The 131,803-nt window shown below is 35.2% G+C and overlaps 1 protein-coding gene across 4 annotated transcripts; it reads right to left on the bottom strand.

Moving 5' to 3' along the window:
- Positions 1–15,179: 15,179 nt before the first annotated feature.
- Positions 15,180–113,396, bottom strand: LOC149528793 (uncharacterized). 4 transcript variants are annotated; one of them, XR_016358651.1, is made up of 8 exons: positions 113,263–113,396; positions 112,871–113,114; positions 89,429–89,576; positions 76,820–77,011; positions 41,126–41,254; positions 36,433–36,642; positions 35,860–35,990; positions 15,180–15,652 (listed from the first exon to the last, which is right to left on the bottom strand). XR_016358651.1 is itself a non-coding variant. In XM_089809576.1 (8 exons), exons 1-8 carry the CDS (start codon positions 113,323–113,325, stop codon positions 15,587–15,589), a joined length of 1,143 nt encoding a protein of 380 aa, XP_089665702.1. In that variant the 5' UTR covers positions 113,326–113,394; the 3' UTR covers positions 15,180–15,586. The 4 variants fall into 4 exon arrangements, 3 of the variants coding, with proteins under 3 accessions (XP_089665702.1, XP_089665703.1, XP_089665704.1); XM_089809576.1 differs by having other exon boundaries at positions 36,473–36,642; positions 113,263–113,394; XM_089809577.1 differs by lacking the exon at positions 15,180–15,652 and having other exon boundaries at positions 35,864–36,055; positions 36,473–36,642.
- Positions 113,397–131,803: the final 18,407 nt, after the last annotated feature.

Raw genomic sequence — 131,803 nt, forward strand, 5'->3', positions numbered from 1 at the left:
AGAATTACTCATGGCCATTACTAAGCCATTCTAGCTTTCAAACAAAGAACACAAAATCAAGAGAGCCCTAATTTCTTCATCAAAATTGGCATTCATAGAAAATAACTAACTAGTAACTGTATTAAACTCATTTAAATGATCTACAATAGATCCACCTTCTATTATCTTTACAATAAATAAATGCTTCATGAGAAATACCTTATTTAAAGCGAAGGTTTTTTCATACAACTTTGCTAGAGTTTGCATCAACTTTTTTATCATATTTACTTTTGTGATGTTAAATTTCACTGATGGTGTCAAGCATAAGCAAATGCTTCCAAGTGTCTTTTTGTCTAAAATCTCTTAGTCCTCATTTGTCAATGTTCTTTGTTTCTTGTCTTTTCCTTCCAATGGCTTCCATAAATCCTTCTAATAAAGATAGTCCTCCATTTGCATTTTCCATAACTAAAATTTCTGCCCATTAAACTTCTCAACCTTCAGCTTACCCTCATCTCCCATTGCTCCCACTCAACCATGAGACTTTCTTGCAGAGAATAACTAAAAAAATAACCTCTCTCTGATATCACTTGCTAGGATTAACCATAGATAGAAATAAAAATTATATGCAAATATAACCAATATCATAAAATAATAAATTGCACAAAAGAGAACACAAGACACAAAGATTTAATGTGGTTCACCCAATATCTGGGCTACGTCCACCAAACGAGTCCAATATTATTATTATCTAGTGATTATAACCTAATTACGACATGTAATCCCTTACAGCTCAATATCGTCATAAGAAGCAATTATTGCATCACACGTTATGAAATCCCTAACCCTAAGTCATTTTATACAAGTATTATGGAGTATGTATAGTACTGCCCTGATCAATCACCACAAAATAACATGGATCAAGGACAAACTAGCATAGCTTCATGATGGTGTATCTAAGATATTATTCAATGGAGGGAAAACTCATTTTCTATTTTGTTTGACACTAAAGAGGGAGAACAAATGTAGTTTTGACACAAAAGTATGCACCCTTGCTTGAGGTATGAGCCTCAAGCAACCTTGTGTAACATGGAAACAACCTCCAGGTGTGGGACTTGTGCTCTAGGGTTGAATCTTCAGAGAAGGTCGACTTCCTTATTATTAGGGTGCACCTAAACTACTACTAGGAAGGAAAAGGGAGAAGAAAATAAAAGAAATTGCAGAAAGGGAAAGGAAGGCGATGCACCAAGATAGAATGTGGTTACAATTTTGCCTGTAGATGCACATGACATTAACAAAAGACACCAAAAGTCACAGATCTTAACTATAATTCACCCTTCAAAGAGCTCATATGCAAATTTGAACAAATGAAATGCTCAAGGAAAGGGTTATTCACATTACAACATTCATGAGCAGATTAACACAACATATAGATTTAAAAGATAGAATAGAAACATTCCACATGAGGAAAAACATGCACAAGATAGTCAAATGGTAAGAAGAGGAAACATGGGTTTCTATTAATGTAAGGCAAAACAAGAATTTTGCAGTTGCAAGAGAACCAGAGGAGAACCCTTAAAAAAATTTTACAAATTCCTTCTAAAGAGTTTGGGCATAACTCAAATCTAACCTTGAATTTCAAACCCTAACCAAGGTGGAGATGAGTTGAAGAGAAGCCATAAATGGATATCAAAATAAAATATGATCTTGAAATCAACTTCTTGTGTGGAAGTGACAGGAAGGGAAAAACAAATGCACCCAGTTGTAAAAGGGATCAAATCCAAAAGATCTGATCATTAAAAGAATTAAAGAGGCATGGGGATGCATTGGTATCATGGAACAAGGCCGCAGATGTCATTCTATAATAAAGGAACAATCCTTCTAATGTGTCATGGCTACAACAAATCAATTTGTGTCGCTGTCAAAAAACACAAGGAGGGATAACATGATATGTTAACCCACCATAAAAATGAAAGTTGACGTACATGGAATAAATCTAATTTTCCTAGAAAATAGGTGAGTCATCAATGTAGATTTCTTCAGTTGAAATAGATGGCCAAGATGTTGCAAGAAATCTCTCAATGAATGATTAAAACACCACCGTTGATACGGATCTTCTTTATTTCCAATGGATAGTTGAGATGAAGCAAGGAGATCCCAAAGATGCATCCAAATCTAATGGTTGTCACATCTTCACAAAAGGCCAAGGTAGTGATGCAAAAACACAAGAGCCATCAAATTCAAAGAATCTCAATAAAATGAGAAAAATGGGATAAGACGAAATGTTTTCCCACCACCATGTGGCACAAACCCATTTTTCACAATATTGATTTCTCTATTTCGAGAAGCCAAGGAATGAAGCTTTCTGAAATAGCAAAATTTTCTATTTTGGAAAGGGCATAAAAGTCACTTTCTGAAATAGAAAATTTTGCTATTTTGGACAGGGCATAAAAGTTTCTTTTCAAAATGGCAAAAAAATGGATAACACACATGTTAAGCCCAAAAAAATGTGTGTGTTAAACCATAGCAAAGAAAACATCCCATTAAAGATCTCTCAAATCGGTTATCAGTGATGGGCTAAATGGGGGGAAAAATGGCCAACATTCTTGGCGACTCAACGGGATGTTTTCCTACTAAGCATAGATCAGTAGCCTTAAGAAATCCATTGAGCATGGACTCACTAACAAGAAATGACACGTTATCCCACCTACAACTTCACAAAATTTTGCAACTAGGAAAAAATAAAAAGGGCTCCGGGGAGCTCCAAAAAGCTCAAGACAGCTCTAGGATAAAGAGAGAAAAAATGTGCACTCACACTTCTTAGAAAGTTAGAAACTCCTACTCTAATATGTACAAGTGTTTACAATGTAAAAAATCAAACAAAGTCATTGACTAGCTTGTTGAAATAACTCTGCTTCCTCACAAGTTTATTTCTTTTCCCATGCACATGGATAGTTAGACAAATCAGCAAGTGTGCCAAGTATAGTGCTGCACTTTGGAACACCTTCCCAATACTGAGAAAAGTGAAGCAGACAATGCTATTGTAATTGTAAATTACTTAATTATCTTATTATAATTAATTGGGAAAGCCTCAAGGAAAACTCAAGAAATTATTTTGAAGATATGGTATAAAGGAAAGATGTTTTCCTTGTTTGTAATGAAGTTGTGATCATTGTATTGTGTGTGAAGTGCGAAAAGGAGCAGAGTGTTTACTGAATGCGAGTAAGAAATACAAGCGATTACTGGATGTGAGATTTGTGATCTAGTTACAAGATCATAAGGAGCAAGGAAAACTTTAGTGGCTAATATTCGCAATTGGCTAATCTCACTCATTAGGGACCCCAAATTTGGCTAATTTTTTTGCACTAGTGCGGTGGTCATGTTGCCTACACTTTAGAAAAATTGGGTCCCATTCTTAGTCCAATTGCCAATAATAATACAAAAGTATTTATATTTTAGTGATGATTTCGCCAATGAAATCTAATTTTTCTATGGGTCAATTAAATATTTTTTCCTATAATTCCCAAGTCTTGCCTTAATCAATGGTCAGATTTGCCAATATTTGGTTAAAATTTAAGTTAGGTTATAGGTTAAGTATGTATATTTAACATGTGTCTTTATTCGGAATACTTTCCATGAAACTTTTCATTTTTTCTCACTTTGGCCCAAAATAGGTTTGAATGGGGACATGTGTCTTTATTTTTGGGAATTTCTTTAAAACTTTGTATCCTTTTAATATTGTAGCCTAAAATAGGATTTAGGCCATTGATTTAGGATCATCCAATGGTTATAAATAATTGGGGTGTTGCCTCAAAACCACCATTAAATAATTTTAAGGGAAATTGTAATGATAAAAGTGGGATAAATTTAACCTTCAAGTTACATAGTTAATTAGGCTCCATATAATAATAATAATATCATGGTTTGTAGGTATATGTACCTTTGTCCATGATTTTCATCAATAATTAAATATTTGCCAGAATTTTATAGAATTTCTATATGATTGAAAAAAATCGCCAATTAAATTAAATTTTTTCCGACTCAAAAAAATAAATTCACTGATAGAAATTAATTTTTTTTCCCTTGAACTAATGTTTGGTTTGCCAAAATTTTATACGTTTTTCCAAAGGGGGATTTCTTAAAGTTATCCATAAGAAGGAGCAAAAGTCTAGTTAATAGGATAGTAAGAGGAAGGAGCAATAATATTCATTTCTATTATTTTGTAAGGAATAAAATAGAGATCATTTGGATACTGAGTTCATTACTCTTGCCCTTGAAGCTATTTGAATAGTGGGTCTAGTTGTCTTCCACAGCTCCTAACAAGGTTGGAATCTCCTAAAAGGGATTCAAAATCTCCTAACAGGGATTGATATGTACTGAATGTTGTTATAGACTCCTACCATGGTCCATCCTCTAACAAGGAATATTTATATTAGTACACCATCTTGTGGGTACCATCCCCATCGGGGTTTTCCCTTTGATCAAGGGTTTCCCTAGTTAACATATATGGTGTTATTGTGCATGAATATCTGGTTATGGTTTTTGATTATATTGCTCACATGGTTAAATTTTAATAAGGTTGATAATTGTGACATTAGTTGGATAACTGATTCACCCCCCACCCCCACTCAGTTATATTGGTGGACTATATATTCTAACAATCGGTATCAAAGTTTTAGGTCCTTGAAGAGAAAGCTTAACAACTTTGGTTGATCTATGGGGAGTCATATCATAAAGGATAGTCCTAAGTCTGATGTCTAATGGAGGAAATGTTAACACCCAAAAGATGGAGCTTCTTGGTGAGCTATCAGAATTGTGTATAGAATTGAGCATTGAGTTTCTAGATCCATAATTCTTTTGTTTCATACAAAAGAATAGAGGCACAAGTAAAAACAGATTCGGATCTGGAGAAGACAAGAAGATCAATGAAGGTATTGATCTGCTTATGAAAAGAGAGCTAGAAGGTATGGAAATTTTCATTTGTTGGACACATAAAGAGTTTGGTCATTTTTCATCTAGATGTCCTAAGAGATTAAGAAAATCTAGAAAAAGTTCGCTTTCTAATGAAGATGAAGAATTTAAAGCAAGTATGGAAAGATTCTTGAATGACTATGATGTTAAATATAATGAGACTGAATTGGTTAAGGAAGAGGAAGTAGTAAAAGAGATAGTTGTGGTAACTATTGTTGATCCAAAGACTAACCATGAAATATTGAAGTTATCATTGAGACTAGCAATGATTTGCAGAATAAGAATCAGATTGAAGAACAAAGATTTGAGCCTAGAGTAGGAGTTGAGTTGACAACTCCTAACAGAAGTATATCAAAGAAGATGAATGAACAAGGAGAAGTTGTAAGAAACAAGGCTAGACTTGTGTGCAAAGAATATTCACAGCAAGAAGGTTTAGACTATGAGGAGACTTATGCCCTTGTAGTCGGAATGGAAGCAATAAGAATGTTCTTGGTTTATGCAGTAAATAAGAAGTTCAAAGTAGATCATATGGATGTTAAATCAGCTTTCCTGAATAGAGAACTTGAAGAAGAGGTATACATTGAGTAGCTTGAGGGTTTTCCTCTAACAAAATACAAAGATATGGTATGCAGAATTAAGAAAGCTCTATATGGACTGAAGCAAGCACCTAGAACCCAGTATGCAAGGTTGGAGAGCTATTTGGCAAAACTTGGATTTGCTAAAGGTACGATAGGTAGTAACTTGTATTTGAAAGAAATTGAGAATGGTTTATTGATAATAGTGATATTTGTTGATGACATAATATTTGGAGGTAATAATGAAGCAAGTGATAAGTTTGTTGAAGAGATGGAGAATGAGTTTGAGATGAGCATGATGGGAGAAATGAAGTTTTTCCTAGGATTGCAGATTGTGCAGAATAGTGATGGTATTTTAATTTCACAAGCTAAGTACTTGAAAGACTTGTTGAAGAGATTTGAATTGGAAAGTTGTAAACCTGTTGGCACACCTATGATAACTAGTCACAAGTTATCTAGCAAATATGAGACACCTACAGTTGAGCAGAAGAAATACAAATCCATGATTGGGGGTTTGCAATATCTAACTCACACCAGACTAGATATAGAAAATGTAGTTGGGATTGTAGCTAGATTTCAAGTTGATCCTAAAGAGTATCATTATGCAACAATGAAGAGGATATTCAGATATTTGAAAGGAACATCTGACTATGGAATTTGGTATGATAGATTGAGTGATTTCACTCTATGTGCATATATTGATGTGGATTGTGTAGGCAGTATGGATGATAGAAAGAGAACTAGTGGTGGAGCATTCTTTCTTGGAGGAAGATTGGTTTCTTGGCTAAGTAAAAAACAAGATTGTATTTCACAAAGTATGGTTGAGGTAGAGTATGTTATAGCAGCAAACAATTGTAATCAAGTTATGTCGATGAAACAAATGCTAAAGGATATCAAGATTGAGTTTACAGAACCTGTTGTTATATACTGTGATAACACAAGTACTGTAAGTATGTCTAAGAATCATGTAGTACATTCTAAGACTAAGCATATATATCTATTAAGTAGCATGTCTTGAGAGAAAAGGCAGCAAAAAAAGAGATTAGATTGGAATATGTGAGTACTAAAGATCATATTGTAGATATCTTTACGAAGCCCTTACCTAAAGATACATTTGAGTACCTGAGAGGTATGATTGGGGTTATGTCCTTGCCTACTTCTGAGTAGATGATGCAGAGATTACATCAGTCCAATGGTACATAGCACTATTGTTAGACTGGACTGAATGTTGATGCTTCCTGTATGGGGGAGTATTTGTGATGAGTTGAGTCATTAAAAACTCTTGGTATTTGGTCTTGAAGAGTGTCTTTGGACACTTGAGCTGATTGAAGACTTGGAGCAATTAATTGATATAGTGAGGCCTTTGTCATTGATATCAATGGGGGAGAATATGCATGAAAAACATCTCCTAAGTATGTATATGGAGAATATTTCATGAGAAATCTCTACTTTATTAGGGAAATTTAGAAAGATTCATGTAAAGGAGGAATATCTCTATGGGGGAGATATGCAGCATAATGAATTGTGATGTATGGTGAGTTGTTTAGTGTGAACAATTTTTGTCGATCCTAAAGAAGAAGAAGAACAAAGTAGTATTCCAAAGGTTTTCAAATTTTATTGATGAAGAGAATTTGAAAACATGAGAACAGCAACAGCAGCAATAGAGTACTATTTGGTATTCTTGGAACTCAGATGTTTTGCATCTATGCTTTTATCAATGCCAAAGGGGGATATTTTTAGCATGAATGCTGATGATACTAATTGGGGGAGTATTATAAGCATTGGAGAGTATTGACATATTGCATTCATGACTATTTTTGTCATTGATTTCAACATAACAATAAGTTTGTGAAGACTAACAGAGTAGTAGACAAAGATCTTAGTTGTATGGACAATGTTTTGATTGTCTGGTGATATGCGTCCATGGACATGTCTAGTATAGTGTCATGATGTGAAGGTTCAATGTACAACATGTAAGTCAAAGACATATGAAAGTTGTACCTAATTTATAGAGAGAAGTACAAAGACAAAGTACCTGAGAAGCAGTTTCTGGTGTTTACGTTATATCTTTTGGCAGTAATATAATCTATTGATGTGTGGTCAGCCAATGACTGATGACAGTTTGATGATGATGTCAACAAATGCGCAAGCACTAGCATCGCACATGTGATAAGTTGTATAGACTATGAGTTGACAGTGCTATTGTAATTGTAAATTGATTAATTATCTTATTATAATTAATTGGGAAAGCCTCAAGGCCGACTCAAGGAATTATTTTAAAGATATGGTATAAAGGAAAGATGTTTTCCTTGTTTGTAATGAAGTTGTGATCGTTGTATTGAGTGCAAAGTGCGAAAAGGAGCAGAGTGTTTATTGAATGTAAATAAGCGATCCAAGATCAAAAGGAGAAAAAGTCCAGTTGACGGGATAGTAAGAGGAAGGAGGAGTATTATTCATTTTTATTATTCTACAAAGAATAATATAGAGATCATTTGGACAGTGGGTTCATTGAACTTTCCCTTGAAGTTGTTTGGGCAGTGGGTCCAACTGTCTTCAACAACTCCTAACAGAGTTGGCACAACTCCTAATATGGTTGGAATCTCCTAACTGGGATTCAAAGTCTCCTAACAAGGACTAATATGTATTGAATGGTGTTATAGACTCCTAATAGGGTCCATCCTCTAACAAGCAATATTTATATTAGTACATCATCTTGTGGGTAGCATCCTCGCCAAGGTTTTTCCTCTAATCAAGGGTTTCCCTAGTTAACATATCTAGTGTTATTGTGCATGAGTATCTTGTTGTGGTTTCTTATTATATTGCTCATATGGTTAAAGTTTAATAAGGTTGATAATTGTGATGTTAGTTGGATAACGGATTCAACCCCCCCCCCCCCTCGTTATATTGGTGGACTATATATTCTAACACAACTGCCTTTTAAAGAGTTCAGGCATAACACAAATCTAAACTTAAGTTCAAACCCTAACTAAGGTGGAGTTGAGTTGCAAAGAAGCCATAAATGAATATCAGAATAAAATCTGATCTTGAAATCAACTTTTTGTTTGGAAGTGACAAAAAGGGCAAAACAAATGCACCCAGTTGTAAAAGGGATCAAATCTAAAAGATCTAATCATTACAAGCATTAAAGAGGCATGGGGATGCATTGGCATCGTGGAACAAGGCCCTAGATGTCATTATGCAATAAAGGAATAGTCCTTGTAACGTGTCATGGCCGCAACAAATCAATTCGTGCAGCCACCAAAAAATGTGTGGTGAGACAACATGACATGTTAACCCACCGCAAAAATATAGAGTTGGCCTGCATGGAATAAATCTGATTTGCCTAGAAAATAGGTGAGTCATCGATGTAGATCTCTTCATTTGAAATAGATAGCCCAAATACTGCAACAAATCTTCCAATGAATGATTAAAAAACCACCATTGATACAGATCTTCTTTATTTCCAACTTACAACTGAGATGAAGCGAGGAGATCCCAAAGATGCGTCCAAATCTAACAGTTGTTTGCAAAAGGCCAAGGCAGTGATGCAAAAACATGAGAGTCGTCATATCAAAAGAATCTCAACAAAATGGCAAAAATAGGATAACATGAAACGTTTGCCCACCGCCATGTGGCACAAACCCATTTGTCACAATTCACTATTTTGGAAAGGGTATAAAAGTCATTTTCTAAAATAGCTAATTTCGCTATTTTGGGAAGGGCATAAAAGTGTCTTTCCAAAATGGCGAAAAATAGGATAACACGCATGTTTTTTATTAGATAAATAGGTTTTACAGGGAACCTGAAACCCAATAGTTAATACAAAAAAAGGTTGATAATAAGCGTGAAAGCCCAGCCAAAAAAGTTTAAGTTCATAGGCTGATAATAAGCATTAAACCTAGCTAAAGGAAAGAGTTCTGAGAAAAGACCAGGGAAAAAAGACAAGCAAAGCCACGGCCTAAAGCCAGAACAATAAGCCTAAAGACAACGATAAACAAAAGAACAAGCGAGAGTTATTCCTCGTTCTTTCACTCCAAGTCTTGCATAACCTGAGCAGCCTCAAAGGCTAGTTGATTCTCCTCCGCTTCCATCTGTTGCGCCCTTCAGTTCCCCTAGTCCTGATTAGGAATGGAGTTATCCTTTGTAGAGTCATCCTCTATTCTAGCCTCATTCCTATCTTTTCCGTCCTCATCTTCATGCATTTCTCTATCTCTAATCCAGCCCATGAGAGAGATGATGTTGTCATTAATGGAGCTTAACAAGGAGAACATCTGATTTGCAAGGTTGTGATTGTAGTTTTCCAGGTTGTGTATCCTTTTTTCTGCCAGACTGAGCCTGTCAGTCGAATCCATCCTCCTGTTGGCATCCATCCCTTTCCTTGTTGCCTCAATATGTTTCACCTAATCTTTGACCTCCTCGAGCTCCTAGAAAAGCCATTTGATTGATCTAAAATTATCAATCATACTGTTACGAGCATTATTCAAGAGGTTCATCCCTGTCTCCCTGGCTCTGTCCGAAATAGCCACAATCGTCGGATCAATGAGTTCTTCCAGCCGTTGTTCTTCTTGATTATCCACGAGGATTTGGGGATTCATGGCCTCCCTGAAGATGCCCATCTTGGAAGTCTTGACATTGAAGTTGATCCACGCTTTCCTCCTGTCATTAGTCTGTACTTCCCCTTTCGCATACCCCACTTTCTCCTCCTTCTGCTCCTCAGGATGGAGATGGACAGGAGAAAGGGGCAGCACAAACACCTCCTCGAATTGAGAGCGCACTTCCTCCAAACTCTCCATGTTAACCCCAACCACATGCATGTATTAACCCACAGCAAAGAAAATAGCCCATTGAAGATCTCTCAGATCGGTTATCAGTGATGGATTGAATGGGGGGAAAAAATGGCCAACAGGTAAATTGTTGGAGCATTGCCCAAGATTCCCCGATCACCCTTAGCTCTGTGATCGTCACATGACCCAGCTCTCTCACCCAAGTCACTGGGTATACCAACCCCTATGGATCTCCATCTTCTAACTATTTTCCCCATCCTAGCACTCAATTAACCTTTCACCTCCATGTCCTCCATGTTGTCGATTGATCTACAGACAACCACCAACAATGGAGGCAGACATCCCCTATCAACCTCCATTCTCAGAGTTCCTACCTGAGCTGAATTTTCAATATAATTCACTCATCCTAGAAATAAGGATTTCCCAATAACTCGAAAGCTTCCAAAAACCAGTCCTCTAGCTAACCATAAAATCAATGCTTGAATTTAGATAATGTACTTGACTTCCACTCTCTTGTGAACTCCCAATTTAAATTATTCCACACAAACCTTATATGTTCAAATTATATATTGTTTATAAACATGCTTTATCCATGTTTGCATATGAATATTTAAAATATCTCTCTATCTTTTAATAATGTAATGTAATGTAATAATAATAAGTTATTGATGGTAACATAATTATATCACAATGCAATTATTTGTTTTATAAGTTTTATATTATTACAACTTTTAATAATATTAAAATATTTTAGGTCATTATCAAATAGATGATTTTAAGTATTCAATGGAGCAACAATTTTGCATGAAAAAATAGATTTCATTATTTCTAATCTAATAAAAATGAAGAAATTATAATTAATAACTACTCTTTAGAAACAAATTCAAATGCTCAAACTGAAACATTTAGATACATATATGTTAATTATAATTAGTTATTTAAATAAGTTTTTAAAAAATCTAGAATTATAAGCTTACCATTTATAAATTCTAATAATAAACTAAAAAATAAAATTTACTAGATTAAATGTGCACAAATAATTACTAAATCATTATTACTAGACCTCAAAGGTGACCTTCCAAAGCACCTGATTGCTCTAATGTACACCTTTCCGTTCTGGACTACTTCTCACCTGTGAGGAGTTCTTAGTTGTTGCTCTTCCTTTTCTTGGTTCTCTTGTTGTTTTTGCTTTCACGCTCTTTTTGCAAACTCCGTTTGGTGCTCCCCCTTGCTGGTGGTTGCCCTTTGTACTATTTCCAATCCCTTAGACCCTCGTTGGTCTATTGTTGGACATTAATAAATTTATCTTATCTTATCTATCTTAGTAATTTTTTATTTTATTTTATTTGTTTGTCTTATATTTCATTATACTTTTACTTTTTCAAATAACCATTTTCTAGAAAAAACTCTTTAAACATTTAAAAATAATAATTCATTAAAAAATACCAAATAGATTTTATGATTATAATCATTCTCAAACAAAAAAGATAGAATTCAAATTATTGCACTTTTTAATCATAGAAAACCCTTAAAATTATCAATCTTCCTGATATCATTATATTCCATAGACTCCTTGCATGTTGTCGAGCTATCACCTCATTAAATTAAATCCATTTGATCTACTAATGAATGTCAATCTTAGACAAGTAGTGACTAAACAAGTATCATTTGGGTTTGGGATACTCAAGATAATAGGCATGAGAATAAAATGTTTCATTATGATTTCTAGATGAAGATCGTTTCCATGCTTCCTTTGAAAAAATAAGACACAAATTTATCTCCATATGTCCTGACACCGCTCCCCACCCCAATCTGCTAACTACTTTTGTAACCATCCAAGTATGTACAAGATTTACACTCATAGTTTATAAATACAAATAACTAAAAAATAAATAAACACAAAAACTAACTACAATAAGAAGTGACATTGAAATCTATAGTTTTTTAGGATTTGTATGGACTGAAGTGGAGGTTTTCTTTCATGGTTCTTTCCTCAACGAGTCCTTTTTGAACCTGTGTAAAAATAATAATAATAATAATAATAATAATAAAAGATAATACAATGGCAATGTCCACTTTTGCCAAAAAAAATTGACATTACAAACTTCCCTCCATTTATTCTCAACTTTTGTTTCCTAATTTCTACTCTTAAAACCATTTACATGCATACATGATTTAGAGGACTCCTTCATGCTTGTTATAATTCTATTATGTAAATACTTCAAATCACTCTCAATTTTTTACAATAACTTACTTGCATATTTCTTACTTATAACTAAGGTTTTAAGGCCACATCATTAAATATGATGTTGAAACATGTTTATGACCAAGACATTCAAAAAAAAACATTAAAAATAAACAATGGCAACTTTAAAGTCATGCATATTAGTACAATATTACAAAAATATTAAACATTTGATCAATAAGTACACAATATAGTTAACTACCAATTACAATTAATAATCGTAAAAATTTTCCCACTAAAACTTTCCTATTCATCAATCAAACTTCTTCCTTGGAAAAAAGGAACATAACAAATCTCACTCACACGTCTTTCCTACCTTTCCCCAACCCTCGATTCCCAACTCACTAATTCTATAGCCATCTACATATGCTCATGGTTTATACACTTGGTATCATAACTTGTGTGCACTTTCTCCTTTATCTGCCTCCCCGCTCTCAATTCTCTCCATTGACCATGTCATCAGCGTCGGTGGAAGAACCCACCCAACCAAAGTGTCGTCATAGAGCCTCAAACTCCTCTCAACACACCACATTAGCGAGCGGTGCAAGTGGTAGAAGCTTTCTTGATATACTTGTGCTTCCATGACTATCATTCTTGGAGACATGTTCCTATTCTCGTGGTATATATTTGACTTATGTATTGTGTATTTTGGTGATTCATGTATCATTGTAATCCTTTTGGATATTCCATGTATATGTACACTTGAATTGTTTGGCTTGTGCAATGGATTTCATGTAAGGAGTCTAATCTTTGAAAATAATTTAATTATGTGATTATATTGTAATGATAGTTCATGTAATGGAATGATGTACTAATGTTCTTTATGATTGTGATATAGTGTTTCCTTTAACTATCTTAGATAAACAACTAAATAAATAAAAACTTAATACATGTGATTCAGATAAAATGAATGTATAATAATGTGTAAAAAGTAGATAAATGACATAAGACAAAAAATCCAATTTTGTTCAAAACTGTGTAAGTCATGAATATACTTGTATACTAGAATAAAAAGCTCAAAATAAACGCAACCAAGCAAAAACAAGAACCTCCAATTGAAAAGAGATCTAAAATAGATTGCCTTAAACTTCAAAAAAATTGTACATTACATTCTTGTAGTTAAATATTTTATATGCTCATTTGAACAAACTACCTCACATTTCAATTTAATAAGGTATATATTGAGATTAATTTATAAATAGAAATACTCTTTACAATATTAATTTACAAAAACAAATAACCTTCGGATATCTACTTTATATATGCAATTATTTGCCAAATGGAACATTGTTTAATGAGGATCCTTACGTTGCATATTGATTCAACTAAATACACAGCAACTAACTTGGAATATCAGATACTGACCCAGATTTGGATGCTCAAGTGTAATTTGAGACATTCAAAAAGTTGACAGATCCCACAACAAAAAGAAAGTGGTGATGCAATCAAAATCTTTTGATTCCACATTTTCTATGGAAAATGTAGAAACTAGTACAAAAGCAAGTTGCTATTAAAATATTGACTACAATGGAATTTATAGAAGCATTGGTTTATACAATCGGTTTCATGTTGTATTAGGGATTTACTTTTCCTACTATAAGCTAATTCGAAATTCTGAGATCAGCTTTTTCAAGTGGGCTGCTGAACAATGTTAGGGAAATTAAGGGTGCAGTCCTATTAGGGGGCTGCAGGATCTATTTTTATAGAGCGGGTGGTCCTATGAAACCAAAAAATGATTTGCTATAGGATTAATTGGAATCTTCTCCTAAATAATAGCTGCCCCTACTTAAGCTATGAGGTAGGAGTTCAAAGAACTCTCCGCCCCCCTATACTAGCAACCGGATTGGGGTGGGAGGAGACTGGGCAACCTTTATACCGCAGCAGGGTGAGATGGCAAGAGATTGCCCCTACCATTCTATAAGAGTGTAAATTTGAGCGGTGGTGGGGTACTAGAAATTGCTCCACCAGCTTAGGCTTTTCTTTGCCACTTGTCAATAACATACAAGTTTCTATTTCTTTATCAATAATTTTTTTAAACATTTTTATTTATTTAGTAAGTGAATGAAATATGTCAAATAAAAATTATTCATGAGACCACATGCTTCCATAAATAATGGAGCTTAAACTTTTCAAGAATTACTTCACTACAAAATTCATGGGACCTCCCGCTTTAAAATAATCCTAAAAAATCTCTAAAACACCCGCTGTACTTTTTTAGGAAGCCCCCCTCCATGGGACCGCACCCTAAGGCAACTACTAATATTAGACAAGCATAAGTTTTTTTTCCCTTAAAATTGACTTTTTGAATAAGCCCCGCATAATTAGTGAAACACAGGGCAAATCCCAATATTCTGTATTATGAAATTGACAGCGTCTGTCGAAACATGCTTGATTAATGTCCTGGGTGTTTTAGAAAAGAACAGCTTCAATTAAAAGAATACCTCCACGGGTTTGTAAATATGGCATATTTGCATACAATGAAATGAAGCTTCTCAAGTATGCTATTGCATTGGAAATAAACCTATGAAAGTGTTCCAATTGGGACAGTAGCATTCCAATTCCTTTTTAGCTTTTGCAATAAATTTGATAACAGCTTATTCCAATTACAGACACAAAATTTACAACAGGTTTTGATTGGTTGAATTGGAAAAAGGTAATTTTATAGGCCAATTTGGCTAAGAGCTAAATGAAGTAGCAATTAACAATTCATAGATGACAAGTTTGTCACCCATAAATATTAAATAATGATGAGTGAGAAAATGCTAGAAAACCATCACAACAGCAGAACTCACATTTGGTAGAGTTCAGCTCCTTTTGAGCAGTTTCCAGATGAAGACCATGACAAAATCGTTACAGTATGTACTCAAATCATGATATTTCCAAGATGAACTTTACGGGACATAAAGCAATGATTTGGTTCAGAGAAATGTATCCTATGTGCATTTTAATCAATACACAATAAATACTTTGACAAGAGGATGTATGTTACAATACGGATGATCTATGTGAAGCATTTGCACTCATAGCTTGATGTTTTAAATTGAAGAGGCCCTCAGGTAGAAGTTCCATGCCAACATAGCAGCACCTACCGCTGGCTCCACCTGTAAAGTGTCATTGGAAATTAACCAAACGGAATTAATGTCCTATAATTCATAATAGAAAAGCATGACAAGTAATTTTCTAAATAAAGCAGAATGTAAATGTCTCAAAAAGTTTGGCCTCAAGTAAAGGGTGCATAAAGACCACAGAAAGAATGGACATTTGCACATAATCAAGGTGCAAGTATCACTGTCCCTTGAAGTTTCAGATGCTGTTTTCTGTGCAAAAGAGAGGCTTGTGAAAACTAATACTCAATTAGGGAAAATAAATATATTGTAAAAAGTGGATCAATTATAATTACTGGATCTTCATTATATCACTGCATATACTAGAATATTTAGAATTAAAGAAAAAGCTAATAATTGACTATACGTACATTAAGATAAATCAATGGCAGTATATGTTGCTCCTTTTAAGCTTTTGAAAAAATCTTGTCTTAAAGTTTATTGCTGGTATGAAATGCTAAAATATAACTAGTTTGCTGGTGAATGCAATTGCAACAAGAATCTTCACATGGGAGAAAAAGACTGAAGTCCTTGTAGCCTCATGAACTTATGAACACTCATGTTTCTGAGCAATCCATATTTTAATGGTTGCACAAAGAAGTAAGCATAGAAGCACTTGAAATTTGAGAGCATAACAGAAAGTCTAAGTACATTATCTTCACATGGGAGAAAAAGACTGAAGTCCTTGTAGCCTCATGAACTTATGAATACTCATGTTTCTGAGCAATCCATATTTTAATGGTTGCACAAAGAAGTAAGCATAGCAGCACTTGAGATTTGAGAACATAACAGAAAGTCTAAGTGCATTAATGTATAATCTTATTCATTTATTATTTTTTCTTTTCTAGTTATATTCTACTGGCTAGCCATGCAGCTTGGTGCGTTGGAGGATCATTACGGTAATATAAAAATCTGAGTATGAGGAAGTCAGCAAGCCTCATTAGATGTAAACGATTTGCTGGTTATGCCCATCCATTTATTTCAAATGCAGATTTGAATGGCTTGGCAAAGATATGCCAAGAACATCAAATCTGACATGAATTGACGGTCCTCAAAATGCAGGGCAAGAGATGGAAAGGGACCTAAAAATTCTAGGCAAGACTCAAACCGACTTGCAAGGAAAAATGATGCCATTTATTTTGTCATTTACGAGGGACGGAGTACTATAACCGTGAAAATTTGATAAACTTAGTAGATTACAAAAAGATTTCATCAATTTCATAGGTTGGACTTTCAAAGTTTACAGTCATGGGGTTAGTTTTCATATATTCACCAGTAGGCAAGAGTCCGAATTTTCCTTAATTTGCCAAATGATTTCCCATTGGAATTTTTTGTCTACTCACACTGGGGACATTCCATAGAAGCGGGGACGAGTTGGGGACATCTCCTAGCCATCCCCAAATTAAAACAACATATCACCAAAAGGCAAAACATCTAAGGGATGCAAAGACAGGAAGGGGGCAGCATGGGGATAGCCAGTAGGATTTTTTTTTAAATAAATGTTGAAGCTTTAAAAAATACAACTTAATAGGTTGTTTGTTCGGCCCCATACCCCTCTAAGCCTTAACATCAACAGGAGGGCTCCATAGCTAACATTTGTTCATTTCTATATGCCAAAAACAATTGCAGCCAGAACGGAAAGGCAAACTAGCTGGGTTTGAAGGTGCAGTTAGAAAAACTAACATTGATTAGCACTAGTAGCAAGGAGTGAAGTAGCAACTAGCACGAGAAGTGAAAGAGGTATGCTAATCTTCCATTTATTTTTATTTTTTCAATTTTTGTTAAGTTTAAAGGATGAGATATATGATTTTTAATTTATTTATCTTCTATTTTCAGTTTCCAAATTTCACTTGCATATTGTTTCCCAAAACAAAACAAGAGCAATAATAGTGAGTAGAAGGTATGATGAAATGGAAGACAGAATTAAAGTAGTCAAAATGTGAGAATTACCAAGCTCACTTAAGGGTTTATTAGCATGTGAGAGTGGTACGGATGGAGGAGTACAGACACAAAATCCATTATATTGCCCTTCTAAAGTTCTAAAAACTAATGCAAAGGCCCCTTTAATTCCTGAAAAACATTGTTTCAATTTGCGACAACCCTAGACAAAGATAAAAAGAAATAGCCGGTACTAGAGTGTGTCACATTTGTACAACTGATTTTAGAGGGAGCTATACTAAAGTGTATTGTCATCTACTAGGTTATACAAGACAAAAGTTGAAGGTTTGTAAACTAATAAAGGAGGATGCGAGAGTAGAGTGTCACATTTTGCATATGGAGGCACAATCAAGGTCTAAGGTATTGCGAATGCCAACAATATCAATTTTGCACATGCCATCTATGGTAAGTAGTGCTAGTGGTAGTGGTGATATTTCCACAAGAGGGAAGAGGAAGACTATTACTAGTGAGCAACCAAGGACATTTATAGGATTGTACAATATGCATGCAAGAGGTTTGGAAGAACCTTCCGTTGCCACATTTTTTTATGCCCATGACATCCCATTTTGTGTATCATGTCCTCCTTACTTCAAACAAATGTTCAAAAATGTAGCTTTTGCTGGTTCCTTATTCACCCCAATAGAGAACATAACTATGCATTACCCTCCTTGACAAAGTATATTCAAGGTGACTTAGGTGATGGACATGACAAAGAGTCAGAAATGAATGGGCTATTCTCTTGTCATGGATGGGTGGATTGATATTAGACATTGGCCTTTATCAACAGTCATATATTTAGTTGACTCTTATTTTCTTATAGCTATTGATTGTTTTGGGAAGTGCAATGTCGCATAGCTCCCATTTCATATTTCAAAGGATGTCATAGAGAAGGTTGGGACCTCAAATGTTTTATAGGCAATAACCCATTTAGCATCTACATGCGAGTTGGCTAGCATGATGATGGAGGGTACTTACAAGCACATCTTTTGGACCCCATGTTGTGTTCATGCATTGAATATTGCATTAAAAGCCATAGGGAATATAGACTAGGTGGAACAGGTGATGATAGAAGCTAGAGATATTCAGATGGTTATTTGCATCCATCACACATCACTTGCTCTCCTCAAGATACCTCCAAAGAAGGAATTCCTCTAACCTGCAGAGACAAAGTATACTAGTTATTTTATTTTCTAGAGAGAGTGCTTGAGATGTAGGAAGGAGGTTCTATAGTTGATAGCTGTGAGAGTGGACCACACCAAGTATCAAGAAGATGTGTGAATGGAGTTCCTTAAGAAACAACTCTACAATTCTTTTTGTTGTTCATGACAACTTAAAAAGCATTAAAAGGTCCCATTTTCTCAATGGCTACAATGATAATATTAACAAAAAAGTGGCCATCTCTAACCCACCCCTCACAATTATTGACATTCAAAAACATTTTCCCTTCAGGCAACACTTCTATAATATTGATCAAGTGTCATTTTTAGCATGTTTCCACCCATCAAATATAATGGACGCACATGACTCAACCCATGAATCCCTTATAGGCTTGAATTGAACTTATACAAACCTCTTCTTCCAATAAAGTATTGTTATGAGGTTTTCACACCATCACATCATTGCAAATGGGGAACCCCGTTTTGTAATGTCCCCATTTTTGTCAGTATTAGAGTTTCATGGATTAGCCTATTAATGTGATCCTCGTAGGCTAATTATTGTGGATAGAGGGTCTTCTGAGGTAGTGGCTTGACTTGGGAGGGTTTTATCTTCTCCACAATTCAGTAAGCTACAAGTTGATTTTCGTTTGGCTCAAATTGGACTTCATTTGGGCTTAGTTTTGTGTACTTACTATTTGTGGTAAGTTGGTGTTAATCAAGATGGACCCTTTCTATTTTTGGAAAGTGCATTTGGTCAAATAGAGAAATAATAGGCATGACTCCTATTTCAAACAGCATATTTAAATGATGAGTATTTTGGGAGTTATTATATTTTTAGTGGCCAAATTATTATTACATAATTAAATGGCTTATTATAAAGTTATAATTTAACTTTATAATTTCACTTAAGTTGAAGGTTGAGTTATCATTGGAAAGAGCCATTTATTAATTAGTTAAGCCAAGTCAAGTGAGAGAATCTAATGAAAGCTTCTAATTAATGTTGTGTGGTGAAGCTTCTTGAGTGAAGTTACATTTGGGCAACAAAAGGGAATCTGGAAGTTATAAATACAAGCCCATTTGTTAAGAAAAGCATGCTTGGATATTTTATTTGCTTTTGATGCCTTTGTGGTTTTTTCTAAGTTCTAATATTTTGTACAAGGGTTGAGTCTGAGAAGTTCTTGCCAATTGTGCTGAAGTATACAATTGGCCAACATCTCCTATTGTATTTGTTGTAGCTAAGGAGAATAATCTTGGTTATTATATACTTACTGAAGCATATGGCTAAGGGTTTGAAGTTTTAGAATTGAGCGTTGATGCTACAGTTGAGGTATTGTGGATCAATTTCTTAAGGTTTGCAGCTTCCATTTTTGTCATTACTGTTGCTTGGAACTGTGAAATCCTGAGATGTAATTTGATTCGATGCTGATGTAAATTGAATAGAGAGATAAATATGGAGTAGTTCAGTTTTTTTAAAGTTACATGGCATGGTAAATCAAATGCAAATCTATCATTGCCATTGAATTGAGCTTTGTCATCATCAGTGTTGTTCAAAAATTGCCTAATCTTGGTGAATGTGATTTAGTCAGCCTTGGAGTTCTTTTCAATAGTATTGGCATTGTATGCTAAATGTTATGACATAACGTCAAAAGTCAGAAATATTAGTATTTGTTAGAGCTATAGCCAAGTAGGGTTATTACACATTTTTTGCATTGGGAGTTGGTCATTAATCTGTCTCAGTGGAAAAACATTTTCCAAGTCTTGAAGGATTGAGCAAGTTAGTTTCAAATGTCAATCAAGGTCTTGTGGTGGACAATGAGTTGTTAGGTACAAGATGCTCTCCATTCTTAGGTGAGGTTTGATTTCCATTGTAGATAAAGCTTGGGCAAACTTTTGAATTGGGTTATGTGTTGTTGGAAACTAAAGAAATGAAGGTTGGATTGTGATCTAGCATATCCATATCCCAATAATTAGGCAACATCTGATAAAGGAAGAGGAATTTAGATGAGAATGATTAAGGGCAATCCGAGTGAACAAGTGATGAATTTCAATCTGATTGCTGATAGAACTAAAGGCAAGCTTAAGGATAAGATGAAACTCTTAATTGCACAAGCTGAATGTCTGATTGTTACAAATTGCATTCTCAAATTTTGAGTCCAGCACTTGGAACAATTTGGAGGTGGATTCAATAACTTACCCAAGAAGGGGGTGAATTCTGCCCTAGAAGGGGTCATATTCTGCCCTAGGCTTGATGCTTTGCCCCACAACACAACAATTTCCATGCCATCTTTTAGTGGAGCCAAAGACGTGTGCAATGTATGCCCCAAGCATGGAGCCCCATGGCTAGACATTTTATGACTTGTGTTTTGGAGGAGCTCTAGTCCATTACATTTCTACTCCAACTCAAGAACACTGAGCCTAAACACAAGGTGATTGCCAACCTGCCTTATGAGGTGCAAGCCCAAAACCAAGAAATTTTACACTCCATGTTACGAGAAAGCACCCAAAGGATGGGTATTTTCCACCCATGTATGATGTAAAGAGCCCAATTATTGGAAAAACTACACCCAAGCTAAAAGTTAAGTTCGCCCTAGTAGTAGGCAATTTGCGCAAATGCAAGGCACAAGAAGACAAGCCCAACTCCTACTAGAATTCTGCTTGAAAGCTTGTGCAAACCCATGTCCATTTTAAACTTCGCCTTTATGTTGGTTAACCGAGCCCAAGAGCAAGACAAAATCCACTCAGCTCATAGTTAAGGCGCCCATGAGATGAACATTTTCTACCATGCTCAAGTCGAGCCCAAGACATTTACAAGTTTTGAGAATGTATGAACCCAAGGACTGGTCAATTTCCAGCAAGTCTGTTCAACATGCAAGTTTGACATAGCACAATATTAATAGGGTGATGTTTTAATTTTGTTCATACTTGTTATTTTCCAAGATTAGCACGATGTTTTCTCTTGTTTTGCAACACAATGCAGAGTGAGTTATGTTGTCCTCAATTTTGACATCACAAAATTGGGGCAACCCTATGCAACTTTCTCATGGATTAGTAGGTGTATCCTCTACATTTTCGATTATTGGATAATGCATTGTAAAGGCAATTCATCTTCCTTAAATTGTCCTTTAATTTGCATTTTTCAAGCATCCATTTTTAGAATTTTTGTCAAGTTAATCACCCTTTCGCTTGTCAAGACCAGTTTTTCTTCTCTAACTGCAAGCACTCGATTTATGGTAACCTTCAAGTCTTTTTCTTCGTTGTTTTTGTGTTTAGATTTTAATCGTGTTTTTGCCCTAGGATTATAGACCTTGAAATTCTGCTTGTTTTGAGCTATCTTAAGCCTCAAATGGAGTTGTCTAGCTCATGTTATTAAGATTTTAAGCATGCTGCAAGTGGGATCTTTCGGCCTGATTGCACGTCTTTATTAAAAATCCTTTAAAAGTGAGCTTTTATTGATAATAGCAAGAAACAAAAATGTGATTAAAGTGGGTTTTGAACCCATTTTCAAATTTTAAATTATTCTAAGAAGTTTTGAATATAGTTTTTGATTTTTTAAATGCAAAGGTGGGTTTTTCCAGTCCATTTACATATTATTTCATTAAAATTATAGTTACATATAAATATATTATCACGAGACACTTTTTAAAACAATAATGTGGGGTTTTTATTTAACTTTGCATGTCATTATAATGTAAATCACTTTCAAAACTCCACTATAAATTAATTTTAAGTCCCAAATGCATAACGGTGGGCTTTTTTAATGCAAATGCATAACGGTGGGCTTTTTTAATGCAAATGCATATATTAAGTTAAAAATATATGCAAAAACATATAACTTAACATGTGTAAGTGAGGTCTTAAGATGTGTTTGCATATAAGAAGCCTGTTATTATAAAATTTATAACTTAAAGGCTTTATAGTGGCAAATTTCAACCCAAAGACACATGTTTGCCTTTGAAACATCCAACTTTAACGACTTAAAGAGCTAGCTGGCAATTTTGAACCCCAAAACATATGATTTTCCTCCCAAAAAGCACGTTATTATGTGTTTGGCTTATGTTTTGCCATTAAAAGCACATCGGTGGCGATTATTGAAGGAAAAAACAAATGTTTTCAACTCAAAAAAGAACATTTTTAATAACTTAGAGGGCAAAGTAGTGTTTTTGAGTAAAATAAGCACATGTTTTTGGCATTAAAAAGCCTATTATTATGCCTGCAAGTGCATAGGATAGTGGATGCAAAAGCACATGTTTTTAAAGCCTACAAGTGCATAGTGGCAATATTTATTGCAAAAGCACGTGTTTTCAAAGCCTACAAGTGCATAGTGGTGATTTTGGATGCAAAAGCACATGTTTTTAAGCTCTAAAAACTCATCTTTATTTGTCAAAGGCTTGTATTTTGTCTTTTGGAGCTGGGTGGCAATTTGAAGGACAAAAGCACGTGCTTTTGGCATTAAGAAACTTGTTTTTGCCCTTCTTCCATAAGCGTTTGTTGCTGGACAGTGATTTTCGAGGTTAAAGCACATGTTTTTGGACTTGAAAAACGCACTTTTTGTGCATTATTTCCATCCGTTTTGACTTCTTAGAGCTGGGTGGCAATTTTAAATACATTTACATTTTGTTATGCATATGCATAACACCAAAAACAGCTCTTCCTATGCCTCTACTTACACTTTATTAGTCTCTATGGTGCCTAAGCCACTACCCATAGCCTATAGATTTTTTAGGTAAGGCGCGTGGTAAGAAAACCACTTCAACTACCTCTTCAAAATCAACTTCTATAATCGTAGCTATTGTGCATCCATCTTTGTTACTAGTGCGCCTACCCTTGCTTTTGTGCACGATGTCTCTATATATTATTCTACCTTCGCTCCTACTATCCTAGATACCATTGACTTTGCTCCATCTATATTTTGATCACGTTCTGGCCAATTAGAGCAGATTTTTGCATGCAATCCCAACATTGTGCATCAAGGGAGGTATCTAGGATAAGAAACTTCATTTCCAATTTGTTCTTCATTCATTTCAAGTTGTATTTGATGCCCTAGATGCCAGTATTGGTTGCCATTACATATGCATTTGATTTGGTCAATATAGTTGTTATTCTTGTGCATTTTAATCCTCAATCATTCAAAATTTGGCAAGCAACGAATCTTGACTCCAAAATGCATTCATCTCAAGAGGATTGAGTCAGTCTTCGAAGTCTATATAATCCTCTTTTTGGAAATCTTTTCTAAATTTAAAAATCTCTTGGATTTGATTCAAATTTTGCTCAAGGATTTGTAAAGACTTCTTCTCTTGTTTTTGGTGAAGAGAGATAAGTTGTTTTTTGTGTTTATCCTAGGGCTTTGTTGTATTTTTTTTTTCTTGTTGAAGTTTGTAGATCCTTCATTTCATTTTGAGATTTGCACATGTTTTAGTTTATGTGTTGTCTCTTCTATCTTTCGTCTTCATTTCTCAAAGTTGCATATGCAAGTACTTCATCTTGCTTACATATGTAGTCGGGGTTAAAAAATACTCATTCTATGATTGGAGTATATGAGAAAAAGCAAGCTCATTAACATGCATATGCAAATGCATTTCAAAAACCTACTTTCATGCATTCCATGTTCCTTATCCGCACTTATCCTACTGTTGCCACATGACTTAAACTTCACGATGGTAGTTGCTTGCCAGTTCATTTATAATGGAAATACAAATCCCTATTATAAGTAGACGCCATGCCATACACCTTTTGTGCATTTTTCCACACATAAAGTGTGTTGTCCGCATATGCAATGCTCCCAAAAAATCTCGTTTTTGAGTTTTTCTCTCATTTGAAAAGCTGGTTTTTGCCTAAAATCCTTTTCCCTTTGTTTTAGATTAAGGTAAAAACAAATTTTGAAGGGACCTGAAACCCTTAACATCGGAAAAGAAGATATTCAACAAAGCATACCAAGAAAGCAAGCTCCTGAGACCAAAAAACAGACACAAAATCAGGTTTTACAGGGACCTAAAACCACAAAATGTAACCATAAAACACGACCAGGTTTTACAAGGACCAGGAACCTACAAGTTTACAAAGCTTTTCAAAATGAAAACTAAAAATAGGAACAAAAAGAAAGCAAACCGCTACTGCAGCTCCTTGATCATCTTTGCATCCTCCTTACCCACATCAGTTGTACTATGAATGGTATCAACAGGGGTAAAGCCAGTACCAATAGCAACCTCAGTAGCCTTCTTCTGCGAGCTCAATCTGGTCCTTTTACTTGGTCCTCCAGGAGACACAATTTCCTCCTTAGTCTCCTTCCCCAAACTTTTCATAGCCGCACACAGACTAGAAGTCACTTGTTCCATTTTGTTGCCACTTTCCTTGATCAAAAGTTGGAGGTCTTGTTCATATTCCTTCAATTTTTCAGGTATTTTTCCCACCTGGGTATCCAACAGCACAAGTTTGGCCCGGTCGTTCTCCTAGTCCTTCTGCACTTTACCCAATTTTTTCTTTAATTTCATAATCTCATTGTAAATCTAGGAATCTCCACAAAGGGAGGAGTCGGTTTTAATCTTTGTAGTATCAAGGAAGGAGAGCGAGACCCCCATGCTCAGATCATCCATCTCCTTTTCCCTTGGGTACTCCCTACCTTTATCCTTTTCCCTTTGTTGCTCAACGACCTTCCACTTATATCCTATATGCATGCTCTTCAAGCTATGCAAAGTTTGGGCTTGAAAGACCATGTTATGGCTTTTTTCTAGTGACTAAAGAGTGACAACATACAAAGAAAGTGATGAAAGATGGAATGATTGTAGGTATAGAATTTTTTCAAGATAGAGATGTAAAGAAATACGCATTTCAAGAAACGACCACCATTATACAGTGGGACGAGCAAGGATGCAAGTTCTTGTTCCAAATCAAGATGCTTCCACCAAACCTAAGCACATCAATTGTAAAGCATCCTTGTAGCAGCATAAGCGCCAATAAAGGATGATGTAATAGATGGCGTGTCTTGTTAGGCACTTAGAATATTTTCATCATGTATTTGTAATTTGCATTTGACAGATTACATGTAAAGTAAAAACGAGATGTATTTGCACATGATGGTATCATGTGCAAAGTTGTTTTATGTAATCATGTTGCAAGTTCTTTAAGCCTCATAGCATTGGATAAGTCAAAGTTAAATAGTTATTTAGAGAATAAGTCATGGAAGTTTAACAGTTTTCCCCTTCTTTCTCCACCTTTCTCTCCACTCTTTTCCTATATAAAGGAGAGAGCTTGTTGTAAATAATCATCTTTTGGCAAAGCAAGAAAATTTTGCTAGTTTATATTTGCAATCTAAGACTTTGAGATTAGATTTAAATTGAATTGCTTTCAACAAAAGGGGCAACTTGCTTTCAGACTTTCTATTGATTCAAGGTGTTATGTTATGACATTTTATGGATATCGATTGTGAGTTGAGAGAGATTTGAATTCAATTGTGCAGACTTTGAGCTGCTTATTTTATAGCCAATTTGAACTTTTGAAGACTTTGTGTTACAGGAGAACAAGTTGTTATAGCTGAAAGTACTTTGAGCTTTGGTCGTAGGTATTTTTATTAAAAATGAGAGCATCCAGTAAGAGACTTTATGCCTTACTGGTTATTCTACTTGAATCCTCATTTGAGACAAGCATAGAAGACTTCTAGTTCCTATATTTGTTTCACAAAATATACAAGTAAACTACTGTCTCTAATGTTTATCTTATGTCAACTTCCGAGCCACTCGTATTGTCGTAGCAATATATACCTTTTGTTAACTTGAAAGTTGTAGTTATGTATGAATCATTCTGAAAAAAAAGAGGAAATGATTAACAAGAACCACCCTTTTGTTAATATCGATTAGGTCTCTATTGAAGCTACCTACGGTAAGAAGGGAGGCTCCCCTATTGCTGAGAGGAGAGAGAAATCTAATGAGACGTTGCCTAAAGTCGTAATTTTGTAAGTTGTGGTTTCAGTGACTTACAAAAATTTTAGCCAACAAATTCTATGATATAGAGGAAATGCAAGTACAAAGGTTTGGGACTTCAAAAATGCAGATACAAAATGAAGATGACAACCATGAGGAGATTCAATGTAAGACATTCATGGAAAAAATTGCTTGCAATACCAAGGTAACATGGAAGCATCAAAAATTTGCAAGTCAGCACATTAGACACTAGCAAAGGCATTTTGAGATTTAGAATTAAGATTGAAAACCTAAATGGAGGTATAAGTACAATGGAAAGAATCTCAAGACTTCAAGGAATTCATTGGTGAGACAAGACAACGTGATGGGGGAATCAAGATGCCAAGCAAGTTCAAAGACAAAGTGATGGAGTCATGATTATTAAGAAAGATCAAATTTGAACTAGTTCAAGTCATCAAGATGAAATTTAAAGGCCAAGCTATACAAGGAGAAAAGCCATGTCTGCAACTAGAGGAAGTTATCACAAACTTGAATATCCTTTGGAAATCCAAGTTCAACTGGAATGTTCCAACTACATGAAGAACCTACACTTCTACAAGAACAAGATCCAGGCGAGGTACCAATATGAGCAAGTTTAAGACAATTCAATAAATAAATTCCAAGGAGGAAATTTAAGAAGATGAAGCAATTTGGGAGTATGAGCCATCACAATCAATCTATGACTAGAAGATATTGAATATCAAGAGATATTGCTAGAGATGCAGAGACTCCTTTATGACAATGGAGAAGTGCAATTGATGAAGTTTACAAGATAAGCAAGCTAAGGTGGAGCAAACAATCATCTTCAACCAAGGGTCCTAGTCCCACATCTCCAAGTTCATTCAGTCAAATTGTTCCAAGTGTCCATGTGAGATGCACCTAATGTCCCTAACCAACCAATTTTCTCATAGGTTCATCAAAGTTGTGTAATTTTCTCATTGGCCCATAAGTTGATGCCTTATTGTAATTAGATAAGCATTAAATGCTTGTAGCTAGTAGTTGAATTAGGTTTGTGTGGGCTTAATCTTGGCCATTGATTCCAAGTCAATCTTAGCCATTCATTAAGATTAGTTAGAGTAGAGTGTGAGAGACTTGGAGATTGTTACTATAATACAACCAAAAATTATTTCTAATTCATTGTTGTTATCATGGTGAATGCTTGTGAAGGTTTGGAGTATTGCATGGTTTCTACACTTCCTCAGTAGATTAGGTTTTCATTTATATTTATTAGTTGTGAGTAGATCGATGAATATATTTTATTGTTGGTGAATCATTGTGAAACCTATGTTCATACCTTTTGGTACTTGTTGATTGCACCTACCAGTGTAAGGTTGGTATGAACTAATTGCAAGCACTTAACTTTAGTTGCAAATATTCAGTTGGATCATGTCATCATTGGGTATTTGGTATGAACTAATTGCACGCACTTAACTTTAGTTGGAAATATTCAAATGGATCGTGTCATCATTGGGTATTTGAATAAGTGTTGATAATATAAAAATCATCCATGCATCCTCAAAAAATAACACCCTCCTTTGCATAGTTGAATTGGTGAAGCAAGGACTAGTTTAATCTCACCTCACAATCAATATTGTCTTGCATCATTAGAGTGGGCTTTGATTCTCAAAACTCTTTATCTATTTGCAATTGAATTGATTTGAAGTGAGCTTAAGTTGCTAAATCTTTTGTCATTTGAAGAAGTTGATAGTTTATCCATTGAATGAATAGTATAAGTTTTGCACCAGCAAACCACATAATAAGACTAAGTTGTGTTCAACAAGAATTAGAACTTTGGATTCGCCTCTGATCTTTCTTTATTTGCAATCTTTAGTGTATGTGGTGTCTTTTCTCAGAGAGGATCAAATATTTGGTGTTTTATCTTAAAATACTAGGTGTTTCATCCTGCATGTTGAAGTGTTCACAAAACTCACATCAACATGCGCCATGCACCTTCCCATAGCCTTCCATTATCACAAACCATCTCTTATATCCTGCCTTGAGAATGTAAGAATAATTCAGGAAATAATTGCTAAGTCAAGTGGAGATGAAGAAAATGTGGGGAAATAAAAAGTTTTCATCTAAAATGGAAAAAAGGAAATTCTAAATGGAAAATCATCACATTGCTATGTCAAAATCAGAATTTGCATTCGTCATGACGATATTTAGCTGATTACCAATACCCTAGGGCCTATAGGAAATTCGCCTAGAATTTTACTCATTTCCACTAACCTATTGGAAATCCACCCAGCATTTTGCTAATTTCAATTACCCTGTTGGAAATCTGCCCAGCACTTGCTTATTTCCAATATCCTATTGGAAAATCCACCAAAGAGAAAATCAACACATTTGTGAAGAAACTGAAATGCAAATAGAAAAGTTTTTGGCCTAGGTAAGACTAATTAGTGTAAAACTGACATGGCCACTCGAGAAAGGATATTTAAATATTGCTAAATCCAATGAAACAATAAACTAGATCAGCCTCCTTGGTGCAAATGGTCGCTCCCCTCCATGGAATCCTCATGATTGCTATATAAACAAAGTAATGAAGATCATTTCAACTACAATTCAAAGCAAATAAATAGCCAATTGAAGTTCAAAGCAATATGAAGGTAAAATCAGAAAGGCAAATTTAAGATAAAGATGAAAATTTCCAGATCTTAAATGCAAAGCAGTCAAGGCAAATTCAAGAGCAGACAGGTGTGAGAAAAAGGCAGAGTGAAGACAAAATCAGAAAGATTAAGATAAAGATGCAATATTCCATACCTTAATGAAAAGCAATCAAGACAAATTCAAGAGTAGAAGGGCAAAAATTTCCAGATCTGACCAAACTTCTAAACATCAGGACAAATTAAATCAGCACAAAAGTGTGACATTCCCAGGCCTAGGGCAGAGAACAGCATTCATGATAAATCCCTACCAAAAGTGAATCAAATTGGAAATTTTAATCAGATCTAAAAGTGCCAAGTTCATATCAGATCAAGACAAAGAACATTTTCCAAGCAATCTCTAGCAATCAAATCAGAAATAGGGATGATTTTCCAGAGTTATGAGGGTGAATTTGTCAGGTCAAAAGCATCCTTTCAAGTGCAGATCAAGCAAAATTTCTAGAATTGGAAGCAAAAAGAGACCAGAATCAAGGTCAGATTCAACCATTCCAGAAAATCAGATGACAAAAAAGGCCAAGATTATTGACAAGTTTGTAAGGATGAAGTCGGATATTTTCAAGCTCCTTAAATACAAATTCCAAATTAGATTTCCAAATTCTAATTCAAGATCAGAATTCCAAATCGGTGACTAGAGATTTCCTATTCAGCAATCCCTTTGAAGAAGTTCATGAAAATCATTTAAAGTTCTTCAAATTCAACTTGCATTTCATGACTTCGATTTAAAATGTTTTCCTTTTCGTTGTCAAGATTGAGGCATGAGATATGGTTGAATGATGATTGAAATGATGAAGATGGAGGACTTCACATGGAAAATCAAGTCATGCAAAGAATTCCAAGTATTAATGCAAGAAAAAAAAAATCATACTTTGACAAGGACTAGTTCAAGGCTGTCAAGTTTGTGGAAAGGAGGAAAGAGACTCACACTTTGACAAGGACCGAGACATTCAAGAGCCAGATTGCTCTACAAATGAATAAAGTCACATTGACCAAGATAAACATGAAGGACCCAAATACTACAAGAAAGACAAGATATCAGGACAAGGAAATATTCAAATAAAAGGATAATGAAAAAGTCTAGAGGATGAAGAAGAATACTCAAGATGAGGCAATTTGGGAATATGAACCACCACCATCGATCAAAAGTTGCATAATGTTGAGTATCAAGAGATATTGCTAGAGATGCAGTCTTCTTTACAGTGAAGATGTGGAATTGAAACAAAGACAAAGAAAGGAAAATGCTTTTGAGAACTGTGCAAGTTGAGTTGCTACCCACTCATCTTCAAATAATCAAAGAATTTCAAGTTGACATATCCAAGCCCATCAAACTCGATTCATCCACAAGTGGACATCTGGAAGGCATTTAATGCATTACCACAGTGAGATTTTTCATTGGTTCATCCTTAAAAGGATGTGTGTAAAGATTTGTAATCATCTCATCGGATGACATTTAATGTTTGTAAGGAGTGCTTGTAACAGACCCTAATCAATCTAGGCCCTCCATTGTAATTAAGCGGTCTATTAAAGGCTTGGCCTTCTCATTGTAAACCATTAGATCAGTAGATGGTGGAGTAGCAGTAGCAGCAGGAGGAGATTATAGATTGTTGCCAATGCTATGTTGAAGTTAACATACAATTTCCATTAAAGATATGGTGGATTGTTGAGTGTTTCTTCTACATTTTGCATGGTTTTCTACTTCTCATAATCTAATTAAAGTTCATCGGTAATAATGTAGAAATGTGGAAATATGTGATGAATTCCTTAGTTCATACCATTTTTAGCTCGTTGATTGTGAATTGCACTACATGGTTTTGCTGAACCTTACTTCAGGTATAGTTTGATTGTAGATGTTCAGTTGAATTGCACTAGTAATGGGTATTTGGAAGGATTATATACAATATCAAATCTTTCACTGCCTTAGATTATGCTCATTCTATAGTGTTCTGAGCTATCTCTAGTTAAGTAGAATGTAGTTCCGTAAGGAATTTGTCTATCAAAGAATTATTCTGTGAACTTGAAGCTGGTTCAAGAGTTCAAGTTCCAGTCACTTTTAGCAATATCACATCAAATGCAACTGCATTATATCCAACAAAATGTCACTAGTTTGCAGTGCAAACCTTGGGGTTGCCTTATTTGATCACACGTTGTCATATTGTTTAGCATTTGAGGTTTCCTTGTTCAAGAGAGAATATGATGCTTAGTATTTTATTTTACATGTTGGAGTGATCACAAAACCTACATCAACAAAACCCAACAGCAGCAGAAAAAGCCAGAGAAGCCCACTATTTTGCAATTAAATGGTATAGCAAAATCAAAAAATAACCCTCAAGGACACCATGAGTTGCAGAAAATGCACAGGTTGCAGACACAAATAAACCTGACAAAATTCTTCTCAACGTAACATGCCAACGGCACACCCACCCCAGGGAGATAGATCTGCCTAGAAGGGAGAACTTCATACATTCAGGATGTTAGGCCATCGTTGACGACTATCTGGGGTTAGGATATGATGCGGAAAAAAACTCCGTGATTCTAAATTGCACTTACATTTTTCCATAGAAAAAATCCACGATTTTTCAACGGAAAACACCACAAAATCTCAACAAAATAAACCAAGGGAATTCCCAAAAGTGGTCCTTCAATTTTATTTTATTTTAAATCGAGCATTAAAACTTCTGAAAATACTTTCAGTAACAACACCATGATTTTTCCTAAATATTGTAAAAAGATCTTCTAGAAATAAATTCCACATAAAAAAGCTAAGACTTTTTATAATAAAATTGTCACAAACAACCTAAGCTCTGATACTATGAAAAGATAACTGATTATATTGATGATTACAAAGGAGATGAAAGCTCCTTAAATAGAGATTACAAGCATAGTTTCTAAAAACAAAAGCAAAAAACCAAAAAGAAACATTCCAAAAAGGAACTATCTACGAAAAGGAAATTAACTAAACTAACGAACTAAATGACAAGTACAGAACTATTGCACCACTTTGATTAAATTGGTCTACTATCCAAAAGGGTAGATTGTATTTTCAGCGGCATAAATCAGTGGCAGTGGCAGAGTCTAGTGAATAATTACAGATATTGTGCAGCAGATTTGAGGGAAAATGACATTTTCAAGGCTCTCGGAATTCTTGAGGCCATCCCATCATTAAGGCTGATCACATGGCTGTTGGAATCTGGCATGTAAGTTATTCCTCAAAGTGCTTCATATTTGCTGTTTATTTCTCTTTGATTGTCGGCATGGGAGGCAGGAAGAAAGCTTGAAAACCATAGCAAGGTGTACTTTAAAGTTTTGGGGTGAGTTGTGCTAGCCATGCCTACTATTCCAGAATCACATAACTCTGTTTAGACCTACAACTGATCTACAATCTCTTTCAAACTGATATCAACGGTTTTGGTGTAATTTTGAGGGCTTAACAGATGCTGTTTCAATCTAAAGTATTCTTTATTCTTAGTATTGAACATCAGCACATAGTCTGGGTTTCAGTGAATCTTGTAGAGAATTAAATCTGGGTTGCCAGTACAATAAATACACCTGGAGATTTATAGACTTCAAATCAGTATCATTCAGCCCTAATGAAAGGTATATATCATTAGATTACATATTGGATTTGGTGAATTTGATATCCTACGTTTATCATGCTTCTTTGGGTTATTATGTGATGTTACACTAGTTTTGTTTTTATCAGCACTTTATAACATAATTTAACCCTCGTTATAGTGTTTATAATTCACATAAACTAATATTGTAATACTTTAGATGGTTACGCTGCCAAAGATTTGTCATTCCTATGCTTTTAATAAGATAAACATTAGAAGGTAGTGCCACCCGTGGGTTTGAGCTTTATCTTATGTACTCACCCCACTGAATAAATGGTTATTTTGTATTAGCCCACTGAATAAGTGGTTATTTTGTATTTCCCACTGAATAAGTGGATGATTTGGTTGTTCCTAACCCCATTTAAAAAGTGATATGTTTGTAATTTGATATCTGCTGAATAAGTTGAGGTGCCCTGTTGCTTTCCCTCTGCATAACTGGAAGTGGCGTTGTTCAACCAATGAATGCAATTTCCCCTTTCTGAAATAGGATTTAATAATAAATATAATAATGAAACTAAAACATAGAAAATTAAATAAAAAAATATTAAATTATTTAAAGATTAATTAAATTTAATGAAAGGTCAAGAGCATGCAATGATACATGGGATAAGAGTTCAATTGAAAGGGAAATGGAGGAAGGAAGGAAGAATGGAGCATAGAAACTAAGGAAAGAAAATGGAAGAAGAAAGGAATGGGAAGAAAATAAGTAAGTGATTTTTCAAGGGCAGAAATGATGAAGGGTTGTAATCTTTAAAAGGGTTGTAAAATTGTACGAGGTTGTAATTCTTATAAAAATGCAGAAATCATGCAAGATGTACTCTTTGGAAGGGTGTTAATTGTGAAAGGCCGTGATGCTTGCACGGGAAGACATGATGAAGAGGTGTGATTTTCCCTCACATTCGAAGATATGAAGGGGTTCTAGAAGGTTTCATTTGAGGACATTTAAGAGGTATCAATTTGGAAAATTATTGATGATTTTCAAAAGGCAGCAATGAAGGGTCATGACTCAATTCTTATTTCCACAATAAAGTATTAAAGAGAAATTATTCCAAACATACAAGGATCACTTATCAATCATCACTCATGAATCCACAAAAGAAATCATCAGTTATCAAATCAAGCAAACAATCAATCAAAAATATCAAAGCATTCACAAACAATTGAACCAGTTTTCATAATATCACCACTCACCAACAATGTTACCTGGGGATGCATCCCAGTACCAAGGCCATTTCTGGGACAAGGGACAACAAGGGCACATCCCCACCTCATACCCTTTATTCAAAAAATTATAGAGGACATCCCAAAAACCCAAGGACATAAGTTTTTTGAGGACTCTTGTACATCCTGGAGCTGGCTGAGGACAACTTAGCCATCCCTTGATCGTTCCTAAGACAGACAACTATCCTTGATAGAAAAGAGTGGTGGCCAGCACAAAAAACAAAAAAATGTTTTAAAATGCACATTTTTATTATCATTATGTGGGCATACTCTGGGAATAAAGTTGCTTAGTTTTGGCATAGCCAACTGTTAGGATTATTAGGCATAACTATAACAGGTACATCCAAATATAACCAATAACTAATAACACGAAGGAATAAAGCATAAGACACAAAGATTTAACATGGTTCACCCAATCTTGGGCTACGTCCACCAAACATAGAGTCCAATATTATTATCTAGTAATTCGACCTTATTACAATCTGCAATACCTTACAACTCAATACCGCTACAAGAAGTTTATTAAATCATCGTATGAAAATCCCCAACCCTAAGCCATTTTATACAAGACTTAAGTCGGTTACCAAAATAAGGTTAGAATATGTCATCCAATAGGAAAATAACTCTCAGCACCTTTTACAATAATAAAGTCATTTTTGGCCTTGCAGGGTGCTGCCCCTTGACCCCATCATGGGGGAGCTGCCCCCAGAGCCCCATAGAAAAATCTGGGGGGAAACCATGCCGATGGAAGGGGAGAAATATTAACCTCCAAGTCTGATTAGGGTCCAAGAATGTTTTCAAAGATAATTTTGATGATGACGAGAATCTGCAGGGATAGATTTAAATATAACATCCATCAACAAGACTAAGGCAAAAGGTTTACCAAAACTGCAGTATAACCTTAGGATTTCATTCTTTGCTTCATTTCTGGAAGAATCTCTTGTTGACTTAATTGCAAACTGGGTTATTTATATTCTTCTCCACAGCTTACACTTTTGTTATGATGGCATTATCAGCTACATTGATTTTAAGATGATTGTACATGTATATCATAAGCAAAAGTAGTTTGACAACCTCTAATGGATAGTATGGTGCATTGCAAATGTATGCAAAAATTCGTTTTGGATAGCAAAGATGCACATTACCATGCATATGACAGGGTATAAGCTCAAGCCCCTATGTATGTAATCCTACTGAAGTAAGAGATCGTTTTCTAACTCGGAAATATCATCACTAGCCTCCATGGTAAAAACATTTGAGGTATATCTGAGTGCTATGGTTATCAATGAATGGAATCAGAACTTTGCTATTTCAAAATTTAGTAGGGTCATTGTCAGTGGCCTTGATCATGTTTATAAGATCCAAATGGGGAAGCATTGATGGTCATATCATCCTTCTGAAGTACAAGGTTTCTAATTAAGCTTTACAATAGAAATATCACTTTCAATGTTTGGATGCAATTAGCATAAAATAATTTACATAGTTTATTGTTATTTGTGACTATTAAAAATAGGCTGTCATAGTGAAAGGGCAATTACAAGACTAGTTCTGTCATTTGATAAAGTGAAAACAAATTCATGTGCAAATTACTATACATAGCAATATGAATGGCAAATATTCCAAATTGTGGATTGTTCAACCATTGTAAAAGGCTCAACAAACCTTTGGTTGAATAGGAACTACTCCTGGAAAGTCCTTGAAAATGCAATTGACCACATCTTTGCTTATGTCCCAACCCCCATCAGTCTCAAGTACACCGCCGACCATGACAAGTGGAAAAGATTCTAAGCCATCTGCAATAAAGAAACATTTGGACATTTACATAGAACTGCAAAAATGATTCCAAATTGCCAAATGCCTGAAGAAACACAACAAAGTGATGTTAGCCTTCGCTAACAATAAGCAGTAACTATGTTAAATAAATGAGAGACAAAATAGAGATTACATCTATTTGTCTTTTCATTTATTTTCTGCCTGCACTCACAGCTTACAGGCCTTTAAAGGGGCAATGCCATTGAAAACATTCTACCTCTGCTCATGATATTATGGCTTCAAAAAAAATATTATATGATAGCAATTTCTATAATAATGCATAGAACTTCGATCTTTTGATCAACATTATGGATTTTTTGACTGACTAAAATTTAGAAATCCGCATGAGCATCAATGCTCAGCATGCACCTGAGATATGAGGAAAAGGCAAGTAAAACTAACAAACAGTCCATCAAACTTTACATGCAACAAGAGTGAAGCAGTCAGAAAAGAGGTAACACACTTTTCCCACTCAAGCCCAGCCTTCGAACAACAGCTTTGACACTATCAGCAAGCTCTTGAACAGCATTATGCAAAACTTTTTGTGTCACTTGATCGCCTGCTTCTGCACAAGCCTTCACCACAGGTACAAGAGCAGCTATACGAGCCCATGAAGGGTCTGCATATGTCCACCTGCCCAAAAGATTTATTAGCAAATGATTGGGAAGCATTTTAAGGAAAATCCTGCTACAAATATTATAAAATAAATACCCTGGAGATATAAGAAAAAGACAATACCCGTCATTATAATTCTCTGCCAAAACACTACATAGATGTCTTAGGCCAATAGACATTAGAAGGACAAAAATCAATTTGTGGAAATGAGTAAGTCTCTTCTCATATATGTCGAAAGAATCGTTCTAACTTTTAAAAGAACATAAATGACCTTCAAACTTCCCATCGACAACCACAGTTTGCAGGATTCATCATTCAGCTGTCAGCCTATATATGATGCCACTTTCAGACATTCTATGGCACCAGCAATAGCGACATGTGATGTTTGGTCTGTTTAACTTAGGATACAAGAGATCAGGGCCACAAGCCTAACCTGAACAGGGAGTCGCCCTTGATTTTGTAATGTTTTGAGGCATTGTATATGCCACTGAATTGTATTGGGTTAGATATACATGATAGAAGAGAAAAAGGCACATGCAACAGAAGACTGAGAATATGTGGAAAGATTGTAACATGAACTGATAACTAATAAAACTAGTCATGCTGAGTAGGAAAGACGTGTGTTTATTTGAGATAATGTCAGGAATAAGGATGGGAACTCTTTGATCATTTTAATTATCTACGTAAACAAACATGAAGAAATTAGTCCTAGCATTCTCCCTTGCATGCATCACCTCTAACAATTTGAACAAATGAATTAGTGCAGTCACAACTGATTTATGCCAATAAGCACCATGAATGCTATACAAAAAGTAGCCTGAAGGGCAGTTTGAGTCACCATATCAAGTACTTCATGTCATAGTTTAAAATTAAATACTTGCCATGTACTTGTGTGAAGTGCAAGTGGCTCACAAGCCACATTGCAAGGGGAGAAACACACACAGCATGACTTCAAGACACAAACTCATCACAAGTAACTGTTGGTATTTGACGAGTATGTGCCCTGCTGAGACTTGCTATTGCACCTGCAATGCATCCCATAGTAGCAGCACAGAAAAACCACTGAATTTTTGCCTTTTTAAACTCTTTTTGCTTACGGAATACTTTATCTCATTTGAGCTCTTCTTGTAGTTTCTTTAGGCAATTGTCAGTTTTTTTTTCCTTCTTTGCCAACTTTTTCCAAATTTATTTACATTTATGAAATTATTTCCTTACGTGTTCATTCATGTTTCACATGCATTTAAAACAATATATGATTATATTAATGTTTTTCATTTTCAAGTTTTTGAAACCAAGGTTTTGCATTTTTTTATTTCTTCAACACTAAGGTTTGCAGCAATTAGATGTGTTCTTTTCCTTTTCAATTCCAAGGTTCCTACTCTGTATTCAATGGCATTGGTGAGTGTAAGTGGAGGTGTTGGCAATGGGGATATCACTTGGAAGCGTGGCAGAACAGAGCCAACCACAGGATTAGTGATGTGAAATTGTTGTGAGTTGAAGATAAGCGGAGGCATCAATCACCTAAAATACTGTCTTCCATTGAATGTCGGCTGCAACATCAAATTGAATATTAACATTGAACCAAAGGTTGTATGGGAGAAGAATGAAAAAAAATGGAGAAGATGAGGACATCCACGACCATGACAGAAATAATAAACCCTAACATGGTGCAAAAATCAGAGATAGATATGACAAATATTGTTGGCTCCATTTGTGGTCAACAAGTTTATGGCATATTCACTTCATTAAGCTCCATTTGAATGCAATCACAACAATTTTCCATTCCAAACAAAAAACCAAGTTCACATCCTTCACTTTAAGGCACACGTTGCAACAAGAGAACCATGGTGTGTGCAATTTCTTGTACAATCTTCTGATCAACATGGTAAGAAGCCCATGTTGGAAGACTTTGGTCACAGCCTTGATTGTTGCAGGGGAAGGGTTCAAGGTGTCTTGTCCACATGAATAAGGTGGGTCGTTGCTCCAAAAAGTAGTGGCAAATGCAAAGAAATCTGTGGAAGTGCAAGAAAGGTATCAACACAAGTATGGATGCACCATATTTGGATGAACAAATGGAATGAATTGAAAATTCATCTGATTTGTAGTGGCTTTAAATGGTGAGATAGTGATCTTGAGTCCACTAAAGTCTCGTAAGTCAAGAATGTTGAGAATTTGACCCTGATGTTGGAGAAGATTGTATTGGAGGCTTGTATGAAAAACGTGGTCCAATTTGTAACAATTAATGCAACAGAGTGTGTGGCAGCAAGAAGACTACTTGAGGAGAGGCACTCTTAACACTTTTTTGGACCACTAGATGAATCATTGGTGAAAGATGCCAAGAATGTCATCAAATCTATCTACAATCACCCTTGGGTGCTTATCTTGATAAGAAATAGCGCCAAGAGGAAGGAGCTAGTGCAGGTGGGTACCACAAAATTTACAACAAACCCACTCATTCTACAAAGCATAATGGTTTGCTAACACCTTTGGGTGCAAATAAAGTGCACCAAAAAAGGTTGGATTCTTCTAATTTAAAGAAGACAAATGGAGACATACTCTTAAAGACAACTTTTGAAGATGTTATTGCAAAAAGCACTTGAAATCATCAATGTAACTTCAAACTTTTGTTTAAATTTTAGGATATGTTATTTAAGTTCAATATTTTAAGATTTGAATTACAAGATACTGTACAATATTTTAAAATTTTATTTTAATTGCAACTTCAATTTGTTTGCATGTGTCACAGCCTTTAGTCAAAGATTTGTGCTAGAAGAGAATCTTGAGTGTTGACGAGATTTTTTGTTATTTTTCCATGAGAATAGGTTGTCCCCAATAGGATGGTTTCTCCCATATTTTAATTTTCTTCTTCTAGCATATATATAAATGCACTCAAAGTGAGAGTATCAAGCATCAACATGGATGACCATCATAATCAAGATCTATCTAGTTCACATATTATGATGATGGAAAATACTATAGCTAGAAGTGTTAGAATGGTCAAGGTTGTTGTTACACCAAAAGATCGACCTTTCAATGCCCGACACAAACAAAAATCTTATAGAACCACAAGAGGTGGTTAAGACATGTTGCAAACCCTAGTAGGGATGTTGGCCCACTACCAACAATCCCCCTCCTAGCATCACATGCCACAGCTTGCATTGATTCGAACTTGTGAATAGGCTCTGATGCCACTTGTTAGAATGGTCAGGGTTGTCGTCGCACTCGAAGATCAACCTTTCAATGACCAATACAACCAATAGTCTTATAGAACCATAGGAGGTGATTAAGCCATATTGCAAACCCCGCGAGGGATGTTGGCCCACTGCCAACAAGAAGATTTCCCTAGAACTATGTAACTGACAATGCTCCTAAGGATATTGTAACAGACAACATCTAAACAATAAACTAAAACGCATATCTTACCAAGGGGACAATTTTTTTTCCAAACTTCCCTTGTATATATTACAGTTTAGTTTACTATTTAACCACTACCAATTCACTTAGGGGTACGCCTAGGTGTGTTCTAGGTACGTCCCAAGTGTTTGAATATGCCCATGTACATACCAGGTGCACCCAAAGGTGTTGAGCACCAAAAGTATCAAAAAAAGATTTTTTTTTACTTTAATTTTACTTCCAAAACCCCTAAAAGCATCATTTTGCACAATAAAAAGATCAACTTGCTCTCTTCACTCTCTATTTTCTCATTTTCTTATAAATACAAATACTGCACCACTCTCTATTTTCTCATTTTCTTATAAATACAAATACTGCACCACTTCCCTTCTATCAGTGGGTTTTTCTTATATCTAACAGCTTATCATTGCTGCCCCTCAAACCCAATATGATCTCCACTTCCAAATCCCCACTTGATAGTGGGATCTCTTGTCATATAAAAGCTTTCATTACAATGGGGGTTTGGGACTGGTGAAAAGAATCAAGAACTTAGACGGCTAAACTTATCACCATTAAATGCCAATTTAAGTATCATGTTGTCAAATGTATTTAGTTTAACAATTCTATATTTTTCTTCAAAAAAATTGTATATACAATAAAATATATATAAAACACAAATAACTGTAGAGAAGTATCGTGTTCCAAATGATATAGTATGCCTCAATGTTAGTAATTATTTTTCTTCCGATCTCTTTGCAGTACAACGGGATTTCACAATTTACAAGCAAAGTATTCTAAAGTACGCCACTAAAACATCAACCAATTTGCATGTACTTATAAATCGTGCTTCATTACAGGACACCATCTCATTGCTAGCTGCTCTAATACTTACTCGAATGGATCCTACAACTTCGAACCATGCTTGGTTGCATGATACATCTTGCTCTAGTATTAAGAAAAGAACTGTTATATTTATAGGTTGCTTCAAGCATGCCACTTTTGGAGTTTTCAAAAATTAATTTGAAAGCCATTGAGGAATACTCATTATAAATAGTATTCATGTTTTCTTTAGTACAACTAAATTTTCAAGAATCTAATTAGAATGTACCCAATAACTTCGTCTGGTGAAGAAAGTCCAAGCTTTTGTAGAATTGCAGAAGTAAGAGCAGTCGGAGGCCCACGTCCATCATGAGCTCTGATGATTTCTGTTAAAGCTTGAGCAGCAATACCATAACCACTGCAAAAATATAGAACATTTTATTTTGTAAGATGTATATCTTCAAGTAATGGCATAAGAGCTAAAAGTTTGTGAAAATCACCTATATAGCAACAATAAAAATAAACAATGCCAATCAATCTAAGAGCACACCAGCTGAAAATTTTAAGGAAAAAAATTAAAATGGTAACTGACTCTAATCTAACTAATCAACAAGCAAAATGTAATATAATCCACTTAAAATGGCATAGCCAGACATTTCAACCAACGATACCTTCTGCCCTTACGCCTATATTATGACAAGATGACAGATATACTGAGCCAATATAGCTGTGCAATTTTCTTCTCTTGGTTTGTAAATATGGCTATTTGCTATGCTACCAAAAATGCCAGAACACCTTCCCCAATCCAAAAAGAAATGATTCAGATTCAGATCTGAGTTGAATTCCTCCCAAAAACATCTCGGATTCTTCTGAAATGCCAGGTTCTTCCTAGAAATGTTGCTGTAAAGATCTTTCAAAAGAAATCAAAATTCCTAGGCTGTTTATAGTAGAAACCCACAGCCGGGGATTTACTCTCAAAGAAAAAAGGCTGGTTATCTAACCCAACACACTTCTAACCCCCAACCTATGCAACCACCTCTAAACCTTCGAATCATTAATGTACTTTAAATATGATATAAATCTTGATTTTTATACCTACAAGTACATTTTGAATTATGTAGTGTTCTGTTAGCTATTTGTTATTTCCTCACATTTAGACAAATCACCTTAACTACAAAACAAGGTGTAACCTTGAGTAAGGTGACGATATGTGAGAAAATTCATTGTTAAACAGACATGTGAGAACAGTGAGAGCATGTTAGAAGTACAATTTTTTTTTTCCACTAAAACCTAAAAATCTGTATTGATGAGCAAATCAAAATCAACATCGCAGTGCAGTAATCTTGAATCTCAGTCTCTACCATTGCACATAAGTTGATTTCTATTATCTGTTAATTCTTGTCACCATTCAATGTAGACAATATGCAATAGTGCTTGTGATTAATATCTACATATCCCTAGGCCCTATTTTACCATTACCTAGCGTCATAATCTGAAACTGCAGAAAAGTGAAGGTAACATCTAGGCACATGTTAATGCTGGGCATCCAATTTATACAAACATGCTACTATCTGTTTGCTCTATACGAAAAGGATCCAAATGAAGTCTGTAGGATATCCAATAATTTTGGCATGAAGGAATAACATGGAATAAATGTAATTAAGGGAGAAAAGTCAATAAATATAACAAAGGTAAATAATCTTCTACTTTTGTAATCCCTGGAGCTACAATTATTAGAAAGGGAAAAATCACTTAATGAAAAGAATCAAAGCACTCAATGAGGGAAAAATTTACTAATCTACATCAATGAATACCATTTCCTACAGTAAGCTATTCTTTTATCCCAATCTTATTCTTCTCCATGAATAAATTTTGATTTAGCTATGCTTCAAATTCACTGCAGATAATGATTTATAATTTTAAAGGACTGCCTATTTTATGAAGATGGATATAAGTTTTATGAGAAAACTAATGGTACAATAAACAACTGAGCCAGCATTAAATATTTATTGTTACAATAACGACAATTGCACATTGAAGCCAAAAGAATAAGAAACTTAATTGTGATCATACTGTGCAATTTTGTATAAGTTTCCAAAAACTAAGTCTTATCTTGTGTAATATGCATCCATAGCTCAAAAAACTATATGCATCCATAGCTCAAAAAACTATCATATTTTCACAAGGCACCTGTACTGTCTTAAAGGTTAGCACCCATTAATTTGGAAGCTCAAAGATTTCATAGGCCCAATTTTAGTGATTTCCTAGACCATGGATGCATTTATGTTCGATTTGCTGCATTTTCCTTGAGTTTTTGTCCATTTCTGACCATTTCTTTTCCACTCCCAAGGTCCTAGAGATAATTCCCATGCAAAATGTCTCCCAAGTATAGATCGAGGTCGACCTATACCCAAGAAGTTATGTTTGTGGAGTCCCGGGCCCATTTCGTGGTTTTCCATTTCTTTCCCGACTAGTGTAGTCGGTCCTTTTGATTTTGATCCCAAAATCGGTATAAAGGGTCTTCTCATCTCATTTGATAATCCACTCAATCCATCAACTTAAAAACAAGATCCACACTTTCATCAATTGCAAGCAAGTTACCAAGGTGATTTCAAATAGTTCAAGCCAAGCAAGAAAGGATTCATTGCAGGCCCTAATTCCATTCAATCAAACATGCAATTCCTTCTATAGATCTAGCTTCTTTCTTCATTGGAGAGAGTGGAGTTGGTCATCAAGGAAGGAGATCTACATTTATAAACATTGCACAAGCACTCAAGCATTCAACCATTTGAGCATACTTACATCCAAGATATATAATTTGGCACTCGTAGATCTACTGCATTTGTAAATCCTACATCATACATACAAGCATTCATACATCTTTATGGATAGCAGATTCAAATCCATCCATAGAGGTTTGACAAGTGAACCTCCCCACCCCCAAACAATTTCCTTTCTTCTTGTGTGTAGAAGCAAATTTATAGACTTTTGAATCTATAAAATCAGGAATTCTAGATCTAGGGTTATAGTCTTTGTTGGACCTTAAAAAATTCAGGGTTTTGTACAAAGCAAGTATAGGTCGACCTGGGTACAGAGGTCAACCTATACTATTAGAATATTATGATGTTTCTTTAATGGTCATCTTGGTTAGTCTTTAAGTTTATTAGGAAGTTTTTATTTTTTGTCTTTAATTCATGCTTATTTCTTTTTAAAACATCATCTTTGTAAATCTTTATAGGGAGCTTTCATCTACTCTAATATATACAACTACAACAACATCGATTTACCATAAAATGGTATTAGAGCGGGTAAATGGGATTTCATAATATTTGTTGAATTTTTTAAGAAAAAAATTGAGCCTCTTTTAATCTAGAACTTTTCGCAAAAAATTGTTTTTTGATTTTTAAAAATAAAAATCATTAGAGGTATTTTAGGAAACTTTTGATTTGTCTTCAAAGATTTTTGCTGAAAATTGCGAGCTTGGTCGAGGGTTTTTATTGCACGATTTCTTTGTTTAGGCAAAATTCTCTGATTTTCCAAGGTTGCAAGTTGCTTGCGTGTGCATTTTGTTACTTGCATGTGCTATTTTACCATGTGAAGTCTTGTTTTTTTTACCACATGAAGGTTTCTTTTATGGGTTTTCATAATTTTTTCCCTTCAAAAATTTATGTTGGGATTAGATAATTTGATCCCTTACAAAATTATCGAATTGGGTTTTCACAATTTTTTTCCTTAAAAAAATTCTAATGGGTTTTCATAATTTTTTCCCTTTAAAATCATTTGATGGGTTTACATAAATTTTCCCCTCAAAAATTTTATGATTCTATAATTCGCAAAGTCGTATGAGATTCCTTTGAAGGTTTATAATGTTTTCCTCAAAATTTATATGTTAGGTTTAATCGTTTTTCCTCAAAAATGAAGCTTTGTTTTCTCTCATCTATGTCTCGGATTCTACTATCTCGTTTTCCTGATTTTTCTCCTAAAAAATCATGGCTTTTTGCAATCTATTTTGGGGCATCATGCTCATCTGCAAAATTTGGAGAATTTGTCGATTTTCCCTCAAAATCACACTAGTTCTCAATGTTTGTCTCTGTCTCCAAGGAAGAGTAACTCTGTTATCCAACATTAGGTTAGATGTTTTTGTAATGATTTATGGTTGGATGTTTTGCTAATTCTAGGAGGATTAGTGGCCAACTCATCTAAGTGGAAAAGTCAGAGGCAAGCTCGCCTTTTTTCGCTAAAGCTTTCTAAGGAAGGGGGCACCCATCTCTGTTCTTTAATGGACAAATTTTGGTTTCTTGGTCGCTTACATTTTGCAGATCCAAGGAGGATCTTAACAACAACAAAATGTTTTGAAGAATTTGTGACCAAAAGACAGCAGTTAGACAATGAACACTAAGAGAGGGTATCAGAATATTATAATAATTCTTTAATGGTCATCTTAGTTAGTCTTTAGTTTATTAGGTAGTTTCTATTTTCTATCTTCAGTTCACATCGTCTTTGTAATCTGTATAAGGATCTTGCATCTCCTCTGTTTGATACAACTAAAACTACATCAATTTACCAAAACATAAAACCTAGCAGTCAACTTGTTCCTGGGGCTTCCAGATTTTCACAATCGGCAAATTCCAATTTTCAGGTTCCAGATCCAGCTCAGTTTTTGTTTTTGTTGCAATTTAATAGTTTGTTTTCATATCTAATCTTGTTTCCCCTACTAGCCCTCAAGGTGAGTTTGATTTCTTTTGTGTCATTTTGTAGCACTTACTTTGGCATATTAAAATAGATCTCTTTATGTACTTGATTACAATATGTGCTACCTTACTTGCACTACATTTAGTCAATCAACTTGCATAAATCAAACATAATCAATCAATTTATAACATTAAAGGGAAAGAACAACCATTAAAAGAGATCCTTTAGTATACACATTTGAAAGGACTTGGGGTTTATCATTAGTACCCCTACATCTATTTTGGGTTGTACTAATCTAATTTGGGTACTCTTGAAGGTTATGTTTGATAAAAAGGTATATCTTTCCCTAATGTACATAAAAGGTTAAATAAGACCCCTAATCCCTTATGCCTTCAATCTTTTATGTTAGAGCACCAAAGATTAGAAGCCCATAAAACTCTTCAAAGGGAATATTCCCTATGGAGACATGAGTAGCCTGATTGCAGCTAAATTAGAAGAAAAGAAATCAATAGCACCTCTCATTATCTATCATCTTCTTGTCATGGTCTGGAGTTGGCTTGGACTTGAATATTGTAATGTAAAAGGTAAAATGGAGTCGCATGAGATCATAAAGCAGAGCAAACAAGCAATAGGAGGCAAGGTAGAGATGTGGAAATAGTTTTCCCATTTCCATAATCCTTAGTTACTTTAAATAAGAGTATTAGCTTGCAAACATGGTTTATAGTTACCACCTATCATATGAGTGAGTACTACATTCACAAACCCATATCCACAACATTTTGTGGCTACAATTATGTATAAAATAGTAGTACCCTTATTCATTTACTCATGTATTCTAATTTTTATAGTGAAACATGGGGACGCAAATGTGCCCCCAAACCCCCACATTCTAGAGATGGGGGCATCCCCAAGAAATGGGGATAGAGACGCCACATCCCCCCACCATCTTGTTGTACTGCTTGGGAATGAGCAGTAGCATGGCGTCCCCAAGGCATCCTTGGAATGCCCAAATGTCTCTTGACCCTTGGGGATGTTTGCACGTCTCCAGTTGTCGGATTGACATAAAGCAAATTTTTTATAAGTTCTAGGATTCCACTAGAACCCTAATTTATGATGGCTCCCACCTCCAAGCTCACAAATGCTCCTTGAAGCTTCATTTTTACTCACAACTTCATATCTCATTGTTTGCTACAGTGTAAGAGAAGAGTGACAAGAAAAGAAAAGAGAGATAGGATGAATGAAAATGTTAATGTTTTATAGCTTCTATCAAATTAAACATAAGGTGTAAACATAGAGGTCAAATCCTTGATTAAATATTATAGAAATATATATATATATATATATATATATATATATATATATATGTATGTATGTATGTATGTATGTATGTATGTATGTATGTATGTATGTATGTATGTATCAATAATCTCATAATATTTTATATCTATAATGTTTACTAATATATTTAATGTTCTCTAGTATATATGTATACATTCACCTTCAATAGTTGTCATGACCATCGAATATTAATGGCATTCTATCAGGGATGTTGCACGTGATTTTAACGGTGACTTGTATATCGGTTCATGAAGGTGGCTAGGATTACAATGTCTGCATCCAACTTGCTATAATTGGTATTTACACTATTAAACATATGTTTACCTCTTGCTTCGATATCAAGTCACGTCGATTCATTTGCATCAAGTCACATCGTCGCGTCTGCACCAATCACATGTTCGAGCTAGATTAGTAAAGGATGATTCATTTAATCAAGTCCCGAACTTATGGGTATCCTCTAACTAAAGGAGTAAAATTGTGTGAATAGTCAAGGGGTGTCTATCAGATCACACCCCTATATTTCATAGGATATAAAATAAGTGTTTGCATTCTTCTTCAAACAATGATTGAACAAAATTACACATAAGTATTTAAGTATTGAGATGGCAGCAAAAATCAAAGACTCTAATTGTTTCACAGGTTCTTGATATTTATATAAAGAGAATATATATTTAAGGAAATTTGCATAAAGAGAATATATTTATATAAGTGAAATTAAATATAAATCTAATTGAGATATTCAACATGGTATCAGAGCGGGTTTAAGAGATGATCTTGATTAGATTTATTTTATTCAATACCCTAAAATATTCTCAATTTGGTTACCTTCAAAATGGTGAGCAGTATAAAAATAGAGGATCGACTTGACAGTGATTCAAATTATACTGAGTGGAAAGTACGAATGAAGTTAACCTTAAAAGAAAATGACCTAAAAAAATTCTTTGAAAAATCTAACCAACCACCAAAGGGGAGTGAAGAATTGAACAAATGCGAAAAAGATAACACTAGGGCCATGAAATTAATTGTGGATGCAGTTAAAGATCATCTACTTCCCACTATCTCAAAATTGGATACAACGCATGAAATGCTTAAAGCACTTGAAGAAATGTTTGAGATAAACAATACAACTAGAATTCTAACTTTGAAAGACAATCTCTCCAACATTAAAATGAACAAAGGAGAAACCATTTCTTCATACTACAGAAATAAGGAACCAACTCTCTAAGATTGGTCACATCTATGATGAGAAACAATTAGCAATGATAGCTCTAAAGGGACTGCCACCATCATGGAAAACATTTAGACAAGGGGTATGTGCTTGATCCAAGCTTCCTAAACTTGCTCGACTAAAGGATGACTGCATACAAGAGGAATGCACGTTAATATTTCAAGGCGATACTTCTGCTGGACGTGATATTCAGGCTCTCACAACCCAAGTCGACAAAAAGAAGAAACATAAATTCAAAAGGAAAAGAAGACATGTAGATTACTCTAAAATACAATGTTTTAGATGTGACAACTATGGTCACTCAGCATTCCAATGCCCTGATAGACCGAAACATCAAGCAGCCTTCACCAAAGTCAGAAATTCTGATATAGATCCACAGAAATGTCCATTCTAAAAGAATATCAGACTATCCATAACGTGTGAAACATTGGATTAAGAGGGAGTTCTCTATTATATTCATTAAAGTGTAAAATAAATATGAAACACTCTCAAAAGTAAATAAAGCTTGTTAAAATTTCTAAGATGAAGTCTTAGAACATTAAATTATTGTACTATATTATCTCTGTGCATAAGAGCTATGTGTTTTGACCTTTCTGTTTTGAGAGTGTTATTGCAAGAAGAGGGAGTTAAATGAGGAGCTCCAATGATTGATATTCAGAGGGAGTAAAATCCTTGTGTGTGACTATAATGGGCCTATGTATATCATATAGAAGTGACGATTTTTAAATGATATCACTTGTATTTGCAGAAGTTATTGTAAGGTGATAATCTTACAATAACTAGTATTATGAGATCAAAAAAATTGAGTATATGGTGAATGTCTTGCATCTCCACATTTTGGGATGCCATAACTCAAAGAGTACTTGGTAAATATCATTGATATTCTAGGAGGCCAATAGTCTTGATATCAGATGTGATATCAAAACCTTTAAGTACTTCGTGAATATCATTGATATTCTGGGAGGCCAATACTCCTAATGTCAGATGTGATATCAAAACCTTTTTTAGTAGTTGGTGAATATCATTGATATTCTAGGAGGTCAATACTCTTGATATCAAATGTGATATCAAAACCTTTTTTTTGAGTGCTTGGTGAATATCATCGATATTCTGGGAGACCAATACTCTTGATATCAGATGTGATATCAAACCTCAATTGAGTACTTGATCAATATCATGTGCTGATATTCTGGAAGAGCAATACTCTCGTATAAAATGTGATATCAAAATTGAAATATTTGAGATATCCTTATAATTATAATTTGTGAGATTATGTTGTTCTTATGATTATCCTCCCTTGCTAAGAGGGAGTGTTATTGTTTTATAGCTTCAATCGGATAAAACATAAGGTGTAAACATAAAGGTATAGAAATATATATATTTGTGTATGAATATATATATATATATATATATATATATATATATATATATATATATATATATAATCGCATAATATTTTATATCTATAATGTTCACTAATATATTTAATGTTCTCTAGTGTGTGTGTGTGTGTGTGTGTGTGTGTGTACATTCACCTTCAATAGTTGTCATGACCATCGAATATTAATGGCATTCTATCAAGTATGTTGCACGTGATTTTAACGGTGACTTGTATATCGGTTGATGAAGGTGGTAGGATTATAGTGTCTACATCTAACTTGCTATAATCGATATCTACACTATTAGCATATGTTTACCTCTTGCTCCAATATCAAATCACATCGATTCATCTACATCAAGTCACATAGTCGCGTCTGCACCAATCACATGTTCAAGCTCGATTGGTAAAGGATGATTCATTTTATCAAGTCACAAACTTATGGTTATTCTCTAACTAAAGGAGTAAAGTTGTGTGAATAGTCAAGGGATGTCTATCAGATCACACCCCTATATTTCATAGGATTTAAAATAAGTGTTTGCATTCTTCTTCAAACAATGATCGAGCAAAATTACACAAGTATTTCAGTATTGAGGTGGCAGCAAAAATCAGAGACTCTAATTGTTTCACAGGTTCTTGATATTTATATAAAGAGAATATATATTTAATGAAATTTACATAAAGAGAATATACATTGAAGGATATTTATATAAGTATAATTAAATATACATCTAATTGAGATATTCAACAGAAAGGAGTGCAAGTGGAATAGGAGTAACAAGGAGCAAGAGGAGACGGAAGATTCTACACCTTCTTGAAGATGTTTTTCAAGCACAAGGTAAAGTTTTTGTTTGTTTGATTTTACTATTTTCATTTGCTTTTGTTGTTTCTTCTTGTTACATCCCAAATTTTTTATCTTTTAAAACAATATTATAGCCGGTGTAATGATTAGTTAGAAACTCTCGGATATCATGATCTTATGAAATGGAAGTTAAGAATAACTGAATTGATTGATGAGAAAATAACTTGTTGGTTACGGTTATTTCGACAAAAATGAATTTTAAGATAAAGGTTAGTGGTGGTTAGTCATTGTGACAATTATCAATTATTTTGTTTTCTTAATATTTCAATTTAAATTGGAGGAATGTGTTATTATTGTGGAATATGCATTTTTGGTTGTAGAAGCAGATGAAGAGGGGGAAGCATTGCTAAATAGGATTCAAGGAATGGGGCACCAATTTAGTCCATCGTCAGACCATCAAGTATGGGCTCTAACTACCTTGATGAAGGATTTAACCGCTAGGCAACGGAGTATACCTTGGACAGTCATGAGCTACTTGATCAATTTTTATAACAAGAGAAATATTAAATCTTTAATATCATGAAAAGAACTATTACCTCTCTTTCATTTTTGAGCTTGTGGATGTGCTCAACATTATAAACTTTATATATATATATGATGCCACCATGATACTCTGATAATATCTATGAATTGCACTTATATGTATATATAAATATATGCGTGCGTATCTAGACAAAATATAATGATAAAAAGAAATTATACGTACTCTCAAAATTACACGCGTATAGATATATGTATATGTAGGTACAATTATAGATAGAATTCAATAACATGATGACATAACATTTATATGTATATATATATAAATATATATTGATTTAAAAGCATGGAGAACATATAAACTATATACTTTGTTATGACTCCAAAACAATGAGCGTTGCCATCTTTTTATCAAGATCGGTTTTTAAATTTGAATTTATGGAGTTCTTGTAACTGATAATCAAGCTCCTCCTTGTAATCAGAAGCAGGAGGCTATATTTTCTATTACATCCCAAATTTTGCCCTAATTTTTGATTTGATCATAACAGTTGATTTAATGAATTATTCATGTTCATGTGAAACAAGTTAGTTAATTATATACGTTGTATCAACTGTTAACAGATTATTTATTTTCCTAGTCATGTGAAACAAGTTAATTATATACGTTGTATCAACTGTTAACAGATTGTTACTTTTCCTAATCATGTGAAACGAGTTAGTTAATTATATATGTTATACCAACTAATAACGAATTATTTCTTTCATGTTCATGTGAAATGAGTTAGTTAATATAGACGTTGAAGAAAATAATCAAGCAACCTATAACTGTCATTAGATGATTGACAATTATTTGATTGGAAATAACGATCAATATATTTTTGAATTAATGTCTTGGCGAGAATGTTTTGCTTGGGTGATTGCAAGAAGAAGACTAAAGAGAGGGGAAGCATTGCTAAACGGGATCATTGAAAGGGGATGGTTGATTGGTCCAGTCGTCGGGATCGACAAGTATGACCTAAGACTACCTTGGAAAGGATACGAAGACTTCACCACAAATTGCATTATAGGACCGCATGAGCTATTAGGTAAAACAATAAAATAAAAACTTTAAATAATTTAAATTAAATATAAATCATACCTTGGAAAATTTATTTTTGACAATTTCTTATTTAATCATTATCATAAACTCTTAAATACGAATATATATATATATATATATATATATATATATATATATAAAGATGAAGTGACGCCAATAAATTATAATTATATAATCTATTGATGTCATCTCATCGATATACATATATAAACATACATAAGGACTTATAATAATAATAATAAAATAAAGATTGAACCCATCAACTTTTAATTCTTTTTCCCTCCTTGTTTCTTCTTTTCAAAAATTTGAATTTATGTAGGAATCAAAAGAAAAACTTCTTGATAACCGATGGTAGCCTAAAGGTCACGGCTGAGCATTAAAAGTCCATTTTTGAGATCGTTTGGAGCAAACTCCTCCCTTCTGCGATATCCTCTATTCTCCCAAGAATCTGCTACATTTCTAATCCTAAGAATCTCGCCCTCTTGTTAATCCATTCTATTTCTACAAATCCGATATTGTTCTTCTGATTTTCTTTTAAAACCACAGTAATAGAATCGAATCAAAGCTGTACTCGGCGGGGATCACGATTATCAGTTGGCGGAGAAAGAAAACCGAGTTGGAATTCAGGTTATGCATTCTTGTTTTTATTTTCAGTTGGCTTTCCTATATCATTCAATCTGATAACTTTCAGTGTTCTGTAGAAGTCAAAAATTGTCATTAAGAAACTTGATGTTGTAGAAGTTACTAAGCCGATTATTAATATAGTTGAAATCGTTTACCAAGTAGTCCAATGTCATGTTTCTTGTCTTACATTGATTAATCATAATCTGAATATGGAAGACTGGGAATTTGATTGAGCAATAAATCAATATCTAATCTCATGCATATTCCATCTATTACCTCTAATTCTTCTTTCTCAATCTAAAATGATTTAATCCCCTCAGTCAGTTAAGACTGTAATATTACAGATTATCCACTATACCATCTGCTGATATATGAAGTATTTATGATTTCGTCAATTAACAATAATACCCTGAGTTCACACCAGCGATTCAATTTTTATTTTGAACCAAGATAATTATGTATATTGGAAGGTATCCAAATGTTGCAAAGCTTAAACATGCTACCTTGCATGGAATTAGATTATATTGACACCGAGGAAATTCACCTAGCAGAAAGGCCAATGATTGGTGGAGAGGTGTAAAATCTAACCTACAAACAAAATCAAGATTGAAATCAGATAACTAAGAAACAAAACACATATAATAGCTCCTGCATGTCTTAATGATGAAACCTGTTGTCAAGTTGAGAGGTGGAGATCACGTTTACGAACCCAATTTGAAATCATTGGCCAAGGTAGAAATAGGCAGATGTGCCGATCATGAGATCTTTTTTGTTTGTCTAGATGCTTCAGTTATTTAGGAATAATTGATGGGACATTCAAACCACCGGATTGCTTAAATGACTGGACTTAAGAACATCCCAAGCCTGATTCCAAGGTAGGGAGGGTCGTTCTATTAATTTAGGATGTGTGGGGATGAGTATGGTCTGTGGTTGGGAGGTTAAGCCTATGTCAATGCTTCTCCTCTCACCGATGTCGAGGCTTGAACAACAAGACAAAGGGAATTCTCCATCATATATGTATGTTCTTTTGTACTTTTACCTTTGGAATCATGGAAGCATAAATAGATAGTGTAGAAAATATGCACGAATATATTAGATGTTTAAAATGGTAGTTGCTACATTATATTTCAGTTGAACACGTTAGATTGATTTAAATGATATTAAAGTAATCATTTATTTATTTCCTTTACAATCGTTGAAGTTAAATGCAATTAAATTAGGTAGCAGTTACTTCTTTCCAGTTATAATTAGTTATTGGAAATCATTGTCATGTGAATGGGATTAGTTGATAGATAAATACTATTTAAAATTGGTTAGGAAAATTCGTATGTTACATTTTCCTTCCCTGCGGCTGAAGGAGCATTCTTATGCTTTCTCATTTATGTAGACGACTTCTCTATAAACCAAGTATCCTCTCACCTTTCTGTCTGAAATCTAGAGTATAATACCACACTATTTTCTGTAATACTGAGCCGCTCGGGTGGAAGCCATAGCGTGCAGAGTGGTTGCAACCGCATCAGTGATTCCATTGTTTCTTTTTTTCTCGGGTCATGTATTGTAGTAGGGAATAAAGTAATATTGTACTTAGTGTTTGTTAAAGCTTGAGTGGGTTGGGTAGTTAGGAGGTGAGGCAATGCATCAATTGGTTTTCCCAACCAACCGACCCTTTTATAAGTACTTGGAATATTGTCAATGTACTCATAATGTTTTGGTATGAATAAAATAAATCATTTCCTCGCCAATTGGTATTGCGGTATTAAGGTGCATTCTATGTTTGGCTCTGTATACATGTCTTTATTATTCTGTGAATTTGAATAGTATTTCTATTCTACATTTTTGGCATCGTTGCCTAAGTCTGAACCTAGAGGTCGTTAGCAAGACAGGATGGAGTAATGGGAAGACCCTTTCTACCACATATACAAGTAACAATTAGTGACGGAGAAGAGGAGGAAATAACCAAGGAAGATCAGTTAACACACAATCTGGTGACAGCCTGAGAAGTTGTCATTGATTAGTACGTACAAAGGGAAGCCCATGAGAGAACGGTTCTTGAAGGTACGGTATGCGACGAAACTTTTGGTGACACCAGCGGTGTACAATCTACTAGGATAGATTCCTCGCCTACTAGCACACAACTTGTTTGCTAAAAGGAGGACAAGGGAACGCAACTTGGAGGAACGTGATAATCCCAAAAAGGGAAACAGACACTAGACTGATTCATGCCCCTGATTCCAAACAAATATCTGAGGCAGGTACCAGGGGAAGAAACTGAAGAGGACGTTGCCTTGAGGACACTACGTCTCCAACAACAGTAGGAGAGACGTCGTAACTTAAGGGGAGGACAAGGGGATCCCACCAAAATCCAAGAGGGGTTGATTGAGCATACAATCGAAGCAATAGCCAATTTGGCCATCTCAAAGACAACACGAAGGAAGTTAGGGTGCAGAAACCCAAAGACACTTTCATGGAAAGAACTTCGACAGGAGCAAAGTCTTAGAGAAGAGGATACCTCCAATAATCAAGAATCAAGTTCGTCGAGAGGGAACTTCCAGTCAGGAGGAAGTGTTCCATCTCGAAGAATTGCTCCATCAAGAGGGAGTGTTCCATCTGGAGGAAGTGTTCCTTCGGGAGGGGGTATTCCACCAGGAGGGAAAAAGGGCAACATGATGGCAATAGATAAACAAAAATTGCCTAGGTTTACGAGGGAAGGTTCAAAGGACCATGTGCGCCACTATAAAACATGCATAACCATATGGCAAGCTAACAGAAAGATTAATGCAGACGAGTGGCTAAAAGCTTTCCCTGCCACACTAAGAGGTATAACCATTGACTGGTATACAGATTTAGAGGTAGGGAAGAAAAACACGTGGAATAATATCTGCACAACCTTTGAGGAAGAATTCAGACTCCTGAGAGGCGATGATGAAATAGTAACGAAGATTTATAACATAAGGCAAGGGAAGAGTGAATCTGTTAAAGCCTACAATAGAAGGCTAAAAGAGCTGATAGGAAAACTTGACAACAAGCCTCCAAATGGACTAAAGAAAAGATGGCTCATTGAAGGATTAACACCTTCATTTAGGAAAAAGATGAAAATAGTCCCACCATCAACCTTTGTGGATGCGTGTATTCACATGATGGACATAGAAAACGAGAGCACAACTTCCAAGGCAAGAAGGCATGGAAGCGCGAGTGAAAGTTCAAAAGAAAGTGAAGATGAATCCAAAACCATCCAAGCCCTAAGAAAAAATCTGAGGCAATTAATGAAGGAAGTAACAGGAAGTAAGGAAGATAAAAAAGAAGGGAGGGAGCTCTGGTGCACCTACTGTGAAAAAGAAGGCCATACAAAAGGGGGCATGTCCAAAGAAAGCATTTTGTGAGATTTGTCAGGTGTTGGGGCACACGATCAAAGACTGTCCCTACAATATAAAAACACGAAGTGTTCAAGTATTCTTCACACAAGGAGAGCAATCTACACCACCCTCCACCCCTCTAAAGAATACAAACACGAAAGCCTCACCAGGGGGATATAGAAACAACAGAAGAGCAAGTAATAATAATAGCAATAACAACACACCCCGACGAGCAATCCAGTATGATTCTAAGGGAAGACCTATGATCCAATGTAGTAGGTGCAACGAATGGGGACATTTTGCACGAGAGTGTCAGAATGGAGGAATGTTGTGTAAATGGTGTGGACCAGGCAATCATGAAGATGCAAATTGCCCCAGATAAAAGGGGGTGAATATGTTAGAAATTGAAGAACCGGAAAGTGAAATCATTGCCATCACAAGGATGCAAGCCAGGAAACTGGCCTACCCGGATGCTACTACGGAGAAGGAATGATTTTAGGAAGCAAAGCAAGACATTGAAGATAACATGGGAGAGGAAGGGAAGGCAAGGCCACATAACCTGTCTACAGACAGGGGTGTACTGGATATTGTGAGGCAAGTCCTGGAGGACCACCATCCTAGTGAAAACCGCTGATTTATTGGAAACATTACCTCAATTGCAGGTAGCATTAACACAAGGGGCAAGCCTGAGAGGGATAACCTCTAAGGGAGAGAAGGAAGGAGAAGTACAGATCTAGACAGAAAACAATACCCTATTCACTATAGGAACGGGGAGAGAACCAGCAATAGTAGAAATGGAGATATTAGGGTACAAACTTTTGAATACTATTGTTGATGGAATTCCAGTGTAAATGTCTTATCTAAAGAAACATGGAAGCCAATAGGGAAACCCACACTCTAGCCACCTACATTTGAATTGGTAGGAATGGACCAGCACAAAATCAAGACAATAGGGACCTTGATGGGACAAAATGTCATAGTCGGGGCACAACAGTTTTTCCTTGGTTTTGTGGCTATTACTTTAGAAAAGAAAGGGTACGATGCTTTATTAGGAAGATGGTTGGTTACAGCAAAAGCCACCCATAATTGGAAACGGAAACTCTATCTAACGGGACAAAATGTCATAGTCGGTGCACAACAGTTTTTCCTTGGTTTTGTGGCTATCACTTTAGAAAAGAAAGGGTACGATGCTTTATTAGGAAGATGGTTGGTTACAGCAAAAGTCACCCATAATTGGAAACGGAAACTCTATCTAACGAATCAAAAGGAAGAAAGTACATCATAAACCTAAAGAACCAATCAATCAGTCAAGACATGGCATCAGATTCGAAAAAGGAAGATCATGAAGGGATGGAACCGGACAAGGAAGGAGTGCTCAAGCTAGGAGAATGCTCAGAAGATGAAACGAGTTCCCTTATTGGATTATTCCACTAGCAGATGGGAGATTATGAAGTTTTCCAAGCATAATGTAATATGTTGCAAATCCAAGAATCTAAGTCGAAGGAAAGATATAGCCTTAGCAGGACACTAGCACACATTTTTGAGAAAGAGGTGGAATACAAGTAGGCCAAACTCCAGACTTTAAACCTTGGGGAAGAGGATCAACCCAAAGAGATTATGATAGGAGATGATTGGGACCCACTATTAAAAGCAGCAATTTTTAGAATCAATCTGGAGTATAAGGACATCTTTGCCTGGACGTACAAGGACTTGAAAGGAGTGCCTTCAAAGTTGTGTGTCCATCGGATTCCATTAGTACTTGGAGCAAGACCAATGCAAAAATGAACTTGCAGAATGAATAAAAACTATGCAACCAGGGTCGAGGAAGAAATCAAAAAGATGTTGGAAGCAAGGATAATATTCAAAGTACAAACAAGTGAATGGGTATCCCCTATAGTCATATCATTAAAGAATGATGGCAACCAAATTTGGATGTGTGGACTTTAGATGTTTGAATGCGGTGACTGTAAAGGACCCATTTCCCATTCCTTTTACTGATAGCAGTTTGGAGGAGGTAGCTAGCCATGAGATATATTCTTTCATGGACGGTTCTCAGGGTATAATCAGATTAGCATTGCGAAGGAAGATAAGCTGAAAACTAAATTTGTAGTTAAAGATGGGGCATATGCCTATAACAAGATACCCTTTGGATTGTGCAATGCATCAACCATGTTCCAGAGGATCATACTGACGCAGGCAACAGGATGAAAAACTGGGGCCAAAGGCTCACCCAGCTATCCAAACCACCCTGCAAGAATTAACACAAAAAAAGCAAACACGCGGAACAGCAACCAAAGGAGAAAGACGAGAGAATACTTTTATTGGTTCTTCAAATATTCAACATACATGCCCAACTATAAGGCCTTCTGGCTTACGACCAATTACAATACATTCATATACCAAGATCCAACAGCAAATTTGCACCTTCAGTTCTACTCTAAAATCCTCTTCGCTTAAAAAAAAACTTCTTCCTCCCAAAAACTTCTTCCTAAAAACTTACCTAACTCTAAGCCTAAATACTCTATTTATACTTGCCAAAACGGCTTACAGATCATTCTAGAACATTACATAAGAGGAAGCCCGACCCAACAATGGTTTGGACTCATTCCAAGAAAAGATCTTAATATAAATGTCGCGAACGAAATAAATCCCGCAAGTCAGCTCGCAAAATCACGTCCAAATACTAACACTCGACATACACTGGGTAACTCGGCACATGAAGAAACACTCGGCATACACTGAGTAACTCGGCACATGAAGAAACACTCGGCATACACTGAGTAACTCGGCACATGAAGAATCACTCGGCATACACTGGGTAACTCGGCACATGAAGGAATTGCTATGATAACTCAGCACATGAAAGAATTGCTACAATAACTCGGCGCATGAAGAAAACTGGATTGCTAGGCACATGAAGAAAACTGGACTGCTAGGCACATGAAGGAACTGCTAGGCACATGAAGGACTGCTAGGCACATTAAGGAACTGCAAAATGAACAAAATGAGCAGGATAACAAGGCAACCCAGAATGCTCTTGCATCAAACAACCGAGGTTGAGAGAAATGATTCTCTTGAATCATTGAGATGTCCCAACCTGAGCTGAATCCAATTCAAATTGAGAAATCCATGAAGCATCTTCAATAGGTTTGTTCTTCCACTTCACCAAATATTCATAGTAATCTTTTCCTCTTGTGCTCTTGCCAACTCTCTAATCCAATATCTGTTCAACTTCTTCAATCTACTTCTTAGGATAATCATCTGATACAACAACTTCATCCTCTGACTCATGATACTTATACAAATCAGCAATATTGAATATAGGAGATATATCCATGTCATCAGGTAACTCAACTTCATAAGCATTACCACTGTCAAACTTCTTCAAGATCTTACAAGATCCAAATTTCTTCATCTTCGGCTTACTGTATGTTCCAATTAGGAATCTTCCTTTCTTTAGATGAACCATCACCTCATCACTAACTTGAAAATCATGGTGTCTTCTAGACTGATCAGCATTCTCTTTATACTTTTGATTACTTTGCTCCAACCCCAACTTTACTTCCCTATGCAAAAACTCCATAAAATCAGCAAATTCTTCTCCTGCAGCACTTTTCTTTTCTTCACCAACAACATCTCTCAAATCTGATATACCTCTAGGATGCATTCCAATAACAATCTCAAAAGGTGTCTTCCCTGTACTCCTATTCACAGAATTATTATATGCAAATTTAGCTTGTGTCAATACCATCTCCCAATTACTCGGCTTATTCCCAACCAAACATCTCAGCAAATTTCTTAAGCTTCTATTCACCACCTCTGTCTGTCCATTTGTTTGTGGGTGGAGTGTAGAACTAAACTTCAATTCAGTACCCATCTTCTTCCACAAAATCTTTCAAAAGTATCCAACAAACTTACTGTCTCTGTCAGAAATAATAATTCTTGGTAATCCATGCAATCTTACAATTTCTTTAAAGAAAAGTTCAGCAACATGTTCAGCATCTGATGTCTTCTTACATGGTATGAAATGAGTCATCTTAGAAAATCTGTCCACTACAACAAATATGGAATTGTACCCTTTCAATGTCTTAGGCAATCCAAGAACAAAATCCATACTAATGTCAGTGCAAGGTTTCTCATGAACAGTAATAGGTGTATACAAACCAGTATTTTGACTCACTCCTTTTGCAACTTGACAAACTCAACAACTCTTTACAAATTTCTGAACATCCTTATACATTTGTGGCCAATAATACTTCTCTTTCAGCAAACTCAATGTCTTATCAATTCCAAAATGTCTAGCTAATCTAGCACTATGCTTTTCTTTAATCAAATTCAACCTCATAAGACTTCTAAGAATACACAATTGAATACGTTTAAACAACATACTTTCTTGAATGAAATATTCATCATATTTACTTGTGGTCTGTCAGATTTGGTGCTTTGCACTCTTTCCACGCCTCAGAAAAATCAGGATCAACATCATATAACTCCTTCATCTCATCAAAACCAAGAACTTCATCCTTAATTTCAGTCAACAAAGAACGTCTTCTACTCAATGCATCAGCAACTCTATTAATAACTCCACTCTTATGCTTGATCACAAATGTAAAACTCTGCAAGTACTCAACCCACTTCATATGTCTCTGATTCAATTTATGTTGACTTCCGAAGTATTGTAGAGCTTTATGATCAGTATACAGCACAAACTCCTCAGGAATCTAATAATGTCTCCACTTCTTCAATGCTTGAACAATAGCATAAAACTCTTGATCATACATAGAATATTTCCTTTTAGCATCATTCAACTTTTCACTAAAGAAAGCAACAGGCTTACCTTCTTGACTTAATACAGCTCCTATTGCATTACCACTTGCATCACATTCAACTTGAAATATTTTGTTGAAATTAGGCAAAGCAAATATAGGTAATTCAGCAACCTTTTGTTTCAAAGTCTCAAAACTCTTATCAACTCCATGTGTCCACTTGAATTCATTTTTATCTCCCCTCATTGTCTCAGTCATAGCATTACAAACAGCACTAAAATTCTTTATAAACTTTCTGTAAAAACTAGCCAAACCATGAAATGATCTTACCTCACTCACATTCTCAGGTGTAGGCCATTCCAAAATTGCTTTAACCTTCTCAGGATCCATCTTCAAACCATCAGCTGAAATCACAAATCCCAGATACACAATCTCCTCTTGCATAAAAGAACACTTTTTCAGATTAATCAGCAACTTTTCCTCTTTCAACCTCTATAATACTTGTCTAATATGCTCAAGATGTTCTTCCTCAGTCTTACTGAATATCAAAATATCATCCAAATAAACAATCAGAAACTTACCCAAGAATCTTTTCAAAACTTCATTCATCAACCTCATGAAAGTACTAGGTGCATTAGTCAAACCAAAAGGCATAACCAACCACTCATACAAACCATCTTTTGTCTTGAAAGCAGTCTTCCATTCATCACCTTCTCTAATTCTGATCTGATGATAGCCACTCTTCAAATCAATCCTAGTAAAATACTTTGCTCCACTCAAACAATCCATTATGTCATCCATCCTTGGCATAGGAAACCTATATTTCACTGTTATCTTGTTAATGGCTCTGGAATCAGTACACATTCTCCATTCTCCATTCTTTTTGGGTGCTAATATAGCAGGTACAGCACATGGACTCAAGCTTTCTCTGATCAAACCTTTCTGCAACAACTCATGCACTTGTCTATTAAGTTCTTCATTCTCTGCATGTGTCAATCTATATGGTGCTTTGTTTGGCAAACTAGCTCTAGGAATCAGATCCATACAATTGACTTATGCTTCTCACTAGAGGTAAACCATCAGGAATATCATCAGCAATGATGTATTTATACTCATTCAGCAATTCTGTAATTTCTACTGGTACTCAGCTATCACTATCTGCTGTCACTCGGTCATTACTAGCTTTTGTTACTCGGCCATTACTACCAACACTCGATCCTCTAGGAACTAGGGCAAAGCAGACTTGATTCCTTTTCATTTCCTTTTCAAATTGTTTCCCATTAACCATGCAAATTTTTACAGCAGTACAATTAACCTCATCTGGACTTTCAATCAAAGGCAACAATGTTTGTTTCTTCCCATTTACCCAAAGAGTATATTGATTCAATCTTCCATCATGTACAGCATATCTATAATATTGCCAAGGTCTACCCAACAAAATATGACAACAATCCATGGGCATAATATCACACAAAACTTCATCAAAGTAATGTCCAATTTCGAACTTCACAAGGCATTGCTCACTCACCAATATCTTATGCTCATCTTTGACCCATGAAACATGATAGGGTTTGGGATGTTTCAGCCTCTGCAACTACAACTTTGTAACCAGCTCCTCTGATGCCAGATTTGTAGAACTTCCACTGTCAATGATCACTTTGCAGCATTTTCCAGCCATCTTACATCTTGTCTTGAAAAGACTCCTCCTTAAAACAGGTTCCTCATCACTTCCTTTATTGCATAAGGTTCTTCTCACCATCAAATTTTCTCCAGCTTGAGGTCCACTTGGTGAACCCTCATCATCTCCTTGAATCATATAATTTCTATTACCTTGCCCACTTTCAGAGGATCTACATTCAAAAGATCTTGCCCTCCTTTGCCACATCTAAAACAATTACCATGAAATCCACCTCTAGAATAAGAATTACCTCTTCCTCAGTAAGAATTAGTGCCTCCTCAGTAAGAATTACCACTTTTCCATTTGATCTTGCCTTTGTCATCATTCTTCCATTCGGATTTGCCTTTATCCTGCACAGAACTTTCAAATCTACCACCTTCACCATAAGATCTACCTCTGCCTCTCTGGAATTTGCCACCTCTACCTCTTTGTCTTTGTTCATGCTTTTTTGTCAAAATCTCCTCAGCCTTCAGAGCATATTGGTATGCTTCTTCCACAATCTCCAACTTCACAAAACTTATTTCATCTTGTATTCCAGATCTCAATCCATTTATGTACCTTGCAATTTTTTCAACATCATCATCCACATGTCCAGATCTGATGTCCAGTCTATAGAATTCCTCCGTATACTCTTTCACAGTCATGTCTTTTTGCTTCAAATTTTGCATCTTTCTCAACAAGCTAACTTGGTAATCAGCAGGAAGGAATTTGTTCTTTACCTTGTTCGCCATCTTTGGCCAAATTCTGATCTTCTCCTTTCCTCTCCTTTGTCTATCAATTTGCAAGTGCTCCCACCATAGTGATGCGTGACCTTTCAACCTAGTGACTGCAATCTTCACCTTTCTGTTATCAGGAGTGTTTTCATACTCAAAGAACTTCTCCATATCAAAGATCCAATCCAACACAGCATTGGTGTCCAATTTTCCATCATAAGGAACAACTTCTACAGCAAGCTTTGAATTTGCCCTAGAAAACACTCACAACAATCTTTCCTCATCTTGATCTTCTTTAGGTTTTGGATTATGGTTTGTTGTTGCTGCTTCATCATCACTTACATCATCAAGATGTGCTCCTCTCCTCTTGGTTGTCTCCACAGCATCTAATCTGGTTGCAATTTGTCTCAACTGATCCAATATAGCATCATCAGCATTTCTTCTACCATGAACCATCTTTACAAATCAGGTTTTTGCAAGATCGTAACCCTCTGCAAGTTATAGGTCAAATTCGCAGATCTGCCACCCTACAACCAAATCCGAATCAGGGTTCTACACGATCCAATCTCCACAAGGACGAACCTCAAGCTCTGATACCAATTGACGCAGGCAACAGGATAAAAAACCGGGGCATAAGGTTCACCCAGCTATCCAAACCACCCTGCAAGAGTTAACACAATGGAAGCAAATACACGGAACAGCAACCAAGGGAGGAAGAAGAGAGAATACTTTTATTGGTTCTTCAAATATTCAACATACATGCCCAGCTGTAAGGCCTTCTGGATTACGGCCAATTACAATACATTCATCTACCAAGATCCAACAGCAAATTCGCACCTTTAGTTCTGCTCTAAAATCCTCTTCGCTTAAAAAAACTTCTTCCTCCCAAAAACTTCTTCCAAAAAACTTACCTAACTCTAAGCCTAAATACTCTATTTATACTTGCCAAAACAGCTTACAGATCATTCTAGAACATTACATAAGAGGAAGCCCGACCCAACAATGGTTTGGACTCATCCCAAGAAAAGATCTTAACATAAATGTCGCGAATGAAATAAATCCCGCAAGTCGGCTCGCAGAATCACATCCAAATACTGACACTCGGCATACACTAGGTAACTCGGCACATGAAGAAACACTAGACATACACTGAGTAACTCAGCACATGAAGAAATGCTCGGCATACACTGAGTAACTTGGCACATGAAGAATCACTCAGCATACACTGGGTAACTCGGCAGATGAAGGAATTGCTACAGTAACTCGGCACATGAAGAAAACTGGATTGCTAGGCACATGAACGACTGCTAGGCACATGAAGGAACTACTAGGCACATGAAGGAATTGTTAGGAACATGAACGAACTGCTAGGCACATGAAGGACTGCTAGGCACATGAAGGAACTGCAAAATGAACAAAATGAGCAGGATAACAAGGCAACCCAAGATGCTCCTGCATCACATACTACACATCTTTGATGGTATGTCAATCGGAAATTTCAAAGCCTTCTTGGATGACTAGTCGGTTTACAATGGGAAGGAGCATCACCTCAATTATTGATGAATGCATGGAGAGATGTCACAGAGCAAGGTTGGCTCTCAATTCGAAAAATGCAAGTTTATCAAACTTCTTGGACATATCATATGCAAGGAAGGATTGAAGACAGATCTTGATAAAATCAGGGTCATCTTGGAAATGGAGGCTTCGACAAATGTAACGGGGGTCAAATCCTTTTTAGGGCATGTTGGGTACTACAAAAGGTTTATAAAAGGATTTGCGGAAGTATCCTTGCCCCTAGAAAAGCTAACGAGGAAAGGAGGACGCTTTGGGTGGGAAAAAGAACAGGACACCTTCCAAGAATTAAAGAAAGAGACTAGTTGGAGCCCCCATCCTCATATATCCTGACTGGAACAAAGAATTCCACGTCCATGTAGATGCATCCAACTACGCAATAGGTGCCACTATCACACAAACTAGGAAGGAATGGCTAGATCACCCTGTATATTTTGCTAGCCGGTTACTATCAACAGTAGAGTGCAACTACAGTACCACCAAAAGGGAAGCTCTAGGTATGTTCTATGCCATACGGAAATTTAGATATTACATATTAGCTACGCCCTTTACATTTTTTGTTGACCACCAAGCACTATTGTACCTGGTAAACAAGTCAGTTATCCAAGGAAGAGTAAGTAGATGATTAATTCTATTACAAGAGTTTACCTTTAAGATCATAGTCCGATCGGTAAAAACTCATGTAATTGCCGACCAATTATCAAGAATCAAGTCAGGGGAAGTCTCTAGCAGTGGAGTGAAAGAAGATTTCCCAGATGCACACCTATTCCAAATTGTTGTGTTACCTCAGTGGTACGAAAAGATCGGATAATCTTATCAACGACCTTCCCAAGAGAAATGTTGACAACTGAGGGGAAAATTTGCCCTAAAAAACAATACATTCCAATTAATCGAAGGATTTTTGTACAAACTCAAACCGGATGGAATACTAAGGAGATGTGTCATGGAGGAAGAAATTTGAGGAGTTCTGAAGGAATCCTATGAGGGATTGGCAAGAGGTCACATGGGACCCATACTACTACAAGAAAGGTGTTATTGGTGGGAGACTAGTGACCCATGTTGTATGCAGATGCTAGGGAATGGGTGTTGAGCTGCAACACTTGTCAAAGAGTAGGCAAACCCCTAAAAAGGTATTGCATGCCACTATTCCCATCTCAACCACAAGAATTATTTAAACATTGGGGACTAAACTTTGTGGGTCCCTTACCTATAAGAGAAACCCATCAGTGTAATTACATAGTGGTGGCAACAGAGTATCTAACAAAATGGGCGGAAGTATGAACCCTCCCAGACAACACAACTCTCAGTATGGCCAGATTTCTGTATGAACAAATAGTTACCAGATTTTGGATTCCACTCCAATTGATGAGTGATAGGGGAGTACATTTTGTCAATCATATCATCAGGCTCATGACATGTGAGTACGAAAATTTTCATTCTTTTTCTAGTCCCTATCATCCAAGGGCAAATGGCCAAGCCGAATCCACTAATAAAATACTAGTAACAATTTTGTATAAGACTTGTGGAGTCAAAGGACAAGATTGGGAAGAGCGACTTCCAGAAATAGTATGGGCCTACCAACCACTTATAAAGCTACCACTCGATATGCTTCGTTTCATCTAATGTACGGACAGGAAGCAGTAATGTTAATGGAAAATATAGTACCAAGTTTACGAATAGCAGTTCAAAACAGGATGGGAGATGAGGAGAGTCTAAAGGAAAGACTCCACACTCTGATAAAACTGGATGAAAGGAGGACACTTGCTCAATAGGCTACAAAGGTAGCCCAACAAAGGCAAAAATTTTGGCATGACCAGCATTTTAATAAGATGAATTTCAAATCAAGCCAATTGGTACTCAGGTATAATGGAAAGAATGAGATAAAGCCAGGAAAATTCAAAATCTGATGGTTGGGGCCATATAAAATAATAGCAGTCAAAGAAAATGGGGCAATAAAGTTGTCAACTTTGGACAATAAACCAATGAGGTACTTAGTCAATGGGTCAAAATTAAAACCATACCAACAAAGAGGAGGATGTATAAGCATGTATAATATCAATATGGACACTTCCAAATTAAAACACGAAATAATAGTTGGAAAAGAGAAAAAGCCAGGAGACTTTGAATTAAAGCCAAACTAGCCTCCCACATTAATTCATAAGTACGAGCCCCAAAAGAAGGAACAAATCAGGGAAAGGGAGAACGCAAGTACAAGGACATGGCCATACAGGAATGAAGAGACAAGTATGGACGTTCGTACGGAGGAGGCAAACATTGGTACGGACAATTGTACGAAGAAGGTAGCAAAGGAAGGAGGTTGTTGTACGAAGGCAGCCAATAGGTGCAAACAGTAGGAAGAAGGAAAAGGACGCACATATGGACGGCCGTACGAGGAAGGAGGCACGTACGAACTGACATACAAGGAAGGAGGAAGCACGTACGGACTGTGGTACGAGGAAGGAGGAGGTACGTACGGACTGTCATACAAGAAAGAGAGCGAGCCAAGACCAAAAGCGTACAAAGGAGGGTGTGGAACAAAATTATACTCACTCTACCAAGTTGTACGGACAAAGGAGATAGTTGTACGAGCTACCAAGAATCCCTAGCCGTACGAAGCATAACCTTAAGTATAGGCGTACGGATTGGTTACAAGGAAGTTGTAACAAAAATCAACCATAGGAATCAAAAGCAACTTAACATCATGGGCCTTTCTCCTCAATACGACAAAATGGTCAAGTTTGGGAAATCCTAGCAAGGGGAAGATCTTTGATTCAAAAAAGAAGAAATCTAAGTTGGCACTCACGATGAAGGAGGTAGAAAAACTACAAGCAAAGGGAAATAACGAAGATCACAAAAGAGATCACGACTACCAATATTACTTTTGAAAGTGTCATGGGTAGTAATGTCGCACTTGGTGGGAGTGTACAAAGAACAATCACCCTCTCAAAGAGGCGTTAAGGAAGACTGAGGTAGACAAAATTATTTTCATGCCAATATTTGATTTAAAGAAGTTTGCACCCATACTACGAAATATGGTGATAGGTTATGATAAATCTTGCCATCAATCTATAGTCCAATATTTTCAGCGTCTAGTGACAATTTCTTAATCAGCCGGGGAAATAAGTAAGCTTTTTGGAATTCCCAACAGGGGACAGGCACTGGAAAAAACCCTAATGTTAGTAGAAGAAAAGAAGAAATGGCTAAGGCCAATATGCAGGAAGGACCTTACAAATAAAGAATGGGAAGGAATTCCGAAAAATAGTAAGGGTCTTCGGAAAATCTTCATTGTCAATGATGAATGGCAATGCATTGTAGATTTGGTGAAAAGTAAACTCACAGCCAAAAGCCGCACCTCTAACATTGCCCTTTGGATGTTGCCAATGGTTGACAAATTGTATAAAGGGTAAGACTATTGGGCACAATTCCTTTCAGAGAGACTTTAGGAATACATGAAGTTAAAGAACAAGGCGTTTTACATGCCCCATCATGTTGTGGCCTTATTTCTGGAAGCAGTACGAACCCAAATAAGCAGTGAGCATAGAGGGACATTGATACCAGTTAACAGGGTGGAACCCTACAAGCCAGCTATGATATATTGGCTGCACATGGTCACTATGGGCGTAGGATCTCACAACGGCGAACCTCGAAAAAGAAACCAAAACAGGCAGTTGAGGAGTGGCAACAGGAGGCATTGGTTGGCAGTCAGGACGAGGATGAGGATGACGGAGAGAGTTCCGCAAAGGACGCGAGCGACACAAAATCATCTTCCTCGAACTCTAAGAATGCAGAAATCCACCTAAGTCACCTGCACAAAACTCGAAGGAAGTTGCCTTCCTACCACCAGCAAAGGGGTCACTTCCCATAGGGATGCCAAAATCTGTGGAGATTTACCATAGTAGTACAGCTCCCCATGATCAGGGTACAACTCTTCATGATCAGGGTACAGCTCTTGGCTTCGAGGGAGTTGCTCTTAAAGGAGGGGAGGTAACCTAGGACTTGATAGTGCATACGGACATCACTGAGCAGACCCTGGAGAGAGGGTTGGTAGACGGGGATTGCAGTATAGAATGGCAACAAATTCCGCAATGGGGGGCTTCCAGATTCTCCCTGTCGATGGGGGTACAACTAATTTCCCCAGATCAGCACAACCCTACTAAGGTGATAGACTTGAGATGCTAGACAAAGTGTACACATAAGGGTGCAAACACCATTAGGCCCCGAAGTTGTTCATTTGGTTGCTCTCATAGTACAGTCGACAGGGACAGAGACAATGGATACCCAGTAGGGAGAGATTCACGCTAAGGAGAATATGGAGGATACTGTCCTTGAGGAGGCAGACAGATTGCTTGAAGAAGGGATGGTATCTTCCCCTACGGCAGAAGCTAACAAAGATCTGGTGGAAATACAAAGTGAGAGCGTAGAACCCCCTAATACATTCTCATTTACAGCAAAGGCAGAATTATTTCTTACAGAGCTACAGGCGATGGAGCATTCCACTAGGGAGATCATGCAACAGGCTATGTCTCAGAATATTGAAGTTGTCCTAAAAGCAATGGAATCATTGGTTACATTTATGCAAAAGGGTTGCCATATGGACTGGGAACTATTCCAAGAGGGGGGATATGCTCAGGAGGAGTTGGTAGCCGCTTGGGTAACGAGGCACACTATTCCTTCCACTTTGGATCAATCATCTCTCATGGAGACACTTGGAGATATGGAAGTTGCTTTTCGCCGGACATATTTGGAACTCCAGCAAGGCAAAAGTTTAGCTAAAGAATGGGCAATAGAAAGAACTACACTTGAAAAAAAGTGGAAGGCCGAGAAAGCTGTCATGGAGGAGACCTGGAGAAGGGAAAAAACTGAATTGGAAAGCAAAGTCACCACAGAAAATGCAAAAAAGTTGGACACCCTTAGGGTTCTACAAGGAGTTCGAGCAAAAAAGAAGACAGCTGAACGTGACCTGCAACAGCTTCGAGGAGGTCCGAGTCCAAGGATGTCTTCCCAACCCTCTTCTTAAAGTCAAGTTTTTTCTGTTTTAGTGTGTTCAACAATCGTCTGGAAGACCACTTCTTCTTTTTTTCCCGGGGGGGGTATAAATGTAGTAGGGAATAAAGTAATATTGTACTTAGCGCTTGTTAAAGCTTGAGCAGGTTGGGTAGTTAGGAGGTGAGGGAATGCGTCGGTTGATTTTCCCAACGAACTAACCCTTTTATATGTACTTGGAATATTGTCAATGTACTCCTAATGTTTGTTTTGGTATGAATAAAGTAAATCATTTCCTGGTCAATTGGTATTGTGGTATTAAGGCACATTCTATGTTTGGCTTTGTATACATGTCTTTATTATTCTATGAATTTGAGTAGTATTTCCATTCTACATGTATCTGTTCGCAAGTTATTCGCATTTTATGCTATGCCTTTATAATGTAAGAACCTTTTTTTTATAAAAATCATTTCCCAAATGCAGTAATAGCATAAGCTCGATTGTGTATCTGAGAAGCATCAGCTCTGTTGTCTTTTTCTTTATGTAGACAAGTCTCTATCTATATACATCGGGTGTATGCCCGTAGGGAAGAAACTGCTATAATTCCTTTGAAAAGGAATGCTCAGCCAATGTTAATGCATAGCACTTTTATGTTGTGTAAGATCTATTGTATCTTTGGCTTGAAGTATCTTCTAATTTCTCTAGTACTTGATATTTACCAGCTATGGTTAAATTTAGAATGGCTCTCACAAACAAATCTGATTAATAAGAATCTCATGATTATCAACAGTCTCCTAGGATGCACCCAAGGCTGGTAGAGCCAAGTGTAAATGGGTGAAGAGGAGAGGTATTCCTGCAAGAAAAACAAACTATTATTCAGTGTCTTAATTTTATGATCATTTAAAGGAAGAAATTACTTTAAGTCCAAGTCAGCTCATGGTTGCCCAAGATATAATTGGTTGTCGAGTCGAGCGGTGGTGTTCGAGTTATTTAATGCCCACCTAAATCTTTAGCCAAGGTAGAATAGAGGCATGCTTTCCATAAATGATCACTAGAGGCCGAGAGTGCTATCTAATAGAGGGAAGGTTGACGGAGGAATTCCTCAGCCTTGTCTGCTGCTTAGCCAACACTCTAACACCAGTATGCTCAGGATGGCAGGAATATGGTGTCCCCCCAAGCCTAACCCGAGGTAGGGAGGGTCTTTCTCGTGAAACATTGTGTGGGGATATGTTAAGGTCCGCAATTGGGAGGTTAAGCCTATGTCAATGCTTATCCTCTTTGCCAGATGTCGAGGCTTACACAACACACCGACAAATATTTCAGATCATGTATGAAATTCTAAATCTTTAACTTGTATATTACTTTGAAATGTATAGTTGTAAATATGGTTAAATTGATTTGTTTCTTTAAAATGTAACCATAGAGGTTAGTTATGGAAGTTAATTTAGTTGGCTTTCATATGAAATGGATAGTCGTCACTTAAATTTAGATTTATACCTTGTATAGTTCAGAAATAGTTTTCATTTCTATATGATGTATTGTTTCTAAATTACTTCTTGTCATTCTATTATGATATTCGGTTATAATTTCAGGATATGTACTTTAATTTCAGTGTAGTAAAAATGGTATGTTACACTTATAGTTTAATTTTCTAAATCAGACTTAAAGTTGAAACTTGAGAGCAAATGAAGAAACATTCCAATGTTAGGTAACATTGGAATCAATCTTCATTTTGCCCTCAAGATTCAAAAATATTAATAAATATTGAATTTGAAATTTGCTAAAATTAGAAATTAAAATTAACTTTTAAGGCTTCATTTTTTAAGTGGGCCGAAACTAGGTGCTTATTGAATTTTATTTCATTTTATGAAAGTAGTGTCACAATGAGTTCTCATAGTTGTAATATGAGTGAGGATGAGATGGAAATTCATCCTCTTGGTGGAAGTCAATCAAAATATGAACCTGAGCATGAGGTTGAGAGTTTTGATCATGGGGCTGATCAAGAAGGCCAAACTAGTTCCATGGCAAGTGCACCAATTGCTATAGAATGCCCCTCCCAGCTTTGGCAGAGTTTACTTAGGGTCCTTATGATCCTAAGTCTCCTCTCAAACAGTTTGCAACAAGAATAACAGCCCCAATGTCGATAGGTGTAGGCACAAGGAAATGGAGCTGAACATTTGTAGTATGGAATGGTTTGGTAATATTGCTAGAGAACACTTTTTCCTCTTTATTTGAGGAAAAGGTGTGGGTCCATGTAAAGTTTTGGGAAGAGCCTAAAAATGTCCATTACAGAATTGAGTTCGCCAAGCTTTGAGGTGTTCCTCAAGATATTAATTTTGCTTTGTCTGATACGATGTAGGTTCAACTCAGTAGTTGCAAAGCCAACCACTTGTTTCTACTTGTACATTGCATTAGAGAACAAGATCAATGTCAAGACCTTCATCCACTCATAGTGTTGTGGTTAAATCATGAGAGGGTAAGTGGAAACACGAGATGAAAAGTAAGCCAATAGCTGAATTGTTCAATGTGCATCTCTGGGATAAGATAGACGGTGTCTTTGGCAAGTTCTTTGCCAATGGCATCCGATTTCATGTAGCTCGATCTTCTTATTAAAAGGAGATGGTATATGTGGTGGCAAGAGGAGGATTGTCGTATCTTCCACTAAGTAAGCACAAAGGAACACAATCTTGCATAGGAATCATTCCACCATCAATGTTTTGATGGAGAAGATAAAAGGCAGGTTAGTTGGAGTCTAGATGCACAGTCATGGATCTGTGGGCGAATCTTAGGCATTGTCCACCCATCAACATCATAGTTAAATGTGCAATAGGCCTACACATTCTTAAGGCAGTTGATTGTCTAGGGCATCGCAAAGATGTTGATTTTCAATTTGAGGTCCTTAAGGAAGCTATTGAAAAGGTTGGACCACAAATTGTGGTCCAAGTAGTGGCAAATGCAACACATGTGCAAAGCTACAAGTAAGCTTATTGAGGCAACCTGCAGACATATTTGGTGGACTCCATGTGTGCATGCCATAAACAATGCACTCAAGGACATCGGGAAGATTGATTGGATTAGAGGAGTGGTCAACAATGCGAGAGATGTGTAGATGCTTATCTGCAACCACCACCACATGCACTCTTTGGGAGTTTCGCAAAGGATTTCTTGAAACTGGTTGAGACTATATATGCATCCTATTTCATTCTCTTAGAGAGAACAATTAATTTGCAAGACGCACTACAACTCATCATATCGGAAGAAGAGGAAATTGCCTTTGGGGATGATTAGAGGCCTCCCTTCACTAAATTTTGACATTTTGTACTTCTTTTGATATCATGCTACTCATTGTAATCATCTCTATGATATTTTTGATATAAAAGAAATCTCCAATTCGTCAATTCAACAATTTCATTTGTCAAATTCAAGTACAATATGTATAGTATATAAAGCATCACCCCTCACTGCAATCTCTCTGCCATCCCCAAACTTAGGTCCATTGTCCCCCTCTTCTAACATTTCCCTCTCCTCAATGGGTGGTGGAACACTGAATTTTTATGATCTCTAGTCCCCATGCCCATATGGTAGTATCCATATACCCATGTCTAGCATGCTTGTAATTTTATTGATTCAACTGATCTAAGGAGCTATGACCACACTTTGTGGGAATTTCACCCACAATGGTTCTCCAAGTTATAGATCATGTATCTCCTGTGGTAAATGATGTTTTTGTGTTCACTTGCTCAATTTTTCATTTCCTACAAGTCGTTTACTTTTGCAACAATTAACCAAGTGTTCAAAATCTATGGAAGGTTGACTTAATGCATGATCCTTAATTCGCAGCAGCAAACATAAGAAATTTTGGCGGCTCGTTATTTATTTATAAATGAGGAATCGCCAACTGTAGGGAGCCCAATTTGTAAAAATGCTAACCTTAGTGTAGCTTTGTACGCATAATTTGGAGAAGATGGAATCATGAAAGTAACAAAAATCATTTTTTTACCTTGTATAAAAAATTCACTTTAATGGCGAATTGCATTGGATCAGAATATATGCACAGTTAACGATATGATGAAGAATTACAAATTATAAGTAACAAAAATTTTCAAAGAGTTTGTAAGGCAGTTTTCACTCGGGACCTTTTTATATAGCAGCATCTCTGACCTTAAGCTGACTACAGTGGATTTTTCATTCACAAGTGAAATGATAATCGATTGATGTTCAATAAGTTAATACAAAGGAGACAAAGGCTCCTTAAACAGGGAAATACAAAGACAATGTTTCTAAAAGAAACAATTGTTAAATAATACAATAATATTCCAATACCCTCCCTTAATGATCAATTTATTAACTAACTACCCTACTGAAGAGTAAATCTGCTGATCATTTGACTATGAATGAATAGAAGACTGCCCCCTTCTGCGAAATGAATCTATTGAGAAACCCTACCTAGTTCTACAGAACTTATGGATATGAGCAAGAATACCAAAATTTATCAACCACGATCCTTCCAACCCGATGTTGGGTAGTTGGGTAACAAAGTCATCTCTCCCTTTATCCAGAGACACTCCAATCGGCTTTAAAATGTTTGATTTTTTAGTTGACAAAAAACTGGCAAAAAATGAAAACCACAATTTTGTGCAAAAATTGTCATGCCCCTGATGTGTTGCTGAAATCATACACAGTTTTGGCAGCAAAAATGATGAAAACCCAAATAAAGCAATAGAAGACAATGATTTTTAGGACAAAATCATGCAAAACCCACCTTGATTTTTATGGGGAAAATCATACAAAACCCTGCTGTAATTTTGTGGAAATAAAAATCCCAGAAAACAGCAACATCGATCATGATTTTGTGTGGAAAATATCATAAAACCCTCCAGCAGAGAAATAGACCAAAGCTTTTGTGTGAACAAAGTACAGAAGACAAAAACCCATGACCACAATTTTTGTTTTAAAAAAATCGGCAAAAGAACTTCAAAGATTTTTCATGGGAAAAACACAAAACCGAAGCCAGAAATCTAGAGAAAACTCACCATGATTATTTCTGGAAAAATAATGCAAAACCCTCCACTTTTTTTTAGATAAAATATCAGAAAATTCTTACATGATTTTTTGCCAGAAGAACATCACAAAACCCTCCACAAAATGGACCAGATGTTGCCAAAAACACTTTCAAAGACAACTTTCTGCAATTTTCCTTGCTGGAAACCTTTGCACCAATCAATCCTTCCACAATTTCCAACAGCAAACCGTTTCTTTTCATTAAAAACAAAAAAAATTCTAGGTAGTACCTGCGAATTTTTTTAAGAAAATTTGACAAAAAAATTGATCCACTATGATACCATAAAATGAAAATCGAATGATATTCGATAAGTTATTACAAATGAGACAAAGGCTCCTTAAATAAGGAAATACAAGGATGGTGTTTCTAAAAGAAACAACTAGTAATTGAGAACTGAAATAGAAATATGCTAAACTATCTGACTAGATACAATAGGTGACCCAATACATCGAGTGACTTAAATGACCATTAAGAGGTAACTAATACTTATTATATCTCTTATTACACAAGAACTGAAGATTAATGATCGGCAATTACAAATTGAAGAGGTGAGTTTTGTAAAAATGATAAAAACAAATCCCTAAAGTACTTTTAAAACTGGCACTAGAGAATCTGTATGTTTGTAAAAATTTATATAGAACAATATTTGTTTGAAATGAATACGCTTCATAGATATATATCTTTATCAAAATTATATTAAATCTTTGATTTTGATGTCTAAGCATAAAATGATACTGCTGTGCCCAGATAGAAATGATAAAACATAATAAATTTTTGAAATGTGAAGCTTCTAGAGACGAGAAATGACTGCAATTTGTTTTCAGCATTTCGGATCAAACTCCATGACCCATCACAAATAGATAGAGAACAAGAGAACATAAAAAATGCAGAGTCATTTCCAGATGATGGAAATAAATGTTCTCTTGTTGGCTGTCTACCCCTGATGATGGATCATGGCACTTGATCCAAAACGTCCAACACAAAAATGCAGAGTCATTTCCAGAAGCTTCAGATATCAACATTATGGACTGGAAACCATGTCTACAATATTAAAATATTAATTTTCCTTTTCAGCAGCATTCAAGCAGCTCACTATGGCGAGAGATAACATAGTGAAGTGAGAAGTAACTTGGAAATATTTCTGCCATTTGTATTTTTTTAGTTAAAGACAATCCTATGTCAGACTATTGTCACATTGTATATTGTCTAGATGTGAAGAACGTAGATTGGTAAAGATTATCTTATTTAAGACCACAGGTACATGTGTTACATTGACCAGATATTATGAATGTAGATGGTTAATTTAAATATTTGGTGAAATAATTTTCTGATGTGTTCCTTTACATTCTACAGTTCCTAAGAAGACGGAGTGTGACTATAGATGTAAAAGGTTAATTTAAATATCTGGTGGAATAATTTTCAGATGTGTTCCTTTACATACTACAGTTCCTAAGAGGGCGGAGTGACTATAGGATAAGATTTGGAAGGCAAAAAATGCATTTAAAATTTGCCAATAGTTGACTGAGAGAAGAAGGGATAAAGTATATTACAGAACTGCAATGATTTAGAAATATTCAAAGACATCATGATAGCCCTGTTGAATTCACCAAGAATATGAATATCAAAATGATGTCTATAGTCTCTGATAATCAGTCAAAAATTTAGCCATAAAAGCTATAAAAATATCGTTCACTAAGTGCTGAATTGTTGACAATGGTGTTCTCAAAAACTGGATTCGCTATGTGGATGGCATCGATATTCAAGAATAACATTAATTGACATGAATACACAGGTTGTCTTGCTTATGTATAGTAATGAGGCAGTACAGGCAGCTTGTTTCATTGAGATATCTGATATCGTGCATGTAGACTTACTCTTCCATTTTTAATATTCTCTCTATCCTTTTGTTGGTAAGCATGAACCCACATGAACATTGCTAATTCTTTCCACTAGTCTGACTATAGTCTGCAAAACTTTCCTTCTAACAAATCACCTGACATTACAGAAAATTTGCAAAGAAAATAAAACAATAAATATAGCAAAGCCTCCACAAGGATTTCCATTCAACAAGTACTCAGGCAACGATGGCAACAGAAAAAGACAAATAATAAAAGGATTATTTTGTACCAAAAAAGATCAACCACTCAAAAAGTACCTGCCCCAGTCACCCAAGATTGGTCCTGCACCAGCTGCTCTTGCTTCCCTGCCATCTTCTGTAAAACCATAAGCTATAGTTCCAGTGCCAGCGATCAGCACACAGCCATGAAGTTTACCCGCTGTACCACTTGCTAAGGCTGCTACAGCATCGTTGTGGACAAAAATCTTGACATTGTGTGGAAATAGACGTCTGAAATAGTGGTAAAAGTCAAGTTGGTATTCACAGTTAATCAGTAGTTTAGAATTTGAATCTAGTAGTGTAAAGAAGATCATTATAAAAGCAGAGAAAGAATTTAACTGCAACTGAGAATCATAACGAGAATTTCCTATTTTATGGGCAGCGTCTACTGTCATAACTTAACACGCTTTAGTTAAATTGTGACTCAAAAAAGTGCCAACTATACCCCACGAAAAATAGCAGTCAGTGCAATTAACCTCAATTAAGATAAACCCATGAAATACACAATTGTAAATTTGATCAACTCTAACAAATATGTCAAGATATAAGAATAAATTAATCTTAATATATGAATAGTTTTGTGTGTGTGTGTGTATATATATTGAAATAAGCAATATTTACCTTATAATACTAATAATAATATTGAATATATTATTAATCTTGTCCGAATATATTCTTATTTAATAAATAAATACAAATAAAATTAATGATTATATTTTACAAATTATAGAATACTGACTTGGAGTCAGTTACCAATATCATTGATTAAGACATTATTAAAAGCATTTTTTATAATAAACCAATCATAGATGGGTCGCAACATTTAAGGGAGGATTATTAACTATATAGACATGACAAAAAGCAATATGGACACGAAAGGACAGTGAAGGCAAAGTAAAAGGTAAGGAAAAAAAGACCAATTACATGTGGCATACGACAAGTGGCATAAGAGAGTACATTCGGCATTCAAGCAAGTTTGACTTGGGTCAAACCCTTTTATCGAACGCCCTGGACAAAGTAAATAATAATGACTGAACACATCAGACAAGACCCTAGTTACATCACAGTTAATATAAATAAAACGTGATAACAAAAATGCCACTAATAACATAAGAAGGAATTAATATACTTCCATCCAAATCAATAAGGAGGAAGTACGAGACATTATGTTGGGTAAAGTGAAGTGAATCGAATCATTATAATAACAAGGACGTCAGCATATTAAATCCATCGCATAAGACAAGTCAACAAGCATTGGATGTGCAAGGTATAAGATAATTATATGGGTAATGTTATTTCCATAATTATTCCTTTGAATGTACTAAATCTTAAATGGGATATATAATTGCATTATATATATATATATACACAAAAAAAAAGGAAAGGTAATTTGTATGATCTTCGATGTTATTCTTTGATGTTATATTCATTGACAATATTTAAAAGAGAATCTAATGAGATCAATATAAATCTCATGGAGGAGATTGGGTTAAAATCTGATAGTGTCAGTGTGAGAGATTGATAATCTCCATCTGATTTACATGACCAGATTGCTACAATATAATGTCAGTATATCAGATTAATGTAATCTCCAACCTACATGCTTGTGACTAAGGAATCTCTATAATGTCGGTATGTGAGATTAATAACCCCCATTTGACCGACATGTCTGAGAATGTCATCATCTCTATAATGTAAAGTTTCTACAAATTCTGATCAACCAATACTGAAATAATGATTCAGTCTTGCTGAAAATTGATCTACTTCGAATTGGGCTGAATGTTATTGTTCAAGAAGTTTGAAATGAATTCTGGAAATTATATTTTAACTCTGATCTAAATCATCAAGGAGCAGATTGCTAGAAGAGCAGACTTTGATAATATTGTGTGTCTTCTATCCACAATCTTGTTCCTATTTTATACATTAACCAAGGGTCTTGTCTTTCCATAAGACACACCCCTTCTAGGTTGGCCCTCCATGAAACAATCCTTTTCCAAAACAAATCGGTGGCCTTTATCAAATAACTAATAGTTAAGTAGTAATCAACTACACTAGTTATTTAAGAGGCATATAATATACCTAGTAAAACGCCGATCATTATAGTGAGAAGTATTTATCATGAGGCAGTATAAGGAAACTTATATGCATATCAGATCTGTCTGATCGGGAATATCAGAACATTGATATAATCAAGTTATTAGGATTTAACACTCCCTCTTAACTTGATAATATAAATGAGAGAAACATATCTAGCAACATTGTTTAAGCATAGAATTGTACTCTATATCTATCTGATTCTTCCATGCATGTAGTATCATGGTACACATGATACCTTGTTATATTATTAACCTGTAATATGGATTATCGCTAACACTTGTGATAACAGTATTACTTGCAATGCAATACACAGGATAAAATCCGGAGAATAATAATATTCTTCCTTTATCCAAATTGTGACTCATAGGTACTGGTAGGCCTATATCACAATATGATCCTAAGTTAAGATCTACCAGTATACAGGATAAAATCTGGAGAATGATAAAATTCTTCCTTCATCCAAATTGTGACTCGTAGGCATAGAAATGTCTACATCACAATGTGATCTTGAACTCATCCAGATTTGACATTAATTCTTTATTGTTTAGTACATTATCTTAGAGATCGTCATCTCTCATAATGTCTTTTATACAAGTGTTCATTATCTCAAAGATCGTCACTTCTTAGATAATGAATACAAATGGTGAAGCCCATAACAGTCAATAGCCTGACAATAGTAATTTTAACTCAAACTTATTTCAATAATAATTAAAGAATACAAATGTTTTATAATTCAGCCATACCAAGTCGAATACAAATGTTTTATAATTCAGCCATACCAAGTCTTTTCCGGAAGTGATTTATCTTCACACGAGAGAGAGGTTTGGTAAGAATATTTGTTGTCTGATAGGCAATGCAAATGTATTCTAATTTTACAATATTCTTGTCTACCATATCTCTTACATAATGGTATAGAATTTCAATATGCTTGGACCTATCATGGAAAACTGGATTCACAGAAAGCTTGATGGAACTCTAATTATCACAATGAATAACAGTAGGATTCATGGGTTGACCAAATAATCCCACAAGTAACTTTCTAAGCCAAATTGCTTCCCCAGAGGCCATTGCTGCAGCAATGTATTCAGCTTCTATCGAACTCTATGCTACTGATGCCTACTTTCTGCATATCCAAGATATCATCGTTGAGCCTAAATTGAAATAGCGTCCTGAAGTACTCTTCCTATCAATAACACTTCCAGTTCAATCTGAGTCTATGAACCCATGTAAGTCCAAGTCAACTTTCTCATACTTGAGCCCAAGGTTAAGAGTGCCTTGTAAGTATCTCATAAGGTGTTTGACTACAACTAGGTGTATCTTCTAACAGCATAGCAAATATCAGGTCTTATATTTACCAAGTACATAAGAGACCCAATCATCCGTGTGTAAAGAGTAGAATCTATGGAGGGTGATTCTGTTGCTACTTCCTTAAGGTTTGTGTAGATTAGTCTCCATAGGAGAAGACATAGGTCTGCAGTTCCACATTCCAAATCTCTTCAAGATATCTAATGTATACTTTCCTTGATTAAGTATGATGCTATCAGAGTTCTGCCATACTTCCAATCCTAGGAAGTAATGAAGGAGTCCTAAATCTTTCACTTCAAATTCTCTGGTTAGATCTTTCTTGCATTGATCTATAAGATGATCATCACCTGTTATTAGTAAATCATTCAACATATAGTATCAAAATTATCATATCATCTTTATCCTTTTTATAATAGAAATTTGGATCAGCTTCATTCTTGGAGAATCCTAAACTGGACTGCCCTTGGAGCCTGTTTAAGCCCATAGAGAGCTTTCTTGAGCCTGCAAACAAAGACTTTAGGGTTATGAGTTTCAAATCCTTCAGGTTGTTCCAAATATACCTCTTCTATAATATTTCCATTTAGAAATGATGTTTTCACATCCATATGATGTACTTTCCATCCCTTCGATGTTGCAATAGCTAGGACTACTCTTACAGAGTTGTATCTGGCAATTGGAGCAAAGGTTTTTTTCATAATCAATTCCCTCCTTCTGAAAGAATCCTTTGGCAACAAATATGGTTTTATATTTTTCAATGCTACTGTCAACAGCATGCTTGATTTTAAATATCCACTTAGAAAAAACAATAGATTTTCCTTCAGGCCTTGGAACAATTTTCCAAACATAATTCTTAGTAATGGATTTGTATTCTTTTGTCATCGCATCCTTCCAAGTTGTATGTTTAATAGCACCTAAAACATTGGTTGGTTCTGATTTGGATAAATCACTCATGTTTGCTACATAACTAGAAAATTCTTTGGGTCTTTTGCTTTCTCTGAAAGTCCCAGATGGTGCAGCGAAGTCTTGTGCTTCCTCTACAGTCTTAATAGCCCAAAATGGTCTTTTCTTAGGATTTTGAGTTTCCTCAAGATTAAGATTTTGAATTTCATCTTCAATTTCTTCAATGTTTTCCTTCTGAAACTCAAATTCATAATTTTCTTCAGAACTAGGTATATGTGTAGGATCTTCAGAACTAAGGGCTCTTTTGAAAGCCAAATCTTCTTCAAATATTGCATCCCTACTAAGTACAATGTTTTTCTAACCAGGTATGAATACTCTATATGTTACAAACGTAAATGGCAGAATACTTGACTTCTTAATCAGAGATCAAATGATCTATATATACAAAGAGGAGAGTCGAATAGAATAGAAACATTCTGTTCTAGACTATACCTAAATATTAGAAACATTCTAATATTTACAGAGATACAATAAGATACAATAGTGAGCATTAAAAAGAAACGTAAAGATTATTCTAATACCCCCCCTTAATGCTCAATCTATTTATTACACCAATTGATCCCTTGAATTTAACAAACTTGTCAGGACCAAGGGGTTTTGTGAAAATATCTGCTAGTTGCTCTAAGGTAGGGACATAGAGTAACTGAATAGATCTATCTTCTACTAATTGTCGGTTGCAATGGCACTGAAGCTCTACGTGCTTGGTTTGTTCATGAAACACTGGGTTCTTGGCAAGTTTGAGGACTCCCTGATTGTCTGAAAACAAAGAAGTCGGACCTGCTTGAGGAATATGCATATCTGCAAGCATCTAATGAAGCCAAACTGCTTCACAAGTTGCCTTGACAGCTCCTCGATATTCTGCTTCTGTAGAGGAGAGTGCCCGTGCCTATTGCTTCTTACTGGTCCAGGTAACTGCTGCAAATCCGATATTGAACACATAGCCAGAGGTAGATTTCCTATCATGAACTGAGCCGGCCCAATCAAAATTGGTGAATCCATTGAGCTGAGGAGTAGCACTCCTTGTGTAAAGAAAACCATAATCTAAAGTACCATGTACATAGCGCAACACACGTTTCGCTACAACCCAATGATCAGTCTTGGGGTTCGTCATGAACCGTGAGATGTAGCTAACTGCAAAACTGAGATCAAGTCTAGTAGTAGTAAGATAGATGAGACTATCTACTAGTTGCCTGAAGAGTGTTTCATCTACAGGAGGAGAATCAGATTGTGCGGACAATTTCAGACCAGTCTCCATAGGAGTGGAGGCAGGTTTGCAATCCTGCATTCGAAACCTGTCAAGCAAATTTTACCTAAACAATAATGAAGCAATCTGAGATCTGTCATATCAAAAATTCTGCATAGATCTTGTTTGATTTTTGAAATCAAATGTTCTGAACTCCCAGTAATGATCAAATCATCCACATAGACAACAAGAAAAAGAATATCATTACCAAAGTGTTTAATATACAAATTATTGTCTGACAGGCTATGCTGAAATCCCTGAGCAACCAAGTATTGATCAATCTTTATGTACCAAGCTCGAGGGGCCTGTTTAAGACCATAGAGGGCCTTCTAGAGCTACATACTTTTGGTTCTGAACCGGCAACCTTGGAACCTGGGGGTTGCGTCATGTAGACTTCTTCCTGTAATTCACCATTGAGAAAAGCACTCTTCACATCCATCTGATGAGCTTTCCAACCATACTGAGCTACAATGGCAAGAAGTAGGGGAATAGTGCTCATCTTGGCTGTCGGGGCAAAGGTCTCCTCATAGTCAATGCCTTCGCGCTGGGTGAATCCTCGAGCAACAAGTCTGGCTTTGTATTTGTCCAAGGTACCATCTGCATGGTACTTGACCTTATAGACCCATTTATAGTTAATGGGTTGCTTCCCGGGAGGGAGATCTAAAAGAATCCAAGTGTGATTCTTTTGAAGACTCTGAAGCTCAACTTCCATTGCCTATTCCCATTCTGGAATTCCTTTGGCCTCTGCATATGTCTGGGGCTCAAGAATACTGTGGATGTTGGCCATAAGAGCAACATTAACTGTGTTGTGTTGAATGCTCTTATTTCTGGAGGTTCTTCCCTCAATGAGTTCATCAGGACGAAGATCACTAATTGTTTGAGCCCACCATTTTGGCCGAAGAGTCGAGGAGCCAATATCAGAGGCTGTCAGAATAGCTGGATGAGAAGCAGGAGCAGGAGCTATAGTATCTGGAGGTGGCTGAGGTGGTGTATCAGTAGCATCAGATGACTCATAAAATAGAAGGACCTAAGTCAAAGATTGCTGAAGACTGAATCTCAGAATGCGGTGGGGAGGCAGAGAGCTGAAATGGTCTAAGTTCCTCATCAAACACAATATCACGATTGAAGATTAAACGATCAGTATTTACATCAATCAGTCTGTAGGCCTTATGTGTGTGACTATATCCTGTAAACATGAGTTTCTGGATTTTGGAATCCAACTTGGTGCATTTGGCATCAGGAATCCATACATATGCTAGAGAGCCAAAAACTTTCAAATGGTTGATCCTAGGTTTGCGACCAGACCAAGGTTTCTCAGGAGTTTTATGGTTAACTGCAAGGGTGGGTGACCGGTTAAGAAGATAGACAGCTATGGATACTACTTCTACCCAATATTTTTTGGGAACATTTCTATGTTCTAGCATAGCCCTAGCCATTTCTGTGATGGTACGGTTTCGACGCTCTACAACACTGTTTTGTTGAGGGGTGTGAGGTGTGGTGAACTGACATCTAATGCCATGAGTAGTACAGAAGGCAGAGAAAGCAGAAGAACAGAATTCCCCCCCCATTATCAGTCCTAAGAGTACGGATGGGGGAACCAGACTCTTTTTCTACTAGGGCTTTAAACTACTGAAATACAGGAAAAGCATTTGATTTTGCTTAAGAAAATATGCCCACATTGTGCGACTAAAATCATCCACAAAGAGTAAGAAGTACCTGTTCCCAGTAACAGGAGTATTCATAGGACCACATACATCAACGTGGACCAACTGGAGTACTTTAGATGCCCGCCATGATTCACCATCCTTAAATGGTGTCCTATGTTACTTCCCTGCTTGGCAAGCTCCACAAATGCGATGGTTCTAGGTCTAGATATCAGGTAGGCCATGGACTAAATTATCCCGAGCAAGTTGTGCTAGATATTGAATGTTCAAATGACCGTATCGTTGATGCTAGAGGCTACAGAGAGCGGATGATTTGGCGATTAAGGCATGCTCAAGGGAATCGCCTGAATCTACAAGCCTATAAATACCATGATCCTCAAGACCGACAGCAAGTGTAGTGCGAGAAGCACGATCAATAATCGAACACTTGTTTCCATTGAAAACGACATCCAACTGAGGGGAGTGCTTTATAATCTAACTAACAGACAAAAGATTATGTTTCATGCCAGGAACATAACATACATTGAGGAACATGAGTCTTCTTTCTTCGGACTGAATCTGAACATTGCCCTTGCTGACAATATTGTATTCTTCGCCGCCTCCAAAGATTACTGAGTCTGAATAGGGAGTGAATTCAACAAACCAATCACACCTATGAGTGAAATGTTGGGAGGCACCGAAATCTATGTACCAGGTAGAAGATTTCACATGATCTGCAGGTATACTGGCCATAAAGGCATGGTAGATAGATTCTTTCCGCTCTAAGTGTTGGGCAGCATTGGCTTGCTTTTTAATTGAGTCTGACTTCTGATGCTACTGATACAGATGCTCATAATATGTGAGTATCTCAAATGGCACAAACTTTGAGGTGAGAAAATGAAAGACCCCGAAAAATCGGAGTACCCAAACGAGGGCTTGAAAAACCCAGAAATAATATGTTGTCGAAATCCAAATCTGCTGGCTCGAAAATCAAGGCACAAAAAATGAGGCACCCACAAAAATCTGATGAAGACCCATTTGAGATCTCGAAAAACCCACGACAAATATAAAACCAAAAAAAAAATTGGACTCCGAAAATTAGGGTTTCAAGTAGAATAACAATTGGCAGCCAATGAAGGTCGAATCTACAAGAAATGGCAGATTTTCTAGAAAAATGTTCGAAAAAAGGCTGTTTGAACAGACGACCAATGCTTGAAGGAGGTTACGGCAATATGGAGAAGGAAGATTGATGCCCAAAAATCACGCGATTAGAAAAAGAAAACGGCAAGTTTTGTTCTAAAAAAATGACCTACATGTTTGGTTTCTTCGATTTGCAGAGCAGTGATTTGAAGATAACCGCCAAACTCGTTACTAACCAAAAAAAAGTGTGGAGAAGAAGCCAAGTTCCTCAGCCACAAACGCGAGTTCATAAACACGGGAGCAGGAAAAAATGCGAGTGCAGAAAGATCGCGATTTTGAGGGTAGAGATGCTTCAATCTTCAAACAAATCCGATGATTTGTTGATGACTCTCCAAAAATCCGAATAGAAACCCTAGCCGAGTTTTTTCAAACACGAAAAAACTCTGAAATTTTTTCGATTTGCAAATGGAACGAGCACCAAGAAATGCACAGAATAATTTCGAAAAATTTATGCATTGATAATTTCAAAAGAAATTATAAATTTTCAAAATAATAACGTATTAGGCTCTAATACCATGTTACAAACGTAAATGGCAAAATACTTGACTTCTTAATCAAAGATCAAATGATCTATATATACAAACAGGAGAGTCGAATAGAATAGAAACATTCTATTCTAGACTATACCTAAATATTAGAAACATTCTAATATTTACAGAGATACAATAAGATACAATAGTGAGCATTGAAAAGAAACATAAAGATTATTCTAATACTATATGCCTTTTATGTTTCACTATACCTGACAAAAATATCTTTCCTCCCGAAGGGTTCTAACCATAGTTACGGGACTCAAACTCACCTCTGACTCGGAAAGTCAAAATCCAACTCGAACTCGGACTCGGCCAAGACTCAAAAAATCGAAGAACCCATGAAATTGAAAGATTTTTAAGGATTTAAAGATTTTTTCATGCATCATTTAGTCAATTAACATCAAATACACAATAATTGAGATAAATAGAAGCTACTTAACACTCATACACAATTTTGCATAGATCACATAAGTATAACAACAAATATCGAAGGAAAAAAACTGAATAACATAATCTAAAGTTAAACATAGTATCACTGTCAAATGTCTATAATATATGAAATCCATGGAATCAAAAGTTGAAAATATATATCAAAGTATCAGCTAGTGTAGAAGACTAAGGTTCATAGTAGCCTATGCCCTCCTACGAATATGCCTAAGACAAGTCATGGAAGACTCAAATATTGAGAATTATGTTTGTTACAGCTTATGTGCGCATTGTAGACAACTATAGGGCTCTCAAGTATGTCTATCAATTTGCTTGGTAAACCACAACCTTTAACAGTAAAAGTCTTTTAATAACAATTATAGTTGGCTTACAAATTTTTGCCAAGAAAATGATCAAGGACATAGCTAGCAACACATATACACATAAGTCTGAAAGTTTATAACTTTATTAAAAGACAACGCTGAAAGCGACTTCTTCATAATGAAACCCAAATAGTGTAGATAGTAACCACAACATCATTTTCAGAATTAATATACACTGGAAAAAAAAAACACCTTCTAGAAATCTCTATCTTTTTAAAAAAAAAAAAATTATTAAAAAAAAAAATTCAAGAGAGTCCTGGGCTTGGGACTCGGCGAGTCCACGTGGACTTTGCTCGACCAAGTCAGAGTCTAGAGGCCATTTGCCTCAGAAAGGTCACCTCTGCCTCGGACTCGCAAAGTCCCGGAACACTAGTTCTAACTTAGTTCTCTTTTCTTTTGGAACATGTATGTATACTGGGCACCCAAATATCCTAAGATGGCTTATATTTGGTTTAACCTTTGAAAAGACTACTTCAGGAGTTTTATCTTTAAGGTGGGAGTGAGGACTTCTGTTTTGAATATAGGCAGCAATATATCAAATATCATCGCTCTTGTTGCTTCCATCATTTTTCTCTTCTTCCGTTCTGCTACCCCGTTTTGCTGAGGATTATAAGAAACAATATACTCCCTCTTAATTCCTGCTTCTTTACAAAGTCTTTAAACAAATCTAATGTATATTCCCCTCTACTAATAGTCCTAAGAGATTTAATTTTGTTAAGGTTTTGAATTCTTTAAATCTCTTAAGGATTTCTTTTGATTCTTTACATTTTAAGAAGTAAATCCATGTTTTCCTTGAGAAATCATCTATAAAAAGTATATGGTACCAAAATTCTCCGAGAGAAGGAACGGACATAGGTCCACATAAATCTAAGTGGACTAATTCCAAAACATTGTTAGTTTTCCTAGAACTATCTTGGAATGGACTTTTGGTGTTCTTAACCAGAGCGCATCCTTTGCATATGCTTGAATGATCCTTATTCAACTTAGGTAAACCAATAACCATCTTCTCCATAGTTGATAAGGCTTAAAAGTTTAGATGTCCTAAACTTCTATGCCACATTTCGTTTATATCAGCAGCTTCATGAATTAAGGCTTGAATAGGTTCTATGTATAATTCATACAAGTATCCCTTTCTTTGACCAATCAACTTCGATTTCTTAAATGAAGAGTTCTTAGACCAGGTCATTACTTTACCATCCATGAATGCAACATTATGTCCATCATCTTCGAGTGTTGTAACAGAGATTAGATTCCTCTTTTTTCCTATTACATAGAGTACTCATTTGAGATGGAGAGAAATACCTGACTTCAATTTTAAGGTGCAGCTCTCAATTCCTTTGACTGAATGAGTGGAATTATCACCTATGTTAACTTTGTCATTAACTTCTTATGATATTGAGTCTAGTACTTCTTTGTATCCTGTAACATGTCGAGATGATCCACTATCAATTACCCATGCTTTGCTTGATACTTCATTTGATAGTGCAGAATACAATACACGTTTCTCAAGATCGTAGTTTTCTTCTTTCCTAGTAATGTTTGTACAGTTTACTTGTTGCTTTGTATTCTCAGGGCAATTAGATCTATGGTGTCCAAATTTTTCATATTTGAAGCATTTTATTTTGGATAAATCTCTCTTAGGTTTGTCATTTCTTCGATTACCTTTCTTCTTGAAGTTCTTCTTATCTTCATACCTTTATACTATAGGTATTTATATAGTTAGACTTAGTATTATTATTTAATTCTAACATTTATTTGGCAGATATTACTTGTCAGAAGCTAACCCTAATCGTGGGGACATTACATTTACATGACATCATTGTCCAACTACCTGGGAGATACTATAAGAAAATGATTTTGTGTTGGAGGATGAATGCAGGATTGCATATAGAACTCTTTAAGGCAAAGCATTTCAACATCGACCAAGCTGGAACCCAACAAAACATAGATCCCAGGTTTAATTATGGAGGAACCTCTATGGATATTCGGATGAGACACATAAAGGAAGTTCTATAAAAAATAAAATAAAAATAATATGATTCTTATCTACAGTATAGGCATTGGGGAGGTCATTTATAATGCTTTACGAGATAAGGAAATTAAACATGATTTGTTTCTGGTTATCATTATTAAAAATGGTTTTATCCAAGTAGACCATTAGTAAAAGAAAACTGTTTTGTGTAAACAGCATGTGAAGAGTGGGAGAGCAGTTTGGGGTGTTATTTGGTCCATATGGATAGCAGAATTGAATCCAAAATCGATCTGTATCTTACAGCCTACCAATAGAACTGCCCTAAGCATGTCATTAATGATTCCACGCAATTCATTTTCCATCTTACTGTTCACGAGAAACATGGCTTAAGATAAAGTTGGCAAGCTTCTGCACACACACAATAACATTAAGGCACCTTTTTTATTTAACTGAATTTCATTTCTAGAGAGAATTCACTGTTGTGTCATAGAAAAATTAAAATCAAATATCTCAATCACCAAAATCATTTGTGCATTGAATGTCTAGCTTCTATCATTGCCAAGAAAAATTGTTGGGGATTACAGTAGGAACTTTAGGATACTTGCACTGAGAAAGACTTGGCTGTCTATTTCATTGATATACCATACAATTATTAGTTAGCATAGACTTGCTAGTTCTCTGCTGAGCATCCCAAGTCACAATTTAAGCTCTCACAAATTTGTAACACTTCCAGTAATATGCCCTAGATATCAAAAAATAAATGTTTGAATAAAAGCATCAATGCCTCAAGAACAAAGCCTAGATTATCTTGGAAGTTCTTTGTCTCTCTTTTTAATTGCCATTTCCTAATTTCTTTCTTTCTTAGAGCAACAAGATGCCATCAAACCTCAGCCATTGTAGTATACGATGCTGGTCATTTACATGGTTGACACCTGAAACAGCCAAGCAAACAGCTTTAACTGCAGAACGATGATACCCAGACTTCATTATTGCTTCCGCCATGACCTGCTCCAATGTCTCTCTTGCTGCTAGCTCTGCTTAAAAATATCATTGTTTAGATCGTGAAAACATGATAAGATTATTCTAATTATAATATTTCCTGTCAAGTAATGCTCTAGACAACTTGGCCCAAAAACTATCCATGCATGTTTATCAGATAGCAATACTTTCTATACAAAGCGAATAGTAATTACATACACAAAACTAGAGACCATAAAACTGAAATAGATGCAGATTAAAAACCATTGCAATTTGATTGCTGAAAATATATATTTATCATGCATGCTACTACGGCATAGCATTTGTATATTAAGATTTCAACATGTTTTTGGGATTTTTATATTGGCTCCATCTCTGTGGAAATTAATTGCATAATTTCTTATTTAAATTAAAAAAATATTGATAAAACACAATCCAAATGTTCTAGAAGAAACAGTGCATGTAAGTGTGAAATGGAAAAAACTTTTTTTTCTTCTAATGCCCAACAAAAAACAATGGGAGCTAAAAAGACATAACTGAAAAAACACGACATGAGTCAATTTCAGAAGAATCCATTTGTTACACATTGCATCAATTCTAGTTTGACCAATTTACTGAAAGAGATGAGTTTGATAGTGTCAAATGGATAAGCTCTAGCAGTAAATTACTAAGACCTTTTTAATAGAGAATCATTTTTAAATGCCAGTGAGATGTGTAACATGTTTTAAAATATACAATTGAATTGCATAAATAGCCACATCCAATTTGGGGAGTGGCATACTGCAACAGACAAAACCAGGCATAATTCCTAGGTGCATTTGATGGAAGTGACTTGTAAACCAAGAAATGGGGAAACAGTAACCAGAAGCAACACAAAGAAGTGGCATGACAGTGTACAGTCCCTTAACTGTAAATTGTAATGGCCTTGACATGAGTTGCTGACTCAACTATTTCGAGGTAAATAAAATAGTCTCAAGGCATTCTTAAGAATAAATTTAGCCTGCTGACTCAATTGCTTGGAAGTAAATAACTAAATCTAAAGGCATCATGAAGAACAAGTTATCTTAGAATGTAGATGATAAAAGGAAGAAATACACATTTTTGGTTGGATTCTTGAACTTGTAAAGTTCCAATATCACACCAGTATGATTTAGAAAAGGCATAGTTGTGTTAATCTCAGACCTGGGGCACAAAAGAATTACTGGGTAGGTTTGCATGTGCAAGCAACTGCTTGCAAAGTTCAGAAAGACTTGTGTGGCTACCTGTTCATAAACAGATACATCACTGCAATACTTACTAGCATCAGCAAATCTCAAACAAATGACAGCATGCAGGTGCCTACAATAGTTGGATAAAGCTGAAACCGCTGTGAGAATGGTGATTTTCCTCTGTGTTTAAGGACAGCTCTCTCATAAGATGGGGGATTTGCGGTTTTTCAACAAGTTGGAATAAAATTGCAAATTTCAGAAAAGGTACACATCAATTCCTCAACTAGGAAGCAGGCTTTAACGATGACAAACATAGACAAGGAAATAAAAATACATAAACTCATCAATTAGGGGAACAAACTTTGATACATTACACAAATATGAAAAGTCGAGATTAAATGAACGAAATCGTAGCAAAATCTTAAGGCTGCACAAGGAAAAGTCAAGAGATGTTTTTGCATCCAACATGAGTAACTATACATTCACAATCACATCTAACATAGGTAAATTTTTAATAATAACACCATCAGAGAATTGGAATTTCAAAGTTTGACTTCAAATGCAACTTTACAGACAAGTTCATTTTACTCCTCAGTTCCAGTCCCTTGTCACCTTCAGATATTACATTGTATAGGGAAAATATTTATTTTCTTCCTATACTCATTCAACTACCATTTTCTGGGTTTACAAAGGCTTTTTAGAATAAATACAGAACGATCATGTAAAAAATCTGACAAATATTTCTTTACAAACATTTGAATAGGTTCTTCATAATTAAATATTAATTCTTTGACTAATTTTGATGAGTGTAAGACTATCGTAGCATTTTGTCAAACAAAACAGGTATGTTGGCCATAGGTCATCATTCCTAAAGCTTTTGTCAAACTTTCTATGACTTATCTTTTGCCTCTCAATCTTAATGCCACATTGTTCTATGTAGGATGATTCATAAGAGATATAATGCGCTCATTGTTTTGTGGGACGATAGGAGGGGCTTAAAACCTATCTGTTCAGATATGTTTTCCCTCAAGTGAGACAAGTATGTACTAGCATATAAAATTATTAATAACAACTATGTCATCAAATGTGTAATGTGTGTATTCCTTTTAAATCTTCAAGTATTGGAATTTCTCTGCTATCTCCATGAAGTCAGGCATCTAAAATAGTTTAGTACTTTTGTCAATGCATTATTTGAGCATCTTTAGGTTTTTCCTGTATTGGCATCTGTTACTATCTCAGAACATATGTTCTCAAGGTAACTCAAGATTTAACTGGGCATGAACTAAGTAGGTTTAACCTTGGGGGAAACTCCATGGTTAAATGCACTTGAGTTGGAGTAGCTCTAGAATGAGTGACCTCCCAAAAAAGCCCAATCCTTCACTTCTGTGAGCTTCACCTAAATGCAATGAGTGCTAAGTGTTCCACTCATTCTCATGATAGATGATTTCTTGTGAAACATGGATCAATAAATTTGACTCAAAAACTAAAGTTTAATCCCGATAGCAATATCACAACTCAAGATTCTTTTGCTCTACGCTATCAATGTACTTTCTAAACCATGTCTCATTTCAATTCTTCTGCATTAATTAGCATCATGAATGACAAATTTGTACCAAGGCACTTAACTTTTGATGCATTAAGCTCTAAAGAACTCATCATCCTTTCATGATACAAAGAAGAGACATTAAACTGATTTGAAACCAAAATGTGTCTCTGTGCTTTAATATGGTAATGTATACCCATTCATAAAAATGTATACAAGTGTATTATTATTAACCAGTCCCTAATTAGCACTAATAGTTTGCCAACGAACTTTTTGATTCCTTGACCAATGATATTGTAGTGTCAAATATTGCACACCCTTTCCATTTCATATTACAATGTGTCCTCACTTTAGCTCTCTAATACAACTCGTACCAACCAGAAAATGTTAGCACTCGGATTCTATTTTTGGCTTTCTAGCCAAATTTTCCCAAATGAAAATACACAAAATGCTAGCCCTTTAAAAATTCACAGTTCCATTCATTGCTTGAGCATTACTTTCCCACTGACAATTTGGGAAGTTACACTCTTGCAAGCATTTCAATTGACAGCAATCATTCAAACTTCCCCCTTTTGACCTCAATTGATTTTTCCATTCAAACTCTCATTCTTGAAACTTCAAAGGAGAAACTTAGTCATCTTTCAAAAAGCCAACAAGCTACATACTCACACCAAAATTTTCATCTAATTTTTTCAGCATGTGGCAAATATTATCTTCATGAGATTGTAAAGAACAATAGAATTACGCACAACACTTTCTTGGGAATTTTTTTCAATTTTCTTTGTGATTTTGTTTCAATAATAATGTTTCCTTTCTCTCTATTTACATTTCTAGTTTTTCATTTATAAGATCTCACGTGCTAGCATATTGTATTTGAGATTATATATATCTCAAACATTCACATTCTAGTTTACAGTGTTTTCATTTACTCTTTTTAAATATCAGCAAAAATATAGGTTGTGAAGGTCAAAAGACCAAAATGGAAGTCAGCCTAAGGGAAGTCACTCAAAAAGCCACCAAAAACAATTTTTCATTTCCTATTCTTTGTTTGCAACTCCTCCTTTGGAGAGGAGGTGTCATTTGGTGATATATTTTCTAACCCCTCTCTCTCTCTCTCTCTCTCTCTCTCTCTCTCTCTCTCTCTCTCTGCATTTCAGTATCTACTTTTGAATAGTTAAATAACTAGTTTATTCTCAAATTCATCATTCTTAAATGTTGTGTATTTTTAAAAACACCTTTTTGCATTTTGGGAAAACAAGAACTTTTCGTGAGCCTTATATTACATTTTGTTTTGTATTTGGACTGGATGACAGCACAACATAAGGCCATCAACAATGTGTTGGTGTCCGATGCAAAGGCTGTCCAAAAAGGACTACATGTTCCTAGTCATCAATAGTTTTGGCTTCTATAGGAGTAAGTTTGTATGTTTTCCTGTAAAGAGATATACATTCTACATTGACATTTGTGAATTTATTTTATTACTATTATTTCTATATAAAAAGGATAACTAATGCTGATATTGGAGAACCTAAATGTTGGCCTATCCTGATGTAAAGAGAGTAAAATCAGCTCACAAAGGTATTTCCTTTTAGGCACTTAATTTTTCCCCTCTGTACAAATATATAACATACAAAGACCCCCAAATCCAAACGTCAGCTCACGAGGGTCACAACGATGAGCTGACAAAACCCAACTCCACAAACCTGCTAAATCAGGGACATTACAAAATTTAACTCCATTTGAGGTAAGGAAAGTAATTTTGTGGATACTGGCATTTCTCAATCCATTAGTAGATCCCTCGATCATAAGAAATTGGATACAAATAAAAATTTGGTTGACTTCAAAAAGGTAGGTGTTAGGTGCATCACAGATGAATCCTAGAATAGCCAGAGCATGATTAGGTGATGTGGCAAAGAAAGTTTCTTGCGTGGTGGATCTTGGCTGCCTAGCATTTAATCTAACAACAAAGCTGAGTGGAAGGTGGTAATTGTTAGATGAGCAATGGAATATAAGGAAGGATATTTAGAGTTATTGAAGCAATGCACAAGTTATGATAACGGAATCAAAAAAATGGCGATTCTCCAAACCGGAGGATGAGATCTTATTACAAACAAGCAAGTGTATGGATTAGCAAGTTTAAAGTGGTCAAATATCTTCATTGCCTTTCAGAACTAAACTATGCAGCTGATTTCCTACAAAAGGGGTGTCCAAAGTCCTACCACGTTGGCAATAGAGAGTTTGGGAACTCATGATTGGAAGGGCCTAAGAAAATTGGTGGCATGGGATGTTAGGTTTTATATTTAATTTACTCCTCAGTACAAAAAATGGTTATTAGTTTCTATAGTGGCAGAAGCCTCATGCTAATTAATGATGGTTTAGCATAAGGGAACTTGCACAATAATTTTGTAGGGAGGGTTGGAGCCTGAAGTATTTTGTTATGAGGAGGCTACGGTTTATTATGTGGAGAATGCTGCCCTTCTGTGATATTTTGATGTTAGGATAGTGTATAGTTGAGTGCTTTACAATTGACTTGGTTGGGAAGGCTTTGGTGTTGCTTGGGCCTCTTTATCAAGGCAGATCATGGTATTTGGGCTCCAAGGGACCCATTGCATAAAGGACATATTTCAGATGTTTGGCCGAAGAAAACTTTTTGTTCTCCAAATGTGCAAGATCTTAATCTAGACAAAGCAATATTGGGTCTAGAGAGGGCACACATGCAATTTATTTTACGTTATGTACTACTATATTGGCTGGTTTTTACAACAAATGGAGGCAGCTATGTGCAATGCAGAGACGCATCACTGCAGACTGGATTTGTTGTCCTTTAATGAGGCAGTGGATGAGGGCTTGGCAGATTTGAGGCAGTGAACCAAGATTCTAGCATTCTCATTCCTATGGAGGCAAAAAATGTAATGTCCCATTTTTTTATTTTTTGGGAGGAATTAATTATAAAGTTATCAATTAAAAAATATATATTACAAGGTAACTTTATAAATTAAATAAATAAAAAAGCTTCTAGAGGTTGCTGGAAGAAGCGGAGAAAAATTAAAAAGGGAGGCTGACCTATCAAGGAAAAAAGAATAAATAGGCATTGAGGGCTCATTGTCTATCATCGAGACTTATTATTGATTTTTGCTTATGTGCGTTGTGGAGCCTAGGGTTTCTGCAAATAGTCACAATTGGCCATTGAGAACAAAAACTCTCAATTGGTACGCAATTTTGAGGGTGTGAGAGATCACCTGAATTATTGCAACTGTGGGAAGGATATTTCAGTCCTTTCATTTGTGCTTAATTGCTGATTTGGAGTTTAAGTTGGAGTTGCACTTTCACCATATCATCTTCAGCAGTCAGTCTCCAGTATTTGATCAATCCAGGTTCTCCTTTTCAATCTGTAGTTGCAACAAGTTCTCAATTGTATACAACCAGTTAGGGTTTCTCTGTAATGTGCTATGTCATAATGTTTTTTGTGCTGAAATTTGCCATATCATTTGTAAAAACATTTGGTTTTCATTGAATGAATACATTGGCACTATTATTTCTTTTATTTCAGCAATATATTTTAGCAGTGTGTTAAATCTAGGGTTTGTTTAGTGGCCTATTGGTACGGGTCAGTACAGTGGTATCAAAGCGGTTTCCTGCCAGCCTGATAGGGTTACCCAGCCACCATTTAATTTAGTTTACATAGGAACCAGCATAACTAAGAATATGGCTGAGAGACATTCTCCAAGCCCATCCAAAAGTGTGCAAGATGATGAGACTTTACAGCAACAGGATGGGCTTCTACAGTCAATTGAGGCAAGTACACAAGCAATGATGGTTATGATGCAACATTTGATTGGGGAAAATAGGAGAAATAATCATGATCAGGATGACAGAAGCATAGCAGGATCACAACATAGGACACGGTCTGGAACAGCTGATAGACCCACACATCCTACATTTAGAGAAGAAACTCCAGCACGCACACCTGATGCTATGGTAACAGATATTGTAGATGAACTCCGACAAGCGAGGAATGAGTGGCATTCATTACCAGAATATATACAAGATGGATGGACATTTGACAGGTACCTGAACTATAGAGCTGCCAGGCAGAAGCAAGTAGATAAACACAGTGAGTTGCAACAGGTCACCAACAAGTTGGTATTACCCACATTTGATGGCAGTGGAAAAATGACTGCTCATGCTTGGATTCATAAGGTGGATACTTTCCTATCTCTGAAGACTATGACAGAAATTGAAGCACTCAAGTATGCCACTTTACACTTAGATGGGGCAGCACATGATTGGTGGACACATGGCATGATCACATTGCAACACAATCACGTAACCACTTATTAGGAGCTTGTGGATAGATTGATAGAAAGGTTTGATAAAAAAAATCCTGAAGTTTATTTTCGGGAGTTAGGCCAGTTGAGACAGTCAGGAGGCTTAGAACAATTTATCAATGACTTCCAGAAGCTTGCAGTGATGGTGCCTGACATTTCAGAAAGGAGGCTAGTCATTTTATTCACAGAGGGGTTAACTGAACCACTCAAGGGGTGGGTAAAGGCCTTTGATCCTCCTACATTACAGGAAGCCATGAAAAAAGCCCGCAGTATGGAACTTGTAGCTCCAGCAAACCGGTTTAGTTCAAAGGGTTCTTCATCATTTAGAGATAATGAAGGGGAATTCAGCAAGGGTAAAGAGAAGGTTAGTGACTCAAAAGACAAGCTAGCTGCACCTTGGGATAAGGAAACACTTAATGACTTGCGTAGGAAGAAGCTATGCTTCTTTTGCAAAGGTCCCTATGAGTTTGGTCATGATTGTCCTATGAAGCCTAAGGGGAAGGCTAACCGGGTGATGTGGGCTTATTATGAAGGTTCAGATTCAGACATCTCAAAGCACCATGATGAGGATCCTGATGAGGTAGAGGGTGAACAAGAGGTAGATAGTGCTGAGAAAAAAGAGGCTCCAGAGATACATTTACAGGAGGCACGTCTGTCTAGTATTCAAAGAGAGGGATCTTTCAGATTTCGAGGAGTCTTGGCAGGACAAAAGATTATTACTCTGTTAGATACAGGTGCCACGCATAATTTCATTGATGCACGATTTGTGGAGAGGCGTGGACTCATTACTGAGGAGTTCGAGGGACTAAGAGTTAAGGTCGCTGATGGATATACTCTTCGTTGTGATAGGATGGTGCGAGATCTACCTTTGCGCCTAAACAACTATGAGTTTAAGGTGGACTATCATGTGGTCTACATGGGTGACATGGACATAGTACTTGGGATGCAATGGCTACATTCTTTGAAGGAGGTTACCCTGAGATTGGAGGATATGGAGATATGATTCGTGGTGGATGGCAGGACTCATGTGCTAAAGGCTATCCGTAATGGTGATGTTAGGACTATCTCATTTAGGCGGTTGGAGAGATTAGCCAGGCATAATAATATAGAATGGGCAGCAATATGTGCCTTGATGCCTACCCAGGGGGAGCAACATAAGACTGAATATCATTCAAATATTCAAAAATTGAAAATCAAGTATGGGAAGGTATTCAATGAGATTCCACCAGGCCGGCCACCAGACAAAGGGATCGAGCACATTATCGAGTTGGAGGAAGGTGCTAAGCCTGTCATGATCACACCATACCGGCACCCAAAACGACTCAAAGATGAGATCGAGAGGACCATCAACGAGTTGCTAGCAATGGGACACATCAGACCAAGTAAGTCACCTTTTGCATCTTCTGTTGTTTTGGTAAAAAAGAAGGATGGAACTCTACGAATGTGTATTGATTATAGGGTGTTGAATAAGAGAACTATAAAGAACAAGTATCCCATCCCACGCATCGATGAGCTAACAGACGAATTACATGGGGCTTGTTATTTCACAAAAATTGATTTGAGATCAGGCTATCACCAGATCAGAGTTTGAGAGCAGGACATTGAAAAAACTACTTTTAGATGTCATTTCGGTCATTTTAAGTTTGTAGTCATGCCTTTTGGTTTGACTAATGCACCTGCCACTTTTCAGTCCACTATGAACAAGGTCTTCCACCATCAGTTGAGGAAATTTGTGCTAGTGTTCTTTGATGATATTTTGATCTATAGCAGGACATGGCAGGAACATTTAGAGCACTTGGAGACAGTATTAAGCATTTTACAGAGCGAGTCCTTGTATGCCAAGGAGTCCAAATGTGATTTGGGGATGACAGAATTGTTGTATCTTGGACACATCATTAGTGCGGAAGGAGTGCGAATGGATCTTGAAAAGATCCGTGCTATTGTTGATTGGCCACCACCAAAGAACCTTACACAGTTAAGAAGGTTCCTTGGTCTATGTGGATTCTATCGCAGGTTTGTTAGTGGCTACTCACGACATGCAGCGCCCATGACAGATTTGCTGAAGAAAGGGGCATTTGTGTGGACTCGGGAGGCACAGGAGTGTTTTATGCAATTCAAAGAAATAATGACTACATGCCCAGTATTAGCATTGCCTGATTTCACGAAGCCATTTGAGCTTCAATGTGATGCTTCTTGAGAGGGAGTTGGTGCTATACTCATGCAGGACAAGCATCCTATAGCTTATGAGAGTAGGAAACTCAGAAGGGCCGAGAGATCATTCAGCATATATGATAAGGAAATGCTGGCCATCATGCATGCCTTGGCCAAATTCAGACAGTATCTTGTGGGCAGCAAATTTTGTATTAAAACTGATCATAATAGTTTGAAGCACTTTTTGGGACAGCGGGACCTGAATGATCGTCAGCAGAAGTGGGTGAGTAAGTTACAGGCATATGATTTTGATATCACATATGTTAAGGGGACACAGAATATTGTTGCAGATGCTTTATCCCGTAGGCCACACCTCACTTCTATGATTCAGATATCAAAGGATTGGCGACACTTGATTGTAGTAGAATATGCCAAAGACACATGGGCCTCTTCTATAGTGGAGGGGACAACAATCGACACCAAATACACTCTCATAGATGATTTGATCATTTACAAGAACAAGATTCACTTAGTCCCAGGATCGAAAGTGAAGCAGTTGATTTTGAGAGCATTCCATAATTCACCTACAGCAGGCCATCCTGGGTATTTCAAGACTTACAGGTTAGTACGGGAACGATTCACTTGGAAGGGACTTAAGGCTGATGTTTTGCAGTATGTGCGTGAGTGTCATGTTTGCCAGCGAAACAAACAAGAGCACACTTATCCAGCAGGGCTCCTACAGCCACTTCCTATTCCTAACAGGAAGTGGGAGTGCATCTCTATGGATTTTATTACAGGCTTGCCTAGGGCCCAGGGGCATGATTGTATCTATGTGGTGGTGGATAGGCTGACAAAATATGCTCACTTCTTCCCTATCGCTACTACATACTCAGCAACTCAGGTGGCAGAGGTCTTCTTCAGAGAGATTTTTAGATTACACGGGTCATTACAGGGACAACCGCTTCATGAGTCACTTTTGGCAGGAGATATTTCGGTTGTCTGGCACTGAGCTTACACCTAGTACCAGTTATCACCCATAGACTGATGGTCAAACAGAGATTGTAAACAAATGGGTGGAAGGGTATTTGAGGAATTATGTGGCAGATCAACAGCGAGCTTGGGTCAGATGGATATATCTCTGTGAGTATTGTTACAATACTACATATCATATGACTATACAAATGACACCCTTCATGGCACTTTACGGTTATGAGGCACCTGGTTTCTTAGATTTGTTGTTGGGAGACAGTCGAGTACCCCGTGCAGGTGAACTATTACAGGAAAGTAAGGATATAGTTGCTACTCTCAAAAACAACATTGCTAGAGCTCAGAACCAGCAAAAATAGTATGCAGACAAGAAGAGGACTGAGCATAGTTTTGAGGCAAATGATATGGTTTACCTCATGTTGCAGCCATCTAAGCAATCCACTTTCAAGAAGAGTGGTACAGAGAAACTCAAGCCACGCTATTATGGACCATTCAAGATCATCAAACGAATTGGTGAGGTGGCTTATGAGTTGGAGCTTCCCACAAATAGTCGAGTGCACAATGTGTTTCATGTATCATGCCTCAAAAAGGCGTTGGGTCAGAATGTGATGCCTTCTGCAATATTACCTCCCTTGGATGATGAAGGGAAATTGATCTTAGTGCCAGAATTCATTCTGGATAGTAGAGAGAAGCAGCTTCGCAAGAGAGTAATCAAAGAGTATCTAGTTAAGTGGAAAGATTTACCTATTGAAGATGCTACTTGGGAGGGAGAAGTGATTTTGCAGCATCCAGCATTAAGATTGCTTAAGGCCAAGCAATTTTAGGAGGGGAGGACCTGTAATGTCCCATTTTTTTATTTTTTGGGAGGAATTAGTTATAAAGTTATCAATTAAAAAATATATATTACAAGGTAACTTTATAAATTAAATAAATAAAAAAGCTTCTAGAGGTTGCTGGAAGAAGCAGAGAAAAATTAAAAAGGGAGGCCGACCTATCAAGGAAAAAAGAATAAATAGGCATTGAGGGCTCATTGTCTATCATCAAGACTTATTATTGATTTTTGCTTATGTGCGTTGTGAAGCCTAGGGTTTCTACAAATAGTTACAATTGGCCATTGAGAACAAAAACTCTCAATTGGTACGCAATTTTGAGGGTGTGAGAGATCACCTGAATTATTGCAGCTATGGGAAGGATATTTCAGTCCTTTCATTTGTGCTTAATTGCTGATTTGGAGTTTCAGTTGGAGTTGCACTTTCACCATATCATCTTCAGCAGTCAGTCTCCAGTATTTGATCAATCCAGGTTCTTCTTTTCAATCTGTAGTTGCAACAAGTTCTCAATTGTATACAACCAGTTCGGGTTTCTCTGTAATGTGCTATGTCATAATGTTTTGGTGCTGAAATTTGCCATATCATTTGTAAAAACATTTGGTTTTCATTGAATGAATACATTGGCACTATTATTTCTTTTATTTCAGCAATATATTTTAGCAGTGTATTAAATCTAGAGTTTGTTTAGTGGCCTATTGGTACGGGTCAGTACAAAAAATGAGGTGTTTATGGCAAAAATTTGACATGGTCAATCACGATATTGGTAAACTCATAGATTTGTTTCAAGATATAATTAGAATGATCAAACAACTCATTGGTTCTCACCATAACAAGATTACTCATGGATTTGTTTCAAGATATAACTAGAATGATCAAACAACTGCGTCATCCCTTTTGGCCTATGCAGATGATACATTTATAAGAGTGCCTTGGTGAGCAGAGTTAAATGACGACATTCAGTCTGAAAGACCACAAAGTATGCAACCTCTCCTGTAATGGTAGAAGTAGTACCAGTATCTGCTGAGGGAGTGGCTTTCAAAGCAAGTAAACAATGGTGCACAATTCCTCGGGGGTGTGGGTGTACCACACGGACAAGTGTATAATTCTTAAAAGGTATTGTTGTATGCTGTGGTTGGGTAGCTGTTTGAGGTTTCAAAATTTATATGTTCTTTTTTCTGTTCTTGGTATTTTAGGCTTAGATGATGGAGCGGGCAGGTAATTATCACCTATTGATGGTGAAGGGCTTTCATAACTGTATTGCTTATCTTGATTTTTGATTTTTTTTGCATCTATCTTTTAGTGTCCGTCACCCAAGCTCGTTCCTCACAAGATTACAAAAATGAGACCCCTTAACTTAACATCGTTGGTAAAATCAAAAAACAGTGGCCTTAGCCAAGCTAAAACTTGGGAGAGTAACAGCAAGAAACCTAAATTTGGCAGGAAGAGGTTGTTAAGTATTTAACCCGATGACATACAGGTCTGAAAGTGCAGACCGCACTAGACCTTCTTACCTTAAATATCACAAGTGTTTCTTTGAATAATATAACCTTCTAGAGAGTCGGCGACTTCTTAGAAATTGTTTGGTAATAGTTAACTAATCTAACACACTTTGTTAGTTAGCAATTGTTATAACTTTCTTTTCTAATCACCGATTTCTAGAGGGGTTATATTTGTTAACTTAGAAGGGACATGACTCTTTGAGGGACATACCCTTTAGTATCAATATTTAAGTAGGTTATTGGTGTAGTTTTGAGAGGACACAGTTACAATTCAGTCTGCTCCTCTAAGCATCAATATCCAGTGATTACATTGCAGAGATACTCCCATTTAATCAAAGGTTAATTATTTCGTCTTGCATCAGCATAGAGAAGTTCAGTGTTCAACACACATTACACAATTAGCTCGGTTTCCTCAAGCAATATCATCCTACTGATCTATTGCAGAAGTATATAATTTTCTGATCAGAAATATAGGTGTCAACTTCCTCAATATTCAGATTATTAGAAGACCATTCTCAGCAATCGAGGACTGAAGTAAAAATCTGATATAAAGTATACAAAATTTGCAGAATCATTACATGGTATCAAAGCTCTGGTAGTCGAACCTAGGCTCTACAAAATTCAGTTATCAAACTTCATATATATCTAGCAACTATCTCCTATCTTCAATGGCATACACAATCAGACCCGATGACATGTTTGATGGGAAAGAACACTTTGAGGCCTGGAAATTCAGAATCATGATGATTCCTGAAGAGAATGATGTAAGACAATTCGTTGACAAAGCATCCAAACAACCATCAGTTGAACCTCATAAATCTATCTGGAGCAAAGGAAATAGAAAAGCCATTCAAATCATTTTAGATGGAGTAAAAAATGATATCATACCTATGCTTGCAAAACATCAAATTGCCTTTGATATGATGATTGCATTATGAAATGCATATGAAGTAAACAATGCAACTAGGGTTCTCGCACTGAAAAGGCAACTAAATCACATTCAAATAAAGAAAGGAGAATCGATAAATTCTTACTTCCTAAGGGTTGCTGGCATTAGAGATGAACTATCAAGTATAGAAACCACTATTAGTGACAAAGAATTAACACTAATGGCTATAGATGGATTGCCGGATTCATGGGAAACATTTGCACAAGGAATAAGTGCCAGAGATAATCTTCTGGACTTCAACAGACTTAAGAACAATTGTCTTCAAGAGAAATCCAGAAAACTGAAGAAAGGAGGGAAACTGAAAACAAAAGATGAAGAACTTCATGTTCTTAATACAAACTCCTATAAGGGCAAGAAGAAGCATTTCAAGAAGAAAAAGGGAAATCAAAAGAACGGAAAACCTAAGAAAGATCTATCTAAAATAAAGTGTTTCAAATGGGAAAAATTTGGACACTACAAATCTAATTGTTCTGAAAATTCCAAACAACAAGCAAACTGTACAAATGTTATTAGGGAAGAAGATACTTTTGATCCTGAGAACCCTGTTTTATATTCCTCAGTATCAAATGAAATTTCAAATAAAGCATGGATAATTGATAGTGGGTCTTCTAGACATATAACGGGATTCAAAGAAACACTAGACTCTTTATTAAAGAAGGTTAACGATGAAGTTACCATTGGTAATAATTCGGCACACTCCATTGAAGGAATTGGAAATTGCACTTTGAAAATAAAATCAGGAAATACTCTTCTTCTCAAAGGTGTACTCTATGTACCAGGAATTAAAAGAACTCTAATCTCAATTACAGCGCTTGAAGATGATCGGCATAATGTTGCATTCGTGGATGGAAAAGTATTAACTTGGGCAAAGAACTCCTCCATCAAGAAAGAAAAGTTAATTGGTTAGAGAAAAAGATATTTGTATGAATTGAATACAGAATCTAGTCGATCTATTCAAGCCTTAGTTCACTAAGTTGCAAAAATATAAATGAAATATGGCACAGAAGATTAGGGCATCTAAATTTCAAAACTTTATCAACTATGGAGAAGATGGTTACTGGATTAGCTAAACTAAATAAAGACCAGTCAAGTATTTGCAAAGGGTGTGCTCTGGGTAAGAACACCAGAAGTCCTTTGTACTAGAAAAACAAATAATGTACAAGAATTAATTCATTAAGATTTATGTGGACCTATGTCTGTTCCTTCTCTTAGAAGATTCTGGTATTATATCTTGTTCATAGATGACTTCTCTAGGAAAACATGGATTTACTTTTTAAAATGCAAAGAGTCAGAAGAAATCCTACAGAGATTTAAAGAATTCAAAACATTAACTGAAAACTTTTCGGGGCATAAAATTAAAACCCTTAGAACTGATAATGGAGGAGAATATACCTCAAACTTGTCTAAAAGGTTTTGTAAAGAATCAGGGATTAAGAGGGAGTACATTGTTCCTTATAATCCAGAACAAAACGGAGTAGCAGAAAGAAAGAATAGGACAATTATAGAAGGTGCTAGAGCCATGATTTTTTATCAAAATCTGGAATATTATCTTTGGGCAGAAGCCTCTTGTACTGTTGTATCTATTCAAAACAGAAGCCCTCACTCCTACCTTAGAGATAAAACTCCTTAAGAGGTATTTACTAAGGTTAAACCCAATACAAGTCATCTTAGGATTTTTGGATGCCTTATATATATCCATGTTCCAAAAGAAAAGAGAACCAAGTTAGAACCCTCTGGGAGGAAAGGTATTTTTGGAGGGTATAGTGAAACATCTAAGGCATATAGGACTTTCATACCTGGACAGAAAAGTATTGAACTTAGTAGGGATGTAATCTTTGAAGAAGATCTTGCATTCAAAAGAGCCATAAGTTCTGAAGAACCTTGTCCTTTATCTAGTTCTAAAAGAAATAGTGAATTTGGGTCCCAGAGGGATAACTTAGAAGAAATTGAAGATGAAATTCAAAATATGAATCTTGAAGAAAATCAAAATTCAAAGAAAAGACCACTTTGGGCAATTAAAACAGTCGAGGCAGCTCAAGACTTTGTTGCACCTTCCGGAACAGTCAAAGAAAGTAAAAGACCTAAAAAATTCTCTAATTATACAGCAAACATGAGTGATTTATCCAAATCAGAACCAACCAATCCTTCTAATGCTATCAAACATACAGCTTGGAAAGAAGCTATGACAAAAGAATACCAATATATTATGAAAAATGATGTTTGGGAAATTGTTCCAAGACCTAAAGGAAAATCTGTTGTTTCTTCCAAGTGGATGTTTAAAATAAAGCATGTTGCTGATAGTAGCATTGAAAAGTGTAAAGCTAGATTTGTAGCCAGAGGATTTTCTCAGAAGAAAGGGATTGATTATGAAGAAACCTTTGCTCCTGTTGCCAGATATACCTCCGTAAGAGCAGTCTTAGCGATTGCAGCATCGAAGGGATGGAAAGTACATCAGATGGATGTAAAACAGCATTCCTAAATGGAAAGATTATAGAAGAAGTATATCTGGAGAACCTGAAGGATTTGAAACTCATGATCCTAACGCGTTTGTTTGCAGGCTCAAGAAAGCTCTCTATGGGCTTAAACAGGCTCCTAGGGCCTGGTATGAAAGAATTGATAAGTATCTCACCGGCTTAGGATTCTCCAAGAATGAAGGCAATCCAAATTTATATTATAAAAGAGATAAAGATGACAAGGTAATTATGATATTGTATGTTGATGATTTACTAATAATAGGTGATGACCATCTCATAGATTAGTGCAAGAAAGATCTAACTAGAGAATTTGAGATGAAAGATTTGGGACTCCTTCATTACTTCCTAGGACTGGAAGTATGGCAAGTTTCTAACAATATCATACTTAATCAAAGGAAGTATACATCAGATATTTTGAAGAGATTTGGAATGTGGAATTGCAAGCCTATGTCTTCTCCAATGGAGACTAATCTACATAAACTTTAGGAAGCAACAGCAAAATCACCTTCCATAGATTCTACTCTCTACAGACAGATGATTGGGTCCCTTATGTACTTAGTAAAACAAGACCGGATATTTGCTATGTTGTTAATGCCTTAAGTCAATTTATGTGTGAACCAAAGGAGATTCACCTAGTTGCGGTTAAACACATTATGAGATACTTACAAGGCATTCTTGATTTTGGACTCAAATACGAGAAAGTTGGCTTAGACTTACATGGATTCACTGGTTCAGATTGGGCTAGAAGTGTTAAAGAAAGAAAAAGTACTTCAAGATGTTGTTTCAGTTTAGGATCAACAATGATACCTTGGATATGCAAAAAGCAGTCTTCAGTAGCTTAGAGCTCTATAGAAGCCGAATACATTGCAGTAGCGATGGCCTCTCAAGAAGCAGTCTGGCTTAGGAAATTACTTGTGGGATTATTTGGGCAAGCCATGAATCCTACGATTATTCATTGCGATAATCAGAGTTCCATCAAGCTTTCAGTGAATCCAGTTTTTCATGACAGGTCCAAGCATATTGAAATTCCTTACCATTATGTAAGAGATATGGTAGACAAGAATTCTGTAAAATTAAAATACATTTGCACTGCAGATCAGACAACAGACATACTCACCAAACTTCTATCTAGAGTGAAGATAGAACACTTCAGGAGGAGACTTGGTATGGTTGAGTTGTAATCCATATGTACTCTTTTATTATTAATAAAATTATTTTATTTTATTTTGTCAAGCTATTGACTATTATGGGCTCCACTATTTGCATTCATTATTTAAAAAATGACGATCTCTGAGATAATGAACAATTATATAAAAGACATTATGAGAGATGACGATCTCTTAGATAATGTGCTAAACAGTAGAGTTCTACTATAAGATCTAATTGAGTTGTAGATCATATTGTGATGTGGACATTGCTATATATATGAGTCACAATTCGGATAAAGGAAGAATTTTAGTATTCTCCAGATTTATCCTCTATACTGGTAGATCTTAAACTCAGGATCTTGTTGTGATATAGAAACACCAGTTTCTATGAGTCACAACTTGGATAAATGAAGAAATTAAATTGCTCTTCAAATTTATCTTGTATCTTATCACTAGTAGCAGTGATTTGTCATATCACAGGTTTAGTAATATGACATTGTATCATGTGTTCTATGATACCAAATACTAAGAAGATTCAGACAGATATAGAGTATTAATTCTTGCTTATTCATCTCTACTGATGTTGCTAGATATAATATATCCTAAGTCACAAGGTTCGAGTTCGGCAACTATGAAGTTCGGATGAAGTTCAACAAGTCGAAAAAATCGAAAAAAATTCGATATTAAATTCGCCTTATGCAATTTAAAAGAATATAAAAATATCTTTCTATTTGTTTAATAAAAAAGTAAAATGATAATTAAATATGATCTTAACTAATAAAATAAAACTATAACATTACAAATAAATAAATTTAAAAAATACATTAATAATAAATAAAGTAATAATCATATATAAACATAGAAAACATTAATACTATACATAAAAATAAATAAATATACATAAAATATATTTATTTTAAATGGTTGATATAAAATAATAAAATAACATTTCATATATATATTTTATAATCTTATAAAATAATGAAACCTAATAATAAAAACAACATTTACTATAATCATCTTATAATAATAAAAATAATAATAGCATTTAGATTTAAAATGTTTGGTAACAATGATAGCCAACATCCAAACCTAATAATAAAAATAACACTAATTATAATAAAGGCGACCAAATGTAGACCCAAGCATAAATGCAAACGCAGTTGCAGAGGCACAGTCACTGGACGAAAATGGGTAGGATGAAAATGGAGGAGATGCCAGACGCAACCTCCAAGTCTCAGACAACTAAATCTTTGAGTGCGACCTTCAGCGACCATGAGTTTGCCCTTCCGCGACCTTCAGCAATCATCAGTTTGTCCTTCCGCGATTCAAACTGTTGCATTTTTAGCCAATGAATGGCATTATTTTATCCTTTTTTGGGGCAAAAAAACCCTTAAAAACACCCGAATATTAAACGAATTCATGCAAAACAACAAGAAACCAATTCCGGACAAATTTAATAACAAACTTGAATTATTTTTTTACATTTTTTTATGGGTTCGCCGAATTTCGAACCTTGAGCCAAAAATTCAGCGAACCCTGTGACACATATCTATGTATGATTATCAGGTTAAGAGGGAGTGTTAAGTATTTAACCCGATAACATACAAGTCTGAAAGTGCAGACCGCACTAGACCTTCTTACCTTAAATATCACAAGTGTTTCTTTAAATAATATAACCTTCTAGAGAGTCAGTGACTTCTTAGAAATTGTTTGGTAATAGTTAACTAATCTAACACACTTTGTTAGTTAGCAATTGTTATAACTTTCTTTACTAATCACCAATTTCTAGAGGGGTTATATTTGTTAACTTAGAAGGGAAATGACTCTTTGAGGGACATACCCTTTAGTATCAATATTTAAGTAGGTTATTGGTGTAGTTTTGAGAGGACACAGTTGCAATTCAGTCTGCTCCTCTACGCATCAATATCCAGTGATTACATTGCAGAGATACTCCCATTTAATCAAAGGTTAATTATTTCGTCTTGCATCGGCATAGAGAAGTTCAGTGTTCAACACACATTACACAATTAGCTCGGTTTCCTCAAGCAATATCATCCTACTGATCTATTGCAGAAGTATATAACTTTCTGATCAGAAATATAGGTGTCAACTTCCTCAATATTCAGATTATTAGAAGACCATTCTCAGCAATCAAGGACTGAAATAAAAGTCAGATATAAAGTATACAGAATTTGCAGAATCTTTACAGAGGTGCGATCACATTGAACTAACCAAAGTCAAATGAAAATCAGTTGAATCAAGACAAAACACAATCTCAAAAAGACTCCACTCAAAATACTCTTAAATTTACCTCGATACAACCCAGAACCGTATGAATTTAATCATTTAAGGCAAAAATCAATACAGCTGGCTTTTAGAGAAATCTTGGAAAGATAAAGTGAAAATCTACCGTTAAAGCACAATAGTATGTCTGCCACCAACCACAAAAAAAAAATTAACCAAATTACAGCTGAGTTTAACAAAACAATTGTTTCACGCTAACTTAAGCCAAAATTGAATGAACCAACTTAAAAGTTAAAAACATCAACAGATCAATAAAAAATGCAAAATTACCTTAGACTAAACAGAACTCAACCAAACATTGCCAAATTTTAGTTATCTACTCCATTTTACCGTGTCAAAAAGAACAACAAACAAATAAAAACCCTGACTACCCTATACATTAGCTTGAAAAAAGGAAGCCAGGTGACAATGTATACAGTCTCTTGAGTCTTGACTTTAAATGATAATGGCCTTAATGAAGATGAAACTTGAGATAATAACAGCAATAGATATGATTGTACTAAATTTCACAAGTCCAGTCAAATAAGTAAAAATTGAGGTAAAATACAATCCCAATAGAACTCCACAGGGAAAACATTGTAGATCTATATGCCATCAGGGCAAGATCATCCTGAAATTCTCTGTATTCAACTTTCAAGCAAATACTGCCCCAATTCAGCCATCTATGCAATAATCAGTGCCGCATTACCAGAAGCCACCAAAATTTTCTAAAAAGTGACAATCTTAGCCTCAGGAAAAACTCCAACACTCGAGATTAAGCAATTAAATATGATTGCCCTAGATTTGACCAAAAGTGCCCAATGCTAAATTTAGCCAAATTTCACAGAAAATAGTAAAAACCAAAGACAATTTAAAATAAAATCTGAATACTTGAGCAAATTACTGCAATAAAGCTAGATTTAGTCAAATAATTGTCACAGTGCTTAATACAGCCACAGTTGATACAAATAGTGAAAACAAAAGTAAAACACAATTTAAAATAATGTCTAATTAAGCTCCATGTGAGCAAAAAAATCTTAATTTTAGCTAAGTAGACAAAATGCCAAACATTATCAAAACTCAATCACCTACACAATGAACAGAGCATTTAACCTCTTAGAATACAGAAAACAAAAAATATCATATATGATCTTCAAAGCAAACCAAAAAAAACATGGGGCCCTCGGGAGAAATCTTTAAAAAAGTAGGAGAAATTTTGCCAAATGAAGCAACCATAGTTCTTCATCTGACATATGAAAAGAACGTAGCCAGGTTACAAGCTAAGCAAATAACTGCAAAAGCTATTATCAGGTTAAATTGACCAAGCAACTATTATTGTGCCAAAGTCTTCTTAAAACTAGTAATAATTGATCTAACAAGAAAAAATGAGGCTACAGTGAGATGACATCTATCAAAAGATATCACAATCTAATCATCTCCATGAAAATCAGTAGTATATACCAAATGAAGCCGCAATAAAGTTAAGTTGTACAACACTTGCATATGGCCCAAGCAAGTTAGGACTTGAGTGGATAATGACAATAAAGGAGAATTTAAACATATCAGACGCATTCACTGAATGGAAACAAAACAGAGTTCATTCAAATCGACTAAAAGTCAGTAAAAGTTGAGGCAAATTGGAATCTCAAAAGAACTCTATTTTTAAATGCAGCAAAAATACCACAAGTTTTAGTTCTACAAAAAGCCGATAGTTGTCAACTTGGCCAAATTGAAGAAAAAACTATCACAATTTACACATGAAAAAATAATTTCTGTCAATTAACCTGAAGCCAAAAAAATACAACACCAAAGTCAATGTTGAAATAGAAACATTTCAATGAAAATCTTACCTTAGTTTAACTGAAAATCACCCATAAACATTAAACAGATAAATGCACTAGGCTTAATATAAACAGACAATGTTACCATGTTAAGTTTAACTTAGCTTAACTGAAAAATAGCAAAATCATATATAGACAAAATTCAACCTAAAATGACTTCATTTTTATCAAATGGGGTGAGTTAAAGTAGCAAATCATCAAACAATTTATAGTGCACATGCATGTTCAAATCCCCCAGAGCGACGTTAAGCATGCTACATGCTTAACGTACAAAAAATAGAATGTTTAATAATTAATTAATATAAATCTACCACATTGAAGGATGTTCCTCCGTCATGGCATCTAAGCTGAAGGACACTACAAGAAACTTACCAAACAAAGCAGAACTAAATGGTTGTATTTTCAAGTTCCGCATTAGTAAGGCTGCAGTCCATAGAGAGGCTTCAAGAACCATTTTATTTGGAGCAAGGGTATCATGAGGTTAAAAAAGGTTAAAGGATTAAGAATGCTTTCCTGGTAAATAGAAGCCCCTGCTTTTTAGTTTGTAGTTCGGAGTGAGGCTAGAAATTTCCCCCACCGGCTTGGAAAATTTTCAGCCACTTGTCAATCATCTGAAATTTTCAGGTTTCAGCCAAATAATTGTTTTATCAATTTATATTTATCTACTCTATTGAATTGAATATACAAAATAATAAAAATTCATGAGATCGCTGGCTTCTGTAAATTCTGAATCTTAATGTTTGAGGCTTAGCCTGTAATAAAAATTCATGGGACAACCCACATTCAAATACTCTTAAAAAAACTCAACAGCAACCACTGAACATTTTTAGGAAGCTCCCCTCCATGAGTCCACAGCCTAAAAGGATCATAATTTCACTATATTTGAGAAATCTGACAAAAAGTACCAGAATCCAATCATGTATACAACAAATAAAATAAAGTTAACATTGGACTGCAAAACCAGTAAGTCATGTGAGTTCAGCATCTCTTAACTGTACAAATCAAAGAAACACTACACATTGGGAATATAAGTAAAGGCAACAAAATTCTAGTTGAAGTTACAACCATTTGTTTGAAGAATGAAAAAACACCTCTGACCAAGATTTTTGAAAAGGCAAGCAGAGAAACACAGGAGAGCTCAATTTTCAACAAACAGTTATTATCATTGCTATTATTTGTTTTTTATTAGATTGCATGATTTTTTTTGTATTCACTCCATGATCTATCATCATTGCTATTCCTTTCTTGTGTCTCTTTCAGCTCTCTTCTATCCTGATGATGGATCATGGAGTGTGACCCAAAATGTAGATTAAAAACTCACACACAATCTAATCCACAAATAAGCAATAGCAATTAAATTGAAATGTGAAAATCTGATATCATCACTATTAGTATTATCATACTAAATTTAACAAATTCATGAAGAAAACAAGTATAAATTGAGGTAAAATAGCATGAAAAAGACACCTAAAAACTATTAAAAGAAAAAAAGAAAAATGTTCATCGGACTATACAACTATTATCAGGCGAAAAACGCAGAAAAAGGAAAAAAATAAAACTAAATGGAGAATGAGGAATACCCTAAAATTTAACCGGACAACTATCATCACAACTACATTTAGTAGATGTCAGCTGAAAACAAGTGAAAATTAGGCAGAACAACAATATAATTAACATGACCAAGCATCTATAATTTCAGTATATTTAGCTGGAGTCAACCCAAAACAAGCGAAAATGGTGTAAAATAACATGAAAATGACATTCCCCAACTTTAAAAAAGAGCAAAGAACCTCAATAAAGATTCATGTAACAGGTGACCGTTAATAATCTAAGTCTAGTTCAGCCGAAGACGACTAAAAACAAGCAGAAATGGGCAAAATAGCATGCGGCCTCCCTCACCAAGCTTCAATAACGCCGAATTCATGCAAACGACTATCAAATTTGCACAAGTTCAGCCAAAGTTTTATTGCTGCAAACAAGTCACACTTGAAGTGATATTCAAAATGATTGCAAATCCAACTGAATTCAACTAAACAAGGTAACAGAGTTTGATCATTCACGGCATGGATTAGCTTATGGCCAAAAAATGAAAACAAAGAAGCTTACCTCCAACACTGTTATGATTAGAACATCCTGCAACAGCTTGAGAGAGGACCTCGGGAGGATTGGAAAGGCTCTCTGAAAACGGCATTGCCATACAAACACAGACTGTCGACGTGGTTCCTCCATCCACTCCGAGGAGCACACCCGGGCAGCCCAATCTAGCTGGCATTTCCAGCTCAAAGTCCCATAGTTCTCCGTTCCTCGGCCTCTTCATGCCGCCAGATAATAAATTTATTTCTTCTTGATCCTGCCGTTGTCCTCGCAGAGGTGGTTTTGTGTCTCGTTGTTAAAATAGTGATATATATAGAGGCAAGTCCGAAAACAGATAGAATGTGCGCAAAGCAAACGGATATCAAGGTTAAGAGATTTGTTTGCCATGGATACCGGAATTTTACCTTACGCGGGTCCTGCGGATGAAAGACTGATCCGGCATGACTGAACCAAAACCGATCTACCATTTTATATGATAATAATATAGAAATGTTTTGAGGTCAGCATTTATGTTCTTATGCGGTTGATTATAATATTTTTGAATTACCATGTGTATCTCACCTACATGTCATTAAGGATCTAATCTATCAAACTCATTAATAATGGGTGGAACTTGGTCTTGCTGGATATGATATGATATGAGAGATTTTAATTACATCTTCAATACGATCACCCTCCTAAGATAGAGTGGAACTAATCTCGCTACAGACTTTTGGTTAACCTATCTCTCTGTCGCTTAAGTTTAATAATCGGAGTCATTGTTCTCTTCACCTGATCCTCCTTGAATAGGTAGCTCAAGTCCTTGTTCTATAATATCTCTGTATAACCAGATATGATGTCATTGTATACCAGGCAATCTTTGACGAAGTGTTGCTCTGTCTCTACCACCCCCATATTACAGAATAAACAAGTTTTGTCTGCCCACTCTTCTTTTGGAACTTGTCATCTACCAGTTTCACATCGCAACTGGTGAGAACTAGTTCTGAGTTGCGCTATCAGCATTTTTGCTCTCCAATTAATAAGTGCTCTTATATAAGCCTTTTCATCATGAATAGAAATAGGGTTAAATTCTTTAATGTAATAAGATTTTTTCTGCCCCATACGCCTTGTCCATATGATATTGCAAAATTTTTCCATAACAAACTTCTTTATTTCTATAATACTATCTGGGCAAGTATGGATGTCGATATCCCATTTTCGCATCCACTTGTCATTTTGCTTCATCCATGTGCTTTTTTGCCTGACAAGTTTTTCATCTGTGACTAGCTTGGGCAAGCGATGTTCTTCCAGACCTTGGCTTTTCTTTAAATAGCTTAGCATCTGAACCAATGCAACGGCTTCTAATGGAAAGGAACCCACCTCAACCAATAAGATCTCATAGGGCACCGTGGTCTTGACTTTAAGATTGCATGTGATGAAGTGTTTTTGAATTATTTCTACCTGTCGCCATTTATGTTTGGACATGCTACCGCCCCAAACTTCACATCCGTATAGAATAATCAGAGTGACCAGCAAACCAAAAACAGTTTACATAGTCATCCAATCCCATAATTTTGTGTTCCTACACCTATTTTGGAGAGAATCTAACGCCTTCCAACCCCTTTGAATCCTTTTTTATCTGCATGTATCCCAATTGAGTTTGTTATGAAAATCTATACCCAAGTATTTGTACTCCTCCACAACAAAGTATTTTTTAGTGGCTAATATTCGTAAATTGGCTAATTTTAGAATTTTTTTGCTAGTAATTTGGCTAATAATTTAAGATTTAATGCAACCTAAATCGCCACATTTTTATCAAAATTTAGTTCTAAAATCAATAAAATCGCTTAATAATTTATTTTATTTTTTAAAAAAAAAAATTCAAAGATTTGCCACAATATTCGATACACGATTAGATTTGATTCACCTAAATATTATATATTATTGAAGAAACTAAGATTAATTCACCAATAATTATCATAATTATTAGTTACTTTAGGGATACCTTACCAATATTTAGTTTTCACTATTGATTTAAAATATAATGTAATTATCCTCATAATTTGCATGAGATAAAACATGTTCAATTTTGATTTGTAATATTCCATGACAATTAGCAAACTTCCTATTATTAGTGAAATTCACAATATTTTCTACTCAAAATTTATGATTCCAAAATAATCGCTAATGTAAATAATATTTAAAATAAAAAAATTGAGAGATTCACCAATGAAAATAATTTGATTTTTCAAAATAATGAAAGATTTGCCAATACTTTATATATTTTCCTAGAGGGGGGTTTCTTAAAGTTTACCCTCCTCCACAATCTCAAGAGGGTTACCCTCAAACAGGAACTCATCTTATATACCCCTATTCCTTTTTCAGCGAGAAGATCATAACTTTGGTTTCTTAGTATTCATTTGCATTCCCACCTCATGCCAAAAACTTTCTAGTGTTTTCAAGTGTTCTTTCAAAACTTTAGCCATTCTAGCAAGTATGATGAGATCATCTGCATATAGAAGCAATCTTATCACAAAGTGAGCTAGTTAAACCCCCTCACCATTTGTCTTGTACTATATATTATTATCATTATCTTTATCAATTAAACTAGCGCTTGCACCAGGGCAGGGTGCAAGTGTACAGCTAATAGGTTGGGGTCAAATTTGTTTAGGTTGTTTATTTGGATAATTGTCTTTCATTAATGTTGTTTTATATTTTTTCAAATATCAATATGATATTATAAATTATAGTTTAAAATGTAAATTTCTTAATTTTTAAAATTGTGGTATCTGTATGTAGTTTGTTTTTTATATATAAATGGGAAGCTATATCATCATAGATCACAACATAAGGAAGTATTAACTTTAAAATAGAACCTGAGATATAATTAATGATCGTGAAATGTGGACAAATTAATTTTTTTAAATAGTTAATTTGGGAGCATTTAATAAATTATGCAAAACTTAATCTCCAATTCTGATGTAAACTATCCACAACTAATTCAAAAGCATTTACCAATATGTAAAACTATTTTTTTTCCTCAAAAATTGAACACAAAGCCAGTTTTGTTGACATTATAGTCAAGTTTGTTATTAGTAACACACACTTATTCAGACAAATAGTATCTACTGAGCTTATTGCACAGTTAACAGTATTAACCAAGCATTTCAGGCTTTATTGAGTTCTATAGTTGCTACCGAGTTCAAAGAACAGTATTCAGTTTGCGCCGACCAGTTTCTACCATAATGGTGATAAGCAGTGTAAACCGAGCTTCATAAGGTTTACTGAGTTCCTCAGTGCAAACTGAGTTGTGCAGTGCTTACTGAGTTCGCAATTACAGTGATGAGAATCCAATGTTGACTGAGCCACTCAGTGTTAACCAAGTGATTTAGTTTATACCGAGCTCATTGTGATAGCATTGACCGAGCTATGCAGTGTGAATCAAGTGATTCAGTTTATATGTTGAGTTTCATAGTATTCACCAAGTTACCAGTGTAGACTGAGTTCAGACTACTTGGAAGTGATCAGTATGGACCAAGCTTCTACGTCTATCAAATGCATGACAATGTTGAGCATTGACAATAGATGTCGAGTATCAAGACTTCAACGAGCTAGTCTTCAAAACTCGAGTTCCTGCAATTGGGCTGACTTTGTGTATTTTGTGTAAACTTGTATTATAGTTGACTTTGTTGAATTGTAAATTGGATTGGTATATATGTAATGTATTGTATCACATCAAATAAGAATGATGTATGGAATGTAACTCGAAGAGAAGAGTAAAAGTGTGAAATACAAAGGCTACAAGCAATATAAGGAGCAATAAATATTTATCTATCACAGCAAGGTGATCATTACACTCAAAGGAATCTCATTCAGCAAACTAAGTTGCAGATCAGAGATCAACCACTGTTTCATCCTAATAGATGGATCAGTTAAATCCTTTCACAAGGTAGACTTAACAGTCTTTTGTAAATCTTTTTTCCGAGTGCATACTTCATTGTATGCTTGTAAATCCTTTTGCAGGGTGGACCCAGCAGTCCTTATTGCTCTTAACAGGGCAGGTCATCAAAAGTGATCATTGTAAGCCTTAACAAGCCAACTTTATACTGCAGTACTAAAGCTTGTGGGTATCATCCCCACTCTAATTTTACTTTCGATTTGGAAGGTTTTTGGGTCACCATATTGTGTGTCAAAGTGTTATGAATGTTTTAATGCTTTCAGTTTCTTATGCATGGAATTAGATCAAAATCCACATGAAGGATTAATTGGTAAATAAATATTAATATTTATTGGTTACTGATTCACCCCTCCCCTCTTAGTAACTTAACCTATCATATATATTTCCAACAAGTTCATAAAATGACAATTAAAATTTTAGGGCACTTAATCTACAATTTACACATGGAAAAGCATAGTGTAAATTATTCATAACTAATTTAGAAGCATTTATGAATCCAGTAAAACCGAATTCTAGTCCATGAAATCGAAAAACACAACCCTGAATTTCCTCTTCTTCCTTGAAACTAAGTTACAAATGCTGGGAGAGACAAACCACCCAACTATTGTGTCGCTCCAAATTATGACAAACCCTCCACCAGCTCCACCTGCATTGATCCCAATACATGATAAATAGAAATGAATTTAGAATTACACATTGTTGTTCAAAAATAGTATGTAAGTTTAACTACAATTTTTTTTCCCTATAACCTTCTATAGAGAACCAAGGATTTGGTACTATACAAGACTAACTACACACTGCATTGGCAGGACAAGAACCAATTCATATACTAAACAACAATTTTAAACAATTGAAAAAAAGGATTTAAATGAAGCGAAATTCATGTTATAGTTTTTGAGGTTTTTGAGTTTCTTGCAAACTATGATGTGTCTGAGCTTCAGTGATTGTAAAGTTTTGTATAGGTAGGGTAGATGACCAATTAACTAGAAAAATGTTATGACATACAAATGAGGAGAATTTGAGCTTGAGCCTAAATTAAGCGGCATTAATTTTGCGAAAAATAAAATAAAATATTTAAGTGTATATCAATTAAGTAGTATTTAAATTGTTAATTGTTGAAAATTTTAATATTTTAATATAATGAATGTCAGTTGAATCATTCATTCTCACAAAAAATTGGTTTTGTGGAATCTCTATTCATGAAATAGAGATTGTTGAGTTTCCTAGTATTATTGAAATGTCGTATTCTCATACATGCTAAATGACAAGGTATGTGATAACTATAAAGTTATGAATTCCTTTAGACAACTCTCTTTCATCTTGTTTAATCCAAAATGTTGATGTCGATTAAATTGTGGTTCAGCTTTAACTGCATAATCACTAGTTTCTTCTGATTTTCTATTAAATCTAAGCGAAAAAAGTATCAAAGCTAAGTTTATTTGTTTCATGACAACTCAAGTCCTGATTTCTTATGTTCTTATCCATCCCTTCACATTTCCAATGCTATTCCAAACATTTAAGATTAAACATGTCCTTTTAGCTTCTTGAATGAATTTTGACTCCTTCTTGCCATAATGTATAGTATAAAAGAAAAGAAGAAAACCTAACATATGTTATAAATTAAAGTTGCAAACATCCCTCTGCATAGAGGTTAGCACAGGACTTAAAGAAGACATAGATAATGAGCATAACAGGGTTTCTAAAGAGGTTGTCAACCCCTTGGTTGAGAGCTCGAGCAATAAAACGAGACTGAACAAGACGAAGAGGGAAAGGGAGGACTCTCCAGATGACAATCAACTGATAACTGAAGCAATAGAGACCATGGAAAAGATGGAGCTAAAGACTGCAGAGTTTGTCAAAGATATAGTGCCCTGATTTTTCTCCTGGCTTTTCTTTTTTCCCCAAGTTTTTTGGTTTGGTAGGCTTGCCTGCTCCTTTAGAGGTTGTTTTCTTCATATGACTGGTTCTAGTGGCCTTCTATGGCCTATTGTTTTTTTTGTTCCACTTCATGTTCTAAACTTCAAATTGGTTTTATTTTGTTTTTTGTTGAGTTTCAGGCACCCCTATTTTACTTAATCAAAAACATATCTCTACCTAGAGAAGGGAATTTCTCACATTGTACATTTGAGCAACATATGTGTCTAAATCTAAAAAATCATCAACATTGATAAACAACATGAACTTAGAAGACAAAGAACAAGTTTAGATAACTAAATATGAAGTTCAAAATCATTATAAAAAGTAAGAAAATCTGTTAGAAATATTTCTCCAACTACATTAAATAAAATAGATACAAACTGCCTAGATTTACCTTTTCTACAACTATATGTATAACTGGCAGTTATTCCTTCATCTTCAGCTTGAAGATCTGCCTCTACAACTCTACCAAATGGTCCAGCTGCCACACTAAAGCCACCTCCAAAAGAGAAATGCATTCTATTCAGTTTGCTTATAAGAAAGAGGCAATTATCTAAGTGTCTAAAGTCAAATCTTAACCAAATCTAATGTTGGAGCCAAGATCTAGGGGGATACTTGAAATATAGAAGAGGAGTTTCTACCAGTTACAAGAAACATAAATAGAGATTTATAATATGTGCAACTTAAAGACTCAATATAAAATCAATGTGACAAGTACCTCCCTTGCCAATGAATCAAAATACACTTGTTTTAAAACAAATCAACAAACAAGATCAAAACTTTGAAGTGATAGTGATGATATTTCTTAACCGAGAAAATTTGGGATGATCAATGGTAGCTTTGCAGTGAAAAGAAAGTCTATATACATAGTATGACATGAAGGGAAAATATATTTCCCTCCAAATTACAAGTATTTCAAAAACTCAAACTGCTACACAAGAGATAATTTCAAATCAAGATCAAAGAGACAGATCATCTTGGTAAGTGCAAAATAATCTACTTAGTGTCTCTTTTTTAGAAATAAAGTGGGAGGAGAAGTTATATTCGAGTGATTAAATTGGAATAAAATAGTAAGGCTGATAAAATTAGGTGCTAAGATGGAATGAGACATTCAAAGTCATGTGGAATGCAGTGATTGCAGTATATGCATAAATGGATGAAAGGGCTTTAGAAACATTCAAGAATATGCAATTGGTAGCCATTTTGTCAAGCTCCACAATATTTGTCATCATCCTTCTTGCTTGTGCCAAAATGGGAGTTTGGATCAAGGTACGCATCCATCAAAGAAAAATGGATAGATGAATCAGATGTAGTTGCAATTGCTCTGGTAGACATTTTTGCAAAGTGGGGAAGTATAGACAAGGCCTATGAATTGCTTGATAGAAAGCCTTAAATAAATGTTATGTCATGGATTGCAATGATTGTAGGATATGCATAGAATTCAAATGTTCAAAATTTTTAGAAACCCTCAAGCAATTGTAGCCAAGTGGATCGCCAAATTTCTAAAGCTTTTCCAGATGCTTGTTGGATGTGCTAATATGAGTGCTTTGGAATAGGGCACAACCATCCATCAAACTATAATGCATAGAGGAATTTTTTCATATGTGGTTAAAAACCTTGGTAGTATGCCAATATGGGAACTTTGGAATAGGGTTCAGGCATTTGTCAAACTCTAATGCATAGAAGAATTTTGTCAGATGTGGTTACAACGCCTAGCAGTCTGTCAATATAGGAGCTTTAAAACATGATAAAGAAATCAATCAAACAATAATGCACAGAGGAATTTTGTTATACAATAATTTATAAGGGAATTTTTTCTGACATGGATAATTAAGGAGACATGCTCATATGTGTTCAACCCTCTTCTTATGCTCCATACAAGTTTTCTTTGAATACGATCCTCCCTTAATATAGTTTGTAATGTTTTTATTTTGGACAAGGATACCATCAAGGGTACAAAAATATTTTGTTTCCTTGGTGGCTCTGCTTTCATCTCCCTCTTACAGGATTAGGCTCAAGTCTTGTCTTGGGTAATCATCAGGCATGGATTGTCCAATACAGCTAAGTGGGATTTCTTATTTTCATATCTAGAATAAACTAAATCTGGATGAAATTTGTCTGTATATTTATGTGATGTTATGCTTGTGAAATGCATATACCATGTTGCCATAATCTAGGACATATTTTAGTTGTTTTAATAATTACCGTACAAAATCCAATGGTAAAATCTAAGAGCTCTCACAAATTGGTGCTTTAAGGTTTAAGCGGAGTTGAAAATTGTTGTTGTTGTTTTACCTAGGTTGAAAAGCAGAGTTGAAAATTGGAGCTTAAATTTTTAATTCTCCACACTAAAAAGCACATACACAATTGTGGTATGATTTAAATTTCAATGAGGATGGATGTCTCCAATTTACAAATTGTATTCACATCTTACTTTTGTTGGCATGGAACTTCTCCCTATGTTCATTGATTTTACTTTTTTTTTACCATGAAAAGTATATTTTATGATTACAAAAAGTGATGAAAATCTTAGAAAATAACAATGATTGATTGCTTATGTGGTTTCATTGATAGAATGTGAGCATATGATTCATACTAGGCATAATAGACAATGTCATCGTGAATGTAAGTGCTTACTGATTAATCTGTCATAAATCATAAGTGTAGGATAAAATAAATTCATCCCATATTTGGGCCCTCAACAAACATTTTTCAAAGGCACTGTACAATGCAGACAATTGTGCAGAACTCAAAACCCTGTTAAAAGAATTCAGTTTGCAGTGTTAGAGAATTACCAAGTTAGTATTGGGCAAGCATTGCCTTTTATTTAGACCTATTCTCCAACCCCTTGTTGTATGCTTCTTATGTCATCTATCTGGTTCCTTTAGCTAGCAACTCAAACATTGTCCTCGACTCAAAGACTTACAATCTCTTCTTTGATCTATAACCATAACATTTTGGATTGTTCTTTCTCTATATTTTTCTTGTGTTGCAATAAATTATTCTATAGGGAATAAGGGAAATGGAAGAACCTCCAGATTTCTTGCAATAAGTTGTAATTGCTCTCATGTACAATTTTTAAATTCCTAATTTTGTATAATAAGTTTCTAGATGTGTCTAAAATCCTTATCTGATTCATTCCTCATCAGATAATATGACCTTTGATTAATGAACCAATAATACTATTAATACTATAGTGATTTATATGTGTTTTCAATCTATCAAATCAATTAATGGTGGAAATTAAGAAAGAGAATCTCAAAAATTAAGGGCATTGCAAAACACGATTCACAAACAAAGTTGAAAGCAATGATAGACACACCAGTTCAATCTACACCAAATGAGGAATCCCTTATGGAAATGCCCACATTTGGGGATTTTACAGCAAGTTGTGGTTGTTTCTTTGTGGTAATTCCATAGGTGGTGCGGTGAAGATAAATTCGGGTAATCTAGCAGTTACTCCCATTGGGAGACTCCTAGCCCTTCCATCTGACGGGGAAGTAGTATTTTTGTCCTCAATCACTTGGCCCAAGTGTAACTAGGTCTATGGCACAGAGATGCCAGAGGTGATCATGAGAAATATTCTAGTAGGCTACACAAACACCAGCGTGAGAAAATTTCGATGGACTCTCTTCTAGGTGAAAGCTTATCAACTAATTATAAGTTTTTAAATTTATATAGTTTTAATAAAATAAAATAAACAATTCAATCTTTATCATATTAAACAAGACTTGTAATATATTTAAATAAGGGTAAATTTAAGTCACATGTCTTTAAAGATTCAATCTTTAGAATTCATTTAAGAATCAAACTTGGTCCAAATGTGCCTATGAAAAATTTGAACCTTGGTTGATGATCTTTTGTACCATATACCATCATCCTCACCAATTAGTAAGTTCAACCAATTGAGATAAAACACTTCCAATTTGTATAATTATATACTTTTAACAAAATAAAACATGCTCTTCATCATATCAAAAAAAATCTCGTGGGATAGTTAACCCTAAAATTTCAGCTTTCTAAAGTGTTACTCTCCTGCAATTCAATTTGATTATGAACTCCCTTATTTTCTCAATCAACTCATTGTTAAGTAGATCTTGTAATAGAGGTACAACTAAATTACTTGACCCAAGTGTCATTATAAACTTTGTGTTTTAAAATAATTCTATTTATTTATCTTTGTTTCTTCTATCTTAGTTGTGCATAAGACACAAACTCTCTAGTTTTTTTAAGAAATTGTGAAAGAATACAAATACTTGTGAACTGACTTCCATTATAGGCTAACCTAGGAGACATGAAGAGTGAAAAGGACAAATGGGGGGTGGGAAGTGTCACATCTACTTTAGAATAGCTGTAAAACCAAGAAAACTATATTTGGTTTGCTAGTCACATTGGTTATCCTTCATGGTTGTGAAGTTTGGGGAGGCGACATGACAAAATGTAGTTGGATGTAGGTAGAGAGGATACATAAACCCTTAAGTACAAGTAGTTTTAAATTCAAGACTTCTAATATATGTGTATGTGTATGTGTGTGTATGTGTATGTGTATGTGTATGTGTATGTGTATGTGTATGTGTATGTGTATGTGTATGTGTATGTGTATGTGTATGTGTATGTGTGTGTGCATGTGTGTGTGCATGTGCATGTGTGCACATGCATATAAAATTTGAAATAGAAATATAAATCAATAATAATAAAATATTGAACAAAAGTCCATGACAGTAAACTTATCTTATAAAAGCATTTGAAAAGAAAACTAGCCTCAAAATTGTGTCACTCACTATATCTTTGGTGAAATAAGATTACAATACAATAAGAAAGTTTAATCTTAGCATCCCCGCTCCATGTTTCAATTCATCAACATTCTAGTAGCACCCTCCTACCAAAAAGTAATCCTAGATGTCAAATAGTTTTCCCATATTTTATTTTAGAATTGAAAAATATATGAAACTAAATTATGTATTACCAAAACCATTCCAAGGAAAACTAAATATTATACTACTAAAACAAATCCAAGGTTTCCCAACAATGAGCCTCCATATGCCCTATAAAACCATTTCCTACCCAAGGTGATCATCCACATACTACGGCCAAATAGGTCCATGTAGAGAATATCACCAACTTTTGACTTTTTTCCCCGATAGAGTGGTCGGATTTTTTTGTCTTTGTGTGCTCCCTTCTTTGACTGTACATCCCAGTGTTGTGTATGACAACTTCATAGAAATATACTTTAATTTTGTAAGTATCCCATGCTCAATTGCCAACATTAAATGATTGTTCACTGTAGTACACAACACCATCTCAATAATCTCCCTCTGGTTTTATTTCTTGCATAAGGGGCCACATTAATGATCCAATCACAATCAAATAGTTTGGGGAAATTTTTCATATAGTCTTCCTATTTTAAGTGTTGACTAGTTTCATTAGAGAGTTTATAATATCATTCATAGTCTCTATCTTTTTAATAACACTTATTCTCAACTACCATGTTAGAAACGAGGTAATATTGACTATCTATTAGTTTAGTTTTAGCCTAGAAAAAGGATAATTGTTTTCTATCACGATTATTAATTACTAATAGATAAATAAAGCTAATAGATGGGTATAATATATGTAACCAAACAACTATATTGCAAGCATGTATTGTTATATATTTAGCATTCATGGTTTAAAGAGGGATCATTGATTGTCTCCTACCCATATAATTGATAACCCTGCCAAAAATGATGAAGATGTAACCACATGTGAACCTTTTGTTGTCCATATCGCCCACCCAATATGTATCTACAAACCCTTGTAAGCTAAGACTTGATTATGAGGTCTCCCACTATAGGAAAAAAAAATTCCACAAAGATAACTAACAATCACTTTTACTATTATCTAGTATTTATTAGTTGGGCTAGACATGAACCCACTCAAAACTTCCCTTGATTAAGCAATATCTAGTCTTTTACATACCATGACATACATGTTCTTTCTTGTTGAGTTAACATACAAAACATGTTTTTTATCTTCTATGTACACTAGAGTCATGTGACATTGCTCCAAAGATAACTTAATATCAATAAGAAAAGGAACTTTATTAGGTTTACAACTTTGAATTTAAGATTTTTTTTTTTCAATGTAGAATAGACATAGTTTCTTTTATCAATAAAAATCTTTATGCTAACATCTACCCTCTTTATTTCCATTCCTAGAATCAACACTCAAACCCCTAAGGTTTTCATACAAAATTGAAAAAAAAGTTGGGTTTTCATTTTATCAAATCCTAATTGTTTCCAATAAGCAAACATCATCCACGTGCGAAAAAATGATAACAAATTGATCACCTCAATGTTTGTAGTAAACATTAAATGATTAGATTTTTTCCACAAATAAATCCAAATTTTAAATTATGTATTTTTTTTTTATATCATGTTCAAAATAATTATTTCAAAATATAAAGAAGTAGTTTTAACTCGAGAATCAAATTTTCTTTACCCTTCTCTATAAAACACTCTTATTTAACCATATAGATATCATCCTCTAAATCCCCATAAAAAAAATATTTTCATGTCCATCTAGCATATTTACAAATAAAATCTAAAAGTAAGGTATTTAATGGAAGCCTAATTGAATTCCACTTAAAAACAAGAGAAGATGTTTCACCAAAGTCTATCACTTTAATTTGAGAATACCCATTCAACATCATCCTTAATTAATACTTTTTCATTTTTTCTTTGAGCTATTTTTTTAAACCTAATTGTAATCAATGGCCTTCCTTCCTCGTGACAACTTGTTTAATCTTTAAGTGTTATTATTATCAAGGGAGTCGATCTCTTTGTTCATAATCATTTTCCCAGAGTTTCTCTCCCTTGATAACAAAGGCTTTTGCACAATTTTAGGATTATTATTTGTGATAAATAAAACAAAAATACGTTATATATTGGTAGGGTAGTATCATTTTAGTTATCTTGTTATTAGTTCTCAAAGATAAAACATAAAAATAATTAATTTATGAGTTTCCATTTGTATCTTATTATAAATCTCTCCTCCTATTTGTTCAACATCCTCAAACAAATTGTTAGAGTAATTAGATATGTCCTTATTATCTCTAGTTTATGTTAGCTAAACTTTAGTCATATTATAATTAATTATTTTATTAATTATTATCATGCAGTTTCTCGTTAGGCTTTTTACCTTTCTCCTTTTATAAGGATGGTAATAGTAAATCTATCAATTCTCTCTTAATGTATGTTACTCTTTGAGAGCAATTCGTCTAGTCTTCATTCTTCTCTTGTGACAAGCTTTTGCCTGCAGGTTTCTTGGGTTTAGAAGATTTGTATTCCTCAAATCTAACATGGTATTAGAGCCTGATCTTGAAGAATTTTGGAGTTTTTGAGGGTTTTAGTTTTTAAAGTTTTTTTTTTTTTTTTTTTTTGTGTTGGATCTGGGGGACCTTCATTTTGGGCCACTTTGAACCCAAACATACATCATTGGTGAGCTTAAAGTGCCCAAAAACCCCCATTTCCATATAAAATATGTCTAGTTTGGTATTTGTTGAAATCTGGGGCAAAAACATAATCACCCCACTCTGAGACCATATTATTTTTATTTTATTTATCAAATAAGGTATCACAAAATTAATTTTAGTGCTTTATTAAGTGTTGGTTTATTTTGTTTTGTTTCAAAAAAACTAAATCAAAGCAACAAAAAAAAAATGGTTTTTACATGCGAAGGGAGGCATTTTTTATTTTAAAAAATGGTGACAGAGATTTTTTTAAGGGACCTACTACCTTTTTCAGGCCCCACACTGACGTGCACATTTTTTGGGACACAGGTTTGAAGTGACACATCGGTGCCCTTTATAAACCAAATGATGACGTATGCACCAACCTACATGGCCTTTGCACGCTCTTTGGTATTCTTGCAACTATAGGGTACAACCTATGCTAATTTTTTTCCAAGAAGGCCTTTTAATAGCTTTCTCCCTCTTTGGACTACATGTGACCCCTTTTGATTGGTCAACAACAATGCATAGGACCCCACACTGGCAGTTTTTATGGGACATGATTCCTTAGCTTTGGTGTCACAGATTTTTTGGGCATTTTCTGCTCAGAGGTGGTTTCACACCCATGTACAACATTTATGAAGGTTTTTGGGCATTTAGCATGGTTTTGTGGTACATTGTGGGCAATTTTGCCTATTATCGATGGTTTTTCGGCACCTTTTAACATCAAGCAATTTTTCCTCTTTGACATGATTTCAACTTCCTTTTTTGGCAGTTTATTTTGCCATGTGCCATTTTTATAGGAAACCAAACATATTTTTTGACTTCGGCCTTTTTCAACACATGGGTATTTTTCGACCGATTGGATATTATTTCCAGCAGTGGACCTTTTTTCTTGGTAATTGGGTATGTTTCTAGCTACTAGGTTTTTCGATGACTAGATTTTTTTTGACATGTAGGGTTATTTTTTAGGCTTTCTTTTGCCATGACGACCATTTGACCATTAAATTTGAGCTTGTCACTTGTTGATGTTAGCACAACATCAACATGCATTTTAACTCTTTTGGCTCAGTTTGGACCTACCTTTGATATTTTGTTCATATTGCCAGCATATGGACTCCATTTTTTTGTAGATGAGATATTGGCAGAAAGCTAGTTCCAATCCCGTCATGATGGTATAGGTATTTTTCAATTTTGATGCTTTTTTATGGTTTTTTTTGCTTTCAAAGTCACAAGTTATATTTTGCACTTCAAGAGATATATCTTGAGCATCTGGTCTCCATTTTGAGAATTCTTTGTATCATTGGAAAGGTCTTGTTGTGCTCTTTCCATTGATACCAATTGTTTTTCATATTCTGCTCTAGGTATATCCTATACAGTTTTTTGCATTTTTTCATTCTAGTGGATATCTTGGTTGTTTCAGGTCAGAGGATCATTTTCGTTGCTTGGGATGACTTGTCATGGGTTGTATTATTTGTTGTACCATCCTCATGTCTCTTTTGGTCTTTGTATACATTCATTGTAGACATTTTTGCAAACACATTGAGATAAAGTGTCATGTTTTCATCTATATTTTCATTTCAATTATTTTTGCCTTGTTTTACCTTCTAATTCAAGTAGTGTCATCTAAGGATACTCATACAAATTACTACATTCTTGGAATTCACCATATCCTGTGCCTTGTTGTACATGCACTACTTTAATTAAGTGTCACAAAGGGTTGATGTTTGCCTTATTTTCTATCTACCTTTGTCCATTAAGTGCCCATTCCATGACATCAACCTCATGATGTGTCTGAGATTGATCACCTTAGTCACCTCTGTACATAATTGTGCATTTATCTACGCATCTTGATCGTGGTTCCTTTACATTTAGTTCTTTTGGCTCCCTTTTCCAGTTGCTTGTCACCTCACCCTTGCCTGCATTGGTTTTGGGGGGGGGGCACTTCTTTTGTTGGTTCTTATGCTTCCTCAGTTCAATGGAGTGAGCCATGTATTCAATATTTGTTCCTATGTAATAGGTGGATGTAGTGGATGGGTACCTATGCATTTCAGTGAGATGGATCATTTACCATACAAACACTCTTCTTTTCGTTCCTAAATGGATACATTCTTCCATGTTTGATCGATCAACTCTTCAGGGTTTTGGTGTTTTATGTCATATGTATCTTTGAGTTAGTTATTTGCCTTGGTGTGTCTCTTGATTTGAGTAGTGTTATTTCAGGGCACTCATGCACGTTATAGTCTTCTCTACCTGGTCAAGTTCTATTTTAGTAGAGATTCTTCATAGATCAACAATTACTTTTCAATAAAGCTTTACAATTTCTTAATGCTCTAGTGGTGTTCTTCATGATCATCATTTTGTTCCTATCTTTTGGGACATTCTCTAGTTTGGAGGTTTCTATAGTCCTTCACTAGTTTTTCAACATTCTTTCCATCTCTTCTTGGAGTAGGTTTTTTCCACATGCTTTTCTCTATTTCTCTTCTTTACAAAGATTTGGTTGTGATTGGATACCTCATCAGGTCTTGTTGTCCGGACCCAAATTTACTTTCAATAGTAGTTTCTAAGTTTTTAGCTACTCCCTAAGTTTATCCTAAGGGGGGGTGTTAGAGTAATGAGATATTTTCTTATTTCTCCAGTTTACTTAAGCTAAACTTTAGGCATATAATAATTAATTATTATCATGCAACCTAGGCTAATTTCCCTTTAGGGTTTTAACCTTTTAGGTTTTACCTTTCTCCTTTTATAAGGATGGTAATTATAAATCTACCAATTCTCTCTTAATTCATTTTACTCTTTGAGAGCAATTTGTTTGTGCTCCATTCTTCTCTTGTGACAAACTTTTTCATGTAGGTTTATTGGGTTTAGAAGATTTGTATTCCTCAAATCTAACACATATATTTGCAAGAATTAGTTTTCTTCTTTTACATTAAACTGCACCTCAATCTTGTGATCACCTTTCTTTTCAATTTGTATTAGTTGTACAACATTAGCATAACTTTCACTTTCTCTAAACATTACATATCTATTATGGCAAAAAAACTTCACAGATAAAATTACAAATCTTATGTATTTTACATTTTTACTGAATTCTATTAAAGTACATTTTTTTCTCTATTCTCCAAATTGATTTTTCTATCCTCAAGTACGTGGACTTGTGCATCACACTAAAAGTTCCTTGCCATTTCTAATCTCATTTAAAGCTCTGCCAATAATTATTGAATATAAATCCTAAAGAATATAACGAGGATGCAACAAATTGAATAAATAAATTTAGATTATGATTAAGTGTTAATCTGATATTTTATTTGAACAATGATAATTAAAATAATCTAGGAAGGTGTGCTTATATATAAGAACTACACAATTTGGGTATTTGACATGCAAGTTGATGAGTGGTAGTCATATTCCTACAAGATTAACATGTGAAGCAAGAAATATTGAATCATAAAGTAGAGAAGTAGATCATGGATGGTTCTATATAGGAACAACTGTGTGATTGACCTAATCTAGACAAACACAAGCCCCAAGAAATAAAACATTCATTTTCTGAAGTGGTGGATTTAGAACTAAGTTGAGCTAATGTACCAAAGAAAACAAATCAAGTATTAGAATTATGCAATGAAAACATTCGTGTAAAAATATAAAATGAAAGATGCATGATGTGCATGTTTGTATCTTAAAATTAACAAGCTTCCTTTAAAAAGTAAGAGATACAAATATTGCCATTGCAATTCAATAACTTAAAGCAAAAAACACAAAGTATTGAGAAAGTGAATAAGTGTGAAGAATTCATAAATGAATTTCTAAGCATCCACAAAGAATTCAGAAATCAAAAGTTATGGGAAGGACAAAACCATAATAGTCTTATAAATAACAATACGACAAAAAATGTGTATGCACTTCTAAATATTTAAACACATTTTATTGTAAGACGATATTAACAACAAATCCACAAAGTAATTTTGCTAATCAATGAGGGACTACGAGTCTTAGATTGAAACATCTTCATCTAAGAGTCAAAGAACAAGGAATCTTCATTCTATCAAAAATACTCAAAAGACAATCTCAGCCTCGTCTCTTATAGTGTCAAGACCTTGCACAATAAGATTTGATCCCTCCTAAACTCATTTAAAATTAGTCAAACTCAACAATTTGATTATTAAAAAACACTACTAACAACTCATATACTTTATTAATATAAATCCTCCCAACCATACATTCATATGTTACAAATAACATGTAAAATTAGTAAAAAAAAACAATCTCCTTGTGAAATATTTATATAAACTATCTTAATGAGGACCATTATAAATTAAGATTTGAAAATTATAAAAATGTACATGGAATAAGTCTAAGCCATAGAAATCATACATTGCACCTATTATATCTCATGGTACATCAGGTTGGCTAAACGACGAGGATTCCCTATTATTATCGTTGTATTATATTATATCTCATCCAAAATGTTTACCGACTCCAAGGTTTGAATTGCCACATGTCGAAGAACCTAATTTTATGCATTTGGAATTAAAAACATAAAATTGTCAAAGGCCCTCGTCACTCCCGTCTTATAAATGTAAATATTTTTTATTCGTTTGGAAATGATACCAAATGCATGGGTCGAGGCAACAAATATTTTTTCTCCAAATAATACTTTAAATAGATATTGCAAGTGTCTTATTTAATATACAAAGTTAATTATTTCCGACAAAGGAATTATATAGAAGTTTAGTGCAAATAAATAATGTGAACTTAGGTCTTACGCTACGTGGGAAGCTCTAACTCTAGTAATTGGCATTACATGACAGTCTAGGGTTTTGTCCAAACCAGCCTTATTTAAATCTTAGCTTGAATTAAGGGGAATCAAGCACCCCTCAATAAAAAAAATAATGGGTGTAGTATGTGTTATAAAATAATTAATAACAATATTTTTATTTAAATAGTTAAGTTGAATTTAATTTGATATTAAATTTTATAGGAAAATTTAATATTAAATAAATAAGCCTTCACTTTGTTTATGTCTATTATTCTAGTTATGGAAAACTTAAAAGACATAGTCTGGATTAGAATGTTAGTCAATATTTTTATTAATCTCAATTTTTTTTTCATAATTTAAAATTATTTGTTGATTGTCCATTTCTATTTTTTATCAGTGGTCTTCAACATTTTTACCAGCCATATTTAAATCCTAGCTTGAATTAAGGGGAATCAAGCACCCCTCCATAAAATAATGGGTGTAGTATGTATTATAAAATAATTAATAACAAATTTTTTATTGAATAATTAAGTTGAATTTAAATTGATATTAAATTTTGTAGGAAAATTAATATTAAATAGATAAGTCTTCACTTGGTTTATGTCAATATTTTTATTAATGTCAATTTTTTTTTCATAATTTAAAATTATTTGTTGATTGCCCATTTCTATTTTTATCAGTGGTCTTCAACATTTTTACCAGCCATATTTAAATCCTAGCTTGAACTAAGGGTAATCAAGCACCCCTCCATTAAATAATGGGCGTAGTATGTATTATAAAATAATTAATAACACATTTTTTATTGAATAATTAAGTTGAATTTAAATTGATATTAAATTTTAT

This window comes from Cupressus sempervirens, chromosome 11 (genome assembly GCF_028749045.1).
Source record: "Cupressus sempervirens isolate cs-2001-9-10 chromosome 11, ASM2874904v1, whole genome shotgun sequence".
Classification (NCBI taxonomy): domain Eukaryota; kingdom Viridiplantae; phylum Streptophyta; class Pinopsida; order Cupressales; family Cupressaceae; genus Cupressus; species Cupressus sempervirens.

Coding starts and splice junctions, on each gene's coding strand:
- LOC149528793 (XM_089809576.1), bottom strand. CDS start 113,325: ATGGTAGATCGGTTTTGGTTCAGTCATGCCGGATCAGTCTTTCATCCG. Junction 89,577..112,870: donor TAATCATAACAGTGTTGGAG/GTAAGCTTCTTT, acceptor ATTTTTAAGCAG/AGCTAGCAGCAAGAGAGACA. Junction 35,991..36,472: donor GCTGGGCTTGAGTGGGAAAA/GTGTGTTACCTC, acceptor TCTTTATTGCAG/ATGGCTTAGAATCTTTTCCA.